Source organism: Prionailurus viverrinus, chromosome F1, assembly GCF_022837055.1.
Source record: "Prionailurus viverrinus isolate Anna chromosome F1, UM_Priviv_1.0, whole genome shotgun sequence".
Taxonomy (NCBI): Eukaryota; Metazoa; Chordata; class Mammalia; order Carnivora; family Felidae; genus Prionailurus; species Prionailurus viverrinus.
Window position 1 is genome coordinate 29,009,885 of NC_062577.1, and position 144,179 is coordinate 29,154,063.

The window sequence follows — 144,179 nt, forward strand, 5'->3', positions numbered from 1 at the left end:
TTCTGTTGTCTAAGCTCCGCAGTCTGTGGTACGTTGTTATAGCAGCCAAAGCTGACTAATACAGATCAGAAGAGATACGATCAAATAATGTAGAATTATGAAGGGTCTAGAAAAGAATGTAATTATCTCAGGATACCACTAGGTCAGGTTTTCTTAAAGTAAGGTCTGCATATTACCCACATCAGAATTACCTATGATACTTTTCAAAATGCAGGCTCCAGACCCCTCTGGAAGTACTAACATGTTCTGGGGTGAGGTCCAAGAATCTATCCTTTCAATAGACATCCCAAGGTGTTTTGCATACTAAAGTTTGAGACCCACTATTCAAGGTCCTGCTCAACCTCTGGACCTTTTCTGGGCCTGGCTGGCTAGTACTAATTACATAGTAGCAAGTGCTGGTGTATCTGTGCTCTGGCAGATTCTCAGTGATCCAGGAACCAAGTATAAATCCCATTGTACATATTAAGTGTCAGCCAGTGTTTACCAGCATATGAGGAATCCTGAATGGGATAAATCAAATAGAATCCATGCCTTACCTATCTTATTCACTTAAGAATATAATGATATATAAAAAAGAACTTATACAACCCAACACCAAGAAAACCAACAGTCCAATTAAAAAATGGGCAGAGCACATGAGTAGACATTTTTCCAAAGAAGCCATACGGATGACCAACAGACACATGATAGGATGCTCAACATCACTAATCAACAGAGAAATGCAAATCAAAACAGTAAGGTATCACCTCATACCTTTCAGAATAGCTAAACTAAAAAACATAGGAAATAATGAGCGCGGGCAAGGCTGTGGAGAAAAAGGAGCCCTCACGCATTGTTGGTAGGAATGCAAGCTGGTGCAGCCACTGTGGAAAACAATATGGAAGTTTCTAGAAAAACTAAAAACAGAATTACCATATATGATCCAGCAATTCCACTACTGGGTATTTATTTACCCAAAGAAAACAAAGACACTAATTCAAAAAGATCTATGCACCCCCATGTTTATTGCAGCGTTGTTTACAATAGCCATGATATGGAAGCAAGCAACCATATGTCCATCCATAGATGAATGGATGAAGAAGATACATATTATAGTGGAATATTACTCAGCCATAAAAAAGTGAACTCCTGCCATTTGCGAAAACATGAATGATCTAGAGGATATAATGCTAAGTAAAATAAATCAGTCAGAGAAAGACAAACACCATATGATTTCACTCATATGTGGAATTTAAGGAACAAAACAGAGGAACAAACAAACAAACAAACAAAACCCAGATTCTTAACTACAGAGAAGAAACGGGCGGTTGCTGAGGGGAGGTGGGTGGGGAGATGGGTGAAATAGGTGAAGGGGATTAAGAATACACTTACTGGGATGAGTAATGTATAGAATGGTTGAATCATTATATTGTGCACCTGTAACTAATATAACACTGTATGTTAACTATACTTGAATAAAAAAGAATATAATGGTATCTTTTGAACAACAATAATTTACAGTATGAATATTTTTTCTCTCACGAGATTTATTTAAAGATGTTACTATGTTATACGGAAAGTTCTCTCATAGGGTCTACCCCTTTTTATGCCCCACACAACTGTATATATTAGTGAAAGAGATAAATAACATCTATAAATAAAACAAATTAATAATAGGTGGAAAGGAATTCTAATCAATTCTTTCAGCCAGGCTCTGTGCTTTCATGCATGGGAATAGAGGGAATAGAATGGAGGGAATGGGAATAGAAGGTATTCGTTCATACGGCATAAAAGTGAATGTTCTTTCTTTCATTTGTGGACCAAGGAGGGAATTAGAAATAGTTGAGAGTCCCAAGCAAACACAGTAACAAATATCATCAAAATAGAATAGGTGGCATTCTGATTTAAACGTGGCAGTTCGCTTAGGGACATGTAAAAACTGCTCCCCACCCATTAACAAATTTGATTAAGGGATATCATCCCCCTTTTTTTTTTAAGCTGAAATTTAGGTAGGCCATTTGAGAATGTTCAAGTGGGCAGGTCATTGGGTCATTTTGTCTATTCTCCTTATGGCCATCCAGAATTTGAAACAGAATGCAGCTCCAGTGTCCCAGGAGTGACCTGGTCTGCCCAGGGGTACCTATGGCCACTATTTTTTGAGCACTTATTCAGTGGCAGGCTCTGCCTAAGTGCTTTTCCCTCCTTGACTAACTAAATTTCAGTGTCTCTGGGTAGACCACTCACTCATTCCCACTGGATTCCTATTTTTTTTTTTTTTTTTCTTTAGGGGGATGGGGGTGGGGACGTGGATGGGCGATTGGAACTGTCATTACTGTTCTGGGTGTTCTCCAGAAACAGGAATTCTGACCCTTAAGATGAATTGATTTTAAACTCTAGACCTTTATACTCTGGGGAGGTTCAGAAGAGAAGCCGTGAGAGCAACTGGGTTTTATTAGGAAAGGAAAGAGGGCATCCAGCCTCCCAGGAGACAGCTTCCCAGTTTGGGCAGTAATGGGTTGGTCCGACGCGGGAGAGCGCTAACAATGAGAACCGGCCGTGTGGTCTGAAAGGCGGCTCTCGATCGGACCGCGGCACTCCTTGTGTGGTGTAAGGACAGCTGCTCCTTACCAGACCGTTCTCAGCCGCCCTCCTCCTGGGAACGGGGCTCGGCGAGGTCCCGCCGGCCTAGGGACCAGGCAGCCCCAAGGGCCGGGACCCGAGGACCAGCGGGATCGGGGACGCGGGCGGCGGCTGCCGAGCCTTCATTAGAGGGCGCTCTGGGGGCGGCTCCGCCGAAGTCTCGGCTCCCGCCGCTTCCTCCCCGCCGCCCCTCCCCGCCACCCCGGCGAACGCGGCCGGGCCCCGGGGAGCGAGTCTCAGCGCCGCGGGGACCGGGCGCGGGCCGCGCCGCAGCCGGAGCGGGGCCGGGCCCCGCCGCCGCCTCCTTCCGCCGGCCCCGCCACCGGCCATGCATTCTTCCGGCTCCTCTGGCTCCCGCAGCCCGGGCCGGGGCCCGGCCCGCCCGAGGTAACCTCCGGCTCGGCGGGCGCAGGCCCGGGGCTGCGGCGGCGCCGGGCCCGGAACGGCGCCCGAGGGGGGGGGGCGGGGAAGGGGTGTCGTCGTCGTGCGGTCCGGGGAGGAGGCGGCGGCGGCGGCATGAGGGACGAGGGCGCGGTAGGCCCCGAGGAGGAGGCGGGGGCGCGGGGCATCCGCCCGCCTCCCCGGACCCGCCCCGGTGACAGGTCCGGCCCCTGAGTCCCCGCCGTCCCTCTGTCCGCAGGCAGCCGCGAGGGTTATAGGGTGCCCGCGTGCCCGCTCGCGCCGCGCCTCAGCCGCCGCCGCGTCCATGACCGCGACCCCTCGGCCGGGGACACCCGCCGCCGCCGCCGCCGCGCAGCACCGCGCCCCGGGCCGCCGGCCCCCGGCCCCGCTCGCCCCCGCGCTCCACCGCCCGCCGTCCGCGCCAGCCGAGGTGAGCCCGGCGCGCGAGCCGCCCTCGCCGCCGCGACCCCAACCCCAGCCGCGGAAACCGCTGCGGGCGGGCGCCCCCCGCACCCCCCCACCCCCTCCCGAGCGCTGCCGTCGCCTCTTCCTCCGCGCTTCTAACATCATCCCTGGCTTGCCTGCCCTCCGGTGCGGGACTTCATTCTCATCTGTGCCCCCCGTGCCTTCACCTCCTTCTGGCTTTTGCTCCCCTCCCCCTACTCCCGTCCTTCCTCCTTTCACTGTCTTAGCCCCCACTTTCTTCCTCTCACCTTCCTGCCCTCTTTTCTAGGCCCTTCTCCTTTTTTTCACCCTGAGTCAAAGGTTAAACAAAAACCCCTTTGCCGCAAATGAACATTGTTAGCGTAACTCGTTTTGCTAAGGCGAGAGACCGTTCTAAGGCACGATCGATGTGCAGGAATGGTAGTGGTTCGGGTACCCAGGTTCTCCTAGCTGGGAAAGGGGATCGGGTCCCTGCAACAGCCTCCTTTCACTCGTGTCGTCAGTTTGGAAATACTGAGGGGGTCTGAAGCAAGTGGGTCTGTTTTTCTTCCCCAAAGTCCAGACAGCAGACTGCAGTGAGGCGCGGTGCGGGGACGGCCACTGATTAGTTAGTGGGGATAGTATTATCATTTGCTAAATATATTATGACATACCCTGTGCCTCCGTGAACAGCTCCCTTGACCTTGTGCGGCTCCTCCTCCCTCGCTCTCTGTCCCCCTCTGGAATTTCCCGGAGAGATCACCGAGGTACTACACCGCGAAAGCTTAGACCCTCGATTTTTCTCGTGTTTTTGTGCTGGAGGCGATTTCTATGTTAGTGACTATTTGGATGTGGATGATCCATTTTCCTTTTTAAATGAATTTTTCTTTCACCTCAGAAAGACAGGACGGACGCCCATGTGAGAATGGCTGTGACTTTGGAAGAAGCCCCGTGGCTGGGCTGGATCTTGGTGAAAGCCCTGTTGAGGTTTGCCTTCATGGTCGCCAACAACCTGGTTGCTCTTTTATCCTACCTCTGCTATGTAATTGTACTTCAGCCCCTTCGACTGCTGGACAGTAAGCGGTTCTGGTATATTGAAGGATTCATGTATAAATGGCTTTTAGGAATGGTGGCTTCTTGGGGATGGTATGCTGGATATACAGGTAAGAGTGTGAGCACTTTTGTTTAACGCCTATGAAACAATTTATAATGTTATGCCTAAGTCAGGAGCCATGATTAAATATATATTACATTTGGGGTTGAAGACGCCTTGATGCTTTGGCTATTAAAAAAATAAATAGAAAACAATTCTATTGAGTTTTTTTTTTTTTTCAGAATCCCAATTTAGGAACGATGATATTTTCAGATGTATAATTTCATAGTTACATCCTGATAAATTCCTTAAATAGTATGTTTTTAATGTGATTGACATTGATTCAAACCGGTCTGCCAAGGCTCACCTAGAGGAATAGGAGTGGGTTATATAGGACTTGAGGGCTTATAAAATGAGATAACATATTTAGCCCATAAACACATTAGGAATTTAGAAAAAGGACTGGGCCATATTTGTGCTAAGATAGTTTAATAAGTTTTTTCATTTAATGTAGTATTGTGTTAACATTTTGAGTCAAGCAAAACATGGCTTTCTTTCTGTGATGTATGTTTCTTTTGTTTACTAGAATCTATATTTTAATCTCATACATGTGTATTAGAATATTAAATATAAGAATTAAGTTTTATCTATGCCAAACTCATTTATGTTCTGAGTGTCTTTAAGTAGATTTATATTTCTGCCTTTAAATTGCATTTTGGGGAACCAGATTAATGCTGTTCTGAAGCGGACTTTTAAAGAACTAAATGAGAAGTAGCGTTTATTTTTATTTTCTCTTTATAAGCCTTATGTGCTTTGAGAACTTGGGCCTCTGATGTGAAAATTCTTTGTTTATTATATTCATTTGACTTTTTTCCCCTAAGAATTACGAAGATGAAAAAAAAAAAAAAAGCATTGAGGTTTCTAGCACTTGTCTTAGACATTGAGGCTGTTATCATAGGATTTTATAATGGATAGTTTCCTTAGAGATCATGCTGCAGATGCTGCGGTCAGTGGAGTCTGTAGTTCACAGCTTGGAAAAGTGAGGAGGGTATGAGGGTGCTCTCGGGGTCACACAGCATGGCAGTTCCCCGTTTTAAATTCTCTGTCTCCTTCTTTCCTGCCCAGGCTGCATCTGTAGATTTTATCCATATACATAAAAAAAGGACTGACAACACATAGCTTTTATGGAGTCCAACGGACTCTTGCTAGGTCAGAGTGCTCTCAGTTGCCCCAGATGAAGTCTTTTTTCCTTTTGGCAATGCTATTTATTATTCTGCAAGACCCAAAGCTCCTGGGATAGTGTGTGCATTGCTTCCCTGTCACGGGTCTTGTTGAGATCCCATGCCCTTTGGGTACAGTAGGTGAGCTTCTAGTCCTCTTTTAGGACCTTGTGGTAGCAGTAGTAGTGGTAGAGGGGGAAAAAATGAAGTTCTCAACTATGGTGCTGAATTCTTACCTGAAGTACTGCTGTCTTAGAATCGCTTTGTTCTGTGTAGTTTTAAGCTTCCACAAATATGATATGTGGTACTGGTGACTTTGCTCTTTGTATTGTATACTTGTTGGCCAGTTTTAAGTCAACTCATAGATTAGAGTTCTAGAAGTTCATTCTACTTAAACACAATGAAATTAGTGAAATGTTTGTGCCCGTGTGTGTGGTTTGTTTGTGTATAAGGGTTAGCATGATGAGAAGCTGAAAAAAAAATCGGCATTGACCTTGAGATTGTAGTGAGTGCAGTGATGCTGCTTGAAGTTAAAGTGAATTAACCTTTGGCCACAGCATGGCTGCAAGGCATTTCTGAGGATATTTTCTTGTGGTGTCTTTCCCTTGCTGACTGTGGAACTGCGCAGTTTCTTTTGCCACCTGCTTGGAAAGTGGTCCTGGCATGATCTGCATATTTTAGTCTCTCTGAAGCATCTGTTCTCTTCAGGCTACTGCATTCTAACCATTTAAATATAGAATATTTTAGTGTTTATATTTTAAATGGTTTTCCAATAGGTAGAATGCTTTGAGAGGGTTTGATCGTAAGGAAACACAATCAAGAGGTCAAACAAATGTAGAAATGACTTTTGTGGAAAGCCACAGCTGGGTCTAAAGCAACATAAGCAGGGGATTGGTGAGCAGATGTACCCATGAAAGAGGTTACATTAGCCTTTGTCTGGATTATGTATTCCATTTCTTCCCTTTGTGTCAAGAGGAAGGTGGGATTCAGTTTTTTCCTTTCCCTGTGCTTAAGTTTCACAGACAGAAAATTGAACACTGCCAAAGGGATTCTGCTCGGCAGATCTAAAATGTTCATATTTCAGAATAGAAATCGCCAAACTTTGTTGAAAAACACTTCTGAGAACAACTTAAATATTAAGTAATGAAATGTTAATTGGGAAGTTGGAGATTGAATATTTGTGTATAATATCATTTTTTCAAATTGTGACATTGAGTCTAAGACAAGTGAGTTAGCCAGCTCTGCTGCTTTTGTTGATTATCTAACCTAGCTACCCCAAAGGTAGGTACTTGGGCGAATGCAGCTATTTAAATTTAAATTAATTAAAATGAAAAAAAACCTTAAAATACACTTTCCCAGTCACATCAATCACCTTTCAAGTGCTCTATATTAGGTGGGTGGTGGCTACTGTATTGGAGAGCACAGACACAGAACACTTCCATTCCCAGAGAAAGTTCCATTGGATAGATCTGATAAATAGTAAGTATGGCTTTTTCCTTTTTCTTAGGAAAAATGCATTTTGTCTTTATAAAAAGAATATTTTTCTGAACATAGTTCTAAACAGATTTCTTTGGGGATGATAGGAGGATTTGTTAAAGTCTTATAAAATTGTGTTTTAATTTTTTTTAAATTTATTTTATTTTTTTGAGAGCGAACCTCAAGCAGGCTCAACACCCAGAGTGGAGCCTGATGTGGGGGTTGGGGCTTGATCTCACGATGCTGAGACCATGACCTGAGCCGAAACCAAGATTCAGAGGCTCAATTGACTGAGCCACCCAAGTGCCCTAAAATTGTCTTTTAATTTGAGGCAAATGTCACAAAAATTACTGCTTTAAACTCAGACTTGCTTCTTGGATGGTGAATGGCAAGGCCAGCCAAAGAACTTGAATGAACATTCTTATACTTAGTTTGTATTTTTAGAGCTGGAGTACTGCCTATGGACCCAGAACATGGAGAAAGAGATTTTCTGGTCTTTCTGCCTGTTTGTGACTTTCCAGGGGAACACATTTCTTTTCTTTTCTTTTCTTTTTTAAGTTTATTTATTTATTTTTGAGAGAGATAGAGGATGGAGGAGGGACAGAGAGAGATGGAGAGAGAGAATCCCAAGCAGGCTCCGCGCTGTCAGTGGGAAGCCTGATGTAGGGCTCGAACTCATGAACCTTGAGATCATGACCTGAGCAGAAATCAAGAGTCAGGTGCTCAACCGACAGCCATCTAGGCACCCCCAGGAGAACACATTTGTTGAAAGAACTCTGAGGACATTGGAGTTTGTTCATCCCTAGCTTGCTACTAGGTAGTGATGTAGTTGTTACCACATTTCCTTTCATGGGAAATGCTGTACAAACATCTCATGTTGAGGAAAAGTTGTATACTGTCTTTGACCTAATATTTTGAGAGCAAACAAGAAGAGGTACTAGCTTAACTAATGATCTTCTGTATATTTTATTCAGATCTGGGATAAATCACTTCCCTCCTCCCAATTTAAGTGAAGCATGGCAAATTTCAGAGGTTTTTTTTTTTTTTTACATAAAATGTGTTTAAAATAGTGCAATTTTTGTTCACTTTATTTATTTTAAATGTTTATTTATTTATTTTTGAGAGAGAGAGAGTGGGGGAGGGACAGAGAAAGAGAGAGAGAAAGAATCCCAAGCAGGCTCCACACTGTCAGTGCAGAGCCCAAAGGGCTCGATCTCATGAACTATGAGATCATGAACTGAGCCAAGGTCAAGAGCCCACCTGAGCCACACAGGCACTCCCCATTCACTTATTTTAATAAATTTATTGTTCCCCATCCAAACACCTTTAGTTAAAGTCTCTTATACAAAATCATTTTAAAAATATTCATTATAAGTGGAAGCTCCAGAATTTCTAAATTTTTTTTTTTAACGTTTATTTATTTTTGAGACAGGGAGAGACAGAGCATGAATGGGGGAGGGTCAGAGAGAGGGAGACACAGAATCTGAAACAGGCTCCAGGCTCTGAGCTGTCAGCACAGAGCCTGACACGAGACTCGAACTCACAGACCATGAGATCATGACCTGAGCCAAAGTCGGCCGCTTAACCAACTGAGCCACCCAGGTGCCCCCAGAATTTCTATATAGAATAATTGTCTTTGGGCCATAGTCTGGCGGAAGGGAGCTGGGGTGTCAGGAGGCTTGCCACCAGTTTGTTTCTGCCCAGAAAACACTCTTTCCCTCAGATTGGGTATTTGTGGCTTTAGGGAAAGCGGATGGAGATTAGGTTTAGCTTCCCCCCATTCCCCAAGTGACAGCTGGCATGACTCCATTAGTCCTTGTGGGTTATTTGATTATTTGATAGTGTTTTACCTTTTTTGCTGGGATACACATTTATTGTGTGAGAAAAACTATTAGGAATTCTATCTGACATCAAAACTCTAGAGATTAAAAATATATCTCCTAGAGCAGTATTTTTCCACCTTTGAGTCATAAGCCAATTTAGTGTGTCAGGCTGAACATTGAAAAACAGTGAAATAGAATAGAATGAAGATAAAAAGATCAGAAATGTGTATCTGTACTGGGGAGTGCTACAGGATGTATTTTTTACTATAAGCCCACTCAACATTTGAAAGGCACTGTTCTAGTGGAAAGAGCCCTGCAGTTGAGAGTTGGGAGTCACATGGCTTAATCTGGCTTTAACTTTAACATCTCTGCTCACTGGTGGGGGTGAGGTCCTTACCTGCTCAGTGCCCACAGCGCTGTGAACTCTTTACAGGTAGAGCTGTGGTCTTTATAACCCTAGAGTAAAGTTTCTTGCCAGAAGCTCACAGAGTTCCCCTTAAGTATTTCTTGAATGATTCCTTTTTTCTTGCACCTCCTTCCCCTAACTTCCTGAAACCTCTGATAGCAAACACATTGCAGTCCACAAAATGTAAACCCTGAGCTGGATCATGTTTTTCACACATGTACATAAATGCATATATATATATATATATATATATATATATATCCATCTCTTACACTGTCACATTTGTTAATTTAACACACCTTTACTGAGCTTCTATTATATGTGGGAACAGGTGCCCTGGAGATGCTGAGATGCAAAAGACATAGTTGCTGACTTTAAGGAGTTCACAGAAGCCTTGGTGGGGAAGACAGTGCACCAACAAAGAAAACATCCTGGTATAATGCTCTAGTGGAGATTTACCATGGGATTAAAGAGGAAGGGCTCCTGATCTCATGCAGGTGGTAGGTGGTAGCAGAGAGGGAATAGGGAACTTAGGGACGGAGCTGCTTTAAATGCCTTTTTTTTTTCCACTAGGGAAGTACTTGTCTGTGGGGTTAACTGGATAATCAGTAATTATATCAGATTTAAAAGACTTGCATAATGTGTCAGTTTGAAATTTGTATCTTTGTGATGATAATATTAGCTAGCTAGCATTTATTGACACATTAAACCAAGCGGTGTCCTGAGCGTCTCGGCCATTTAATGCCTACAACAGTCTTACCAGGTCGGTACTTAGCAGGGTGGTATAATGATAATACCTTCCTTTTGTTATTGTTGTGGAAATTCAAACACAGAGGGTCACAGTTATTTCCCTTTAAGCACTAACTGAGTTGATGTCACTACGGGTAGAGTCATTATTGATCTTTATATAATATTCCTAGAGTCTTTTAATCTTTACTACCTGTATGTCCTTTTGTTTCTGAGGCTTGAAATCTCTTTACTAAACTACAGCTTTTAACACCCGAAAGCAATGTCATTGCTATGGATTTCTGCAGGAGGTTAAAAAAAAACCTGTGGCTTCAATAGAAATATTTGTAGTATACTATAAATTTAATGAAATGGCACTTTCTTAAATCTCTACCCTTACAGAGAATGACAGTTCAATTAGGATTTTTGTTTTTGAGTGCTTGACAATAGATTGTCAACAGAGTGAAGGGTTACTGCATGATATTAGGTCCATAACATCATGGGCAGAAATCCAGGCAAGGAATTTTCAGTACAATGTTTTGATTTTTATATGAAAAAGTAGTATTAAATGCCTTGAACTCAGCAGTCTGGCAGTACTTTAAGTTTGGAATCTAGTCTTATTTCAAAGATCATATACAATTGAGTAATTTATTTAGATAGTTCTCTTTAAAAGTATACTCATTCATGCACACATACCCAGGAACACACGAAGCAGTATTTGCAGTTTGTAGTGGTTAAGACCACAGATTCTTGAGTCAAAAAGAGCTGGATAAAACAATTCCTGCTTTCTTTTTGTTTGTTTGGCTGGTATTTCTTTGCCCATTCTTTGTTTTCAAACTTTTAAAATTACTTTGATTTAGAAGTAGTCTAGTAATCAACATGGAGTTAGGTTTTCACTTTATGAGTAAATTTGTAAATCTCTTTGTTTTAATATGAGTTGAATCTATTTATATTTGTATGTCAGATATGCTTTGTTTGGACTCTGGCATTTTATTTTATGTTTTCTGTTGTTTTTTTTTTTTTTATTTGAGAGAGAGAGAGAGAGAGAGAGTGTGTGTGTGTGTGTGTGTGTGTGTGTGTGTGTGTGTGAGAGAGAGAGAGAGAGAGAGGGAGAGAGAGAGAGAGAGAGAGAGAGAGGAGCAGAGGAAGAGAGAGTCTTAAGCAGGCTCAATCCCATGGCCCTGGGGTCATGACCTGAGCTGAAATCAAGAGTTGGATCCTCAACTGACTGAGCCACCCACGCGCCCCATTTCCTGTTTTATATAAATTTTAGGTCTTTCACTGTTTGTTGCTCTTTTGTTATTGTGGTATTTAGGAAGGTTTGTATTTTTCTCTTGTTAGTTGCTTTATATGATGTTCTTAGTTCTCTGTTGATAGTAACTCTTAGTTCTCTTCTAGGAACAAAGGTAAAATTCTGTTTAAATCTTCTCTCTTCCCCTTTCTCTTCTCCATCACCCAATCTTAGTCAATACTCAGTAGCATTTATTCACAATAGTATTTGCATTTATAATATTATGTATACCTCTAGTACTTGATTTTTGAGCTTTAAGACTGTTGACTCCCAGCTATTATGTTAAGGTAATCAGTAAGCTTATTATACTTCCTGCTCCCAATTTTTGTTATTTGCATTTATACATTGTCAAGGCCTATAATATTTATGTTAAATTTATCACCCTTATCTCCCTCTGTTTTAGTCTTAATTCTTCAGTTAAATACATATATAATGCTAACCCAAGGACTTTTGCAGAAATTTTTCCCAGTCATTCTTTGGTTGGCTGAAGTTCATTCACTACTGGTTTCCCAATAAGGATCATGGGAACAATATGGGAATTATTCTTGCAACATGTTTAGAACTTCATTTTTTTGTTGCTTTATACTTGAAGGACAGCTTGGCAGGTAACAAAATCCTTGGCTCACCCTTTCCTAGAGTAATATAGTGTTATACAAATGTCTTCTGGCATTCACTGTTGCTGTGGAGGTGTGTGAAGCCAGCTTGTTTTTTTCCATTATTAATGATTTTATCTTTGTTGCCTATCTGCTGAAAGGATTCTTTCTGTCTAATATTTAGTAATTGTACTAAGATATGCTGGTATAGTATATGCTGGCTCATCTGTGCCCTTTTAATATGTGCCTTTAAGTCTCTTTTATTTAGGGAAGTTTTCTTTAATTATATCTTTAAATATTTATTTAGTTTGCTTGTTTTGATTTCCTTTTTTGGCGACCTAATTTTATATTTGTTGGCGCTCCCTTTTTAATCTGTCACTTTCTCATTAATTGTTTTAAACACTTTCTAATATGTGTGAGTTTTTAAAATTTTTTTTTAATGTCTATTTTTTGAGAGAGAGAGAGACAGAGTGTGAGCAGGGGAGGTGCAGAGAGAGAGGGAGACACAGAGTCCGAAGCAGGCTCCAGGCTCTGAGCTGTCAGCACAGAGCCCGATGCAGGGCTCGAACTCACAGACCTTGAGATCATGACCTGAGCCAAAGTTGGATGCTTAAGCGACTGAGCCACCCAGGCGCCCCTCATATGTATGTTTCTATCTTTAATGTCTCTTACCATGTCTTCTGCACTGTCTCTCTTTGTTCTCATTTCAGTTTCTTCTTCATTTCTGTGACGGTTTTATGTATTCTTCTGTTTCTTTCTTGAGTTCTATCAGTTCATGCTTTCACTATTCCTGTTGCCTAGACATTTCTTCCTTGAGTTCTTATATTTATGCTTTGTGATTTTCTTCATAGTGGTAGTGACTTCACTGATTTTCTCAAATTCATGCGAGAATATTTAGTTATAATTTTTATCTTATATAGTGTAATATTTTTCTAGTGAGCATTCTTTGACATTTGGTACATTGTGCTGCTCATTTCTACCATTTTTCTTACGGTATCTCTAAGTGAATGCTGTGACAGTTACCTTTTTATTCCTTGTACCTTAATGCGTTGGATTCTTCACAGTCAGCTATTTGCAGGAGGTACGGGTAGGAGGGCCAAGGTAGATTCCAGATTTCTGCCCCAGAGAAAGTCTTTTTTACATATGGCACCTGGGTGTGCTTCTCTATGTTGCCGCAGGTCCTCTGCTTTTCTCCAAACCAGACTGAATTTAGGTGGCTTTTTGCCACCAATTCGGGACTTCCCACTCCTTCCTTTGCGGCTGTGAATGGAGGGACACAGCCTGAGCGTGCCAATGTAAACCCTTCTCTTTAGGGAAGTGCGTTTTTGCTGTTGTTTTTGGAGATCTGCCACAATCCTCATCACATGCCATATTCTGTCTCTGTCTCTGTCTCTGCTTTTCACTCCCATCACAGATTCTGTCTGATATCAGTCTTGTTTGATCTCAGTCCTGATCTCATGATTTTTGGAGTTTTTATATATTTGTTTTTCTCCTAGGTTTGCTAAAAGAGAAGTTTTGTAAAGTTTTTTTTTCTCTTTTTCCTTGTTGCTATGTGTATTTTTCAGACTCTTGTCTATAACTCCCCATGTTCGTATCAGAAAATACAACACAAGATTTTTATTCAACTATGTGTAATTCAGATAGCTCTGTCACCATTCTGTTGTACTACTAGTTGATTATTAGAAACTGGAGACAAGTTTTACCACTTAATTTTCTTTTTTTTTTTTTAATTTTTATTTCTTTTAGTTATCTCTACACCCAAAGTGGGGCTCGAACTTATGACCCTGAGATCAAGAGTTGCATGCCCCTCTGACCGAGCTAGCTAGGTGCTCCCCTAATTAATTTTCTTTAAGGTCTGTCTAAAATCAAGAAATAGCTTCCCTAATTTTTCCCCTCCTAGTGGTTCCCAAACTGTTTTGATTCTTGGACTACTTGTCAGTGTAGGTAAGACATCCACTCTATTTCTACTTGGCTGCAGTAAAAAAAAGTCACCAAAATGAATGGAAGGAGTGAGTTACCTTTGGTAAGAATTCAGTAAGGAATATGAATGAAATGTAATATTAATACTAGTCTTTAGGGTCTGGTCTGTGGATCACCTGGAAAACTTTAAGGATGGACAAACTTTTGTATTCATGCTCCTCAAACCTCAGTTAGTATATTTAGAATATATTACATGCATTATATATATTGAGCATATGTGTAATATATATTAGTTGTATAAAGTATATTATATATTAAATCTGTTATAGTGTATTTGTAGTTTGTTATAAACTAGTTTCAAGAGTTTCTTTTCGGAGTTTACAAACTCGTGGCCATATTCTATAGCTGATGTTCTTTATTGGCCCTTTGCACTATTTCAACTTTTTTTAAATTAGTTCTCAACATTTTGAAATTAGGGAGATTTCACAGAACATAAAAAATAAAACCAAGACTTCCTTGGGAAATCGGAATTCCAGCTGTGCTGGGTCCTCATTCCTGTCTGGCAGCAGTTTGCTGGAGCTAAGTGATGGCCACCTCCTTTAGATGGGGCCTGGGATCTCTAGTTCACCTGAGATATCCCACTCCTTCCTTGTCTTCCTCTGGGCCTGCTTTGCTCATTTACATTACCTGCCTGCATCCCAGAGGCATAGATGATGTTCATTTAAAACAAAAAAAAAAAAATGGAACCTCAAATAACAATTACTAGTCTCTTTCTGGTAGACATTTGGTAGTTTTGCATGTATATGCCTTACAAGTGCCTATAAACTCATGAGTTCTATCATTGAAAACTGAAAGTTTGTTAGAGACCTCGGCTGTGGATTTCATGTAGCAGAGACATGTGATGGGAACTAAAAAATGAAGTGCCATTAGTAAGAACTGTGGCCACAAGGTTTTTCAATTCATGTACTATATTTCTAAGCTAGTGAAGTGTTTCCTACTATTTGTACACTCATTAATTAATAGAACCTTCGTTTCATCTTCTGAATATAATCGTATAAAATCTAGATTATTAAAATTCCTTCCCTTTGCTTTTCATATTTTGAAATATGAAGAACAAGGCAAGCCCAGTTGATTTCTGTATCTCTAAATTATAGTAAGATAGTTAAAAACTAGTATTGTAAAAAGCATGCATAAATTTTAGTTATGAAGTTATACTTTTTCTTAGGGTTTAATAGATCTGATAAAGTTTGCTAGCATAGCACCTTCTGTAAACTTTTTTTCTACTCATTAAACTTTAAGAAACCATTGTGAATCATGTACATAAGACATGTTTTGCATATGCTGTTAGTTCGAAGCTTGCATTATTTGGCACTTTAAGGGAAAAAACATCTGTAAAGTTAAATACATCAGGATGTTTCTGAATCATCAGAGGACTAAACTATGATCAGTATCGATTTAGTGTTAAGAATATATAATATATATATTTAAATTGAAGTATAATTCACATAGCATAAAATTCACTGTATTAAAATGTACAATTCAGTGCTTTTTAGTATAGTCACAAGATTGTACAACCATCAGCACTGACTAATTCCAGAACATTTCATCACCCCCAAAAGAAACCCCAGCCAATTAGCAGTCACTCCCCATTTCCTGTTCCCTTCAAGCCCTGGCAACCATTAATCTGTGTTCTGTCTTTATGGATTTGCCTATTCTGGATGTTTCATATAAATGGAATTGTATAATATGTGGTCTTTTGTGCCTGGCTTCTTTCACTTAGCATAATGTTTTCAAGGTTCATCCATATTGTAACATGTCAGTACTTCATTCCTTTGTATGGCTGAATAATACTCCATTGTATGGATAGACTACATTTTGTTTATACATTCATCAGTTGGTGCATATTTGGGTTTCCACATTTTAGCTATTGTGGATAATGCAATAAACATTCATGTACAAGTTTTTGTGTGAACATATGTTTTCAATTCTTTTGGACCTAGAAGTCAAATTGCTGTGTCATATGATAATTCTATGTTTAACTTTTTGAGGAACTGCCAAATTGTTTTCCATAGCAGCTGTCCCCTTGTACATTTCCACCAGCAATGTAGAAGAGTTCCAATTTCTTCACATTTTCACTAATATTTATTATTTTCTGGGCTTTTGTTGTCCTTTTAATTTGGCCATCCTAGTGTATGTAATTATAATTTAGATTTCCATTTCTCCAATGACTAATGATGTTGAGCATTTTTTCATTTGTTCATTAGCCATTTGTGTATATTTGGAGAAATGTCTATTCAAATCCCTTGCCCATTTTTATGTTGGGTTATTTATCTCTTACTGTCTTTTTATCGAAACTTATTGTTAAGTTTCTTTCTATTCTGTATACTACACCATCTGTTTTTTCATTGGTTGATTATACTTTTGGTGTCGTATCTAAGAAACCATTGCCCAATTCAAGATCATGAAGATTTACACTTAGGCTACCTTTTGAGTTTAGCTTTTATATTTAGGTCTTTGATCTATTTTGAGTTAATTTTTCTATATGATGTAAGATAAGGGTCCAAACTTCATTTTTTGTTTGTGGATATCCAGTTGTCCTAGTGTTTGTTGAGAACACTGTTCCTTTCACATTGAACGATCTTGGCACCCTTGTTGAAAATCAACTGGAATTGATTGGAATCAGTATGAATTAGTATTCAGATTTGGGTTATTAAGTGACCCCTTCCTACCTCTTTATTGAGGAGATGCTTCCTAGTTATGTGTTTTACTAGTAGTTGTCTTAGAAATATGGTTATAGGGAATAACTATTTCCAGTTTGCTCTCTCAAGAAAACAGAACTTCAGTTGTATCTTGTGTGATCGATCAATCAAATATTTATTGACTGCCTGCTGCCAGTTAGTAAAGTTATTGATTTGTAAGATACTGTGCTAGAGAGTATGATCTAGATTAATTCCAACCAAAAGGATTTTGGACATAGTTTTTATTTTTTATAGATGCCTTTGGGAATACTTGTGTTTGCTATGAACTGTGTGTCCAAAATGTACCAGGTGCAAAGTTTTCTGAAAAAGAGATCAGTATGCGCATTTTCCCTTAAGGTGATGGTTCCATTTTTTAAAGTTAAGTTAGTTCCTTGCAGAGAAGAAAATTAACTGGAAGCTAAATTTATTTTGTAGAATAAAGTATGGATTACATAGATGAAGAACAAGGGTGTCATTTTCAATAAGAATTGCAGGCTGTTTTTTATGGGTGGAATAAAATTGCTTTTTGTATATGAGAGACTGAATTGGGCAGTCATTTTATTTTTATTTTACTTTTTTTAATTGAAGTATGCTTAATATACAGTGTTGTATTAGTTTCAGGTGTACAATACAATGATTCAACAAATTCTATACATTACTCAATACTCATCATGATAAGTATTCTCTTGGTCCACTTTATCTATTTTACCCATCCCCCCAGGGCAGTAATTTCAAAACTGCATCATTTAAAGAAATTTTAAGCCTCAGATACTTACATACAGATGTATTTTTAACAAATAATAGATATTGCTAAGTAAGTGTGATGTTAGAGATAGCATGATATATTAGAAAAAGTCCTTGACTTTTGAGTTAGTAGGAATTTAGTTCCTGCCACCACCACTTGCTAGTTGTGTAATTTCAAGCTACTTACTTATCTGAGCCTTAGTTTTACCACCTGTAAAAATGGAGGTTATATTTATCTCATATGAAGCTTAAGTGTAACGTGAATAGCATGGTATTTGTTATTCTATAAATAATAACAGTAATAATATTATTATTATATTAATGCCTAGGAAAACAGCTGTGTTAATCTCTGGGAAAAAGCATGTCTAAATGAATAAAAGCTAACATGGGATAGTTTGAGAAATACATTTGACAACACTCAAGTGTAGTTAATAGTATAGCTCAATAAAGTTCTCTAATCAAGAAATAAAAATAATTTGTCATTAGTAATTTAAGCCATAGTCCAGCTGAAATATTAACTAGTGTTGATGTTTATAAGTTATGAAATCTTCAAAGCAGTTTATGTTTAACAGTGTTCTGACTGCCTCCTCTGCAGGCACTGTGCTGGTGGTGGGGGAACGGTGGCAAATAAAACAGCACTGCCCCTGTTCCTCTGCAGTTGACTTTTTCTGTGGGAGACAACAGGAGTCACATGGTAACCATGTGATCACAACTGTGAAAAGGGCTGCAGAGAACAAGTGTAGGGGCTGTGGGAGTAAGGAGGGCCAGGTTGCCGCAGCATGGAGTGAATGAGGCAGAGAGGAGCAGGGTTGGGGGGTGAAGGGAAGCTGAGGAAGCCAAGTCCATTGAGGTTGTGTAGCGCGTGTTGTGGATTTTGAAATTTATCCTAAGAGGAAACTATTCAAGGATTTTAAGTAAGGGAATGACGGAATCAGATTCGCATTTGTAATTCTGTACTCTGCCTGCTTTGTGGAAATGGATTAGAGAAAGTGAGGGTGTGCAGGGGATGCCCTTGGGAAGATTCTCACTTTATCCGGGTGAGGTGACAGTAGCCTGGTCTAGGTGATGGCAGTAGAGATGGAAAGAAGTGAACCAACTGGAGAGTTTTATAGGAGGAAGATGGCCAGGAGTTTCTGAGCGATAGGACATAGAGGATGTAGTAGAAGGGCAGGTGACAGGGATGACAGGGTTTCCAGTGTGAGCTGCTGGGTAGATGCGGAATCTCAGAAGAGGCAAGGTTGAGAGGAAAGATAAAAATTTGGCATGGGAAGCACCTTAGTGGAGCTCTGCACTGTAAATGGGTATACAGTCCAAAACACACAGGAGAAACCTGAGCTAGAAGGAAGAATTGGGAAATTAGCAATAGTATTTAAAGCCAGAGGCTGAAGGAGGTCACCTAGAGAGATTGTAAGTACCTGTAAGTACTGAGTGATGAGAGGCCCAGGACCAGACTGAGGAAATGCTGACATTTTGGAGGTTGGGGAGAGCGGGATGCTTGAGCCTCAGAAGGAAAGGCTAGAGAAGCCAAAGGTGTGCCTGCCCTAGGAATGTGGTGGCAGAAGTCAGCAGCGTTTCAAGGGAAGGGCTGGGTGAATGCTGCTGACAGTCTGTTTTGTAAGATCAGAGCTGATTTATTCTTTTACTGCATTTGGCAGGAGCAGCTTCTTCGAGATGGTAGGAGTGGAAACTAGATTGTAGTGCATTGGAGGTGATGACAAATGGGAGGAGGTCTAATGGAAACATGAACGTGTGACTTACCAAAAGTCTGGCTGTCAAAGAATAGAGGGCAATAGTTGCATAGTTGCAGGAGAGAAATTGGGTCAAGAGAAGGCTTTTCAATTTTTTTTTTTTTTTAAGATGGAAAAGTCTAGATTTTGAACCACTTAGAGTAGTTCATGATGAAACCATGGTCATTTACTTACACAACTCAGATGTTTAGGAAACTATCTTAGAGGAGATTGAATGAGGGCATACTTATCAGGGTTCAATACAATTCATGGAAAGCACTTAACCGTTGGCTCTGGTGGCAGAGACAGATGGTGATGCGGCATCTCCATAATTTGGTCCGTTCTGAGCTCTTATTACTCAGGCTGCTCTCCCTCAACCCTTCTTCATTCTCTCATTGATGTTCTTCCTCTCCCCTGTTAAATAACAAAGTTCAAGTAAATTTGAAGATCTAATTGGCCTTATTAAATAATTTGTGAGTCAGCAGCAGCCCATCTGGCAGGTAGGGAGGTGTTCCCAGGATTTGTACAAAAATGGGACGATTTTGTAGTTGGGGGGGAGGGGCGGGGCAAGAAAGTTCCTAGCAAGCTGTCTTTTTTTTTTTTTTTTTTTTTTTTTAAGGCAAGGTGTCTTATGCACATTACCTCATCTTTCCTTAGGGGATAGAGAGAACCCAGAGTGCGTGACAGGCTCATTGGTGCAGATTGAAAAATTCCTGGCTGACCAGGTTAAGACTACATTTCTGGGGGAGGTTGGAACTGCAGTTAGATTACATATTAGGCACCAGTTTGAGAACTAGGTCTAAGTGACAATCATTTTGGGTCTGTGGTTGTATGTGTGTGTGTTTGAACACCCTCAAATCTGTTCTTCAGTTTTCTTGAAAATTTCTACCTACTTACGTAAACCCCTGACATCCCGAAAGAGGACTTTGGCTTCCTCCCTTTTGACCTCAAACTTTTTAGTTGGGTTTTTCTTTCTAGCTTATCTCTTGGCTCAGGCAGAAGACCCTGAGGGCAAAGCATCCCCCGAGGGGAACTGAAATTACGCCCTCAAGCAACAAGGACTGCCCTGAGCCAGCAAGGCCCCCATCCACGATTGACCCCAAGAGGATGATCAATTTAACCTTCACTGCCTACCTGCACGTACCTACCCTTCTTTGCCCCACATTTGCCTTACGTAATCCTGGAAGTATTTTCGACATTTTGGAGACAGTCTTTGAGACTGTCCGCTGTTTTCCTGGTGTTGGCCTCCCTGATATAAATTCCTTTCTTGCTTCACCACCACTCGTCTCTCTGCCTTTGTGTTTTGTCACTGCCAGTTAACGGACCTGGTCTGTTTGGGATCCCCACACCAGGCGTTCTTGCACCCCTTGTGCCCTTGGCGCGCTGGCTACAGTCCCCCTCCTCCACCCACTGTAGCCTCCACTGTTAACTTTCTTTCTGAACCACTTTGCCATCTACTCTGTAATTGTATTCCTACCTGTTGGGCTGCACTGCTTCAGAGTTCTCTCAGGGTCAAGAATCCATACGCGTGTTAAGCGCTGTCTGTGGACGAATAAATGATGTGTCTTGTACATATGTGTTAATATTTTCCAAACATATGTAGCTGCTGTTTTAATTAATAAATCCCTTAAAAGCACCATGTACATTTTGTTGTTGCTTTTTGTTATGGAGATTTTCACTCAGTGGTAGAAGAACTGTATAGGTGCCTGCCATATTTTCTGACATTAATAAAGACTGTTTGTGTTTGAAACAGTTAGGATATACTGCCCCACAAATAAAACATGCAGAATTCCGCTTCAGGTTTTTCACTGTGCTCTACTTTTGCTGTTCCTGTCTCTTTAATTTGTCGGTTTCTTAAGGGCAGGGGTTGTAGTTCTTCTTCCTTTTACCTTTCTTGGGCCAGGCTGCGGCTCTTGGGCCAAATCCAGCCCATGACTTGTTCCTTTTGTAAATCTCCAGATCCTGGTTTTTACACACCACCATTTGCAGTCGGTCTGATAGGAAACACTTTGAACCCCAATTACATGAAATGTTACCTCCTCCCAAGAGAGAATTCCATGGTTCTTATTTGTTGTAGACTTGTATTGCAAAAGTTGTATTCAATTTTATATTTTTAATTTTGTCCACCAAAAATTTGTAGAAATATGTTGGCAAACAAATTTGTTATGGAAATACCTATGTAATATACTCAATATTGCCTCTTGGCCTTAATAGCCTAAAATCTTTACTATCTGACCCTTTACCGAAAAGGTTTACTGGCCCCTGCCCTATAGCAGTAGTTCCCAAATTTGTCTGCACATCTGAATTATCAGAGGAGCTTTAGGTATGTGTGTTTCCTCCATCCTGGGGATTCTGATTCAGTACATTGAGATGGAACCTGGGAACCTGTATTTTTAATAAGCTGTTTAGTTGTTTGGGAGTCACTGTTCTTTCATGCATTTTGTAGGGTTAAACTCCAAGAGCTAATGAAACGGATATTGGATTAGATGCCAGAGGACAGCTTCTTATTTTCTTACTTCAACATGTACCAACTATGGGACCATATCCAAGTAGTGACTTGTTTTGTAGGTTTTTAAAAAATTTCCAATTCATCTGTTTATAGACAGTTTTGCTCTGTCCTCTACAGTAGTAGTTGTTTTACCTATTGGGATTCATAAGAATTGCTTTTAGAGTCTGATAAAAGTTATGGGCCCACCCCCTAGAACAGTGCACCTGTATTAATTTCCTATGACTGCCATGGCAGGTTACTCCAGAAGCGTGTAAAACAACAGAAATTTATTCATGCATATTTCTGGAGACCAGAAGTTCACGTCAAGGTGCCAACAGGGCAGAGACTCCAGGTGACATTCCTTGCCTCTTCCAGCTTCTGGTAGCTGTAGGCATTTCTGGACTTATGGTTGCATCACTCCAGCCTCTGCCTCTGGGGTCACATTGCTGCCTCTTCTGTGTTCTGTGTGTGTCTGTAATAAGGACACTTATCATTGATTTAGGGCCATCTGGATAACCCAGAATAAGTTCCTCTCAAGATCCTTTATTCACAGGTTCCAGGGATTTGATGTGGATGTCTTGTGGGGTGGAGGGTGGGCATTTTTGGATTTACCATAGCACCTTTGCACATGCTCACAGTTTTACAGTTTCAAAGGGTTCACAACTCTGAGGTCCATGTATGGACTCTATGGACTCCAGGTTTAAACTCTTTGCTCAGTGAGAAGCACCTTACACCTACAGTGTATTCTAGTTATTAGTCCCTATTCTCTCCTCTTATGTCATATTCTTTTTTTTTTAATTTAAGTTTATTTATTTATTTTGAGATACAGAGACAGCACGAGTAGAGGAGGGGCAGAGACAGAGGAGAAGAGAGAGAGGAGCCCAAGCAGGCTCCACGCTGCCAGCGTGGAGCCCAACGTGGGGCTTGAACTCACAAACCGTGAGATCATGACCTGAGCCAAAATCAAGAGTCAGACACTTAACCAACTGAGCCACCCAGGCGCCCCTCTCCTCTTATGTCATGTTCTTATATTCATCATGCTATTACCACTGAATCTTGAAATGGTGTTGTTTTCTTGTCATGGCCTTAGATTCTTTAGGGTTTGCTTTTTGAACTGGTTTCTCTGCTTCCTTTAGGAACTCTTTATCTTCTGATAAGACTTACTATTTTAAAAGAAAAGCCAAGTTTTTCCCAAGCCTTTCTACTGAATTCTGTATCAAGGAGGCTAACCTCTGTGCAAACCATATATAACTGATTATGCCTCCAGTGAGAAGAGAAACTTACCTGGAGTACGATGTGCCCGGCCTTCTAGCAAGTGCTCTCACGTGGCTTAATTAAATACTGAAACGCATCCTCAGAGGGAGGTCATATCAGTCCTACTAAATAAGTGAGGAAATAAAGACTGGTGAAGTTAAGTAACTCGTTCAGTGTGGGTGACGGAGCTAGCAAGGGACAGAGCTGGTCTGTGAATGAAGGTCTTCTGCCCACGCTGCTTTCATTATACCATGAAAACATAGCATACCTCCCTTTTAGTTGCATGCTTAGTAATCTGCGTAGACAGGGCCTATCTATGCTTTGGTGTCAGGAACCAGCAGACCTGGATTTCAGTCAGGTTTACAGTGCTTACTTATCGTATTACCTTGTACAATATCTTCTCTGATCCCTAGCTTTAAGTAAGACCGATACCTGGCTTGTGTGCCTTATGGGGCTGCTCTAACAACTGACAGACTATGAATGAAAGTTCCTCAAAATCAAAAAATCTTACTAATATGCAGTATAATTAATTAGTTTCTCATTTGATTATACTTTTAGTAGTTTCTTCTTTTACTATCCTAGATTTCAAAGTTTGGGAATATGGTCAAGCCTCCAACCAGAGGCTACATTAGTTCCAAGGCTGAATTTGTTTGCTTAAGACCTCTTGGGTGCTTGGCTGGTACAAGTGCTTACATTTGCTTTCTTCTCTTTCATTTTTAGGGGAATCCCCACTTTTGTCTAGTTCAGCTGCACTTAGGATATCTACATGTGTGATAAGTTTCTGAGCAGTTCTCTCTCCTAGGTTAGTTTTTAACTCCTCTCATTGCCTCTTTGCAGTGGGTTTGGGTGGTGGCCTGGGACTATGCTCTGGAGACTCTTCCCTTTTCTCTACCACCCCCCCCCAATTTCTTGACACCTTCATTCATCCGGAGATAGTTTCTTATCCAAAGCTAAAATCCCGTCTCTCTTACTTCTCACTAATTATAGGCTCCTTCTATCTTTGCCCTTGTCTTCCAAGAAATAAAGATACTACAGACATTCCATCCTAAAAAAAATACCCCCATTTAACAAAGAACTTCATTCCTTTCCTCCATCCCACATATGGCCAGTTTCTTTTCCCTGCTGGCTTTCTGTGGTTTATAAGATAATATTCAAAAACTTGGTGCTTTAATAACCTGGCTCAGGCCTGCTGCTCAGCCTTATCTTTTGGTGAGCCTTTCTTTTATTCTTCCAGTTACAATGCAGAATGTCCTTTTTCTATCAAGAGCCTGTCCCTTTGCTTGGATTCCATTCCTTCTCGCTTGCTCAGGAAACTTCCTTTAGTGTTAAGGTCCTCTTTCTTCACCTTTCACAAAAACTCAAATTTCCAATTATACTTAAAAAGTTGTAGAATATGGTAATCTGGGTTCACATTCCCAGAGATGGGAGTGGGGCATGTGCTATTTTAACACAGTCCCATTGCTTAGGGGCAGCAGGGTGGCTCAGTCAGTTAAACGTCTGACTTCCTCTGTCTTCGGCTCAAGTCATGATTGTGAGGTTCCTAGGCTCAAGCCCCATGTCGGGCTTTGTGCTGACAGCTCAGAGCCTGGAGCCTGCTTTGAATTCTGTGTCTCCCTCTCTCTCTGTTCCTCCCCACCTCGTGCTCTGTCTCTGTCTCTGTCTGTCTCTCAAAAATAATAAAAATTAACATTAAAAAAAATTTTTTTTAAAGTGTATCTGTTATCTGACCTCAGATTTACAGATATAACCTTATTTTTCATTCTTTAAAGTACCAGCTATCTGTCCCAGAAGGCATCTACCTAGGTTGTGTTCCCATGTGTCTTTGGTATCTCTTCCCTTTGTGTGTTAGCTCACAGTGATTTCTCCTCCTCCTGCCACCTGTGGTACATATTTTCATAGATAATGCATTATTCCCCAGTGTGTCTTTTATTCTCAATAAGTGAGCAAACTTCTTGAGGGCGGGGATCATGTTACATCAATTGGAAAGTTTGCTTACGTTTTATATTGAAGAAATGTATCTTTTAAAAAACTAAAATACAGCTTATTGAGATGCTGGTGAGTGGGATGATGGTATGACACGAGGGCACATGAGAGGTGAAATGACCAGGAATAGCAGATTCATGGCTCTGGTCGCAAGCTTACACAAGGGCTTACTTCTGTGGACTGGAAAGGCAGGCAGAATTGCCTATACCATTTAGTATGTTCTCTGTTTCGGTCTTTCTCACTTCTCTTTTCCCTCACCTTGTACTTCTCTCTCTCTCTCTCTCTCTCTTTTATTTTTGCTAAGCTCAGATAGTTGGGTAGTATGATTCCTCCCACTGTATTCATGAATTAATTTCTTCATGATGGAACCCCAGTTTACCTTTATGTCTCCCACAGTGGTAGAACCCTGTTTCTCTATGAAGAGAATAAGACTAGTTGAATGAATGAATACAGGAAACAGTGCTTTGGGGGATAGTGAGCAGGAGGTGATGTAAATTAATTATACTTACCATCTGTATGTTTTTCTTTGCAACTAATTTGGTCAGGCAAGAAGCAGCCTAAGAGTTCTGTTTCTTGTACTTGATTTAAAATACCTGTGAGGGGAGAGATTTGGGTCCAGCTATCTCTAAATTCCTTCCTAGTTCTAAGCTTTCTAAAATCAACCCCCTACCATTTTTGAAAAAAAAAATTAATGTTTATTTATTTTTGAGAGAGAGAGAGGGAAAGAACATGAGCGGGGGAGGGGCAGAGAGAGAGAGAGGGAGACACAGATCTGAAGCTGAAGTTGAACACTTAACCAACTGAGCCACCCAGTGCCCCTAAGACCCCCACCATTTTTAATGGTCTGATTCTAAAACTATTTAAAGCTCTAGTAGCAAAGCAAAAAAGTACCTACACTGCACACTTATTTCCTGGCAATTTGGTATAATCTTTAGAAGTTAGAATTTCCCTTCTTCTAATTACTCATTTCAGGAATCTGAAGCAGATATTACTGAATTCTGTTGCTTAAACTGTCCCAGTGGAATCAAATTAAAGTAACTTTGATTTAAGTTCTGATCTCTGATTTAGTATAGTGTTAATTGTATTTAGTATAGGTAAATGAAAGAAGCTATTTAAAAGGTTGAGAAAATAGGGGCGCCTGGGTGGCTCATTCAGTTAAGCGTCCAACTCTTGATTTCATCTCAGGTTGTGGTCTCACAGTTCATGAGTTAGAGACCCACATGGGGCTCTGTGCTGACAACATGGAGCCATCTCGGGATTCTCTCTCTCCCTCTCTCTTCCCCTCCCTTTCTCTTTCTCTCTCTCTCTCTCTCTCTCTCTCTCTCAAAAATAAATAAAATCTTAAAAATGTCAAAAATTATAAAAGGTTGAGAAAACAAAACTGAGCAAACTGAGGATTCTGCATAGAGTGAAGTACTTTTATTAGAACATACTAGAAAAAAAAAAAACTTAAGATGTAAGTCTTGCTACTTTGACTTTCAGTGATTTAACAAAATAAATTTGGACCAGGCTGCTTTGGGGGAGAGGTTGTTAGTGTATGTGACATAATGAACATTAAAGAAACAAATAAGAGTGCAGTGTATTAGTAAAAGCTGTCATTATTACTTTGTTCTTGCGGAGCAGGGGAACTCTCTTAATTACAAAAGTAATAAGTCAAATGCTGAAAATTTGGAGAAACAGAACAATATAAAAAATAAAGGAAATAAAAACAGAACAAAACTCATTCGTAAGTCTGCCATGCTGCAGTAATCACTATCCTTGGTAATCACAGTCTCCCCCTACCTCTAGACCCCCGACAAACTCAGATATGTTCTCCTTCACTCTAATTTTGTCTTTTTGAGAGTGTCATATAAATGGAACATTTTGAGATGGGCCTCTTCTCTCAGCATGCTTGTGAAAGCCATCCAAATTGTTGCATGTATCATTAGAATGTTCTTGTTTGTTGCTGAGTAATATTCCATTGAATGGATGTACCACAGCTTATATCCATTCAGCTATCAAGGACATTTGGGCTGTTTCCAGTTTTTAACAATTATGAAAAATGGCAGTATTAATGTTCATGTTCAAGTTTCTGTATTACATAAGTTGCCTTTCTCTAGGGTAGGAGTAAACAAACTATGCCCCATGTGGCAAAATTTCCTGTTGCTTGTTTTTACATGGCCCTATGAGCTAAGAATGGCTTTTACATTTGTGAAGGTTTGTAAAAACCAACAACAAAAGAATAATATAAAACAGAGACCCTATGTGGCCTACGAAGCTTAAAACACTTAATGGTTGGCCCTTTACAGAAGAAGTTTGCTGGCCCCTGCTCTGGGGTGAATACCCATATTCCTGGGTCATGTGGTAAGTGTCTTTTTAACTTTATGAGAATCTGCCAAACTGTTTCCAGAATGGCTATACCATTCTGTATTCCCAACAGCAATATCTATAAGTTCCAGGGTTTGTTTGTTTTTTTTATCCTTGCCAAAACTCAGTATTAACAGTATTTTTAATTGTGGTCATTCTAATCAATGTTTAAGGTTGCTCATCATGGTTTTAATTTGTATTTCCCTAATGATTAATGGTGTTAAACATGTTTTCATATGGTTGTTTGCCAATCTTATATCCTCTTTGGTGAAGCGTCTGACTTTTTTGGCTGGTTTTTAATTGGGTGGTTTGTTATCTTACTGTTGAGTTTTCAAAGTTCTTTATATATTCTGTATACAAAGATGCCAGTCCTTTGTTGGCTATGTGATTGTCTATATTTTCTCCCCGTCTTTTCATCCCCTTAGCAGTATCTTTTGCCTAGCAAAAGGTTTAAGTTTTGATGAAGTCCAATTTACTGGTTTTTTTCTTTTATGAATTGTGCTTTTCATGTTATGTCCAAGAACACTTTGCCTAGACCTGGATGATGGATATTCTCCTAAGTGTTCTTCTAGAGGTTTTGTAGTTCTGAGTTTTACATTTAGCTCTCTGATCTGTTTGGAATTATTTGTTGTATAAGGTATGGGTTGAGGTTTCATACTTTTGTAATTTTGTTTGTTGATAAGACTATTTGTTTCTCCATGGGATCAACATTACACCATTGTCAAAAATCACTTAGCCATATTTGTGTGTTCTGTTTCTAGATTCTCTTTTCTGTTCTGTTGATCTATGTGTCTGTCCCTTCACCAGTACCACACCATCTCGATTACTGCAGCTTAATAGTTTTAAAATCGGGTAGTATGATTCCTCCAAGTTTATTCTTCTTTTTCAAATTTATTTTGGCTATTCTAGTTTGTTGGCCTTTATTTATAATAAACTTTATAAATTAGTAAATCTAATTGTATCTGAAAAAATTCTTACTGGGACTTTGATTAGAATTACATTATATTTGTAGATTAATTTGTGGGAGAATTGGCTTTTTACTGTGTTGAATCTTTCAGTCCACAAACGTGATATTCATTTCATTTTGGTCTTCTTTGATTTCTTTCATCAATGTTTTATAGTTTTTAGCATATATATCCATTTATATGTTTTAATTTATATCTAAGTATGTTTTTGAACTATTATAAATGGGATTTAAATATTTTTTTATTTCCTCTTGTTCATTTCAAGTATAAAAAAGATTGATATTTTGTGTGTTGACTTTGTATCCTGGAACTTTATTTTTTTTTAAGTTTATTTATTTTGAGAGAGATTGAGAGAGAGCACAAATGGGGTGGGGGCAGAGAAGGAGTCTCACAAACTATGACCTGAGCCAAGATCACTTAATCAACTGAGCCACTCAGGAGCCCCATCGTGCAACTTTATTAAACTCTAATTAATAACGAAAGCTTTTTTTAGATTAGTTGGGATATTCTACATAGAGTCATGCCATTGTGAATATGAACAGTTTTATCTCCCTTTCCAACCTGTAGGACTTTTTTTTCTTGCATTATTGAATTGGCTAGGCCTTCTGGAATACTGTGAAGTAAGAAAAAGGAGTTTGATATCCTTGCCCTGCTCTGAATCTTATGGATAAAACATTAGTATATAATTACTACTAAATATTATGTTAGCCTTGGGTTTTGGGTAGAAACACTTTATTACATTGAGGAAATTCCTTTCTATTCTTAATTTACTAAGCATTTTTATTATGAATGGATAGTGAAATTTGTTAAATGCTTTTTGTGCATCAATTCATATGTGTCTTAGTCCATTCAGGCTGCTATACAAAACATCATAGTCTGGGTGGTTTATAAACAACAGACATTTATTGCTCACAGTTCTAGAGAGTGGCAAGTCCAGGATCAAGGTGCCATCATTTTCTGGTGAGAGCTCTCTCTGTGTCCTTCTCACTGTGCCCTCACATGGTGGAATGGGCTGGAGAACTCTGTGGGATCTCTTTTATAAGGACACTAATCCCATTCATGAAGGCCACACCCTTGTGACCTAATTACCTCCCAAAGACCCCACTATTAGCATCACCTTTGGGGGTTAGGATTTCAACAAAAGAATTTTAGGGAGACACAACCATTCAGACCATTCAGACCATTCAGACCAGAGCAATATGATCAGAAGGTTTTTCTTATTTAGACTGTTAACATGGTGGATTGCATTCATTGATTTCTGATACTGAACCAACCTTGCATTCCTGTGATAAATCTTACTTGGTTGTGGTGTATACTGTTGGATTCCACTTACTAATATTTGTTGAGGATTTTAATGTATATTAGTCTATAGTCTTGTGTTTTTCTGGTTTTGGTATCAGGGTAATGGTGGTCTCATAAAATAAACTTGAATGTGTTCTGTTTTCTGGAAGAGATTTTTTAGAATTGGTGTTCTTAAATGTTTAGTAGAATATGCCAGTGATAACCATTTGAGCCAGAGGAATTATTTTTTGGAAGGTTCTTGCCTGTGTAAATCAATTTCTTTCATAGAGATAGACTTTCAGATTATTTACTTAATCTTCAATGAATTTGTCAGTTTGTGGTTTTCAAGGAATTGGTTCACTTCACTCAAAAATGTCAAATTTGTGTTTGCAAAGTTGCTCATAAAATACCCTTAATTTTTTAAAGTCTTTGTGGTATGTGTAATGATGCCCTGTCTATCATTCCTGACGTTGATAATTTGGGGAGTTTTTGGTTAGTTTTGCTAGAGGTTTATAAAACTGCGTTGACTTTCTTAAAGAGCTCCATTTGATTTTATTGATTTTCTCTATTTTTTTTGTTTTCTATTTTATTGATTTCATTGGTTTCTGTTCTTTTGATTCTTTGGTACTCTGTTATCCACTTAGGGCTTATTTATATCCAAAAAAGATTTTCGATTTCTGTATGAGTTTATTCACTGACTGACTCAAAGAACATATTAAAAAGTCATGTCTTCTAAATTTGTGCATGTGTTTTTTAGTCTGGCTTATCGCAGTATAATTTGCAGTAAATAAATTACAGTAAAATTTACCTTTTGTAGTTTATAGTCTGTGAGGTTTTTTTTAAATGTTAAGTAACCTTCCTTCCTCAGATTAATTCTGTTTTATGAGTCAGTATAATGGCTTTAGCATCACTGTTTTTAAGGAATTTGTGGTGGATTCTTATTGTTTTCATTTTCTTTTTGAGATGTGAACTATCCTGATCAATACTAGTCTATAACTTTTAGGGGAGGTTTATTGTTAAGTTAGAAAGAGAAAGAGAGAGAGAGAGCAAGTGTGTGTATGTGGTGGGCGGTAGGTGATGATCTTTGACTTTCATTTTTAACAAGAATTTTAAAAATTCAGTTACAACTAGAGAGGTTTCTTCCAGATTTTATTCAGTTGTCCTTCATTCCCTTTGGAAATAGTGGACCTGACCCAGTTCTTTTTTGAGAATACATTTCATAGAACAGTGTGTTAAAATATTTCTGTTCTTTCAGTCAAGTACAGTGTAAGAACTGGCAGGCATCCATAGCTTCTATTCTTTAACATGCACATAATTCTATTCCTTGGTTAAGATATTGACTCCATTATTATACTTACTTTTTCTGGTATAGCAAGGTTTGAACTGAGGAACATAGCTACTTCATACATAATAAATTATTTGTCTCTACAAACATTTTTACCTTGATTTTGTTAGTCACATGACTTTCTAACAGTGATCTTTGAAGTATATAGTGGTATGGTAAAAGTATGGTAAAAGAATACCATAAATATTGGAAATTAAATATGTTTGGGTTTTTTGGAGTTTTTTATTTTAGAGAAAGAGAGAGCGTGAGTGGGCGGGGGGGAGAGAGAATCTTAAGCAGGCCCCACACTTATCACAGAACCCAATGCAAGACTCAGTCCCACGACCCTGGGATCATGACCCAAACTAAAATCAAGAGTAGGATGGTAGGGGCACCTGGGTGTCTCAGTCAGTTGGGCATCCGACTTCAGCTCAGGTCATGATCTCACAGTTAGTGCCCATATCGGGCTCTGTGCTGACAGCTCAGAGCCTGGAGCTTGTTGTGGATTCTGTGTCTCCCTCTCTCTCTGTCCCTCCCCTGCTCACGCTCTCTCTCTCTCTCTCTCTCTCTCTCTCTCTCTCTCTCAAAATAAGTAAACATTAAAAGAAAAAGAGTGGGACCCTCAACCAACTGAGTCACCCAGGTGCCCCAGAAATTAAATTTATTGAATGAAATTTAGATTTTATAAAATTCAGGATGACTTTGTTACTATATCAGGATCATTTTTTAATAAAAAAGTTGTTTGAGCTACCTTTACTTATTTGATTTAATATCCCATGTGGGTCTTAATAAGTTGACATTTAGTTTGAAAAGAAATTTTGGCCAAGTTGTGGCTGTAAGATAAAACATGTATTAGATTAACTCTTAATGATTATACCCTGAAAGGATTGTAGAAACTAACATTGAGAGCCATTTATAATGCATAACATAAGATGCATAACATTAGATGTCTGTTGAAATGTTCTAGATGTTTAAAGTACAGCGCCATTTTTTCCCTATATATGATAAGAAAAAAAAAAGCTATAACTTGGGGGGAATAGAATGGAAAAGAGAGAAGAGGGATGGGGAGAGCTGAGGCGGCTGAGGTATATTAGTTTCAAGGGGCTGCTATCATATAACAAAGTAGTACAAGCTGGATGGCTTCAAACAAAAGAAATTGATTCTCTCATGGTTCTTGTTGGTTTGAAGTTCTAAAATCAAAATGTCGGCATGGTTGTGCTCTCTCTCAAGGCTCTAGGTGAGGATCCTTCCTTGCTTCTTGCTGCTTCTAGTAGTTGTCCTCAGTCCTTATGTTGTAGATCTGTCACTCCAGTCTCAACCTCTGTTGTCACGTGGCATTCTCCCTGTGTATATCTCTGTCCACATTTCCTTCTTCTTAAAGGACACCCGTCATATTGGATTTAGGTTGAGGGCCCATTTACAGATATAGGATGGATATAAACTGGGGGGGGAGGGGACGCTATTCAACCCAGTTCAAAGGGTTCTAAATTCAATTTAAATTTTGAGATAAGCCAACACACTAGATTTATCTGCCTTATACAAAGCAAACAGGTAAGATACATTTTACGTAAAAATTTTTTATTTGCAATTATATTCACTTACCTGCTTTCCCATTGTGTAGGCCCATGCCTAGGTATCTAGCATTTTCCTTTCATGTGATAGAAATTACATTAAAGGAATATTTTGTTATGAAACCTCTGTTTATATAGATGTGGAGCCAGAAGACTTTCCACATTACCTCTTAATAGCTCAATATTTATAGAACCAAGCTAGACTTTTTTTTTTGAACGCTTTAACTGCTATTAGAATAATAATTTTGGGGTGCCTGGGCGGCTCAGTCAGTGAGGCATCTGACTTCAGCTCAGGAGGTCATGATCTCACAGTACATGAATTTGTCAGCTCAGAGGGTCATGAACTCCAGGAGTTCGAGCCCTGCATCAGGCTCTGTGCTGACAGCTCAGAGCCTAAAGCCTGCTTCAGATTCTGTGTCTCCCTCTCTCTCTGCCCCTCCCCTGCTCATGCTCTCTGTCTCTGTCTCTGTCTCTGTCTCTATCTCAAAAATAAATTTAAAAACATTTTAAAAAATTTAAAAAAAGAATAATACTTTTATTCTTTTTATTTTATACCCACGACATCTAACAGCTCCTGGTGCTGATTTATTGAATGAATAATGCATTAATGAAAGAATGGGGGTGTGTTTGTGTGTGTGTGCCTGTCTGTCTCTCTGTCTGTCTCTGTCTGTGTTGAAGGGTTGTCAGCAAAGGCATGATAGAATGAATTTTTATTTAGCAAACATATTTCCCTCTATCCTTTTTAAAACCCAACTGGTGCCATCCTTGACACACTGGTCTGAATTTCATTGTTATTACTTTTAGTATATCATTTCATATTGGTATACAGATGCTATGATTCATAATATTCCTTTGCATAGACATATAATAATTTACGCTCCCTTTTTAATTTTAATTGTGAAAGATACAGAACATGAAATTTACCATCTTAACCATTTTTAAGTATATGCTTTGGCATTGTTAAGTATATTCACATTATTGTGTAGTCAATCTCCAGAACTTTTTTATCTTGCAAAACTGAAACTCTACTATTGAACAACACCATTCCATTTCCCCCTCCTGGAAACCATCATTTTTTTCAATTTCTATGAATTTGAGTTAGTCTCTCTTTTGAATCGTTATCCTCTTTGCTCTTACAAACAAGGCTGCCGTAACTAGCTTTGCATATGTGTTATTCTGCACATAAATAAGTATATCTGCAAGATGAATTCCTAGAAGTAGAATTTCTGGGTAAAAAGATTTTTGCATTTCTCAGTTTTGATATATATTGCCAAATTGACTTCCCAAACTGTTGTACCAATTCAGACTCCCCACAGCAATGTACGATAGAGCAGCTGTTTAACTGTGTTTCAGTAGTTAGCATGTCAGCTGAGCCGAATTGGGAACTTGGGAAAGGAAAGGCCGCTCGGTAAGAAAGTTGGTGCTACTGCATTTTTCAAGGGGCTGGGCTCTCTCCCAGTATTCTGTCTCTATTCTTTAAGGATTATTTGATGTACTTTAGTGTAGTTTTATCCTGCATTCACTTAAAAAATTTTAAATAAAAAATTTTCCCACATAGTATATAGGCTATTTGAGTGTTGGTAATAAAATAGATTTGAATCTGATAGAATGATTAGAATACCTCACTTTGCAAGGAGGTCCTACAACTTAATACTATATGTTTAGCTCGGCTGAAAATTTCCTTAATACAAAATTCGAAGGTCTTTAAAATCAATGAATAGATGGGTTTTAACAGAAAGGGAAATCAACAGACTGCTTTTCTGAAATGCATTCTTTTTAAAAAATTTTTTTATTTTGTGTGAGAGAGAGAATGAGCGGCAGAGGGGCAGAGAGACAAGAGTCAGAGAGAGACAGAGAATCCCAAGCAGGCTGTGTGCTGTGCTGTCGATGCAGGCCTCGATCCCACGATCCTAGGATCTGAGCCAAAATCAAGAGTTGGCCACTTAGCCAACCAAGCCACCCATGTGCCCCTCAGACGAACTCTTACGAGGAGCTCCACTATGTTGGGGTGACAATGAAGGGTGACTGGAGAAGGAAGAAGGCTAGGGGAGGCAGAGCCGGTGGGCTCCACATGTCCTCAAGCCTAGTTCATCCAGAATTATTACACACGGGTGGCTTGAGTTCTTTACTTTTAGCAGTGTGTGAGGTTAGTGAGTACTAATGTGTAACCAGCCTCTCATAATTCATGTCAGACGTTTGAGGAGCCCTAGAAGCTTTGTCTCGTAGAATCCTGATGTGTGAAACTGATGCTCAATTATATTATTTCTCTGAAGTAAATTTACTGTAAAATGAGGCATATTAAAGCAGTTTCCTGCATGGAGATACCACTGTTTTCCTCAGAGTGTATGTATAGGTTTTAGTACAATGACTTTTCATCTGGAGATTTTAAACATTAGTTTTCTTATATTCAAATGAAACTATTTGCATATATTTGTGATGTTTTCACATTTTATTATAAAGTAGAAATACACTTTATTATGCAGTATATTTGAAGGGTTCTGGAGACCTTCTCCCAATCATGATCAACATCAGTGGTTTGGAATTCATTCCCTCAGACTTTTTTCAACGTATAAAATAATATTTAAATTTTATTCTTTAAAAAGGTGGAATCATGCTATATATACTGTTTTGTGATTTGCTTTACTTGATAACAGGTCCTTTCTGGGTTAGTGCATAGAGATACATTCTGGTCTTTAAGTGGACTTATACTCTTCTATTATATCATAATTTTGTTATCTGTTCCCCTGTTGGTAAACATTGGAGTTCCAATAAGTATCCCTTATGCATGTATCTTTACCTGTTTGGACAAATGTTTCTGCAGGATAAATTCTAAGAAGTAGAACTTACATATCAAAGGATGACCATTTTACATCTTAATGGGTATTTTGGTGCTCTATAAAATGTTACATCAGTATATCAACATCCTGATATTTATAGGAAATAAACTTAGTTCAGACTTTAAGAAGTTCTAGCGAGGTGATGTGTCATCATTGATGTATACCAGTTGTTCTAATATAAGGTTTCTAGTGATGTAAAACCTTTAAAGTGACAGCTTTTTTATTCTTACAGTGATGGAATGGGGGGATGATATTAAAGCGGTTTCCAAAGATGAAGCAGTAATGTTGGTGAATCATCAGGCAACAGGAGATGTATGCACTCTGATGATGTGCCTCCAAGACAAAGGACTGGTAAGCCATCCTGAACGCAGAGGTGGACGGGAGAAGGGGGAGGTTAACAAAGAATCAATTCAAGTATCTTACTGTGGTTTGGAACATAAACTTTAATATGTATACTTTTTCTGAAAATTGAGAAAATTTTAAAAAGAAAAATATGTACAATTCTAAGTAATTCTGACTATAATTAGAATTCTAATCTATAATTCAAAATATTATTCGAACTCCAGGACAGGAATTTGGAGACTTTCAAAAAAGTAGCTGGAAAATAATGTGAATGAGCTGTTTTTTTAAAAAATAATTGAGGTAAAAGCAGAGTTAATATGGTTCAAATCGGGGACTGTCTTGAGGTGAAGTGGTGGATCACTGGTTTGAGAAATACACAAAAAGCCGTAGTGTTTAAGAGAGAGGTCCGTGAATTAGATGATCTCGGGGATCTTTAGCCAGAAGGAAAAAAGGTAAATATTTTGGATTTCCTTTACAAAGGAAATTGAACAGAAAGATACTACACCCATTTTATTAAGTGTTACTAGGCTGTGTGAACTGTTTTACAGTTTACCTGACTTATATTAATAAGTCAAGATAAAATATATCCATCAACTGGGTGGGTTTAAAATGAATTCAGTCTTTAGCATTAAAAGAATTATCACCTTAGAAGTTGAAGAGGTTGTGTTACTAGAAAACCAAATAAATGGAAAGTGTATAAATTAATGGAGTTAATATTTATCCTAATAGTAAAGAAGCAAATCAAAGAAGTTTATTAAGTGCTTCATATTCATAATCAGTGACTGCAAGGATAGAACGCCATCCTGTAAGACACTATCCTCGTAAAGGAGTGAACAGTCCAACAGAGGAAAGTGTAGCAAAGTGAAGAGTATTCAGTGGAGAGGGTGCTCCCCATGATAGGCATAGAAGACTTTGTAGAGGGGCAAGGACATAAGCGTGGCCTAGTTAGAGTGGTGAAGCAGGGGCCTTCTTCCTTAGTGAAATACTCTTGGCCAGAACACCAAGGCAAGACTAAGCCTGGGGTGTTTGGGTCCTAGAGATTTTGACTCAGTAGGTCAGGGAGGGGTCATAAAATGAGGTGAGAGTAAAGGAAAATATGTTTGATTACTGCAGAATCTTTTCTTGTTTATCTGAAAAGCAGAAGCATAATCTCACTGGAATGTGGAATAAATTCAATCCTTTCTTGAACTGTTAATTTTGCTGTATAAATATATTTGCATTTATAATAATATTTATTACTTGTGATATTACAATTTTGTAAAAACTAGATTATTTGGTCTTGTATGAAAGAGAATCCCCAATTAACAGACATTTTTAATCTTATTGATAGGATCATTACACTCACAGTGATTATTCTGAAGGCTTACAGTGTCCTCGATTGGTTTTTGAATTTCAAAGAATGATTACAGTGGTCAGTATAAATACGCCTAACTTTAGTGCTCTAACCCCAGTTTGGCATGGATGATAACTGTATTAATTAGAATATTAGATAACCTGAAATGCACCAATTGTGTGAACAAAAGAAAATTTAGTTTGTTTGTTTCCTTTTATAAAAAGATTTCTGTTAGTTTGTCTTAGATTCATTTTTCTGTCCAGATTATGATCTGATATTAGTGAGTAGATATTAGTACAATCTTGAGGAATTTTTTTTTATCTTCTTTCATAAAGGGTAATAGAGAAATATAAAGCTGGAAGCATTGTAATCTCTCCCTCCTGCGCCTATCAAGTATAAGGCAATATTAATTTTCATTTACCAGTGAGAATGTTTGCTTGACTTATTGAATATTCCATGGGTATATTCAAAGAAAGAAGGCTAATGCTAAATTGTGGCCCAATTTTAAAAAATATTAGTTTAATTGTGATGTGAGTGTAAACAGCTTTTAGAATTCAGATATCTTCTTGTAACACCCATTAGTGTTACTCAGTGGGAGTCCTGTTGGCATTTTGGTAGGACTATTGTGTTGTGTTCTGAACTGTCCTGGCTATTGCTGGATGTTTTCCATACCTGGCTACCACCCACTAAGTGCTGGTAGCATGTGCTAGTCAATGTGACAGCCAAAATTGGCCTTAGAAATTTCTAGAAGGGAGAACCATTGACTTTACTATAATTTCAGAAGGATATAAAGGACGGAGTCCTTCATGTAAGCCTCTCTAGATCTTTTGATATGTAGAAAATCTGTGCTTCCAGATAAAGAATAATTGATATGGGCCAATTTTGTTTCTTGAAGATACCTAAGAAATTTCTCAGTGACAGGCCTATGAAACGTTGACAAGAGTTGCTTCAGGCAGCTGGTATTTACTGAGCTTCTTTTGAGGAATATGAAACAAAGGATTAATTGTATTTTCTAAATGTGCTGGTACCTTTTAAATAAGTATCTGTGGGGGCGCCTGGGTGGCGCAGTCGGTTAAGCGCCCGACTTCAGCCAGGTCACGATCTTGCGGTCCGTGAGTTCGAGCCCCGCGTCGGGCTCTGGGCTGACGGCTCAGAGCCTGGAGCCTGTTTCCGATTCTGTCTCTCCCTCTCTCTCTGCCCCTCCCCCGTTCATGCTCTGTCTCTCTCTGTCCCAAAAATAAATAAACGTTGAAAAAAAAAATAAATAAATAAATAAATAAGTATCTGTGACTTGAGGCATGTTCTTTTATGGCAATTGATGATAAAACTAAAAACTTTTTTTATTTGTCAAAAGAACTTTATTAGACATGTAATAAACATTTACTGACTTGTAACATTTCCCCTAAAATAAGTTAGGACTTGGGGCACCCGGGTGGCTCAGTTGGTTGGGAGTCTGATTCTTGATTTCGGCTCAGGTCATGATCTCACGGTTAGTGAGTTCAAGCCCTGCGTCAGGCTCTGCGCTGATGCTGCGGAACCTGCTTGGGATTCTCTCTCTGCCCCTCCCCCACTTGTGTGTGCATGTACTCTCTCTCTCTCAAATAAATAAACTTTAAAAAATAAATAAAATAAGTTAGGACAGAATTATCCATACAAATCTTAGAAGATAGCTTGGCTATCTTATTAAACTGATTTGTTTTAGGTGACCTTCTAACTGAAGAGGCAAATCCACTGTAAGTACAAGGTTAAGTCATATACATTAAATACATTAAAGCTAGAACAAGTAAAGCTCGTTCCTTTAGTGTTGGTATTTTAAACCCAGAAATTAATAAATTGCCACTAAACTTCATACTGTGTATAAAGCTCAAGTATTTTATAGGTTGAAGTCACTTGCTTTCTGTTTTGTTCCTTGGGGCACTTTTCAACAGATTCCATTTAGTTCAGATTTCAGTTTATTTAAACAAGTAGTCATCATTACAAAACAAGACTGAAAAGTGAGATGTTGGTGATCATTTTATTCTGTATTAGTTGACTTGGGGAATCAGTACTTCACTGGGCATGTATCTTTATTTTGTAAAGTGATTTAACATAGTAATGTGAATGAAGTATGAGTTGTGTAATTGACCTATTTAGTGATGCTGAAAAATTATGCTGGAAGCTTTAATGTTACATTCTTTGTCAGCTTTTTTAGTGTTTTTGTAAAAGCAGCAATGGTATTGATGCTTATTTTTTTCCTAATATTTAAGTTCATATAATTTGGTGTTTAGAGGTGAAGTTTACATATGTTATTCCCATAGAAACCAAAGTAGAGCTCTGTTGCACTCTTGATTGAGGTTGTAGCTTTTAATTAATTCCTTTAAGGATTATAACCAGGAATGCTATTTCCTCAGCAGGGAAGAACAATTAACCAGTTTATTAATTAGACCCCTGTTTATAGTTACTTATAATTTTGAAATTTGTTTGAAATAAAGTCTTACGCTCTTAATATGAATATTAATTCTTATCGGCAAGGGATACTATTTCTGTGTTTAAGAACTGAGGTGCTGTAAATTTTTTTAGTTTATTCATTTATTTTAAGAGAGAGAGAGAGAGAAAGCGAGTGAGCATGGGGAAGGGGCAGAGAGAGAGAGAATCCCAAGCAGGCCACACAGGGCTTGAGCCCACGAACTACAAGGTCTTGACCTGTGCCGAAAACAAGATTAGGATGTTCAAATGACTGAGCCACCCAGAGGCCCCAGTTCTGTAAATATGTTTTTGCTGGGGAAGAGGATAGCCTTGCATAAAGTAACAAATATTCTTCTTAATGTAATAGAATGTTAAATCATTCTATTAAATGAAATATTAAATGTTCGTGTATTTTGGACATTTTTGTACTTTTATAAAATTTTATAATTTTACATTTATATGTAAAATACATTTATATATTTATACTTTATAACTTTTAATATTTTAGCTATTAAAGCCCCATTTTATTTTATTTATTATTTTTTTAATATGAAATTTATTGTCAAATTAGTTTCCATACTAAAGTCCCATTTTATAAAGCTTTAGTGCTTATTAAACTTACTGCCCTCATTTGGTAACATTAGCCATTTTATTGTTTCCAAATAATTTTACAAGTTCTGTAAGAATTACCAGAGACTTTGCTTAGGGAGAGCAAATTTGGAATGGTTAAGTCCAAATTTAAGAAGTTAATTCAGGAATTCCTGGGTGGCTCAGTTGAGTGTCCGACTCTTGATTTCAGCTCAGGTCATGATCCCAGGGTCATGGGAGCCCTGTGTGTCCTGCTCCACACTGAGTGTGGAGTCTGCTTAAGATTCTCTCTCTCCCTCTGCCCCCTTCCCCGCTCACTCTCTCTCTCTAAAAGAAAAGAAAAGAAAAGAAAAGAAAAGAAAAGAAAAGAAAAGAAAAGAAAAGAAAAGAAAAGAAAAGAAAAGAAAAGGGGCGCCTGGGTGGCTCAGTCAGTTGGACGACTGTCTTCAGCTTTGGTCATGATCTCATGGTCTGTGGGTTTGAGCTCCGTGTTGGGCTCTGTGCTGACAGCTCAGAGCCTAAAGCCTGCTTCAGATTCTGTGTCTCCCTCTCTCTCTTCTCCTCCCCTGCTTGTGTTCTATCAAAAATAAATAAACATTAATAATAATAATAATAATAGAAAAGAAAAAAAATTTTATTTGTTGCACAATAACATACTTGGGATTTCAGGACTTGGAATCAATACCAGTAATTGTTCATAGAGACTTTGTGCTTTAATTGTAGAAATAAACACTAGATTTAAGATATTTAGGTTAGTTAAGAGTGTGGTTGGATAATTATATGTAAAAATTAGAGACCTGGCTAGACTATAGCAGGTTGCTTCTGTTTAACGTATAATTATTTCTTGCTTTTATATATTTTAGGTTGTTGCTCAAATGATGTGGTTGATGGACCATATTTTTAAGTATACAAACTTTGGAATTGTTTCTCTGATTCATGGAGACTTCTTTATAAGACAGGTAAGTAATGAGTATTCTTTTTTAACAGTGATAGCCTGATTAAACTGACAATTCATTATAAACATGGGCATAACAAGACCAATTATAATAGATAGAGCCAGTTACACTATCTTAGGGAGCTCTTCCTCCGAATCTTTGTTCTCTGAAACATTTATTTCAATCTGAATTTGAGTATGCTCAAGCAGTGAAATGGTGACATTGCAAATACTTTAATCTCTATCCTCCTCCTCCTATCTAAACAGTGCAATGCTTAGTAACGATTTATCAAGCACCCGCCACATTCCCAGCTCTTCTGCTTCTTAGCCATGTGAATCAGGCAAGTTATTTAAATTTCCAGTTTCCTCATTTTTCAGATGAGAATAATAGGTACTCCCCTCATTGGGTGGGTGTGGGGGTTAAATTAAGTATACACTCAGAACAGTGCCTGCCCCCTTCGTTGTCATTTTCATCACAATTACTCCTATCGTCATCTGTATTTTCACTATTACTTTTATGTACAAGTCATTGTTCTATGATATAGAAGGTATCTAAATTACCAGTAGGTAGGTAGGGTAGGTAGCTAGGTAGGAAGGTAGGTAGGTAGACAGATAGATAGATAGATAGATAGATAGATAGATAGATAGATAAATAGATATATTTTGAGGACTCGTAGTAGGAAAAGTGAATCCATCAGCTTTTTATGAATACGGAAAATATTTATTTATTTATGTTTTTGAATCCAGAAAAACTGTAGAGTAGAAGATGATATTTGGCACAAATGTAAAGAATGAATATGGGTTTGTTAGAGAAAGGTAGATTGAGAGTGGGTCTGAAGCATTAGGGATAGTTCCCTGTATGAGAAAGAATCCTACCTTCTTATCCAGTCAGCACTACATGATAGTATCTCCCTTTATGCTAAGGATCACACGCTTTATTTTCTCAAAAACTGAAATACGATATGCAGGAGTTTTTATGTATGGTAATGCTTCACTGTTCTGGTATTTATATATTTAGCAGCTTCAGCCTTGCACATAATAATTACTTAATGAATAACTGATGAATCTGATTAAGCCTCATATGAGAACCACAAATTCTGGAAACCTTCTGGAAACCACAAAGCTGGAAGTATGTAGAAAAACTTCTAAGCTCTGTGAATGTAGGTGTGAGAAAACACATATACTTTACTCCAGACAATTTTATGTACAGAACATTTTTGTTTTTCATATGCTGTGCAATTATCTGGTTTCTTTTGGAAACACTCTTGGTGCTTCTGAGCAGAGAGATGAATAAAAGCACACGCTGGAGCCTTTCTGCAATTTCCCCTCCTACCTCTGTCTTCCTCACTCTTCACCCATCAGCCACACTGGCCTTGGAACTGTTCTTTGAACATGCAGAGCTCCTTCCCATCTCAGGGCCTTTGTCCTGTTTGCTCTTGTCACCTAGAAGACTCTGCCTCTCCTCTCCACTTGACTGGGACCCTCACATCTCTAGCTCCTTGCTCCAGTTTCGCCTCCTTGGGGCTGCTGACCCTGACCTTGTCGACCTTCTCTATCCTCTTACTCTTTTTATTCCTAACACATCACCAACTGAGTTTACACTTTGTAGTTCTCTGTCGTTTCCATTTGAGTCAGTTCCGTGAGGGTCTCTCATTACCTCTCTATCTCCAGTGTATGGGACAGTACAGTGCCTGCTGAGCAGTAGGGGCTCTGTAAATAGTCACTGATCTGATGAATGAGTGAACTCTCAGGAGCAAGTAGAGCAGTGTTTTTCTTTTGGAGTGCTAACGTAATATAAGCGCTAATCACTTGATTTTACCACTGTGGTCAGAAGGGGAGGGAAGGAGGGGGGACATCACTATACTTTAGAAACTGTTGTTTCTATTTAATTTTATGGCATCTTAATTTCCAATGTGTATCTACTTATTCTATATGTATCTGCCTTCATAGGGAAAATCACATCGTGACCAGCAGCTTCTTCTTCTCAAAAAGCACCTAGAAAATAACTATAGGAGCAGAGATCGAAAATGGATTGTTTTGTTTCCAGAAGGGGGCTTCCTCAGGAAGAGGCGAGAAACAAGTCAAGCATTTGCCAAGAAAAATAACTTGCCATTTCTTACACATGTCACTCTGCCAAGGATCGGGGCAACAAACATTATTTTGAGTGCACTTGTAGCACGACAGGAAAATGGAAGTCCATCAGAAGGAGATGCTAAAGAATTAGGTATGATGGTTTTTAGCATTTTTTTTCTTTTGTTGGAACTCAGGGATTATCTGGAGTTCCAGAAGATAACATTATTGTTCTTTTTTATAATTTTTATCAAATAGAAATAATACTCAAGGAGAAGATGAAAATTTAATGTTTTAATGTTTCTATTTACAGAGTTCATGCTTATAATCATTTATTCACATAACCCAGAAATGCATAAAGTCAAAGGTGTCTTTCCTTACACTGCTTACCCATGCTCCTAGTCATTCCCGCTTCTGCAGTAAACATTCATATAAATATCTTCCACATATTTGTGGAAGTCTGTAGTATAGATTCCTAGAATGGAATTGCTAGGGCAAAGGTACAGGAATAGAAATGACTGATTTGAAAACCTAATGATAGATACGCAAATGGAAATAGTAATAATGTATATTTCGTTCATTTATCAAATGTAGAAAGTTTTGAGGGTTTGTTTTTAAGAGTATGAACTTAATGCAGTTTCACAATGTTTATGAAGAACTTTCAAATGACTCCCATCATTCCACTACAAATAATACTTATCAAAAGGAAATAATCTGAAATACCGGCAAAAGGGTTTATCCCAGCATTATTTTTATATATTTATTTTTAATTTTTAATTTTTTCTCAGCATTATTTTTAATAGCAAAAAATTGGACATAGAGGGGAGAACAGAGAAGTAACATCAAATATCCATCCAACACAATATAACCACACGGCCATTACAAATGATGTATACAGAGGGGTTTTATGGCTTTGGAAAAGGCTCATGCTGTATCATGTTAATGGAGTGCGAGGGACATACAACTCTAGTGAAACTGTTATGAGCTCAAATGTGTCAAATGTAGGAGATGAGCTCAAGGAGAGATTCCAGATGTTATCAGTGATTGCTTCTCAGAGCTATAACTTTATGGATGATTTCCCCCCATTTCTTAATACTTCTCTGAAATTAAAAAAAAAAATTAAGGTTTATTTATTTTTGAGAGAGAGACAGAGAGAGCAGGGGAGGGGCAGAGAGAGAGTGGGACAGAGGATCTGAAGCTGGTTCCGTGCTGATGGTGGAGAGTCCAACTCAGGAACCCTGAGATCATGATCTGAGCCGAAGTCTGACGCTCACCCGACTGAGCCACCCAGGCACCCCCTGAATTTTTTTTATAATGAGTATGTATTACTTTTATGGCCAGGAAAATGCAAACCACACTCAAAGATGCAACTGTCTTGGAGATAGCCTGGTGCATTGTGAAGGTTTGCAGAAGGTATTTGTGCCAGTAACACGAAGACTGTTTTGAACAAGTTTATCTGAGATACTGTGAGATTTGGTGACAAATGATAAATTAAAAAACTGAAAGAAACTCACCAGGCCTGTTTCCTCAGTAGTGTTTTACTATTTAAAAAATATATTCTTCAGATAAAATAAAAATAGAAATGATTGACCCTCAGAAATATGTGTTTTTAAATGAGGGTTAGGACCAGACATAGAGATAATGCCTGTAAGATTGCACTGAGTTTTCCATTCATGTGTTTTTTTAAGCAGCTGCTTGGCAGTCAGCTCTCTTAATCTTTCATCATCTATTAAAAAGACAAATTGAAATAATCTTTTAATAGAAAAGGAAAGTTCAGAATAGCTTCAGACAGCCACTGTGGCAATGTCAGCCAAGCCAAGGCTTGAAGGCAAAGGTCTTCCAAATAGAATTAGTTGCACTAATAAAGACTGCTGTTTTGCAATAGTTTTCTCCAGTCAATAATACCCTGTGGTGTCTAGATCTCAAAGGTAGGGGCAATTGTCATATTGATCACACAATAGTGAAGACATTTTTTTTTTCTTTTGGAGAGAAACAATTTCTTTTTATAACCAAAGCAAAGTAGTTTATAATTTATCTTACCTTAGTTAAAATTTTTATTCTAGATGTTTAGGAAAAATAAGAAATTCTAGAAAGTTATATACCCTAAAACTAGTTTTACTTGTATTTTACCATTTTCTTCTCTATGTTTTGGTATTTTGTGTCTTATTTTCTTTAGTATTCATATTCACTGTTTAGTGTTCCATATAAACACAAAACAGGCCTTTGTATCTGTTTTAATATGTGATCCATACACATATCAAAATTAAGTTGTGTCTGATTAAGGGTTAGTATTTTTTTGTTTATTGTGTGATTTAGTATATATTAAACTGAACTCTGATGATTTTCCCAACCATTTTGTTATAAAACTTTTTAAGCATCCATAAAAGCTGAATGTTGTAGTTAATATCCACTAGCTGAGTGCTTGCTTCGGCAGCACATATACCACTAGCTGGCCAAATAGATTCTATAATTAACATTTTGCTATATTTACTTTATCCTGTCTTTTTCTACCTTTCTATCCATCCATTAGTCCATCTTTTTTTTTTTAATGCACTCAAAGTAAGTTACAGACATCAGTATATACTTTACTCCTAATCATTTCAGCATGTACATCATTGGTAACTTGTTAAAATGTGTTTCCTTACATAAATACTCTGTTCCTTTACCAAAAGGTTACTTAAACATTATTATTATTTTACCTAATTTTTGTTTAAACCCTTTTTTTGATAGTTTATTTTTTGAAAAAGAGGGAGGGAGAGCATGAGCACAGAAGGGGCAGAAAAGAGAGGGAGAGAGAGAATCCCAATCAGGCCCCATGCTCAGAGTGGAGCCCAACGTGGGCCTTGATCTCATGACCCTGAGATTATAACCTGACCTGAAATCAAGAATTGGATTCTCAACCAACGGAGCCACCCAGGCACCCTTTCTTTTCTTTCTTTTCTTTTTTTTAAACCTATTTTTATGGGAATTTTTCCCCTTCAGAATATTATCAAAAATTTTTTTTTAACTCAAAGGTCAGCTTTTAGCTATTTGATATACACAAGTAAAATATCGTTAATTCTTACTGCACATTTAGTCTTATGTTTAAGTTTTATTTTTTTAGAGATCTCTTAAATACTTCAAACAAAGGACAGACTATCACACAAGTCTGGCTATCTGTACTCTCTGGGAAGATTCATCTCTCAATTCTTGCTCTAACTCCATGCTGGGAATAAAAGCAGCATGCAGAGGACCAAAGTGAACAGAACTTTCTTACTGCCTCTCACAATAGCAGTTACCTGTTGTACCTACCAAAGGGTGGACAGCTTTATTGCTTTATTTGTATAGAACTCCTGCTAAAATGGGAGGAGTTTGTGTTAAATAAAAACAGCAACTGACAATCGTGTGACACTAAAATGCTTAATTTGGGACTTTATTCCAGTATTTATTAATTTTTTTTTTACCTTTTTTTTTTTTTTTACTTTTGTGTGTGATACCTTAGCTTCTGACTTTTTGATAGGCCAGTTCTTATGACTGATAAAATATAAATTAGACTTTGATAGTAAGTAATTGCATTGAATGCTTGAATGGTGCATGTCCAATAAATAATAGTGCTCTGTTATTTGTTAATTTGTTTGAGATTCAGCCATTTTATAATATATTAGGAAATGCTTGGTTTCATCCTAAATGAAGATCATACACTAAATGATACATCCTTATATCATATAAAACAGTAACAACCAAAGTTCATCTGTTTTCTTAAAGCAAAAGATACATCAATATGCTTTATTTATACTATATTATTTGCTGTAAATAATGTAAAAATTGATCCAATTTTAAGTGGTTTTTTTTTTTTTTTTTTTTTTTTTTGCTTTGTCCTCAGAGAGCAAGTCAAAAGGCCTCCAGTGGATAATAGATACAACTATAGCTTATCCCAAAGCTGAACCCATAGATATTCAAACCTGGATCCTTGGATACAGGAAACCAACAATCACACATGTACATTACAGGTAAGAGTTTTGTGTTAGTACTCAGCATATATCCAACTTAAAGTATTATCTCAAGCAGTGTTTTAAAATTAAATTTTTAATCAATAGTGAAAATAGTTGGCTCAAAATCATTCTTATGCTGAATTTTTAATATGAAAATATCATTTGAAGTAGTTATTTTCACTGAGTGATAAAAGTCTCTCAAAATGGTATTCTAGAGGCACTATGATTACTTGATGGCCTGACAGTCTGAGCAAGGCTGATTAAGGGCAAACATCAAACATAAATATATACTCATTTGGGCAAAGTAGATTTGTATGAATAGAAATGAAATTTGTTTTTAAGTCATTAAATCACATAAGATTTTCCAAATGATTAAATTGAGAATTTAGCTGAAACTTATACTTTAAAATTTTTAGTATTTTAATATTTAACATTTTAACATGTTCATTTGCATAAACAACAGCAAACACATTTATTGAATATTGCAGCTTCTTGAGATTTTTAAAAGTAGATTGCTTTTTAAAAAAGAGTATCATGTAAATGTGTGTAGGTATTTATATCAAAGCATGATGCTGATGAGGCTTGGATAGATTTGACCGCTTTATAAGCCATTTATCTTTACTGTATTTCCTGGCCAAAGATCTCACTCAACCCATGGCAGCTAAGTTACAAACTGAGCAGTTGGTCCACTGAAAGATCACAATTGCCACAAAAGCCCTCAATTCAAGCGGAAAACTACTCAAATTACATACTCACTGCAAGTAGATAGGTACATGTTTTCATATATATAAACCATCATAGTTTTACACATAGAAGTACAAATTTGGAATAATTTGAAACTAAAATTTTAAAACTTAAAATTAAATGTTACAATTTGCGTTTTTGGTGTGTAAGAGAGGACTATGAAATTACAGTTGAGTCCACTGTGTGACTTACGTTGCCAAATTATGAAGTTCATGTGTAAGATAAGAAGTAATTCTTGAGAACTGTACTGACTACATTTCACATGTGTTGTCCATTTTACTTACGGAGCACTTACTATATATAAGGCAGTGTGCCAGGCCCTGAAAGAATTTCTCCAGGAACGGTTTTATTTTCATATAGGAGAGGCTTATCTAGCCTTCAGTAAACTTTTAAATTGTAATCTATAAATGAAGCTCAATTCTGATGCCCAAGCAAAAATACATGACTGTTGGGTGTATGTTCTGGACATGTGTAGATTGTATTTGAGTCAGATATATGTAGATCTTCCTAGCACATCATACCCAAAAGGAACTGAGACAAGGAAGAAAACATTAATTACAGAGGCATTCTATTATAGTTCACCCTGCTTTCTTTTTTAACCAATAAGTAGAAAACAATTTTATTTTATGGATTAAAAAATGAATGGAATAATAAGGGATCTTAGAAATTCAAGAAATGTCAATTTTTAGCAAAATTATTTTACCAGGAGTAAGTGCAAGGTCCTTAAATTCACTTGAAGCAGGAGTTCTTAACTGTGGGTCTCATGGATGAACCTGAGAATTTTTCTTTTTTGCCTTCAAAATCAAATGTTGTTTTAATTTTTTGTATTTATTTATTTTGAGAGAGAGAGACAGTTAGATCAAGTGAGGGGGAGGGGCAGAGAGAGGGGGAGAGAGAGAATTCCAAGCAGGCTCCACACTGTCAGCACAGAGCCTGACGCAGGGCTCAAACTCGAACTGTGAGTTCATGACCTAAGCTGAAACCAAAATTCGGACACCCAACCGATTGAGTCACCCAGGCGCCCTAGATGTTGTTTTAATTAAAAAAAATTTTTTTGAGTATACTTGACAGACATACAGTGTTACATTAGCTTCTGGTATATACCATGGTGATCCAGTTTCTCTCTACATTATCCTCACCACAAGTGCAGCTACCATCTGACCTCAGAGAATTTTGAATTTTTCAACTCCTTCTCTATACAAAATGTTCTAGATGTATGCAGTTTTCTGCAGAGAAGCTTCACAGATTTCAATCTAGTCTCAATATAGATTAAGGGTTTAAAAAAAGATTAATGACCCCTGATTTAGAGATCAAAACCAAATAGTAAATAGAAGAGGTGGGATGGTTAGTTTGATACAGAAAAATACTTCTGTTGATAAAAGTGAAGCTTCTCAGAAGTATATTTGACTATAGAAATTTTATTACCGACATAGAAATAATAAAGAAAATTCTAAAATATTAGATTAGCAGAGATGAAATCATGATACAGAACCATATCCTGAAATAGTAATTACAATACACATCATGCCCAGTTATTTATTTATACACACACACACACACACACACACACACACACACACATACACACACACACCCTAGGAGTCTCGTGACAGGTAAAGAGATACACTGTTGGGTTTTTTTTTTTTTTAATGTTTATTTATATTTGAGAGAGAGAGAGAGACAGTATGCGAGCTGGGGAGGGGCAGAGAGAAATGGAGACAAAATCTGGAGCAGGCTTTGAGCTATCCGCACGTGACCACACTGTCAGCACAGAGCCAGACATGGGGCTAAAACTCACGAACTGTGAGATCATGACCTGAGCCAAAGTCAGACGCTTAACCAACCGAGCCACCCAGACACCCTGAGAGATACACTGTTCTTTACAGAAATTTAATAAAAAAAATTTATTGTCTAACCAGTGTTAGGAAAAGGGAAGGACTTAAGTTCAGATGGGAAAGAGAGGGGAAGTGAAAGGGGCAAGAAAGAGTGAGGTGTCTTGGCATCAGGATAGTTTTGAGATTTGCAAGAAGCTTGTGAGAATGGATGTGGGCCATGTCTGTGGCAACTGCCAGGGACAAATCTCTATCACCCACGGGTTGACTAGGTCTCCGCCTGTATTGTTCGAGGCCATCTGGACACCCTGGGAGATAGGGAAAGAAAGATTGGTTTTTTGTTTTGGTTGGGGTTTTGGGGGGGAGTTGTCCCCCCCGCCTCCAGTTTTCTCAATTCTAAAATAAACTGTTTATTGTTTATCATGGAGTTTTCCTGGCGGGAATAACACCATAGAAATTAAAATAAATTTAAACAAACATGGTACTCCTTACTCATTTTTTTTTCCTGTTCTCAGAAAGATTGGTTTTTGTTCCAACACTCCAGTTGTTTGGTTATATTTTAAAAGTTTTAAACAAGGATGAGATGTTTCCAGTTAGAATAAGAGACTTAAAATGCGACATTGGAAATCACGTATATACAAATGTGAATAATGTAAATAACTGAGGTTAAATCTTTCTCTTTTACTGTGGGGTGGTTGGCAAGAAAAACTAAACAGCGCTGACTACTTAAAGCAGGGAACAGGTGCCTTGAGAGATGGAAAAGGTGCTCAGGAAACTGTATAGGCAGATTTTAAAATTATTAGTGAATGTACTTTTTCCCTGAAATTTAGCATAATTTTTCCAGAACTTTTCTATTAAGCCATATGTACAAGCCAATTTTGTTTCGTATCATTTAGAAAGTATTTATTTTCTTCCCAGCTCCAGCTGACTTTTTCTTTTAATAAAGCACCACATCAGTCTTAGAGAATTTAATTGAAATGATTACTTGAGATTATGGTGTAGCTGGGCAAGTTGGTACCGTTGCTAGTTTTTTTCAGTGTGATCTAGGGTATACATGTGAGAGTCAAAAATAATTATTCCATTCTGCTCAGCATTTATCAGATGCCACTTAGAGTATTGAGTGTATTTTAATTGCTCTATTTTAAAAGAAATAATACGGCTGGTAGAAAGTTATGAAAATACCTAATACTGTATATATAAATCCTACAACACGACTACCACTTAAAAGACCATTTTAGATCAAATCAAAGCAAATTTGGAGTTGGTAATAATTAAATGAAACATAATTCCAAGAGAAACTACCAGTGGAAAATATAAATAGGTTAAGGAAAACTTTAACCATCAGTAACCACTAAGTCTGTAATAAGTTTCTGTATTTATGAAGTACTTTTACCACATTTTAGGTATATTTCATGGAGGACAGCAACTGTCCTTTCCCGTGTGATACATCTGTGCCTCTGGGTGACTGGGGTAGTCTTAGAACACTGTAACATTCCTGACCATCAGAATTTACTTGTCATCATTGATTGTCATCACTTATTTAACATTAATCAGTAGTTGGGCCACTTTTTATTTCTTTGATACATTTCTTTTCTTGGAAATTATTTTCAAGGCTGCCAGGTAAATTCTGCTGCCTCTTCTATACCTCATTGGAATATACAGGTGTAGGGAGATTTCTGAGCAAAAAAAGGCATTTTGGGGGTCGCATGGCTGGTTCAGTCAGAGGGGCACTTGACTCCATCTCAGGGTCATGAGTTTGAGCCCCACCTTGATTTAGAGATTACTTAAGTAAATAAAACTTTTTTTTTAACATTTATTTATTTTTGACACAGAGAGAGACAGAGCATGAGCAGGGGAGGGGCAGAGAGAGAGGGAGACACAGAATCTGAAACAGGATCCAGGCTCTGGGCGGTCAGCACAGAGCCCGACGCGGGGCTTGAACTCACTGACTGCGAGATCATGACCTGAGCCGAAGTCGGCCGCTTAACCGACTGAGCCACCCAGGCACCCCAAAACTTTTTTTAAAAAAAGGCATTTTCTCCTTCAGAGTAATTCCAGTCATAATGTATTAGTAAAACCAAATACTTAGAAAACATTTAGTCTTTATTTAAATAAGAAAAGACTATCTAGATTACCAGAATGTACGGCAGAACATTCTTCTAGGTTTTAAGTTTCTGTATTGATGCTTAGGAAAAAGCATAAGAGTGCAATAGCTTATTTTAAATGTTCTGAAATAAACTATTTTTTTCCCAAGAGCAGTTTTCTACATTGTGCATTCACTTCTTCTTGGGTTTATATGTAAACTTTTAGGATTTCTGGAAGAGACAAACCCTAAACATGTATGTTACTATATGTTATAAAATACTTTCCTAAAATACCACATAAATGAGAAAGTAAAAATTTGTGACATGGTTATATGTTAGATCCCATCTTACAAATAGTGTTGTTATCTGTCAAAAGCCAAACTTTTAAGGCAAATGTTTGGAGCTAATTCCTTAGAAAATTTGCAGTAAGTGGTAACTAATTACCCAGACCATTTTGCTAATTAAACCCAATGCACACGTAGCTCCTCAGGCAAACCATCGTAGGACCTTACTGGCTAGAGGTTGCCCCAGCTTCAGTGACTGCATTGTTTAAGCACCAAATGATATACTGATTAAAAAGTTTTTTAAAAACCATAAAGCACCTTACAAATGCAAAGTGCCATTATTAAGGTATATAATGTGTATGGATTATTGTCAAATCCAGTGTTAGTAAATTAGTGTTCCTTTCCCATCTAAGCCACTTATTATTTTAAGAGAAAAGAGGTCCTTTCTTATTCCTTACTTTCCAATATTATGTATTATTTAACCAGGGGAATATTTTTTATTAGTATGCATACAACCACATTATTGATCATTTTCAAAAGTAATGCTTGTTTTGGGGCGCCTGGGTGGCGCAGTCGGTTAAGCGTCCGACTTCAGCCAGGTCACGATCTCGCGGTCCGTGAGTTCGAGCCCCGCGTCGGGCTCTGGGCTGATGGCTCAGAGCCTGGAGCCTGTTTCCGATTCTGTGTCTCCCTCTCTCTCTGCCCCTCCCCCGTTCATGCTCTGTCTCTCTCTGTCCCAAAAATAAATAAACGTTGAAAAAAAAAATAAATAAAAAATAAAAAATTAAAAAAAAGTAATGCTTGTTTTAAAAAAGGAACTAAGGCTTAATTATGAGAAACATTTGAGGGAACATTTTTTCCTCCCACTTTCCCTTTTATGTTATTACTGTCACACTGGAAGACAGCTTATTCCTATTAAAGAAGTAATTGGCACAGTGTGCTGCCGTTAAGAACTTAATAGGAAAATTAAACATGATTAGATTTTAACTACAGGGATAGAATGTTTATAAGGATAAAAGCAAAAGTAATCTATATCCTTAACATAAATGTCTTCACTCCAAAAATAAGACATTGAGTTAGAGAAAATGATCCTCTTGTGCAGAAGTAGTTTATATTTTTATTTTAAAAATTTTTAAAGGTGTTGCTTTCACGTCTTATTTGATTGGAATTTTGGTTACTTTGGAGAAGACATCCATTTAAGGACTTTGAGCAGGAACTTACTTTCGGTTTTGGAGGGAGGGAATTCATTCAGAAAATGATTATTTGACTAATTAATATTTTTTAAGAAAATATGTTCACTAGGGGTGCCTGGCTGGGTCAGTCAGTAGAGCCTGCAACTCTTGATCTCAGGGTTGTGAGTTCGAGCTCCACACTGTGTGTAAAGATTACTTAAAAACAAAACCTTGCCATTATTTCCCTTTCCAGTTCCATACCCCTTCTTTCCCACTATCGAAGCCACTACCGTAATTTGTGTGTAACCTTCCTGTCCTAATGTTATTACACAGAGACATTTATAACATATAATGTTCTGTATGTTATTAAAAATGTATACGGTCATATGTAGTTTATCATTTTACAACATGTATTTTTTCCACTCTGTATTATTTCCTAGATCTTTTTGTTTTTACACTTATGGTTCCCTTTCATTTATTTGAACTGTTAACATGCTATTCTGTTCCCATGATATGATTGTCACACGTCATCTATTCATTCTCCTACTGTTGGATACTTGCTTCTTCAGTATTTTTGCTACTATAATAAACAATGTTGAATGAACATTTTTATACCTCTTTCACTAAGCATGTACTTGTGAGAGTTAAAGTAGGGCGTGTCTCCGCCCAGCGGTAGAAGTGCCAGATCATAGGGTATGCACATTTTTACCTTTATTGGGTAGAGCCAAATAGCTCTCAAAGTGGTGACATCAGATTACAATCTCATTAGCAGTATAGAGATCACCTCTTCCGGTATATATGTCAAAGTCATCACCTTTAACTTTTTCAAATGTGATACACTTGAAATGTTATATATTATTTAGCCCTCAGGTTTCATACGTATGAGGTAGGTGTTATAATCCTGCAATCTGATAGTACGATCCACTGCCATGAAACAAAGATTAGGGTGAAGCTAGCATCTTTATCTAAGCATTCAATCGCTGTTAGAAATCTTACTGGTTTGCTCATGGCTGTCTGTCTTTCACATCTAGAACTGAACCCCCGTGAGAGCAGATACTTCATCTGTCTTGTTTCACAATTCCCAGAGCAATGCTGGCATACAGTGGAAATGCAATACTTATGAATGTACGAAGGCTAAAGTTTATGCTGTCTAGACATGCACTGTCCAGTTATAGCAGCCACTAGCCACATGTGACTGTTGAGCCCCTAAAATGTGGCTAGTCTGATTTGAGGTGTTTTTTAAGTGTAAAATACACACTGAATTTCAACAACTAGGAGGAAAAAGGAATCTGAAATATCTCATTAATGATTTTTGTTGATGACATGTTGAAATGATAATATTTTAGATTGGGAGGGTTAAAGGAGTACATTTCTCTAATGCTGTTAGATGCCTTCTGTTATGTACTTTGTAAAACATTACAATTATTTTCAGAAATAAAAGTTTGCAACTATGGGAAATATTTCACAGAGGGAAGATGCTGTTCCAGCATGCTCCCATAAAATTCCCTTTTTATATTTCCCTTTAATATTTGTTTTTATGTATGTTTTTAATGTAGCTGTGGCTGTAATAGGCATAAAAGTTATTTGTATGCTACTTTTTCCCATAGAGCATTTTAATGAACATTGTACCCATACTTCCTATGTACTAGGTGTTAAGATTATAAATTTTGTAAGTATTTTAAAATATTGTTATAAAGTCTTTACATTTTTAGTGCCTTTCCAAAATCCTACATAGTATATACATTTAATGACCCATTTCCCTATTAGTCATAGACTTGTCAGATTTTATTCTTGACTTTTAATAATGCCATGTTGAATATATTAGTACTTACATATAGCTCCCTCCACCCCATGTTTTAGATTCCTTTTATAGTAGATATTTTTAACCTGTTATTTCTGATGTTAGCTTGGAGAGTATTATTAAAGTTACATCTGAATGGGGAAAGTGATTGTCAGAGAGATGAGGGAAAAGTGTATGAGAAAAATTACCGACATATAAAAACAGTATATTATTTTGGTAGTTTTATGCATAAACCTAATATATTTGTGATTTTGGTTTTCCTTTCTGTTTTTTCCCTTACTTCCTAAAACAACAAAATTTAAAAATCACAAGTTTTTATAAGTTTTAGAGGCTATAATTTCAGAAGTAGTTTTTCTCTCTAAAACTTTTCTTATGGAAAATATCAAACCTATAAATTCAGCCCAGGTACCTATCCTACTCTTATGGGGAATGTTGTTTTCCCTATGCTATTTCCCAGAACCCGCTGGAATATTTTGAAGCAAGTCTCAAATATCCTATCATTTCATTTGTAAATATTTCATTATATATTCTCTAAAATATAAGAGTTCTTTTGTAAAAAAACATTACATAGTATCATACCTAAAAGTGTTAATAACAGTTCCTTAATACCATCAGATATCTAGACAATTGTCAATTTTTCTGAATTATCTCATAAGTGATTTTATTTATTTATTTATTTATTTATTTTAACGTTTATTTATTTTTGAGACAGAGAGAGACAGAGCATGAACAGGGGAGGGTCAGAGAGAGAGGGAGACACAGAATCTGAAACAGGCTCTGGGCTCTGAGCTGTCAGCACAGAGCCCGACACGGGGCTCGAACTCACAGACTGTGAGATCATGACCCGAGCTGAAGTCGGATGCTCAACCGACTGAGCCACCCAGGCGCCCCTTATAAGTGATTTTTTAAAAACAGTTTGGATTCAATTAGATTATAATTGGTCAATATATCTCTTATGTTTCTTTTTATTTGCTGATTCCCCCTCTCTTTCTTTTTTCTTGTCCTTGTAGTTTATTTTTGAGGGTACCAGATTATTTGCCCTGCAGGCTGGCTACAATTTTTATTTTGCTGATCGTATCCTGTGTATTTCTCTGTCCCTTCTGTTTCCTGTTAATTGGGGGGTAGGGACTAAAACTTCATCAGATTGAAGTTTGAATTTGCTTGATAAGAAATACTTCATAAATAGTGATACTTACTTCCATCAGGATGCATAAAATGTCTGGTTGTCAGAAATGACTTTTGAATGCTTTTATTAGCTAAAAAACTTCAAAACAAATATATCCAATGCTTTCAGGAAAAAATGATACTTCCTCATTCCATCCCTTTAACCCCGTGATGTTAGGAACTTCATTTTAGAATTGGGGCCTCTTCTGGCATGTAACACATAACAAGTATCAATTTTGCCTAAAATACCCTCCTAGTGATCTTATAGGAAGGTTCATAGCCTTATATTATTTCGTGAACCATTAAAAAGGGTTTTTCCCTGTGTCCCAAACTATAAAGGTGTTGGAAATGTTCTAAACTTAATTGAGCAATGAACTATATATCATCCACTGGGATGACTGGTAGTTGTTTTAGTCAGGGTTTCTTCAGGGAAATAGAACCAAGAGGATATACAGAGTGATCTGTAAGATGAGGTTCAATTTCGGAATTGGCTTTCATGATTGTGGAGGCAGAGCAGTCCCATAATCTGTTGTCTGCAAGCTGAAGAACCACCAACGCAAGTGGAAAATTCTGTCTGAGTCCCGAGGTCTGCGAAAGGGAGGGCAGGAGAGGCTGATGGTGTAAGTACCTATCTGAGTCTGAAAGCCCAAGAAGCAGGACCACTAATGTCTCTAGGTCGGGAAAAGACAGCTAAGCTCAAGCAGAGAGAGCAGACTCACCCTTCTTCCACTTTGTTCTATTCAGACCTTCAACGGATTGTGTGATGCCCATCTGCATTGATGGGGGCATCAATCAAATCTTCTTTACTAAATCTACTGATTCAAATGTTAATCTCCTCTAGACACACCCAGAAATCATGTTTACCAGCTATCTGGGCATTCCTTATCCTGGTCAAGTTGACATGTAAAGTTAACCATCACAAAAGTCTACATAGAAAACCCAAGAGACTGAGTTGACCGTCTATTTATAGAGTTCAGTAATCTTCATATAAAATCACTACAGAAAAATCATTGGTATCCCTTATCTTGGCAATAAATAGGAAATACAATTTTTTAAAAACATACTCTTCCCAGAGGCAAAACTATAAAGTACCTAGCAATAAAACTTAACAAAAAAATATATAATGTTTATTTTTCATGAAGAAAAAATATAAAACTTCATTGAAGAACATAAAAGACCTGAATAAATGGAAAGAGAGACTGTGCTCATAGAGGGGAAGACTCAAAATTACAAAGATGTCAGTTCTCCCAAATCAATCAATAAATTTAACATAATTACAGTTACAAGAGGGTTTTTCTGGAAACTTGACAAGATTGTTCTAAAGTTCATTTGAGAGAGCAGAGATAACGGAGCATAGCTAAGGTAGTTCGAAGACGAAAGAAACAGAGGAATACTTCCTACCAGATGTCAGGGTTTAATGTAATTATGAGGGCAGGGCCAGATCAATGGAAAGATTTAAAAATCCAGACTTATTTTGGAACTTCTATATGATTTAGTAAGTATCACTTATCAGAGGAACATGAACAGACTATTCAACAAATGAAGTGGTTTGAGACCATTGGTTTTATATCACATATAATGACCTACCATAGAGTTGCTATTCAACTGTGGACAGACAACGCCTCTGGTGGGGAGGGATCGTTCTTCTCATTATAGTATTTGAAGTGTTTTTTTACAATGTGAATGTATTAATTCTTCAATTTAAAACCTAATCAAAAAAAGAAATTGCCTGTAGAATTTAGGATTTTGGTCTAACAGTCCTTTGCATAATTTCAACAAACGCATTTTCATCAGGTAGTTATAAGTATTTAATAAGTTCACATGTAAAATAAATATCATTTGGGGCACTTGGGTGGCTCAGTCAGTTAAGCATCTGACTTCGGCTCAGGTCATGATCTCACAGTTTGTGAGTTTGAGCCCTGCTTTGGCTTTTGTGTCTCTTTTTCTGTGTTTCCCCCACTCACACTCTGTCTCTCCCTCTCTCTCTCAAAAATAAATAAACATTTAAATAAGTTAAAACATATATATATATAAGTTAATAGATGCTAAATAGATTTTACCCCTTTAAATCCGGCATATTGAAATACTCAAATTGTATAGTCTAGATTTTCATATTCTAGTGCTTTATCCGTAATTTAAAAGTGAACTTTAAGAGGCTTAAATTTCTATAATATATTTTTGGTGTAAAAGTTGGAAGAAAGTAGGATAAAATTAATATGGTGAAAATCAGTCATTTAACATAATGGGGACTAAATTCCAGGTCACCTTTTCCCAGTAACTGTAAGTCTAAAGTAGTTCACGCCTAAGTGGTGCACACTTAGGTACTAATGATGCACCCTTAGAGGTTTACCACCCTCTGCCCCAGCCCCCAAATTACCCATCTGGGAGTGAGGTGATAAGAGTGCCTCTTGAGCTAAAATTAGGCTTTCTTTTTTCCTAGCATTAGGAAATAGTGTCTTGTCTTTAGTTTTTCTTTTCTTTTTTTTTTTTTTTTTAACATTTTTTCTTAATGTTTATTTATATTTGACAGAGAGACAGAGTGCGATCTGGGGAGGGGCAGAAAGAGGGGGAGACAGAATCTGAAGCAGGCTCTAGGCTTCAGGCTCCACAGAGCCTGACGCGGGGCTCCAACTCACAAACTGTGAGATCATAACCTGAGATGAAGTCAGACGCTTAACCAACTGAGCCACCCAGGCACCCCTGTCTCTACTTTTTTTTTATGCTAGGGTTTTCTCTATCCTTGCTTAGAATTATTGTTCATTTCACCCCTACTTCTGCTGTGTCTAATAATTCTCTTCTTCTTCCTGTCTGCTTTTTTTCTCACCTCTTGTTTTCTGTTGCTTTGTCTCTGTATCCTAGCCTCTCCCTGGAAAAGCACGGACATTTTTGTCTTCAGTCACTGTTCAGAACTTATAGTTGGAAAATGGAAAGTTACACATTAAATTCAATCTTCAAGTTTTTAGTTCTGCTTGGCTGTTTTTATTAATGTTCACCACCCACAAGTTCATTCTTTTCTGTACCCACAGGTTTCCCCTCCCCCCTTTCCTTTAAGAAAAGAAAACAGTTTGGCAGCGTTTAGGATGCCGGAGGCATTGGTCTTAATTGAATTTTGACTGAATTGTGGGTTGAATTCTGTATTTCTGTAATGAAGTTGAAATTTGAAAGAGGTGAACCATCATTTCAAGTGAGATAAAATCTTCATCCTCTACTTAGAAGATAGACTTAATTTCTTCGCAAATACTTATAAAAAGTTATACACGGAAGAAATTTTGTACTGTTGACATAGTCGAGATAAAAAACCAAAACCTATAAATCTAATTTACTAAGTTATTTTCAGTACGTGAATCTGGACATAATGTGATTTGGAGAACTAGGATGAGCTTTGGAAATGAAGAGCCCTCTCCCCACCTCCCTAGCCCGGTGGAGTTCGCCCTCTCCTTGTCACTTTTTGGTCTCTTCAGGATCAAGCACAGTGACTGCCACTGGTATTCAGAAACTATTTTTGTTTTCTAACAGTTAATTTAGTGTTGTTAGAAATATTATATTCCCCAAATAAAAAAAATTCTTAGCATTTAATTTTTGATTGAATAATGGTTAAGCATAACTCTCACTGAAGATCACTATCTTTTAGTTACTTGAAGTCAGTTGAATCTGAGAAGTGGCAGGGCTAGCTAGGTCTTTTTGTCTAACCACTCATTTAATGCAGGATCACACACACACACACACACACACACACACACACACACACACACAGTGACAAGTTGCTTAAATATAGACTTCTCCAGGATCCTGTTTTTAGCCCTCTTTTGTCTGTGGAGGTTGAGTTCATAGTAGAGTAAATAGAAACAGCCCCTCTAGAGTCTTACTGCTAGTTCTCAGCCCTTCTACCAAGTTCCAGACCCTCATTTCACTCTCCCTACTGGGATAACAAGTTGTTGTTTCTGCAAGCCTGGTATTTCTAACACTGAACTCACTTTCCTTCACACAAACTTGTTTCTCCTGGATGTCTAAGTGGGATTTATGCTGATATCATTCTGCCCTCACCCAGAATGAAAATTTCGAATTTCTTTGACCCTTCTAGTTTTTAATTCTGCATCTCAAATTCAGCTACCAATTCCTATGAAGGAAACCTCTGCGATGTTTCTATTTTTTTTTTTTTAATCTAAATACCACAGACTAGTTCAAGCCTCATTACCTTTTACTTGGAGTGTATTTTCTTATTAAATATTCCCTTTATTGATATTGGTTCCATCTTAAGTCTGTTTTACTTATTTTACTGCTATATTCCTCTTCCTACAGCATGATACCTTCTTTTTCCTTTTTCCTTTTTATTTGTGTTTTGTTATAAACATTAGTGGGACAATTGGCATGATTTGGATGAAGTTTGTAGATTTTAGATTAGATAATAATATTGTATCAGTGTTAATCTCCTGATTTTGATCATTCCATTATGGTTATGTAAGAGACTGCCCTTATATTTAGAAAATACACATGGAAGTATTTAGGGGACACTAATTTACTGTCTAAAGTTGAAAACTCATATGTATATGTGTCAGAAAGATATATATAGAGAGAAAGAATGTTAACATAAAGCAAATGTGGGAAATACTGATATTTGGGGAATCTGAATGAAGCATATTTGTGAATTCTTTGTACTATTTTTACAAATTTTTTTGTGAAATTATTTCAAGATTAAAAGTTTTAAAAAGTCGGGGCACCTGGTGGCTCAGTCGGTTAAGCATCCAACTCTTGGTTTCGGCTCAGGTCATGATCTCACGGTTTATGAGATTGAGCCCTGCATTGGGCTCTGTGCTGACAGCGTGGAGCCTGCGTGGGATTCCCTCTCTCTCTCTCTCTCTCTCTCTCTCTCTCTCTCTGCCCCTCCCTCCCCTCTTTATTTCAAAATAAATAAGCTTAAAAAAAAGTTTTAAAAAGTCATTAGAGAGACAGGGAGAATTCTCTGTGCCTTCCCCTCAATTTTTCTGTGAACTTTAAACTGCTCTTAAAAAAAATAGCCTTAACAGTAAATTTTTAAGTTATTAGACTCATGGAAAGTGTAATAGTGTGATTCTCTTAAGCAAATATACCAGTGTCATGTTTTGCTTACTTGATAGTTGAGTTCACTCAACAAGCATTTATTAAGCATCTTACTGTGTCTCAAAAGATACAACGTGAATAAAGATATAAATAAATTTGAGTTCTAAACAATGCCACTTCATTGTTTATACCCTCACGTGGCATGTTGGTTTGCTATAGTTTTGATTATTACAAGGAGCAGGGCTCAAGGAGAAGGGGTCTAACCCTTCTGAATTTTTCCTGACTATGAAAGGAAGCAGTGGCCCATGTGTTATTTGCCTTCTCTCCTTCTACGTAAACGTTAAAGTTACTTGAAATTCTCTCCTATATGACCCTACATTTGCTGACTTAGAGCCTTGGTTTATCCATGTATTAAAGTGGGTACAAGTTTATATCTGAGTTACTGAATTCTGTTTTCAGATAACTGAGGGGTTTTTTTTAACGTTGCTAGTAGATTCAGGGGGAAGCTATAAATATTACATTTTAGCATGTTGAGGGTGAAGGCTTGAGCAGCTTACCTCAGGACAGTGGCTCAAAGCAAAACTTCTGGAACTTGAATGCTGGGAGATACTCTGATATGTTCAATTTGGCAGTTGCCTGTTCTTGTCCATAAATCTGCTTTTGGTGACAAGCAGTTTCTGCATTTCTGAGTTATTCTTATCACACCCGTCCTGGTGGGTGTCACTTAACTACACCCGTGGTACTGATGGCTGTCTACACATGGCACCTCATAGGTTTTATAGTGGTGGATTACTTTCATTTTAAGTCAGTTCAGCAAGCTCGAGTTCCCACAAAGGATTGGGCACTGATTTACGCACCAGGTATGCAACGATGAGGACAGCACAGTCTAATAGAGGCCATAGACACATGAGAAAATACGTAGAACGTAAGCTAATAAGCATAGTTACAAGGGACGGAGTTGGCACTGAGAAGGAATTACTAACTGTGTAGGAGAAGAGGAGGAAGAAGCTGAAGGGGAAGAGGACAAAGGGGAAGAGAGCCAAATCCTTCTCCCATAGTAGGAAGTCAGTGAATAAATTTGAAGTTGGATAATCTAGAAATAGTGGTAGCAGCATGTTTATAAGCAAGATGGAGGTAAATGGCAAAAGAAAATTGAAAAGGGCTGTATCTGAGAAACAGGTATCTCAGTAGGGAAAAAATAGGCCTATTATTTTTCATGTGAACCTTGTAGTACTCTGACTCTTGAAAACTATATGCATATTGTTACTTTGTTAACAACTAAAAAAATTTTTTTTAAATCCTCATTACTTTTTTAGGCCAACTGAAGTGAGGCCATTTCCACGTATCCTGTGCTATAAGTAGACAACACACCCCCTTCCTTTAAAGTCACACAGAAGTTCTTTAAATTCCTTATACAACATTGACCATATTCTGGCAGTAGAGTATTTGTTTACTTTTCCCTCTGCTAGATTATTAGGTTTTTGAAAGCAGGAACTGTGCATCTCAAAATCTTCCTCAGTGTTTATTAGCTCCCTTACTTGGAGTTGGCATAACTGAATCGAGGATTTAGCCATGTTGTTTGTTAGCTAGCTCCCACTTTGGATTCTTGGTACCATGAAAATTCAAATGTTCTAACAAATATATAGAGGTGCCAGCTGCTAAGCATTATTTATATCTTTTTTTGCAAGTGTAATTTATCTAGTGCTCTTAAATCTGATTCAATGGATTTTGGTAGAATACTCTATTTAAGAGCACGTTCTGGGGGCGCTTGGGTGGCTTGGTTGGTTAAGCATTGCACTCTTGGTTTCAGCTCAGGTCATGATCTCACGGGTTTGTGAGTTCGAGCCCCACATTGGGCTCAGCACTGGGCATGGAGCCTGCTTGGGATTCTATTTCTCCCCCTCTGCCCTCTGCCCCAATCGTGTGCTCATTCTTTCCCTCAAAATAAATAAATAAACTTTTTTTTTTAAGAGCACATTCTGGATTACTGATGATTAGAATTTTTGTTTCTTGAAAATTAGGAGCTAGTTTCTAATTTGGATAGCTACTGGTATTGGAAAGATTTATTTCTGTTATTTATTTCTTTATTTATTTCCCACAAGAACTCCTCTTATTTGATTCCAAGAGGACTGGTATTGAGTGCATTTGATACTTTGCCATATTAGGGGATTAGTTGTTTTAATATTTTAATCCCACGGTGATCAAACAGAGTAATAAAAGTAGATTGCTCTTGAGGGAGCATTTGGTCTGCCCTTCTGGCTGTCTCCTCAGGCCTAGAGAATGTCCAAGCTGTTCTAGGCAGATGGTAGGGGAGGTTTTCTGTTAAAACACAGCCCCATTTCCACACTCACCCCCACTTAAAGCAATATATACTTCACCAGCGTCACCAAGTTCTTTCAAGAGTCCAGTTGGTAAATCCAAACTCCTCTGTTTAATTCAGCCATATTTTTAGTCACTTTTCTCCTTATAAGGTGGGGTTTTAAAAATTTTTTTAAATGTTTATTTTTTGAGAGAGAGACAGAAAGGGCACATGAGCGGGGGAAGAGCAGAGACAGGGAGACAGAGGATCCGAAGCAGGCTCCACACTGATAGCAGAGAGCCCGATGTGGAGCTTGAACTCACAAACTGTGAGATCATGACCTGAGCTGAAGTGGGATGCTTAACCAACTGAGCCACCCAGGTGCCCCTAAAGATGTTTTAAATACTATTTCAAGATGTTCTTTAGCCCTATGGCTCTTGGTAAGTTTTCCTTAGGTTGATTAGGCCTGATTTTATATTTACAGAAATAGTATATTTTTATAAGTCAAAAAGTAATGCAAATAATTCCCCAAACCATTTGGCTTCTATTCAGTGTGGTAGAAGTGAGTAGTTTAAAGAGTGTTCCTTATATTGCAAAACTGTGTTAAGATAGTATTAAATTATCTAAAAGTAAAAAGTCAGTAATTTGTAATGCCATTTAGTTAAAAAATAAAACCCAGTTTTTAAATTTAAGTTTTTAATTTTAAAACATTCCTGGAGTTTCTGGATGAAGTTAACCAACTTTCCTAAAATTCCAAATATTCAAGGGTATCTAATTTGGAGGAAACAAATGATTACATTTTCCTGAACGGTTAAATTCACCGTGTGGCCCTGGGCACACCTTCCTTGTACCTGGAACTGTGCTGGCTGGAGTTGTGAGGCTTTCTTCTGCCTGGACTCTGCCCCATACATACATAGCTCAGGGCTCATCCAGAGACTTGAAGTTGTGACTCCCCGCTCTAAATTTTAAGCCTCCCCATGTGGCACTAACTGGGAATTTCCCTCAGGTAAAAAGCTGGAAGAAATGGAAAACACGCCCAGTACCGTTCCTGCCTTGCCCGTGTTGACTCTCCTCCAATATCTGCCTGTCTTTAGTCACTCTCCAGTGCGCTCTACTAATTACTTTTGGTGTTCTGTCCAGAATGTGTAACTGGTACCTGTGAACTCCTCGGCCATTATAAGAGGCAGAACTCATCTCTTGTCTCATTTTAGTGGATATTACAAGTCACAGGGAGAGTTAGAGCTAACTCTCAGATTTTTAAGAGGTGAAAGTATAGATTTTGCTCTTGAGTATGCCCGCGTTCACTTTTTTGGCCTTTTAAGTAGTACCGTGTTGTGCCAAAGTTACTATAAACATTGGCACTGAAGTCAAATGGCAGTACTTAGTAAAAAGATGTTTATCTGTATAATTCAGAATATTTTCATTAAGATTAATATTGAAATGAAAACACAAGAGCTCTGTATACTTAAAGAGAACTCCTAGATGGATCCCCAAGAATATGTCCCCAAATTTGCATATCCCGGTTGTGAAACATTGCTGGCTATCCTCCAAAGCAGAGCCTCTGACTTTTGCTATTCTCCAGTTTAAAAATCTTTCCATGGGGCGCCTGGGTGGCGCAGTCGGTTAAGCGTCCGACTTCAGCCAGGTCACGATCTCGCGGTCCGTGGGTTCGAGCCCCGCGTCAGGCTCTGGGCTGATGGCTGATGGCTCAGAGCCTGGAGCCTGTTTCCGATTCTGTGTCTCCCTCTCTCTCTGCCCCTCCCCCGTTCATGCTCTGTCTCTCTCTGTCCCAAAAATAAATAAACGTTGAAAAAAAAAATTTAAAAAAAAAAAAAAATCTTTCCATGAGAGGCATTCTCATAAATTGCTGGTGGGAATATAAATTGATATAATCTTTATGAAGACAATTTGGCCACATTTTTCAAAATTACTAATACATTTAGCCATGACTTAGCAATTTCATTTTGGAATTTTACGCTGTAGATGCACTTGTACACATAAGAATGGACATTTGCATAATGTTCTTCATTGCCACATTGTTTAGAATAACAAAAGATGATGGGGTGCCTGGGTGGCTCAGTCGGTTAAGGGTGTGAATTTAGCTCAGGTCATGATCTCATGGTTCTGAGTTGAGCCCTGTATGGGGCTCTCTGCTGTTAGATTGGAGCCCTCTGTTTCCCGCTCTACCTGTCTCTCCCCAACTTGTGCTCAGGCACCGGTGTGTGTGTCTCTCTCTCAAAAATAAATAAATGTTAAAAAATAAGAATAACAAAAGATGAGACTCTGTCTATTATTAGGAAATAATTAATGTTTACTGTGTATTAAGAGACTACAGTTAAATTAGAAAATAATTTTAACAACAACAAAATATTTTTAACAGAAATGATAAGGAAAATATAAAAATTTATGGGATATAGCATAATCTGTGTCAAGAGGAAAATTTATAGCCTTAAAAACCTTCTGTTAGAAAAGAAAAAAACATGAAAATCAGCGATTTAAATGTCTATCTCAGAAAGGTAGAAAGAGAAAAGCAAATTAAATACAAAGATAGTGGAAAGCAGGGAATAATAATATAGGAGAATTTCTTGAAATCGAAAACACACAGTAGAAAGAATAACACTAAAAAAAATTTTTTTAAGCACTATAAAATTGACTCCTGGCAAGGCTGATCAAGAAAAAAAGAAGGCCCATATTGCCAATATCAGGAATGAAAAAGTGGACATTACTACAGATTCTATAGTCACTAAAAGGACAAAAAAGGACATTAAGTATAATTCTTCCAGAGCATAGAAAAGGGGATACTTCTGGGCTTGTTTTATGAAACCAATATAACTCTGATATCAAAACCTGAACCAAGGATATTATAAGAAAGGAAAATTTACAGGCAAATTTCTTCCATGATTATAAATCCAAGACTAACCCAGCAATATATAAAAAACATATCAGATTGCATACCAAGAACATATATTCCACAAATGAAAGTTTTGTTTAACATTCAAAATTGGTCAAAAAAAAAACCATTCAAAAAACAATTTAATTCATCACATTAACAGAATAAAGGAAGAAATTATAAAAACATGTCAATAGATGGAAACAATTGATGAAGTGTTAACTGTCATTCATGATAACAAAGAAAACACTTTTAGCAAACTGGAAATAGAAGGGGATTTCTTTAATCATACTAATGGTATCTACAAAAAAATCTTCAGTAAATGTCACACTTAATGGTAAACTATTGAATGTTTCCCCCATGAAAGATGAGAAATGAGAGGTGCCTGGGTGGCTCATTCGAGTAAGCGTCTGACTTCAGCTCAGGTCATGATCTTACCGTTTGTGAGTTTGAGACCCACATCAGGCTCTGTGCTGACAGCTCGGAATCTGTGACTCTTTCTCTGTTCCCTCCCCACTCATGCTCTGTCTCAGTCTCTCAAAGAATAAACGTTAAAAAAGTTTTTTTTTTTAAAGAAAGAGGAGAAATGAATGACAAGGGAACTCGTTATTACCAGCTCTAGTCAGTGTTGTCAGTATTGACTAGAGTATTACCAGCTCTAGTGACAAGAAAAAGGAATCAACAGTGTAAATATAGAAAAGGTTAAAAAAAAAAAAGTCATTATTTGTGTTAATTCCTCTTCATACCTGCAAATTAAGGTTGTAAGTTTGCTTGGTGGATGTAGACCTTCAGTCCTCATAATATAAATGGCTGTTTCATACAATACGTACCTAAAGAGACTTTTCAGACAAGGCAAGAGGCTAGGAAAAGCTACTTCACACACTGACTTAAAAAAAAAAAATCTCCCTTTCAAACCCACTTTAAGTAGAGGTAGTGGCTTGAGACAGGGGAGTTTGGCCTTTTGCAGCCAAGGACAAAGATGTAGCAGATGAGACAATGTGAGCTTAGCATTGTATGGTGAACAGTGCCAACATTTTTCCATAGAAATATGTTTGCCTAGTGGCTAAATTCTGTAGGATTCCATGTCCACTGCAGGTGGGTCAGTCTATCAGAACAGCCTGAGGAGCTTGTACAGCCTATGTAACTTTCCCCCATAGGGATCTGCATTCTTAGTTAAAATGGGGAGAAGAAGGGACACCTGGGTGGCTCAGTCGGTTAGGCTTCTGACTTCGGCTCAGGTCACGATCTCGCAGTTTGTGTGTTCAAGCCCTGCATCGAGCTCTGTGATGACAGCTCAGAGCGGGGAGCCTGCTTCAGACTCTGTGTGTATGTCTCTGTCTGCCTCTCCCCTGCTCGTTCTCTGTCTGTCTGTCTGTCTCTCTCAAAAATAAATAAATCTTAGAGAAAGTTTTTTTTTAATGGGGAGAGGAAAAGAGGAGACATTAAAATTCTTGGACTATTATTTCTACTTTGAGAATTTCTTATAATTCAAAGAGTAGAGAGTTACCCTTTGAAGAAATGGAAAGACAAACTTGTTTAAATAGCCAAGGAACTGACCCCTCATTTGAAATTTTATCTCCATGTCTCTGCTCCTCTGAGTATTTATTTCATTATTGATATTAAAAGAATCTTTAGAATCTCTGTCAGGAATTCACCTCTGTAATACTTGGTAACAACATTTATGTTTTTATATGACTGGCTTGAGGCTGACTTCATATTGCCTCACTGGTATAGAGACACACACGCATACACTGTATGTATAGAGTATTACGCTGTGTGAAAAATGTGTAGAGTATTACGCGTATGAAAATAGTCATGGAGGGGTGCCTGGGTAGCTTGGTTGGTTAAGTGTCCAACTCTTGGTTTCAGCTCAGGTCATGATTTTCCTGTTCGTGGGATTGGGCCCTGCATTGGGCTCTGCACTGGCAGCATGGAGCCTGCTTAGGATTCTCTCTCTCTCCCCCTCTCTCTGCCCCTGCCCTACTTGTGCTATTTCTATCTCCCTCGAAACAAATAAACTTTAAAAAAGAAAAGAAAAGGGGTGCCTGGGTGGCGCAGTCGGTTGGGCGTCCGACTTCAGCCAGGTCACGATCTTGCGGTCCGTGAGTTCGAGCCCCGCGTCAGGCTCTGGGCTGATGGCTCAGAGCCTGGAGCCTGCTTCCGATTCTGTGTCTCCCTCTCTCTCTGCCCCTCCCCCGTTCATGCTCTGTCTCTCTCTGTCCCAAAAATAAATAAACGTTGAAAAAAAAAAATTAAAAAAAAAAAAAAAGAAAAGAAAAGAAAAGAAAATAGTCACGAACTGTCAAACTCTTATAGCAACTTTGGGTCCAGTTTAATCACTACAACTATTGCTGAAGCCAGAGAGCTGGAAAACACAGCTACTTGCCATGAGTGGTCTGGCCTTTAATGACCCCACCACCATCAGTACCAATACCAAGTTATGCCACTCCCCTGTGCCCAGTAGTGCGCATGTGTAACAACTTTGTAAGGTAAATAATACTGTTAACCCCATTTTACAGATGGAGGGACCGGATCGTACAGAGGTTAGGCAATTTTCCCCAGGTCACATAGCTGGCAAGTGCTGTTGAGCCAGAATTCAGCCCCTGGCCGTCTATCCCAGAGTCTATACCCTTAGTCACTATGCCACACTACCTTCTGGGATTATTTTAATTGGGCCCAAAGAACAAAGATTCTCCATATATTAAAAACAAACAAAACAAAACAAAAAAGCTGTACCGTTTGTGGAAGGGGATCTTGGCCCCAAAGTCTCAGTCTCTTACTTTATTGAGGCATATGAGAACATGAGAGTGCAGAAGTAAAAATTTTAATTTGAAAGAGATCTTTCAATTACTCAGCAGTATAAGCACTGAAAGGGCTAAGAAATATAAGCCTATGGGATGATTTTATGTGGCATAAGTATTTCAAGTATTTTTTCCTCTTTAAAAGTTATGACGTTCTTTAATGCATCTTTTTGTTCAAAGCAAAATAAGTGCTTTGAAATGTTCTTTCAAAGCAAAAGAAAATCTAATTCTGGTAGGGGATTTTATAGTAGCAAGCTGAAACTTGAAGTTTCTGGACCTCAGAATCTCCTACCCCATTAAAATATTTAATAGACCAAAACCCTTCTATATGACTGCTTTAGAGCAACATAGTACTATCCTTGGAGGAACAGAAAGGTGACTAAGGTTGGGAAAGTTATTTTCTGTGTAAATAAAACTATATTTTGGCTTTGAAATTAAAATTTTTAATCAAGACTGTGATTTCCTGAAACTGGTTTTTTTTTTTAAGTTTATTTATTTTGAGAGAGACAGAGACAGCATGAGTCAGGGAGGGGCAGAGAGAAGGAGAGAGAGAGAATCCCAAGCACAGAGACAGCACAGAGCCTGACTCGGGGCTTGAACCCATGAGCTGAGAGATCATGAGCCAAAATCAAGAGTCAGATGCTTAACTGACTGAGCCACCCAGGTACCCTGCACTGCCTGTTTTTTAAATAAAATTTTATTTGATCATAACTATACCCCTATACCCATTTATTTCTATATTGCCTAAGGCAACGTTCACACTACAAAGCAGAGTTGAATAGTTGCAACAGGTACCATATAGCCTGCAAAGTCCAAATATTTTCTATCTGGCTGTTTAAGGAAAAGTTTGCAGGGGCACCTGGATGGTTCAGTCAGTTTAAGAGCCTGACTCTTGGTTTCAGCTCAGGTCATGATCTCATGGTTTGAGTTCAAGCCCTGCATTGGGCTCTGTGCTGACAGTGCAGAGCCTGCTTGGGATTCTCTCTTTCTCCTTCTCTCTCTGCCCCTCCTTCACTTGTGCACACATGCGCATGCTCTCTATCTCTGTCAAAATAAATAAACTTAAAAAAAAAAAGAAAAAGTTTGCAGACCTGACCTAGAGAATTGACAGACAAGAGCTGATGGCTGAATTAGTTACATATTCAGAGAAAACAATATGATTGCTCAATTCAGGGAAAACAAAAATTGAGCAGGAAAGGAATAGTAGCCTTGATTTACTACATGGTTTAGCTTTGAATATATGTACCTGATTATAACAATGTAAACTTCTAATACTGTGCTAATTAAAATTACGCACACTGCACTGGGAAGATGGGAAGGACATGAATGTGTGGTGGGAAAAGAAAGGAGCTTGATCTTCATCTTCCATAGAGGAGGTCAGTAGATAGGCCCTCAAACTGAAGAAACATGGTGATAAATATCAAGATAATTGGTTAAAAGAGGTAAAAATCGATTCCTCTGGGGAGAGAGAAACAAAGGGCAGAGGGACAGGGACTGCTATTTTTCATACAAACAAACTTTTTGCAGACTTTTAAGACTGGGTACCTTTATGCTTTTGATTTAAAAAAATAAAATAAAATAAAGAGGGGCCCCTGGTGGCTCGTTGGTTCACTGTCTGACTCTTGGTCTCAGCTCAGGTCATCATCCAGGGTCATGGGATCCAGCCCTGCGTGGGCTCTGTGCTGAGCCTGGAGCCTGCTTGAGATTCTCTCTCTCTCTCTCTCTCTCTCTCTCTCTCTCTCTCTCTCTCTCCCTCCCTCCCTCCCTCCCCCACCCCACTTGCATGTGTACACATGCACGCTCTCTCTCAATAAATAAAATTTGAAGAAATTTAAAAGAAGAACCCCCTACCAAGAAACAGCAAAACAAAACAAAACAAAAAAAAAACTTTTCAGAGTCAGCAAATGTATAGTATTTACCCAGCTACCCTTTTCGATCCCCCATCCAGCAGCTATAGGTCACTAGTCATCCCAGTCTGTTTCCTGTTGAGGTGGGACGCGTTCACAGAATCTTCACATTTGTGCTCCAGTAAGAGGTGGCCCTTCTCAGGACACCAGTATCTGTGCTCTAATTAGTGAAAAGGCACCAATTTAGGCAGATTCTGTCTGGTTCACAGACATCTCCTCCCAAAGAACATGGCCAAGATGCATTATTCAGCATTCGGCCTAGCATCCGACTGCTCTAAATGTGTCCTAAAGTAGCTACACTTGAAAACTTCATCTGTTCTGAATACCGTTTCTTCTTAAACCCACAGAGGAAGACAGGCATTTCTCAATAATTATTTATAGATACTGGATAACTTACTAATATTTTTTCATCTTCTGGTGCTGGACCTAACATATGATAGGCTAGTGAATGAATGAATGAATGAATGAGTGAACATCTGTTGTGTAATCAACAAAATTTTAAAAACCAAGATGATCTGAGAAGCGGCAAAAACAAAGGCCATTTCATAACTTTCTTCAGCTTTTCAGTGACCAAAGCTAAGTTGTGTTTCTGAATGATTTCGATTCCTGAATTAAAGTAGTTTTTGCTTTTTTTCTAACTCTTCATAGGATCTTTCCAATTAAAGATGTACCCCTGGAGACTGATGGCCTCTCTGATTGGCTCTATCAACGTTTTATTGAAAAAGAGGAACTCTTATCACATTTTTATGAAACAGGTACAGAGTATCCTATTACATAGGTTTCTGAAGTTAGTGGTAGTTCCAAAGATGTACTTTGGGGGAGATAACCATTTTTTCCATTCTTCAGATACCCTAAAGGAATCAAAGGATTTCTACAGTTAAGAATTTCAGCTTAGAATATTCATAAGAGCAATGTTAGTGTTAAATGTATTCAGGCTTTTACTTCATCAGGCAATATGCAAGATCAAATGATGAGTAAACTATATAAATGGAACTAATGCAGGAGGGTACCAGTATGCAAAAGACTATATACATATACAGTTACATGGCTGTTTTATGAAATAGTAAATAACATTTATGATTTGGCATTGTGCTTACTTGATTGTTTAAATAATGCCATCATCTTGCAGTCGTTTGAGATCGTTTTGAACTGCATTTTTATGCGTGGTTATTCTTTTCTTTACATATTAGATATGTATTAGATAATACATATTAGATATGTATTAGATATGTATTACATATTAGATATGTATTAGATAATACATATTAGATAAATCTTACTTTTTAAGTTTTATACTTATACTTTTCTTATACTCAACCTTACACTTTTCTCCTTGGGAGAAAAACGTCAATTTATCGTAAGGTCCCTTATCTGTACTTAATATTCTCTACCTTCTGTGAAAACTACAATGCGGTGAAAGGAAGGGAGGGGAAGGGAGGAGGAGTGAGGGAGGAAGAAAGGAAGTTAGGAAAGAAGAAAATTGGTAGAATGCTAGGCATTACCAAAGTGCTCTCACAAATAACTAAGTATATTGTACACTTAATTTCTAGAACTTACAATAAGAAGGGGAATAAAAAGGAAGAGAAGGTTGTTTTAAGTTTGATGATGGCTATGAGATTTTAGATGAACAGAAAGTGCTATATTCTTCCCACTTAGATTTTTTTGGTTCAGAATTAATGTTCCTCTTAAATCAGACTGTCAAAGGCCTGATGGTGGGCAAAAGCTGATACTGTTAATTACCGTTAATGCCTTTGTTTTTGTGTTTAGGGTTTTTTTTTTCACTTTACCCACAACAGGATTCCTTCCTGATCCTAACATTCCGACTCTGGGGCTGTGGACTAGTACATATTCTATGACAGGGGTTGGACGCTGTGCATGTCTTTAGAATTCTTAGTAAGACCCATTGAACAAGACATCCTTCTGCACCACGTACAATCTTTGGTCTTACTCTCAAAATTTCTTTAAAGATAAAGCAGGATAGATGTGTAAGAAGGCACAAGGTGATTAAGAGAAGACAGTATCTCTTCTTTTTCAATCTTTATGTCTTGCTTTATGATATTTAGGCAAAATTACAGCAACAATAATGGAAGTCTTTTTTTTAAGAAAGCTATTTGTATAATAGACCTTGCAACTTGGAAGTGTTCTCTGTAAATTGCTTGTGAGAAGCAAATCCCCACATGAATCAGCTTACCCAAAGGGATTATCAGCAAGGACAAAGACTATTTGAAATGCTGAAGTGTTATCAAGATGACCTTAGGTACTATTGCTCCGAAGTAGTCTAGCCTTCCCTTCCAGAAAAGAATTTAAAGACATCTGTTTACTTTGTGTTTCTTTTAATATTATTAAGATATATTTCATAAATAATATTGCCTTTTGAAAATAATATGTGATTTACCACCGCTTTTTGCAAAAACATTTAACTTGTAAATAGAGGAATTAGTGTAAGTTATGTTATTTCAGAAAATATTTAATATCAACTTGATACATCCTGTGTCCTGGCTGCCATGGAGATCTGTAGGGTTCCAGTGGAAACAAGGCGGCCAGAGTGCCTGCTCTCATGCAGTTTATTTATTTTATTTTTTTATTTTTTTTTCAATGTTTATTTATTTATTTTTGGGACAGAGAGAGACAGAGCATGAACGGGGGAGGGGCAGAGAGGGAGGGAGACACAGAATCGGAAACAGGCTCCAGGCTCCGAGCCATCAGCCCGGAGCCCGACGCGGGGCTCGAACTCACGGACTGCGAGATCGTGACCTGGCTGAAGTCGGACGCTTAACTGACTGCGCCACCTAGGAGCCCCTCTCATGCAGTTTATATTCCAGAAGGAGACAGACAGTAAACAAGTCTGTAGCAAAAAGAAAAGATAGATCTGGATCATTACAGATCATGGAGAGTGCCGAGAAGGAAATAAACATAGTGATGAGCGTGATGTCCTTGGGTCAGGGGAGGGAGATGGATGGTGTTTTTTCTGATATTGGAAGAATGCAGTTAAACCTGCTATTCACTGAGATGAGGAGAAGCATCTCAGGTGGGGAAAATAAATGCAAATGTTCAGAGGCAGGAAAGGGGTCAGCAGTTTGAAAATTGTTATTTCAAATGAGATCTCTCTTCAGGAACAAAGGGAAGTCGCAGAATGCTTTAAAAAACCAACAACAGAAATTCTAGTTAAACTGATATTCAGCTTTTGTTCGGGAGACCTACCACCACAGTAAAACAAATTAATATTTCTATCTTGTCTTTCAGGGGCTTTTCCACCTCCCAAGGGCCATAAGGAAGCTGTTTCCAGGGAGATGACCCTCAGCAATATGTGGATATTTCTCATACAGTCCTTTGCATTTTTGTCAGGCTATATGTGGTATAAGATCATTCAGTATTTTTACCATTGCCTGTTTTAGGAATTGACTGGGACTTGTCAAGGTCACCAGAGGAGTTCAGACTTTCATAAGTGTGCATTATTTTACATGTGCAAATCAGAATATTAAAAAAAAAAAAAAGCAAAGGAAATTCAATGGATGGATTAATATTTATCCCCCTTCGGGATATTTTAAAACTCTACTAAAATGAGGATCAGTAATATAATGACCTGCTAATATGTTTTAAGGACTTTTCATGTTTTCAAAAGATACACTCTACCACACACTTAAGCGAACATCCCATTCGGAGAAGAGGAAATCATAAAACCATCCTAGAAGACTATCTGAGAGAAATGCTGTTGCCACTAGATGTACTTGGTAATCTAGTTCAAGCTCAGAAAGTTGTGTCCGTTCCTCTTAGCTCGTAGTGTCTGTTAGGGCAGTGCTGCAGAGCACCGTCATTTCCACCGACCCTAGCCGTGTCCCCAGGAGCCTCGAGGCAGGGGAGCCATTGGCACCCTCTGAAGAGCTGTTCCCCAGGGGTTTGCAGTGGCACTCCAGTGTCAGGCATTCGCATGGGGGGAAAGCAGGGTCCACTGGACACATTCTGGTACTGTAGAATGTGTTTCTACAAAAGGCTAGCTCAGTCCAATATCGTGTTTACAGGCGCTAGTGCTTTCCCTTGTATGAGGGGGTCACTTGATTTCTCTTTTTCTACAGAAGGCATATCATAGATTGATAATTGTCTTTTACAAAATGCACTTTTATCAGATGCATATATAGCAGAGGATTAGTAATATAGCCTGAAAACAAACGTAAGCCTAATCCGTGAGTGGAATTCTCGAGAGGCTGTGTTGTCTCTGCACATGTACCTGGACCCTGACGCTCTGCAGAGGCTTCCGTCCAGCTCCGAGGCTTTTGTCTCCCGTTTTGGGGTATTAGCACCAAGTTTGCTCGGGGGCAGCTGAAACCAACGTTGTAAAGCATTTAAATGATCCGTTTGAGGTGAAAAAGGGGTTCGATCAGAAAAATAGGAGCTAGAGCCAGACACGGGCTCAAAATGGTGACAAGCTGTCACACGGCACCCCTGAACCTATACTCCGTTGTCACGTCACGTTGCTGCCCGTGTCAGGGTGGTGTGACCAGGATTCAGACCAGCACAAAAGGCTTCCCCTGTCTCTTCCAGTTGCTTTTAAGGAGAATAAAGTCAAGTGTCTATTTCTAGAGAAGATTTTTTTCCTACTATGTTCATGTGATTTATACCTCATAGTAGAACCAGACTCTTCCCACAAAGTGCTGGGACTGCATCGACTCTTCCTGTGCATTCTTAGTGTTGAGACAGAGCGTGTGTTTTAGTTTGGGACTGTAGGACTATTAAGATCTGAGTAAGTCAGTGGTAGTTTTCTGTGATACAAGCATTGTAGATTCCTGTGTTGTCGCTAATCATTCAAATGGCAATTTTGAGAAGTAGGCCAGAAAATAAAAATAAAGGCTAATGTTTTCTATTTTTAAATAAACCAAAAAAGGACACTGAAAAGATGTGAATTTTCTCCCAGTTATGTGGGAAGGTAAAGCAACACCAAATAAAAGTCCACAGCAGCTTCGTCTTTAGGTTAATTCCGTGCATATATGAAAGAGAATAATGTGTTAATGAAATACCTCGTTGCATATTATGCCACTACTGGTAAAATGCAGAAGACGGTGTTAATGTGTTTGCTTTGGTAGTGCTTGTGATCAGATGCGATTTTTTTTTTTTTTTTTTTGAAATCCAGGCATTTTATTGTGTGCTTTACAGTGACAGTAAGTGAAATCAATCTCAATTAAGAGGCATGGATGACAATAGGAAGCCAAAGAGAAGCTTAATGATGCTTCTGTTTGAGGCCCAACAAACACTCCCTGATTACAGGATGAATTGAAATTGTTCATTTGAGAGATTAGTCAGCCATCTGGGGGATAAGTTGCTCACTGTCAGGGATGGCATGCACAGTCCTAGCTAAACAGACCTTTTCCTCATTGCTAAAGCAAGCCACAAGGAGGAGTGGCCAGTTCTCCTACCAAAAAAAAAAAAAAAAGAGAGAGAGAGAGAGAGAGAGAAATGCATACGTGCATACATAGATGCGATTTAGAGCCACTATCGCCATCACTGTGCTCCAAAGGAACGTGATACTGTTAATATACTGTACACATTAAACCAACTATTCTATAAGATGCTTTACTTTTCCAGCGCAGAGTCATTTCAACAGAGTCTAGAGTGACAAATACCAATAGATACGTGAGTTCATTTTGAAAATAGACCTGTGGGTTGTAAATAGATCCGTAGTTGATCTGTGTATCCCTCTTTGATTGCTTATCAATGTGTTCTCTTTCTTCTGTTTGCAAAATACGTTCATTTGAGAGCATCGATAGTGCTCTCCTTACCAGTAACTGGAGTTCTCCTGCTCGCACTAGGGAATGCGAAAAGAGAATCAGTGTTCTTATATGGCAAATCAGGGAAGCGGCAATACGCCACTGTACAGAACTGAATAAAAATTCCCAGTTTGTACTTTCTGCGCAAAGTGAGGTGAAAGGTTTAGAGACTATATGTTTTGTTAAGGGGGAAAAAATTAAACTGTGCCAGTTTTATACCAGTAGCTTGTAGAATCTCAGCACTTCTTGATCTCAGTTGATCTGCCTAGATTCCCATGGCAGAGAGGGTTGAGAACTCCCTACTGGATCCTGGTCTCAACAAGTCACAGCAGTGGAGCACCTGCTTGGCCATGGGCCAAGAGCAGGTGCAGTGAATACAGAAGTGACCACACTGGCAGTTCACTCTTAACTTCAGAAACCATTATTGGTGTTGAAATGTACAGATACGATGGAGAAAGCTATGCACCAGTGGAAGGTAAAGAAAAACTATAGAATGGAAAATGATGTTTTGGGGTGGGCAAATAAGTTGAGAATCTAAATAGATTTTTTAAAGATAGCTCTGAGTTCAGATGTGTCATAATATTAAGTAGTTTTTAATATTACAATCAATTGTTAATTTCCCACTATAAAGGAACTAGGGGTTACTGGATAATTAATCCAATAATATGTCATAGTTAGCCAAAAATCTAGTGTGTATTTACGAGTTTGAGTTTTTTTCTCATCAAACTTTTTTTTTTTTCTTCTGGGGATGCTTGTTAATGAAAAAAAAAAAAGATTTCAGTTGTTTATTAGTTTCTCTCATTTAAGTATTTTTGACTGTGTTAATGAGTAGGGAAAAGATTTGGGAAGACCGCTGCAAAAAGAGGGAACACAAAAGCCTAAGTAATCCATGGGCTAGAAAAGGAATCCCTGAATAATCAGGAGTTGGCAGTATTGCGATTATACTCAAGCCTTTTATGAAAATGAAATGCTAAATCACCCAATGTAAAACCTCACATCATCCTAGTGTTAATATCGTTCACATTGATGTTAAGAATGCCTCTTTATTCTTTGCTCATGTTATTCACTTCTTGTGGATTTGTCTTTAGTAATGTTTTTGACAATCACTTCCCTAAAGACTCTTCTGAACTAGCAGGACCTGGTTATAATCATAGAAAGTAGTCTTTAATCATGGACAGTCTTATTGGATTCTTTTTATATTTAAGAAAATTTTATTTGTGCTGCTGAATAGGAAGAGTTCGTCATTTTCTTCATTACACAGGACTTCACTCCAGAGTTACCATTACGAGCGGGTCCCCTTGGGTCCATAAAAATGAATAAAAATGGTTAGTCTCATTTTTTGCCATGGACTGCTGTGAACCTTACGTCTGTTAATGTGAAAGGCAAAGTCAAAAGCGGCACTGGGCAGCAGGTGTACTGGTTTATTTTATGAGGGGGTGGAGTCTAATACGTTTGGGACCAAAACCACCTAAATTGGACATTTCTAGATCACAAAGGGGCCGGGTGTCCTCTGGAGCGGTCACTGGTTGGTGCTTTATTGCAATCATTTTGCATTGATCCTCAACAATTAGGAACCGGACCCTGGGAATAAGCTGAGGGTGCTGAATGGTTGGGGAGGGTGACTGTAGCCATATGGAAGAAAAATATTGGTTTTTCTGCAGAATTTCCATTTGAGGATTTTTACATTTAATACTTTTTAGAACAGTTGAAAGAGTGAAAAGTTTTTAAGTGTATTCTGGTTGCAAAGTGTGCACACATATTTCAAATGGCTTTATTTTTATTGTGTAGAACTGTTGAACACATGACTGAGGCACAAGTTCTTTCCACGGGAGGAGTCTGCATTTTACAGTAACTTCTGTGGTGACTGGGTAATGACACAGTTGTACATTGACCTGCCATTGTTACATTAAGTGCTTTCATTTTCGTCACAGTTATTGCAAAGTCGTATTTATTTTATACAGGTGGATTTTAGTTTTCCTGATGCCATATGTTTACTTCTGCTTGTTGACCTGTTTTTCTTTCTTCATGTATCTGCATGTTGTAATGTATTATAAGAATGAATGTAAAGGCTGTGGCAACTGTAATTAATTTTTGTAAAGGGCTGGTCACACGTGGATCTGGGTTATGAATGCATACGGGATTATTTTAGTAACCAGATCACCTTTTGAGAAATTTAGATGTGAACACCAAAAGAAACATTTTCTCGACAACAACAACAACAAAAATGAATAGCTGGTTCTATTTTTTTTTAACCTAGAAAAATAAAGTTGATTTTTTTCAAGTAAAGTGCTTTTACTTCTTAGTGGTGGGGATGGGGTGTTTGTGTGTTTCTGGAGATTCTTTGGCATTAACATCTGTGGACATGTACTTAGAGCACGTCATGGCAGCTGGATGCTGAGGGCAAACCGAAAAACCAAATGAAAAACGGTGTACTTCCTTCCTTGGTTTTAACCTGTTTCCTCCATTCCTTCCCCATTTTTCCCCATGGTATGGTGGAGATACTGGTATATTGTTGGTATCTTGGTAACTGTTCACCAGTCTGCTCTCCTGGGAAAAAAAAAAATGATGCATGCAAAGTGTACATACATTTGCTATAAATTTTCCTGATAGCAAGGACATATAACACAATTAACAGAAAATAATAAAATATACTTTATTGTCAGCTCCATATGGCCAAGTGATTCTCCCAGGATGCTTTAACTGATTTTACCGAACTCTTGTAGCCTACCTATGATTTGAAAAATGGAATAACATCTTAATTCACCTACTTCTCAAATTGATTGTCACTCAATCTGATACGTGATCTGTGAAACTATTTCTTACCCTTGTACAAATTTCACTTGTTAGGTGAACCACTTTGAGCTCCAGCACCAATTATAGGCTTATATAATTTTAATAACAGCTGTTTAACAACTGCTGGCAAAACACTAAAATGTAACAATCGGCTGTAGCGTCAGGAGCTGGCAGGAGCTGTCTCCAGCATACCACTGGCCTGTCTTTCGGTTTAACTGTTAGTATTGAATAAACTCCTCACAGTTAAGCTACTCACTGCTCTAAGGAAATTCCTATCACTGACCCTTGCAGGGGCTTTAAAAGGTGGAGAAGCATTAACATCAGTCCTACAGAGCATGCTTTTGATTGGAAGAATTTGACAAATGCAAACTTTTTCCTGAAGTGCATGGGAAGCTTGCATTTTTCTAAAGCTGGTTCTATGCTTTCCGGTCTCAAAGCTAAGTAGACCGATAGAAGTCTCTCTTAGATTTTGTTTTGAGCCTTCAAAACCTTTATTGTTCAGGTATTTGTTTGTAGAATATGTTTGATCCCACTGAAAACAATTTAAATGTATTAAAAATATACAATCTACCAAATAAGTTAAAACGTTGCAGTTCAGTCTACCTCTTCTGTTTGGATTCAGGCTGCTGTTTTGAGTTGAGGTTGCATTTTTTCCCCCTAGAAGTTGCTTCTGTCCAAGACGAAGAACAAATTGGGGGCAGAAGACTGAAAGCAGATTTGAAGCACTCAGAGATTGCTGACCAGCCCTATTTCTCATGAGTTGGGGGGGGGGGGGGTCGGAGGGGAAGAAGCCATTGTTTTAAGTTTCCACTTAATATGAAAATGTTTGTTTTTAAAATGTTTCTTCCTGCTGGAAAAAAAAATGTATTTTTAAAAGGAAAAACATCCTCTTTTGGCTATAAGAAAAAGTCAGCTGTATGAGCAGGTGTGACCGTATCATAACATGCTGATATATAAATCAATAAATTTTTACCTCTCAGGACTTGTATAACCTTCTTATTAACTCCTAGAGGCATGAGAAACATGAAGTGTCAATAATCTAGATCACATGTAAGCAACACACACGAAGGGAGGAGGGTTGGCTAGCCACTAGAAGTGAGACAGATTCTTTTAATAATCAGAAAAATACTCTTAATTAGGTATGATCAAACCCATTTGGCAAAGGAAGAGATTGGAACAATGTTTTTTGCTAGGCAACATGAGCGTATCACAAAGCTCATTTCTGAGTTTTCCCCTGGAAGGTTTCTGGTGCCTCCCCTCGGAGTACTTTCTGACTTTTAGGGGTGAGATTCGCTCTAGAGATGGTGGTAAAGCTCTCACCATTTATTTACCGGGGCCAAGAGAGAACCCTGGGCCGTCCTCACAATTATAGCTGTTGTCTTCGTGGTGTCATTGAGAAATCATGGGGCTGAGAGGCCTCCCCAGATTATCAGTTGTGGCATCTTCAGGCCTGTGTTTCATTTTTCATGCAAAACTGCCTGACAAGGGTCTTGTCTTCCGTTTTTTACCAGTTAACACTGTATCCGGATCAGGGCACCTAGAAGTGGAGAAATCAGAAGAGTTAGAGTACTAGGAAGAGGAACTCAGGAGTGATAGAAGACAGGGAGTGCAAAGGCTGCTCTCTAAACAAGGTACACACACCACTGACCCATGAGGACCCCAGGGGGTACTCCAACACGGCAGTGTTCGGGAAATCCACTCCTGTAAGATCTCTGTCCTAAGACTGCGTCCTCAGGGTTCACCCGTGAAGGGTCCCACTTGCCATTTCAGACACTCTGTCCTGTTGGCAGAAGAAAAGCCTGCCTCTGAGCCATTAGGCATCTCCAGGATGCTAAACAAAGAGACAATTCAAAATATTGGTGACAAGGAGCCTCTTTTAATCAAGGCATCTAGAGCCCACAATAGGGCTTTTATCTTTCCTTCGAATGTACACATTTCAGTTAGGACAAAGGATGGCATTGGAAATGAGGCATCTGGGCCTGTCTGTGTTGGATGTATTGAACTCTGACATGTTTAGTGTGGGACAGTGGGAGCAATGGTACCTTGGGGCTCCAAAAAGCACAAAAAGTAGAAGCCAACCAAGACTTCCTTTGGCTTAGATCCAGTACTGGCAAAATGTCACTTTGGTTAAAGTGAGTCACAGGGCCAATGTTAATAAACATTAATTATTTTTTTAATGTTTATTTATATTTGAAAGAGAGAGAGAGACAAAGTGCAAGTGGGGGAGGGGCAGAGAGAGAGGGAGATACAGAATCTGAAGCAGGCTCCAGGCTCTGAGCTGTCAGCACAGAGCCCGACGCGGGGCTCAAACCCACAGATTGCGAGATCATGACCTGAGCCGAAGTCGGGTGCCTAACCAACTGAGCCACCCAGGCACCCCAAAGTGAGTCGCAGGGCCAACCCAGATTCAATGTGGGAGAGTGTACAAAAGGGTCTAAATACCAGGAGTCATGGTTCATTGGGAGCCATCTTTGAAGTCCAGCTATCACAGTAAACAGTTCCTCAGCTATTGGAATTAAAGACCACTAGCTGGGTCTAGAATTCTCACACTTTAACCAGTTTGCCCATAATTTCAATAGTTGGAAGTTTTTTGAATTTCTGAGTACTTTAAGAGGATTAGATACGTTGGTCCATCACTCATTCATGTAGATCACATTAATCAAAAGGACACATATCCAAAGAATGGAGGTTTTGTTGGGGAGTAACCTTTATATTATTTTCAGCGTTGATTGATGCATAACTCATTGGCCCTTAGCATTTCAGAGCTAGCAGGAACTTTAGACATCACCTTGTTTTTTTGAGCCAGTGGATTTCATTCTGGTGCAATTGGGCCCCTTGCATCAAATGGCTACTTAACAGAATCACGGGGACTAAAACCAGGTTTCCATTCAAATATTTCCCCCAAACAGCAGATTGCCTCTGTTTGGGTTTTTGTTTTGAGTAAATAAGAGTTAAATCTAAAGGATTAAGTACACTTCTTAAAGGGGTAATAGATTCAAAAGCTTCTGTAATTTCCTTTTCCTCGATTTTAAACATAATAGTTCCCAAGAGCTAGATTATTTTTTATAACTGCTCCCTCAGCAGTTGCAGAGCTACAATTAGCCACTAAAAAAGTCTGAAATCCATGCTTCTTATCTTTTTGGAGGTGGAAATGAAATGTATTTTGTTTTTATCTCTGCCCTGTACAGTAGAAGATAAAGAGAATGGCTGACTTTAGACTGAAGTAGGGACAGATTTCAATCTCATAACAGTTTCTTTCATTTCTGAAATCTGGGTATGACACCGGCAGCAGGTAATACACTCAGGGCCACCACTGCCTCTAGTGCCCAAATGTCCCTCCATCATGGCAGCTGCTGGGTTCCAGGTCCTGTCCAAGAAGAACCCACAGAAGGGCAGCAACACCCAGGACTCAGCCCATGAGCTTAAATCGTAACCCCTTTGATATGTTTCTTATCCTCTAAACCTCACTCTCCTCGCGTGTTAAATGGGAAACTTTCAAAGAGTTCTTTTCAGTATTACATGAGATCTTTTCCGTGAAGCACATTGTATCAAATGCTCAGTAATGGAAGCTGTTTTATCTCACCCCAGTTGGGTTTAACAGAGTATGGAAATTATGCCTGTGGGCCACATGACCTGTTTTGGCTCCTAAGAATTTTATCACTATCACATAGGCTGTAATGCCCACCATCCCGTTTTCTGAGCCCTAGGTCATTTGGGTTTCCACGATAAACTGAAACGCAGTCAACATGGCCAAGCTCCTAACCTCACCTAGTCAGACTATATACCTCATTATTTAAGGCTCCCGACAGCAACAAAGAGCTTTGAGGTCGGAGAGCAAATTAGGAAGGTAAGGAGAGTAGGGCATAAAGAGGAAATATGATCTGCTCGACAGAAGACATTACATAGTCTTCGTAGAGACCTATTTTTTGCTTCTGAGACATGATGTCACTTGTGGTGAAGACCTTGAACTAATTTTCAAAAGGGAAGAAAATATAATTTCTAGTAGTTGGAAGCTATCCACCAGCCCATAGTTGTCTATGTATATTTCATATGATCCTAAAATAGAAAGGCCTGTGCTGAAGGCATTCTGACGATTCAGGAAACCACAGTAATTTTGAAAATGTTTTCCTTTCTAGTTGCAGAAGACTCTGAAGTTTATATCTTGATAATTGACATTTTATCCTCCAGTCCTAAGTGCCATGTACTCAATCCTTAGGGATTTGGGTGCCAGCAGACAGTAGGCAGATTAGAATCAGTGCTGTTTTTGGTTATTGAGGTATTATGGTAGACGACAGAGGTTCCTCTACGTGGAACTGGGACAGGTACACAACAGAGGATCCTCTATGTGGAACTGGGATGGCAGGCATGGGTCTGAGGGCTAGCTCCGCTGGGGGTGGGAGTGGGAGGTGATAAGAAGGTGATGTTTCAAAGCCTGATCTTTCTCTAAGAGCCCCAGCCTGATGCCCATCAGGCTGTCCAGCCCACCATCCAAGAACTTCTTCAGGGTATCAACCCCAGGAAGCAGTAATTCCATGAGAGAGAGAGAGGATGATGGGCAAAGGTGCGATTACAGAACAGATCTCCTGGAGGAGATTTGGAAATACTTAGAAGCCATTGTCCGGTGAGAAGCTTGGCATGAACAATGACTCATAGAGATGCACCTGTGCCCGCCCAGGCATGACAGGGCTCAGAGCAGTCCTAGGCTGACCTATACTGAAGGTAAGCTGGCTTTGGTTTCCTAAAGGGTTACTTAAAAAGGCAACGGATTGAATGAGTTAACAAATGTGGAATTTATGAATCAGTTTCTCCTTGAGGGCAGAGAAATGGAAGAGTTGATTGCTCAGCCTTCAGACACTGTTCCATGTAAGATCAGGCATAGTAATTGGAATAAACTGGAGTTATGTCTGAATGATGGGAAAACCTGGTGTGTCAGGATGAGCACTGACTCAGACTGACTTACTCGTTATTGAAAGAGGAATGAAAGGAATGACAAGAGGACTACCTTACCAGCCCCACTGGTAGTGACCTAACCATGGGAGTAGATTCTAACACAGAGAAACCAGTCCAGGCAGAATGCCCTATGGGTTTCCCATTTGGAAGGCATTCATGGTTGGGTTGGGGTGGTGAGGAGTGGGAGTGTTGGGTGTAGAACATAGGTACAAAGAGTCTGAAAACTACAGACAAGAAGGAAATGAACAGACAAGACTTTCTTCTTTTTTTTTTTTCCAGAAGCTTGGGAAATAGGAAAGTAGTAAATCTACTGAGCAAGTGAGAAGCAACAAGTGTATCCTTCCAGGAGCCCCTGTAACACCCTGTCACCGACATCTGGTAGGACAGGTGTGTGCTAACTGCCAGGTCCTCATGGTGAGGCTTTCTCTACCTGAGCTGCTCCTCCTGTGGGGTCTGGTCAACACTTGTACCTTGTACACTTGTACACTTGGACCTCCACTCTTAGACAATTCCTTGCCCTACCCAAAGGGCAAACCTTCACAAAGAAGCTGCCCTCCAAATGGGAAGGCACTGGTGAAGTGCTCTGGATCTTTTCATTCAATATATTTCCACAATCAGCGGTGGGACAAAACCACATGGGTCTAGAAGCTTCCATCTCATTCCTTGCCTGGCACTTTTTAAAGTGTGTGTTCTACCTTGTGTGATTGACTCTTTGGCTGTTTGAGGTCCTTGTGTTTTTGTTTTGTGTTTAAATTTCTGCGTTATTTTTTTGGGGAATAAGGGAAGGAGATTCTGTGATCCTGTTTTATCCATCTTTAAACAAAAGTCGAATACATTTAAAACAAGATTCAGTTCCTCAAAAGGCTGCTTAACTCATGCCATTCTCATGACTGTTATTCAAAGCACAGCACATGTGAAAAAAAGATATTACAATATATTACCTATGGCTCAGGTGAAAAATAATTTTAGTACAAAAATAATTAAGGTGTCCTTCTTTCTCTTTCGATAGGCTGAAAGACTTCCTAGATGAAGTGAGATTTCAATCACTGATAGAAGGAAGGGGGGAGGCCGAATGGGGGCAGCCAGGGCTGCTAATCTGGAATTATCATTTCCCCAATTTCTCTTCCTTAGAAAATGCCTGTCACACAGAGGGTTGATGATAACCCAGTGAGATAGTCCTTGTGAAAGGGTTCAGAGAACTTTAAACACTCCACAGAATGAGGAGCAGTTACAATTAGATTCAACAATGAAACGGATCCTTTCTTGTTGCTGAAAGAATTCACAAAGAAGCTGGGTGAGCCTGTGCCAGGGGTGGGTGGAGGAACCCAACTCTGGGTGAGGGTTGGACCAGCTGGTCCCTGTGGCCTTCCCCACCATGAGCCATTGTCAGTCACAAGGACTCTGATAAAAGTTCCACTGTGCCTGCATCTTCCGCTGCCTTCAGAGGAGACAAGAAGCCATGAACTCAGTTTGGCCAGAGGACAGGGTTTATTTTGCTCTCATCACTCACAGAGACCTCTCTCCAAGATCTGAGCCATCAGGCGGGACCAGCTACATAGTTTGTAGGACTCCAGGACAAAATGAAAATGTAGAGCCCCTGGTTCAAAAAGTTTAAGAGTTTCAAGATGGCAACTGCAGAGCATTAAAACAGGTGCAGGTCACACGTTTATGAAGTCAGCCCCGCCAAGAGGACCACCAAGGAGGAAATGAGGAATGGGGAGGAGCCAGGCCCCTGGGGGTCCTCAGTGTCCCAGCTCTGTTCCTCCTCCCAAGCCACTGCACAAGGGACTTTTATGGAAGAGGAGATAAGAGCAGCAAACACAAATACCATTTCTAGTGTGCCAGGCAATACTCTAAGTACTTTATACACACCTCGTGTAGCTAACTTTCACAACAACCTTATGAGGTTTCTTTCACAGATATGTAAATGAAATGACACATAGAGTTTAGGTGACTTACCCAAGATCACATCGCTGAAGGTGGCAGAGCCAGGATTCAGATGCAGGGTGTCTGGCCTCAGAGTCTTGTCCTCTTAGCCACTGTGATTTTACTCTTTTTCTTTTTCTTTTCTTTTTTTTAAAAGTTTATTTATTTTGTGAGACAGAGAGAGAGAGAGAAAGAGAGCCAGCAGGGGAGAGGCAGAGAGGGGGAGAGAGAGAATCCCAAGCAGGCTCCACGCTGTCAACACAGAGCCTGATGTGGGGCTTGAACTCATGAACCGTGAGATCATGACCTGAGCCCAAGTCAAGAGTTGGATGCTTAACCAACTGAGCCATCCAGGAGCCCCTGATTTACTCTTTTTCCAGGGGCTTCTGTGTAATTGCTCAGAGAAGGGAACAGTGGCAGAGGGAACAGGTACCAGAATGTAAATGGATCACCAGGTGGTAGCCTCTTCTTTATTGCCCTTAGTAAGACCACACCAACCCACCTACGAGGGGGCAAGGCTGCTGGGAGATACAACAGGCTGGGTAGGCAGAGATGATCATGTACCTTGTCCAAGTGACAGGTGTCTTAGTTTGGTTCACTCTAAAGCAAAGCCTGAGGTAAGGACTTGGGTGCAGATGATTTATTTGGGAGATGATTCCCAGAATAAGTCGGGGATCAGACAGCATTTAGAGGAAAGAAAAAGGAACAAGGAAATGTGAATATGGGAGCATTGTTGCTGCTGCCATTGTAGGCAACCAGAGCTCAGTTCTGCAGGAAGCCGGGCATTCACCCACCACCTCCTGTCCCCCTTTGATTAGGGGCTGCCCCTGTGGCCATTAACTTCCCCAAATTTCTGGGCTGTCCCTGAAGTGGGTGGGAGAGGCTTTCTTGGCCCTGGAGAAGCCCCAAGGCCAAAAGCAAAAAGATTCAGGGAGTGTGCTTGAGCTGGGATGTGCCCAAGGTGAGTGTGAGTCCCATCACAAGGGCAGCTGAAGACAGTGGGCCAAGGGAATGTAGGGGGGAACACCCAATACGTCTGTCCAGGAACCATCAGATTTCACTAGCCGCCGTCTCTCAATGGAGAATGGGAGCAGGGGGTGGCAAGAGTATATGTGGGCAAAATGTCATTTCCATTGTTCTCCTGTGGATCTCTATGTCTGCTCACTGGCTGCTGTTGTTCATTCTTTGAGCAACCTGCTTCCTCAGCTCCAGAGCACAGGAGATAGGATAGCAGGCTCGGGCCAGTCAGCTGTTGTTTACTGAGTGTGCTTACTAAATGGGCTGCCAAAGGGCTGAGGGACAGGGAAGGACCCAGGCTCTGTCACCCTACAGCAGCATGTTGACACTCCCTGGAGGGCATCATAGAGATTGACTGTGGCTATGATGCAGGGCTCCAGGGGAGTGGCTAATCCCTACAGGTGGTGGGACAGGAGCCACAAAGCCCAGGGAAGGACTCCAATAAAGCTTCCCTGCTGGCCTGAGAACTCTGGAGATTTCACCACCCTGTTCTCAATCCACTCCTGCATATAGGCTCTCTGGGGCTCCACCTGGCTGCTGGTCTGAGGCTGGCCTGGGCTCAGCCAGCCTGCTCTGAGCCTCTTGCCACCCCCTCCCTTCCTACCCTAAGACCCTCTTCACTTGGGCACATTTGCTTTGACACCACTTTCTAAGCCCTAGCTGCTTTCTGCATTGTTCTGAGAAACTAGTTGACATTTTGACCAGCCCAGAACCTGGGAGCTGAGGGGCAGGTTTACGATGTTAGTCTGCAAGGGGACAGAATCCAGGCCTGGGAAATAGAAATCTCAGGGGAAGGTCACAGCTCAGCTTCTTTCTAGCCAGCGAGGTCACATTTCCTCAGTTTCCACATGTACAACACTAATCAGCCTTGCCACATCCACCTCACAGGGTCGCTGAGATACCAGATGGAATGTCTGTGAGCAAAATTTTCAAACCAACAGAGTCTTATGTAAATGTAACTTGTAATAACCATTGTTTGTTGCCCTGTGCCTGACATCCCATTAGACCGAATTCCTCTGCTCTCTTCCTGGCACACACAGGGGCCTTTGTTATTTGGAACTTGGGAGGTTGGCAAATTCCTGCTTGTCTGGAATCCAAACAGGCCAGTTGTGAGTTGTCTTGGGGTTGTTGTGCCCTGGAAGAGCCACTCGGTCAGGGGCCAGAGCCAGGAATTCCCCCTCCAGACCCAACTGCTAGGAGCTCCATGGCCTTAGGCAAGCGCCTTGATTTCCTAGAGCCCTGTGTGATTCATCTGACAAAGGGAGCCTCCTGGGCTCTCAAGAGGGTCAAGATGGATTACAGGGGTCTAGGCAAGGGTGTGCGAAATGCTCCTGTGCTGTGTAAATGCTGGGGATTGTTCCTGGAAAAAGGGCTTTCTGACTTGATTCCACAGCACGCATCCACCCATCAGGCCTAGTGTGAACTTAGAGGCACAGTCAAGATCCTGAAATGTTTTCCAGATCATCCAAGAAAGTTGGTGCAGGAAGAGAAAGACTCAGCTTTCTTAGTAGCTAGAAGTACAGGTAATTGTCACCATTATGGGGATGGGGTTGTATGAAAATATTGTGGGTCAGGAGGGAAGGGAGTGGACTTTGAGTCCCAGAAAATGAGGACAAAAATGGCAAAGACGTCTTTGGAGGGACAGCAGGAACTAGAAAGGATAAGGCAAGGTCTAATATGCAGAGCCTAGAATGAGGCAGTGAGAGATGGGGCAGAGGCTGCAGGAGGGGCTCCCCGACCTGCACGCTGGCTAAACCCCAATTTTTGTTGTGTGTCAGAGAGGCCCTTCTCCCGACCCCATGGACGAACCATGATTGGTTTAGAATCTTAATCTATACCACTGGTCTGCTTATTAGTGTGACCCGGTGCTGGCCGATAGAATCTGAAGGGGAGTCCACTGGGGGCTTCTGGGAAAGATTGTCCTCCTTGATAAAAACAGAGAGAGAGACAAGGGAGGCTGTTCCCTCTTCCCCATCTACGAGGCCCCTCCAGAGCCTGTCCTGTCCCACCTGGCAGTACCTGAGCTGGATAATAGCCAGTTCCCATTTCTCACCAGCTCCCCCCATGGCCCACACCTTCCTGCCCCAGCTGTTGGCGTGAGAGGCTGAGGTCTACAGCACCTGCAGCTCCCAGTGAGAAGAAACCCAAGAGCCATGGAGCTGCTGCATCTTGGGATTCCCTCCAGGCTGCTTGACATGGGAGACAAGGCATATCTTCACAGTTGAAGCCACTTTATAATCTACTGCTCCACTGGCAAGGGAACCAGGGTTAAAGTAACACTGGTAATATCTGCCATTGAAAGGAACATTACAGTTCATGCAGCACTTTATATGCACGGATGTTACTCGATCTTCACAAAAGACAAGAGGGTAAGTGAACAATAAATGAGGAAGCTTTGGCCAGGGGGCATAAATGACCCCCAAGGTCACAGAGCTAATCGCTGGTAGGCCTGATAGCATAAGTCAGAGCTGCTGACTCCTGCCCCAGGACCCTTTCCGTTCCGCCCGGAAGAGACCAAAACTGAAGCTAAACACAGGGACATACAGATGTCCCCGGAGCTAAGATGAAAGGTCAGACTGCAGCCTTACTGTCACCTTCCTGAAGAATCTTGGGGGAGAATAAGAGGGAGCCTGATCATCAACTGTCTGTGAGCCACTGGGGGACTGAGCCCAGGGTGGAACCAGACAGTACAGGAGAGGGGGAGGTGGGCACATGGGAGCACCCTGTTTCTCCACCCCCAGGAAGCTCCTGGATGGAAGGAAGGAAAGATGACAAAGTGTAAAGCAAGGATTGGCAGTCTTCCCGAAGCACGAGGCCAACTGGCTTCCCAAGCGGGCAGGCACGTGTGGATCCAGCCCGGAAGAGACGGGTCATGGGGATTGGACCAGAGAGAGGAGTGTCGGGAGCAGGGCAGGCTCCGTCTGAGAAGCTTTCCAGAGAAGGTGAGTTCTGCACAGAGAAAGGGGTCAAAGAGGGCACCTGGGTGTTTCTGACTTCGGCTCAGGTCATCACCTCACAGTTGGTGAGTTCGAGCCCCACATCCGGTGAGCTTGAGCCCTGCTTCAGGTGAGCACAAGCCGCTTCTCTCTCTTTCTCTTTCTCTGTCTCTCTGTCTCTCTGTCTCTCTCTCAAAATAAATAAATAAATAAATAAATAGGAGCCAAAGAGGCTCTGGGAGGGCTGGGAAGGGCTGCTCTGTATGCTTCCCTGACACTGGTGTGAACTGGCTGTGGGCCCTTAGCTGGGGGGTACACAGAGGACCCCTTCCTTGTCATTTAACCCTCAATAAAGAGATCCCAGGGGTAAACTCAGACTCTTCACATGATCAAATGTGAAATGTGTTGCAAGAAGTGATACTTATCACAAAGTACCCAAGTATGGACATTATTTACTTAAAAAAAATCAAAATAGGTAACAAAAAGCATTTTATGCACACACACACACACACACACACACACACACACACACACAGTGCAGATTTCAGTTCCATAATATAGATGACCAGACGAGGTAGAGACCTAGACATAGAGAGGGAAACTGAAAAGAGGGGTTACAAGGATAGAGGAAAAGCATGTGAACATTGAAAGTTGATGAGGAAAACACCCTTGTTTCAGAGGGCTTCACCAAGGCATTAGAACTTTTTCTTTTTTCAGTTGTCCATGTGTTTATAGTTGCCTATGTTGATGGCAGGGGGTGAGCTTCATTTATTTCTTTGTGTTTTCATTAATCAACAAACATTTACCCCGTGTCTAAGTGTATTGGACACTATCCATGCAGCCGGGGTTAGAAATGAAACACAGGACTCATGCTCTGAGGCATCCACAGAGCATATGTGCACGGCCGAGGGTCAGAGCAGGACGGCACACAGTTATAATGCAGTGGGATAATGGTGAGGAGAGGCGTGAGTGCCATGGAAGCAGAGAGAACTAGGTCTAGCCGAGCCTGGGCAGGGGCTTAGAAGCCTCCTTCCTTGGTCTATATTAGCAGGAACCCGCCCCACCCCCAGAGCATTCCTGGCAAGAACAGACCCAGGACTGAACTAAGGCAGTGTCACAGAAAGGAAAGGTTTGGCGAATGGGGAGAGGGTCCAGGAAGCACTTGGTTGAGGAAGATGACCCCAAGTTGCCCCCAGATTTCTGGCTCATGAAACTAGTGGAATGGGAGTGTCATTGACTGAAATAGAGAAGAAGGGAAAAGAACAGGTCTATGGGCAAAAGAGTTTTTTCTTCTCAAATAAAAAATCTGATCATACAAATATCTGACATAACATTTTCCAAAGAGTCTCCCTAGCTTTTAGGATAATATTTAAACTCTGTTGTTTAGCACATATGGCCCTCCCAATTCTTTCTTCTCTAGGCTTATTTCTTGTCACTCCCTTAAGTCCTTCCTTAGATACAGCTATATAAAACTCTTAGTTATTCCAAGACACATTCCATGGCTGTTGTATAGTTTTGTACATGTGATTCTCTCTGGCTAGAAAGTACTGTGTTATGAACATCTGTTGTTTGTGTTCTCGGTACCCTCTCCTTTGGGTTACCTCTCCTGACTCATTCCATGTGGCCCTGTTGGAGCTGCCAATCACTGCATCCCGCCCCCTGGTGGCAAGAGTGGGTAGGGAAGCCGGGTCTGGTCAAGCAGAATATCCCACACCTCTGTGATTGTGATTGGCCTAGGATTGGCACGTGACCCAAGCTGGGCCAATCAGAGCCCTGCCCTCCTCTGGGATTTTATATATATATTATATATATATATATATATATATATATATATATGTATATATATATGTATATATATATATATATATATATATATATGCTGGGGCTAACCAACTGAGTTGATAAAAGCCTGGAACTTCCTGTGGCCAACTGACCCCTGAAACATGAAACAAGCTGAACTGATTAGGAGAGAATGAGTTCAACCCAGAGGAAGAAACAACAGACCCGATGCAAGGACAGCAGCAAGTCTGAATGCTGTGTGAGTTCTGAGGCCAGCTTCACTCAGGTGTCCCTGGTTTGCTTAAATCTGTCCTGTCACCTAAAAGTGAAAGACTCCTATAGCCCAAATCCCAATTTCTGCTACCCACTTCCCACACATCCTTCAAAACTCAGTTCCAACCCAATTCCCCCAGAAAGTCTCCCCTAACCAGTTGCTCCTCCCCTCCTGGTTCGATGCACTTCCCTTGGGTTCCCATAACATTCTGGGCATATTTCAGTAGTATCCCTTAGCAATTAGATATGTTATCCTTGGTTCATATTTCTGCTTACTGTCAAATCGTAAGCTCCTTGGCCCTAATCGTATTCATATCATACCTCAGTTCCTGGCACAGAGAAGGTATTAAAAAAAAAAACTTTTGATTAGCAAATAACAAGTTCAGAACTTGTCTGTGGAACATTCAGGTGCCGGGGGGTGGGGGCTTTGGGTATGTTAGTCATGGGGAGAGGGGGTGCTTCTGTGGAACATGTGTAGGAGGCCAGTGGGTTGTGGGCAGTGAACAGTGAGGAACGCCCTTGGTCTGTCTCCAGTGGCTTATCCAAAGAGGGAAGGAGGGTAATAGGGTGACTGGAAAGGACAAGGGGGGATTTATTTGAAGATTCCAAAGTTCTAAGTGTGTTTATATGTTGAGGGAGTGAGGCCAGGGAAGACAGGGGTGAGGATGCAGGGGAACCAAGACATGGAACCAGGGTAGAGGATGGGCGTGAGCACAGGTAGAAAGACAAAGAACAAGAATGCCCAGCAGACGCTCAGTTTACATTCAGGAGCCCCACAGGCTAGTGAGGTTGGGCCGAACACTTTTTCCTAAGACTCCCAGAGCATTCGGCTGCCTTTCTCTCAATTACCCTCCACCTCCCAGCAAGTAGAAGGCCATTGCTGAGCTTGAGTGGCGCTATCAGGTCACTGGCCTCCAGCTGGGTCCAGACCTCCCAGGTGCTGGCCAGAGTTCAGAGTAATCCTCGCCATTGTTCCTTTTGTTGTTGTTATTGGACCCAGGAGATCAGATTCCCAGGATAGTGTTCACTGACTTTGTCCGAGGCCATGTGATCCTGTCAAGCGAGGAGCATGGATGTAAATTATTGAGGAAATCTTAGGTTCTCAACAACTCCCTAGTGAGTCAAATATGCCAAGAAACCGAAGAGGACTCTGCCCTTGGGGTGCTCACAGCTGGGATTGTGCAGGTGATCACTTCCCCGGCCTGTGGCCTCTGAGCCTGCCAGAGATTGAAACTTGAAGTCTGGAGGCTCATTAGAGCCCTCCAGCAGCCAGGATTTCCCAAATGATCTGGAGGGGAGAGACTGCAACAACCCACAGATAGAAACCCAACTGAGAAACTACATTCATTTGGGGCCTTTGGGGGGGATATGCAGGTGAGGAGAAAGCAGTCCCTGTTCCCCCTGGAGGAGCCCAGGGAGCCATGGTCTTTGCTCAAGAGAGAGAGGCTCAGCTTCACTGTGGAAGGCATGATCCCTGCCCTTGGGAGTTCCTGACCAGACAGAGGTCACTCAGGGGTGTGTGCTCACACACACACACACACACACACACACACACACTGTGATTGTAATGACAGCAACTGGAACAAGATACAGACAGGGTGTAAGCACTGTGCTGGAGGCTGGAACTAGCCAGATCACTGCAGACGGGTAGCCCAGAGGAGGGGATTATCTGGAGTTGCCCCCTTCCCGGAGGGCCTCCCCCTGCCATCTGGTGCAGAGCTGTGCCAGGCAGGGTCCAAGCTAGTTGGATGCTTGCTGGTTCTGGCTGCTGAGTATCAGACACCGTGGTTGTTCACAGGGGGGCAATGCTGGAAGGATCTTGCTGGCTTGTTGCCTTAAGTCCCAGACTACTCTCTGGAAAAGAAGAAGGGAAGGTGGGGAAGAGATCAATGTTCAGTCTTTCCAAGTTTTCCTTGGCTTTGGTTATCAGCAGACAGCCCATCTGTTTGCTCAGGGCTCTCACTTCCCTACCCTTGAATACCTGTTATCACACTTGCTGTGTTTCTGGGCTCTCAAAGATGGCTGAGCCTGTGTGTGTGTGTGTGTGTGTGTGTGTGTGCTTGTATACCTCATGCATCTCTATGCCCGGCCTTCCAAGTGCACACCTGCATATCTCCATGTAGATGTGACCACATGTGATAATTCCCGTATTTGCCTAAGTTGCCCCTGTGTACACATGAATGTGTCCAGTTGTATGTGCTGGGGCGGGGGATCCTCATTGCAGACACCAAGCATTTATCTGCTAGGTTTTAATGTCCAGCAACATGATAACATCAATACAGCAGGCTGGACATTGAGCTGAGTCTCACCATTTCCCTGGCTTTGTCCAGAACTGATACATGTAACTTAACGTCTCAAACTCCCCTTCTTCCTTCTCAGCTCGCCCTGAGTCCCTGAAGAACTCTTGTATGTTACACCCAAGACTTACCCAGAAGGGTAGAGGATGGCTGATCTTTGGAGCTTCCACTAACTCTCTGATCATTTATCCACTTGCCCCTCAAACGATCCATGAGCTTCTGCCAGACCAGACCCTGTGTTAAGAGCCAGGGATACAGAAATGAATAAGACAGAGTCGCTGTTTTCATGAAATGCACATTCTTGTCAGGGAGGAAGGCCTGGACACAACTAATTATGTGCAAAGGCAGACTCTGATAAGACCATGGGACTACAGAGAAAGAAGACACTAACATCCCTGAGGAACCTGGGATGGTTTCAATGAGGTGGCACTTAGCTAGGACTGGAGTAGAATTTTGACAAGAGAATGTACAGAAGAGCATTGCATGCAGAACAACGGTATGATCAGAGATCTGAAAGTGAGAAGGCCCACAGAATGTCTACTTTCAAACCTTTCTGCAGGGCTAGCATGATGCATGACTCTGAGGAGTGCCCGTCACATAGAATTCAGTGTGAAGGGTGCCCCCTAAAATCTGGTCCTGCCCTTCTTCTCTGTATTCTTATAAGTCTGTGTCCCCAGGCTTTGCTCATGTTACATCTAACCAATTCCAAATAGGAGCAAATGACTAAGGTGAGGTTAAAAGAACACGGGGTAGGAGGGGGGCCACTGACGATGTTGTGAGCGAGGCTCATGAGAGTCCCGTGGAAAACCAGCCCAATCTGTAAAGACAAAGTCAGAATGGGCTGTTGAGAGTGATTGCAAAGTCTTTCTCTGAATCATTTGTTCAACAAACATTCATCTGATGTGGTCTCTGGGAGGAGACAGGCACAGAAGAGAAGTCTCCTTATTTGTTCATGATGATTTAGGTTAGTGTTTCTTTAAGCGTTTTCCTAAGAACAATAAATAATCCAGAGAGATTCTGAGCTCAAATAAGAGTTACTGGAATCAAACACATTTAGAAAATATGTGTAAACAAAGCAAACAAGTCTCTCTACTATAATATTTATCAGGGCTTGTAAAATCTTATGCTCTGCAAATCTCCACGAGTGGGATAGGCCCAGCAAAACTTCCCAACGTTATTCAAACTATAAACCCCATATGTTCCCACAGAACTGGTAAGGTTGATTAAAACCTTCCTGGGGAAACCCAAGATTGGGAACAGTAGCTCTAGGAGTCCTTGGGATAATGGCAAACCAGGGGAAAGGGATTCATGAACTCTCAGGCAAATAGTGTGGCAAGGACATGCGTCATCCATCTCACTCCATCCAGGAAGACTTCCTAGAGGATGTGTGGTCTCAGGAACCATTGAGAGAAGAAAGGGCAATCTCAAGGGACCACAGTTTAACCCCTGTCATATGGAAGCAAACATACTCGGTGGCGGGGGGGGGGGGGGGGATATCCATGCAGTGAAATGCTATGGACTTAAGTATCTGTTAGAACATGCTTTGAGGAAGGGATAAGGAGGAAGGGAGAGGCCCAGGTCTCATCTCCTCACAAGTCACATCCAGCCTGATGGAGCAAGCATAGAACCTGCCTTCTGAGAACTCCTAGCCTGATGGAGGGATGCAGGAAATGATGGTTCCCAAGACACTGAACATCAGGCAGCAAGGGTCACTGACACCTGAGAGGTGGAAACAAACAAAGAAAGCCCTACAACTGCCTCTGTGTACTGCCTTGAGAGGATTTCTAAGCCATGACCCAGGGAAGGGAAGCCGAGGTGGACCCCAGCAGATTTTGTGAGTGAGGAGAAGGAGCTGCAAGTCTGGGGAGACCCAGGCAGCTACAGTACACACAAGAGAGTACCCAGGAGGAGAGAGCTGCATGGAGAGAGGACCCTAGGAATCTCCAAGTTTTAAGCAGAGCACTGACTCACATATGTGTGTGGGGAAACTAGCCCCAACTTTCCAACTGGGGGAAAGAATCACCCAACGGATGTAGGGAAGAGTACCCAAAGCTCACACAGAGCTAGGAACACTCCCTATTCCCACCAGTAAGACTAGAAAAATTAATAACTTATGGATAGAGTACTCAGAAGGATCTTACTTCAGTAGTGGAAAATAATTAGCCTTAGACTAAATACTGCTCTCATCCTGCCTAACAAATCTTAAAGCCGTGAAAGGATAAAACTGCTGCATCCTGGAACAAATTCAACAATATTTATCAGAATATGAAAGTATTTAGTACCCAGAAAAGTAAAATTTACAATGTCTAGCATTCAATAAAAAATTACTAGGCATGCAAAGAAACAGGAAAATACAGCCCATAACGAGGAGAAAAAATAATCACTGAAACTGGCCCAGAACCTACAGTTAGGGTGACAAGTGTCCTGGTTTGCCTGGGACTATCCTAGTTTTAGCACTGAAAGTGGTGCAGCCCAGGAAACTCCTCAGTCCCAGGAAAACTGGGACGATTGGTCACACTACACCCAATTAACATCATATATAATAGTAAACGACTGAATGTCTTCTCCCTAAGGTCAGGTGCACATCAGAATGTCCACTCTTAATATGTTTATTGTGCTGGAGATTCCAGCCACCACATAAGGCAAAGAAAAGAAATCCCTACTGGAAAGGAAAAGTAAAACTGTCTTTGTTTCCAGATAATATGAAGAAAATCTGATTGACTCTACAAAAAAGCCATGAAACTAATGTGTGAGTTAGTAACATCGCAAAATACAGGTAAATATCCTCAATTATTTTTCTATATTCTAGCAATGTACAATCAAAGTTGAAATTAAAATACCGATACCCATTTTAATAGAATCAAAAAATATGAAAAAAGGATAAACATGGCAATCGATATGAAAGATATGTGCATTGAAAACTACAAAACACTGATGAGAGAAATTAAACAAGGTCTAAATAAATGAAGAAACTTATTTAGAGGTTGGAAGACACAATATTTGTTAAGATGTTAATTCTCCTCAGATAGATTCAATACAATCTCAAAAAAATCCCAATAGTCATTTTGGTAGAATGCTGATTCTAAAATTCCTGTGGAAATACAAAGGAACTAGAATAGCCAAAACAACTTTGAAAAAGATCAAATTTGGAGGACTAACACTACTTGATTTCACGACTTAGTGTAAAGCTGTAGTGACCAATAGACCCACTCGTAGATGCATGTAGTAGGCTGACTTGTATCCCACTCCCTCAAAGTGTATGTCCACCTGGAACCTATGTTGTGATTTTATTTGGAAAAAGAGTCTGGGAAGATGTAATTAAGTTAAAGATCTTAAGATGAGAACATTCTGGACTTAGGATAGGTCCTAAATCCAATGACAGGTATCCTTATAAGAAGAGGGGAAGACCCTGGGTTGCCTGGGTGGCTCAGTCGGTTAAGCCTCTGACTCTTGATCTCAGCTTAGGTCTTGATCTCACAGTCGTGAGTTTGAGCCTTGCATTGAGCTATGAACTGAGTGTGAAACCTACTTCAAAAAAACAAAAGAAAAGAAGGGAAGATCCTGAGAGATCCCCAGGTGAAGCCCGGGTAAAGACAGAGGCAGAGATTAGAGTAATGTGGCCACAAACCAAGAAATGTGTGAGCCACCAGAAGTTGGAACAGATAAGAGAGAATTCTCGACTACAGCCTCTGGAGGGAGTGGTGCCTGCCAACCCTTTGATTTCAGACTTTGGGCCTCCAGAACTGCGAGAGAATAAATTTCTGTTGTTTTAAGCCACAAAGTTTGTGGTATTTTGTTAGGCAGTCCAAGGAAACAAATGTATAACTTTTTTTCTACAAAAGTGCAAAGGTAATTCAGTGGAAAAAAAATTAGTCTTTTCAACAAATGGTGCTGGAACAGTTGGATATACATATGCAAATAAATAAACTTGGATTCGTGCCTTTCAGCATATATGAAAATTAACTCAAAATGGATCATAAACCTAAATGTAAAACCAAATCTGTAAACTGGAAGAACTCATAAGACAAAACCTTTGTGACCTTCTGTTGAGCAAATATTTCTTTTTTTTTTTTTAATGTTTATTTATTTTTGAGAGAGAGAGAGGGCGCAAGCAGGGGAGGGGTAGAGAGAGAGGGAGACACAGAATCCGAAGCAGGCTCCAGGCTCCTAGCTGTCAGCACAGAGCCCGACACAGGGCTTGAACCCACCAACCGCGAGATCATGACCTGAGTCAGAGTCCGACGCTTAGGCGACCCTAAGCAAAGATTTCTTAGACATGATGCCAACACATGACCCACAAAAACTGATAAATTAGACTTTGTAGAAATCTCGTGCTCTTTGTAAGACCCTGTTCCGAGAATGAAAAGGCAAGTCACAGACCAGGGTGCATACACCTAATAAAGGACTCGTGCATCGTTATATATTTTTTAAAACTCTCAAAACTCGATAATTCAAAAACAACCCAATTTTAAAAATCAGCAAAGATTCAAATAGACATGCCACCAGAGAAGGTACACAGATGGCGAACAGGCACATGAAGAGACGCTCCACATCATTAGTTAGGGAAATGCAGATCAAAACCACAAGATACTACTAAACATGTGTAAGAATGGCTGAAATGAAAGGCCTTCCATATCAAACGCTGGCAAGAACGCAGAGCCACTGGAACCCCCCTGCACTGCCGGTGGGAACATCAAATGGAACCACCACTCTGGCAAACAGTGAGGCAATTTCTTAAATAAACATGCATTGATCATATGACTCAGATAGTCCACAGCTAGCTATTTACCCAGAAGCACTGAAGGCATATGTCCACACAAAGACTTGTACACAAACGCCCACCCACACTTGAATGGATAATCAAATTACAGAATTAAAAAGAAATGAACAGGTGATACATGGGACAACGGATGAATCTCAAAATAATTGTGCGGAGGGAAAGAATCTGGACCAAAGAAGACAAAGTGAACCCTTCCGTTTGTATAAAATTCTATAAAATGAAATGAATGCGTAGTGACAAAAAGCAGACCAGTGGTTGCCTGGGAGGGGTACAGGGGTGCGGAGGGGAGGGAGGATGGATATGTATCTCCCAGTAATGGTTTCATGGGTGTTTGCATATGGCAAAACGTCTCAAAGTGCACAATTGAGGGGCGCCTGGGTGGCGCAGTCGGTTAAGCGTCCGACTTCAGCCAGGTCACGATCTCGCGGTCCGTGAGTTTGAGCCCCGCGTCAGGCTCTGGGCTGATGGCTCAGAGCCTGGAGCCTGTTTCCGATTCTGTGTCTCCCTCTCTCTCTGCCCCTCCCCCGTTCATGCTCTGTCTCTCTCTGTCCCAAAAATAAATAAACGTTGAAAAAAAAAATTAAAAAAAAAAAAAAAAAGAAAAAAAAAGTGCACAATTGAAATATGCGTGGGGCGTTGTATGTCAGTTAAACCTCAGTAAAGCTAGAGAACAGAAACGAAGAAAAACCAGTATCTCCAGCATTCCCAGCATTAGTGCTGCAGCCACTGCCAGTGATGGAGGGCGGAGGGAAGGGGAGGCTGAGGCCTCACTCCCAGGGGCCATGCTAGCTCACCCCCATCCACACACACACACACACACACACACCCCAAGGACAGGATGCAATGACCTGGAGGCTGCCTGTCCTGACTTCTCAGCCCCTCCATGGGGCAACTGTCCGTGCAGGCCTGAGGTCTGGCCTGAGGGTAAAGTTAGGGGGAGAATGAGGTCATTTAGAGTTCTTGGAGCGAGATCCCTAGAGAGTGAGTACAAACATCAGAAAACATTTGGTCCAACAGATGCTGTAAAAGCCCTTGGAGTAATCTCCTTTTTTTGCTTCATTAGTCTGCTTCCCATCTGCAGCTGGATCTTTCCACAGGAACTGGGGTGGGGGTAGGGAGGGGCTCTGCTCAATTGCTGTCTGCAGTCGTGGAGGGAGTTCCATGAGGAAGAGAGAGTCCAGGACCCAGGCTTCACTGGGGTGACACCCCAATTACAAAGGACAATTCTTCCCAGATTTTCAAGGGTGTGATTTTTTCCTTTAAATACAGTTGCCTTTTACATGTAACTACATTTTTTTTTCCATGACTACGTTTTATAAAATTGCTCTGAGGGTCTACTCAACTGGAAGGTAAGAGAGTTTGCAACCATATTCCCAGAAATCCTGCTGAAGGACTGGGAGGTGGTTTCTTCTGTTAAGGCATTCAGAAATCTCCCCTGCCCTCAACCAATCTGGTTTATGCCAAAACTGAGTTCAGCTCACCCTTTTGCAAAGTCAAAGACTCAGAAATTCTGGCCTGCTGTATATAAATGACCACAAACTCAAAGTGGTCAGTCTGCATAACTGGCAGACTTCAGGAGCATGGTTGGGACCCAGGTGTTCGGGTCAGCAAGCCTCAAGGAATTCTTCCAGCTCGGAGGGCAGATTCCCAAGGTCCCGGAATAGACTCCCCTACCCCCACTCCCCCTCACCCTTGCCTGTCACCCCTGTCCCCTTTCTCTGAAAAATAGATCTACGATCTACACCTCCCCACCCTGCTCAACATGAAACACTAGTAATAGTCGACATGGGGCACTCAGGTGGCCAGTCACTGATGCAAACCCTTTGCACACATCATCCAGCTAATCCTTACAACAACCTCTGAGATGGGGAGTATGATTATTCCTGTTTTACAAGTAAGTAAACTGAGGCAAAGACAGGTGAGGGTACAGAGTTTCCAGGTCTTTTATTTTAAAAAATTTTAAATTGTGGTAAATCATATATAACACGAAATTTGCCTTCTTAGCCATTTTTAAGTGTACAGTTCATTAGTGTCCAATAAAGCCTCTGCGTCCAACCTCCAAAACTCTCTTCATCTTGCAAAACTGAAACTCTGTCTCCATTAGACAATAGCTCACTTCCCCCTCTGCCCAGCCCCAGGCAACTAGCATTCCACTTTCTGCCTCTACGAATTTGACAACTCCGGGTACTTCGTATAAGTGGAGTGAGGGAGCATTTGTCCTTCCGTGACAGACTTCTTTCACTTAGTATAATGTCTTCAAGTGTCATACCAGGTTATCAGAATTTTCATTTCCTTTCAGTTTTGCAAGATTAGTCCTGGGGCTGGGTGGTGGTGATTTGCACAATATGAATGTATTTGATGCCACTGAACTGTATGCTTTAAAATGGTTAAAATGAGGGGCGCCTGGGTGGCTCAGTTGGTTAAGGTCCAACTTCGGCTCCGCTCATGATCTCGCGGTTCAGGAGTTCGAGCCCCCTGGGTCGGGATCTGTGCCGACAGCTCAGACTTCGGATTCTGTCTCCCTCGCTCTCTGCCCCTCCCCCGCTCATGCTCTGTCTCTTACTTTCTCTCAAAAATAAAAATAAACATTAAAAATTTAATATTAAAAAAATTATATGGTTAAAATGATAAATGTGTGTTTTACCACAATGAAAACGACGACAAAGACAGGTGAGATTTGCCCAAGGCACACAGTAAGTGGCAGTCCAAACCCAGGTGGGCGAGTTCCTGCGTCCATGATCTTTTACAACCTGCTGTATACTTTCTCTCAGAAGAGAAATCACACAGACAAAGCCTGAGGCCCCGAGTCTTTCTAGGACAACACAAGATGCGTGCACCGCTGTAGATTCAGGTTCAGGGTTTATCACCAGCAGCAATGGGCAGTCCGCACAGGGCTCAGAGGGGGAGACAGAGTTAGATGCTGGAGCGATGGGGTCAGACAGAAGACATAATACAGAAGACCAGAGTCCCAGTGTTTGGGGGGGATTTATAGGCCCACAACTGAAGGCTTAGGGGCCACAGAATGACCTGAGACTGGGACAGGCTGGGGAGACAGGGTGTCAGAAGGGTCCGTGAAGGTGGATGTGCCAAGAAGCCACATTCAGTGACGGGACTGGGTGGGACTCACAGAAGGAAGGGCACCGGCTTCCCTTGCCTCTTCCTTTACCTCTGAGGAGCAAAGAAGAAGGGGAAGAGAAAGGTTCCCCCTCAAGTGGCCTCTGATCCTCTTTCTTGGGAAGGGAACAGGAATCGTGGGCAGGGACAGGGAAGGGAGAGGATCAAGAGACTGAGTGGGCACAATGGTCAACTCAGCACAGACCCCCCCATCCCTTTTCATGTGTCTTAGCTATGACTGTGTCCTGACTTGGGGGGTTAATTTTCTTCCCTACATTTCATCCCTCTTAGAGATAAGAAGAGAGAAAGACTCAGAAATTCTAGCCTGCTGTATATAAATGACCACAAATTCAAAATAATCAGAGTCTACATAATTGGCAGACTTCAGGAGCACGGGTGGGAGCACATTTTAAATGTCTTTTTCACAAAGAAGATGTGAAATGTCTTTTTCACAAATAATTTTAGATGGTTTTTAAGAATCTGTATAATAAGAGAGACATATAAACGATAAAAATAAGGATGATCAGAGGAAAATTCATATCTGAATGTAAGGTTGGCAGGAATATATAACCTTTTATTTTCTCTCTCTGATTTGTCCCTGGCCAGGCATAGCTCTTCCTGGAGTGTTAGTGCTCTCACCCCACCTTGGGAGCTCCAGAGGGGAAGCCAGGAGAGCCACCCAGGGGAAATTGCTGGTTATCTATGCAGGGGTTGGGGTGGATCACAGAAGCCATCGCAGAGGAAAATCTAAGTCAAGAGCAGCGCAGGAAGCTGTCACTTGTGCAGACACGACCAAGGCCCTCTGACCTCAGGGGAGACCACTACCTCCCAGCCTCTACAGGGTCTCATCCTAACAGCCATAGGCTTCAAGCTGGGCTACGTATGGTTCTTCTTCTGGGACAGGATGACCCTGACATGTTGGCCCCACAACTGAATTACCTCCTAGGGAATCTTTGGAAAGAGCTGAGGAAAAGCAGCAGTCCTCGGATGAAGTGTGTGGGCCCTACCTCGGTTCCTGGGCAAGAAGAGGCTGGCCTGTCTCCAGCCTGGTTGTACCATGTGATCAGGCCTGGGGGTCTTAATGCCATGTTCCCCCCTACCCCCCACCCCCACCAGCATCACTCAGTTAAAACTTCCTGGTGGAGGAGTGGGGCAGGACAGGAAATGCACTTTCTGGGTCTGAGCTCAGCACGTGTGCAACTTTCCCTTGGCCGTTCTGAACTGCTTAGGGCAGTGGTCCCCAGCCATGCGGAAGCTGTTTCAAGCACTGAGACTTGTTACAATTTTGAACAACCTCCTACTCTCTGTGTCCCAAACACAGGTGCTCAAAGGGATGACCTAATCCAGAAGTCAATGAGGCAACCGGAACACTGAGACCATTCTCCTGCCTTCCCTGGTCCCTGCGGCCCTGGAGTGCCCGGGCTCCTAGGATATCTTTCCAGCCCCATCCCCTCACACACAGACCTATTTATCACCCTGCTCCCCCTCTCAGCACCTTCTCCTACCCAAAATGCCACCAGCCTTCCTCCCTTAGATCTTGCAGGGGCACCCGATTTACATTGTCTAGTGGTGCAATGATGGTGTGCATGTGTAACCTTATCTTTAGCCATACTTCCTGAAACAAGTTGAGGCCCAGATTCCTGAAAACTCTTGGCCTATTAACCCCCAGAGCTATAAGGCCCTGATCGAGGCAGCCTCACCGGTTCTGCTGGGCAGCAGAGAGCACCCAGCCAGCCAGGCTGCCATTTTGCAAGGGAGCTTGGGTCACACTGAAGTTTTCGAACAATCTCCTAATGCTCTGAAGTGTTGGGTAGGAAGGCCTGTTCTCCATAAGCAGATAGGAGAATAATAACTATAACAAAAGAGTAACTAGCTAGCGTTTACTGTATTTGTAGTGAATCCCAGGCACTTACATGCATTATCTAACATACTATTGACAGCTTTAGAAGTTGGTGATAGAAGTTAGGTGCTTTTTTTAATGCCCTTATTAAACATAAGAGAACACAACCTCAGTAAGCAGAAGGCCGGTTCTCAAACTGGATCATATTTGTCCCCAGAGCCACGCTTGTACTCAATACCAGTGTTTCTCAACTTCCGGGAACGTCAGCACCTGCCGGGGAACCCCACCCCAGAGTTCCTGATTCTGTAGATCTGCAGTGGAGCCTGAATTTGCATCGCCCCTGGCGATCCCAGGAGGCACCTCTTCAGTTGCACTGCTCTGGGCTACCCTTGTGACCACCCCCCGCCCCAACTCCCTGCAGAGACCAGCTGAGTCTCTCACAATCCTCTGGTGTTGTCACCTGGTGGTATTTATCTAGAAAATATCCAGACCCTGCAGATGTCACATGTCCATGCCACCGGGGCCAGACAGTCCCTCGGTCCCCAGAAATGGGACTGCAGAGGGGGCAGGCACAAACTAAGGTCCCCCTCTGTGCTCAAGATGCACAACTTCTTGTGGCCAGCAAAACACTTACCAGCATGACAAGTCTACTCATACATATCTCAGCCATCTTTGTCCCCACATGGAAGCAGACGGGGTCAGGAGTCAGGACCCCCAGCTGACCACTCTCAGACACTTCATTTCTGTCACGTAGCACCTAGCACATCACATCATTGACACCGACTTCAGTGTTGTGTGATTGGTGCCCTGGCCTCATAGTGTAACAAAAGTGCCCTGTGGCCAGGCGACTTTTTCTTTTTTTTTTTTCAATTTTAAGATTTTGCATGTCTTGTTTTTTTCTTTTAATGTTTGTTTTTGACAGAGAGACAGAGAGACAGAGAGAGAGAGAGCACAAGCAGGGGAGGGACAGAGAGAGAGGAAAACAGAGGATCCAAAGTGGGCTCTGCATAGTCAGCACAGAGCTGGGCGCAGGGCTCGAACTCACCAACTGTGAGATCATGACATGAGCTGAAGTTGGTTCCTCAACCAACTGAGCCACGCAGGCATCCTGCACAGGCCTCTCGTCTGCCTCGTGTCCCACTGTGTGCCCAGTATCTAGAACCACTGGTGGCTGGCTCACAGAATGTGGACCAGAAAAATGAATCGAATGACCAAATAAACAAATGGATAGCGGGACGAGCAAATGAATAAGTGAACGAGCAGATGCAGAGAAGAGTCATGGACAGGCTGTGGAGTGGGAATGAGCAAAAGCCACGACTGGCACAGAAGCTGAAATGTCAACTGGCCAAATAGATAAGTCAGACGAAAAAGCTGTTGTAGGACTCTCGGCTTCCCCCTCTCCCTTCTTGAAAGGGGTCACCTTTTCCCAGGTACGGAAGGCATAGCCTGATGTGTTCCTGCCCCCACAGTAATCTGAACAGACGTGTATCAGTCTGCTGGGGCTGCCATTACAAATTTCACAAACCTGGTGGCTTCCTCAAGAAACTGTCCCACAGCTCTGGGGACCAGAAGTCCAAGATCCAGGCGTCAGGGGGGTAAGTTCCTCCTTTATGTCTATGAGGAAACAGGCTCGGAGTGAAAGGCCTGTTGGAAGATTTGCTGAGAAGGAGCTCAAAAGTGCCCGGCCCCGGTCAGTGGATGCAAGATCACACCTGGGGATTCTTTTGCAGCTGCACCTGTTTCCCGGGCTTGGTAGAGAAGGTCTGAGGGCTGAGCGCTCGAGGGGACCGGAGGCTGCCTCCTGAGCCCGGCTGCCCCGGCACCCTGGGCGAGAGCCAAGTTGGCCACAGGGTTCATGTAGAATTGCAGACTTCCCTTTCTGGTTCTTCCCGTCCTGGGTGCGAATTCCCCACCCCCACCACCTCTTGTGTGGCACGGGAAGAAAGGACTGGGTGGGGTCAGCTGAGCAGCAGCTTCTGGGCCTTTCTGCCTGCCTTAGGTGCCCTCGGTCCAGCCTCTTCTTTGTGTCTGCAGACACGCTCCCTGCACTGGGCATGGGGAGCCGGACACACCTCTAACTCCTTCTGTGTTCTAATTTCCTTTTTCACTTGAGCAGCCTCAGTAAACGTAGTTTTAATGCTTTTACCAACACTCCTAATGAAGGTGGCCACCAACAATCACATAAAACAAACCATTTAGTGGCGAACTCCTTTTGATCCCCGGCCCCATTCCTAATTTAGTCATGGTAGGCAGAATTGAGCCAATTTGGGATTCACGGAATCCAAAGTCATGAAAATAGACTCCCCTCTCCCCACACGCCCTGCCCTCCGCAGCTGGTGCCCTGTGACCCTCTGCTCACCTCACTCTGCCCGGGACGACGCCCTCTCCACGCCACACTCCCGAGCCTCCTGTCATTTCCCTGCTGCTGTGACTCCAGGTCTCTATGTCTCTCCTCCCCACATGGTCTGTCCACTGCACAAAGGAATCTCCAAATGGAGGGCCTGACCTCCTCCTCCTCCACAGGCCTCCCCCTTCCCTCCTGCTGACCTCCACCCCAGTGATCATTCGTCAGGCGGCGCGTCCAGGAACCTGGGCGTCTGCCTCAACTCCTCTCTCTCATTTATTTTTTTTTTAATTTAATGTTTATTCATTTTTGAGAGAGAGAGAGAAACAGAGCACGAGCAGGGGAGGGGCAGAGAGAGAGGGAGACACAGAATCTGAAGCAGGCTTCGTGCTGTCAGCACAGAGCCCCACACAGGGCTTGAACCCATCAACTGCGAGATCATGACCTGGGCCAAAGTCAGGCGCTTAACTGACTGGGCCACCCGGGCTCCCCTCTCCCCTCCCATTTATTGCCCACATTCCAGTCACGGTGTCCCAGTCGTTCTGCCTTCTAAACGTGACCGGATGGTGTCCTCTCCTCTGTGTTGCTATTGCCTTGGTTTAGAGACCTTCAAATGCCCCGGACCCCACAGTAACCTCTTATTTGGATGCTCTGCCTCCCGGCCTAAAACCTTCCTCCAACCCTGAGGTGATCTATGTCAGTGCACATCTGATGATGCTCCCCATCCTCCTGTTGAGAACCCTTCAGTGGCTCCCTGTCACTGTCAGGATGGAGCACGACCTTCCAAGATTCAAGAACTTTTAAGGCCTGGTTGAGCCTCTTGCTACATAGCATCTTTACACACACCCAGGGCTGCCCCTCTGTTCTCCACACCTAGAACACTACCATTTACCCAGGCCTCAGATCCCTGGCTAACTCCTACTTGACCTTCAAAACCCAACTCAAGGGTAAATCAGGCCCTGAGGCATGTTTAGGAACATGTCTGTCCCCAGAAAGCAAAAGTTTTGCCGTTACTCTTTCAGTCATGGGGTCAAGGTTTCCATATTCGGACACTCTGTACCTAAGCATCCAAGGGTTTGAGCTCTTCAGAGGCTAGTCTCTTACCGTCTTCTCTTGTCTCCCACCTCCACCCCCCAAAATAGAGCATGCTGGCGCATGCAGGTGAGGGGCCAGGCACCCCTGTCATCCTCAGTGCCTTCTGGAGGGAAGAAAAGGCACCCTCAGATGGTGACAGGCAGGATGGCAGAGAAAGGGCAGGGCTGAGTGGCTATTAATGGTTCTGGCCCCTGGGTGCCCCTCAGAAACCCCTGGGGGACTTCCCCAGATCATAGAAACCTGGCCTCTCACCAGAGACCCTGATGCAGGACACCCGAGGTGTGGCCTTGGCATCTTTGTTTTGAAAAATGAAGTCCCATAAGGGTTCTGATCAATGCTCAAGTTGAGAACCAGAGGATATTGTGATCAGATATGAGGCATCACAGATACCTCCCCGCTATTCATACATAGTTAAGGCGCCAACATTTTGACTCATTTGTCTTCTTCCATATTTACGTTAGAGCAGATGTGAGGCCGGTGCTCTTAACTGTTGATCTCCCCCATCCTGTCCGGGAGAAAAGGCTGGTGGCGCTTCCCTGCAGGCCTCCCGGCCCCACTGGAGCCCTCCCTGAGAGCTGTCCCGGACCGCCTTCTTGCCACTGGGAGTTTCAAATTGGTCGAGTGCCTTACGGGCCTCCCCAAAGCCTGGGCCCAGTTCTAATCGGGGCTCCCACGGAAGTGTGCCTCAAAAGCAGAAGAGGCTCAAGAATGCTTACAAAGTAACAAACGAAGATGTTATACATCGATTTCAGTGTAGAGAAAGCACTGAGGGAAGGTAGATTAAACTCATGGTCACCGTGAAGTAGGGTGGAGCAGGAAAGGCTGAGCTCTGGGTCAGAGAGGGAAGGGACAGGGACGAGAGGAGGGTCCGAGGCCGGAGTGAGGGGAAGGGCCCCCATCGCAACACCAGCTTCTGTTAGCATCGATTTCACGCGTTGTCAGTTCATCTCAGTCCATCTCAGACCATCAAAAATCACGGGTGTGTGCCGGTGTATTTGTACCAAATGCCTGCATCTAATTCTTACAGGCCACTTCCCCTCCCACCAATGGCAGGTGACGTGGGCCTGCATATAAGTTGCCCTGGCTTCCCTGCCCAGGGGGGCTTCTGGAGAATGTCATACCATCAGTGGTCTAATGGCTGCAGCCATTACTGGTTGATCTGGTCCTGTCTCCACTGTGCCATGTGCCCTGTGATTTGGGCAGGAAGGGGGTCAGTGTCTCCCTGTCCCTGCTCATCCCATTCCCCTTACAGGGACAGTTGAGGCATGAGGGTCCTGAGGGCTCCCTGGAGACCCAGGACTTTGCCAATATTTAACAGAGCCTGGGAAGGCTTTGGGGCTGTTCCACAAAGTCTCTTACTACGGAGACTGCAGACAGTATTTTTGGGGAGGCAGTCATACTCTGGCCTATGCGTTTTGATTCCTAGAACTCAGAGTATGTGGGTTTGGAAATGGTACTCTTTAGGGTGGGGTATGGAAAGACTTCTGTATTACCAAATATGTTAAATTAATGCAGCTTTATTTCTCTTCTTTAGTGTTTATTCGTTTATTTTGAGAGAGAGTAGGGGAGGGGCAGAGAGAGAGGGAGAGAGAACTACTGGTAATTGAAAGCATCAAGATGTTGCCAAATGAGATGAGCTAGAAATCCACGTTCAGTAAAAGAGAACAATTCTCAGTTCACAGACCTTAGAGATCAGATTGACTTATTTTTTTAAAAATAAAAGTTTTATTTTTGAAGAATATTCAATTTATAGAAATTGAATTCCCATATACCCTACACCTGGTTTCCCCTACTGTTAACATCTTACATTTGGTTTTTCTGTCATAACAAATGAATGAATATTGTTGCTTTATTAACTGAAGTCCATACTTAATACTGATTCCTGCAGGGTTGGGTTTTTTTGTTTTTTGTTTTTTGTTTTTCTCCACCTTAATGTCCTTTTCCTGTTCCAGGATCTTATCCGGGATGCCACATGACATTTAGTTGTCATTGTCATGGCTCCTTAGGGTCCTCTAGGCTGGCAGTTAGACATGCCTTGTTTTTGATGCCCTTGACTAGACACCTTTTTTCACAAAAGAAGAAACAGACCTAGGAGGTTGCGGAGCCACTGAAGGGAATTCTAGAACCCTCTTCTCCATAATCTTCTTGCAATCTTGCTGCAATCTGATGATGTGCAACAACCCCCTCCCTTGCCATTAGCACAGAGGTAAAATTCTGCCATGCACTGAAATGGTCTAGTTTTTCCTTAATGTGTCACTGTGGTGAGTCACTGGGTCTTACTGCACGCCTTGGATTCTGCAGGCATCCTAGGTTCCCTGACGTGCTTCCGTGCCACCCTTTCCTGCCTGGCTACCTGCTCCTGTCAGCCTCCAGCCCAGGCCAGGGCCCCCCAAGCACACTGCCAGACCTCACATATCACGGATGGCTGGGTGCTGAGAGCAGAGAGGAAATTGTAGAAGAGGGGGGCTGCCTTCAGCTGGGGTCTCTAAGCAATTGGGGGATGTTGAACTGTCTGGTCCCTGCCCGGGCCTCAGGTGCCCAGGGCGGCCCTTCTCATTTCTCACAGGGAGTCCCACGCTGGCTCCCCACCGGGACAGGGTTTGCTGCGGTCCAGTTGTTCAGGTTTTGTATGGCTTCCCTTCTGTGGTGAGGCTGTTGAGGAGGCTACAGCTTTTCGATTTGTAGAAACGACCTTCATCCCCAGCTGCACCCTGACCTCTCTGTGCACAAACGTACCTGCGCAAAAATGCCTACCCGTGGTGTGTGGCCATCCAGTGTGACAGCACCCCCACTGAGCCGGGCTCGTGCTGACCCCTGACCTGTTCCCCCTGGAGGCCCTTGTTCTGACCAGACTCCTTCCAGGAATCATACAGTTACTGAGTGGTCGGGGGAGGCATGCGGGGCTTTCTCGGAGATTAGTGAGTCAGACCTCCAAGAATCTGTAGGGTGAGTGGACACATTTCTGCCTTGTCTTCTGCAGATGAGAACTGCTATGGTGGTCTGGGGTCTTCGGCTTAACCATTCTGAGCCTCGGTTTTCTTTACTGAAAAATGGGAATAAACCAACATTTCAAATATGGGTGGGTGGTTGAAGAATGAAGAAGAGTGAGTAGCCCAGTGCGTGGCATGGATGAGTGGCCTTTATCTTCCCTGGCTCCAGGGGCCACATCAGTCATGCCAGGCGTAACTGTGGCCTCGGTTTACCAGATACTCCAGGACTGCCCTTCACTGCTGCCCAGGGTGGAGGGTAGTAGGGTGGCAACGTGATGATGCGGCAGCCTGGCACGGGCCTGAAGAGTGATACGTTGACAGTCATCAAAACCTCCTCAAATGAAGGCTTCTCTCTGTGCACCACAAAATTGCTCCAGAAAAGCAAAAGTCCAAGGAATACCATTCAAATTAAACCATGTCTTAAGAACACTCTAGAAGACTGGCATTTAAAATAAACAGTAGCAAGTACTTTTACATGGTGGTGAGTGGTTTGTGTCACAAATAATGCCCTTCCCTAAATTACCTGGGTGGTAAATGCTGATTTCATGTGTTGGGTTCTCTAAAAGCAGGGATCTAATGAAGAACATTGTGCCTTGGGTTCAAAGTATGTATTTGGGAGAAAGATGTGTATGTCATTTCTCCTAACGTCCAACAAACCAAGAACTCTGGAAGAATATACAGGAGTCTGAAGTTCACCAGAGGCCAGGCAGCAGATCTCCCCCGAGGGTTTCCAGATGTTTCCTGAAAACTAAGAAAGGAAGAGTGAGGTCTCTGCAACGTGTCTCAGGCCGAAGGGAGGCCAGTTCTGGAAACTTGAGGCCTGTGAGGGAGGGAATTAGCTCTGAAGTGCCACAGACCAGGGCCTCTCCTCTCCTCAGCTTCCCTCAGCTGCCTCTCTACACTGGACAGTGAGGGGGAAAGAGAGGAAACAAGAAAGAAAGAAGGTAAGCACAGCAGAAGAAGGGTGGCAGGCACCTGGGAGCTATTTACGTCTGCTCATCATTGGGGAAGTGGATTTAAAACCACCTTGAAAACAGCTGTGCCTCACCCTTGCTCCCCTTGTCTTGAATGTCCTTGAACGCAACGTTGAGAACCCTCCCAGGGCAGGATGCCGCCTGGGGCGGGCAAAGCAAGAGCCAGGGGAAGGAGCCAGGCCATCTGGGGCAGTGTTTGCCATCTGCAATGCTGTCCAGGGCAGGCAGGTTGGAGGTTGTATTAATGCCTGTCATGGAGCCTCGGCAGTCAGCAGAAAGTCTAATGTGGTGTTTCCCTCCAAGGCTCCACACGGCGAGAGAATTCTACTATAAACCATAACAGCCATCACATCTACGGCAGGTCAGACAACACGACTGTTATTTCATCCAACCTTCAGTGAAACCCTGTGAGGGAAGCATTAATGTCCCCCTTTCTACAGGGGAGATGCTTGGGGCTCAGGAACTGTCCACAGTCTCATCTGACTTGTGTGTGCAGGGCCACACACCAGCCTCAGGTCGATGTGATTCGGGAGCAGGAGCACAAGAGCCCTGCTTTTCCCTCACAGACTCTCGCCATGTCACGGTGTTGTGGTAGGCGAGCTCTCTGGGGTCCGGCACTCTCGCTGTGCCTGTCACTCAGTGACGCTGTGCCTGTCACTCAGCACTACTTGCTGGTGCAAGTAAAGAATGAAGAGAAGGGATGTCGAGGAAGCTAATGCAGACATAGCTACTTAATAAAAAGTGTCACCTGGGGTCAAACCAAGAGTTAAACAGACCAGTGTTCTGGCTCTTTTCGGGAGATAGAGATAGAGTCATAACACGTAAAGCTGGAAAGGTCACTTAAGGTCATTAAGGTCACTCTCGATTTGTAGGGCCCAGAGAGATGGAACAGATTCCCTAGGTCACACAGCTCAGCAAAACAGAATGGGGCTCCTAGACATCAAAACCCACTGCTTTTATACTTTCATTCTGCTGCCCCCTGAAGGAAAAAGTGGGAACGTTCTCTAGAAGCTACTCCAGTCCCTTAGAAACACATAGGCCTCAGCATCTGTGATTAGTTTTAATGTTCTTCTTTACCAATTGACATTCCCAATGTACTTAGAGATAACAGATATCCTGAATTGACAACTATCATGAAAAACCATGTAAAATTTGTGAATGTCTCTCTGTCTGAAAGTGTACCCTTATATCGAACACAAGTCAGCCTTGGGTACACTGTCCCTCTCTAAAATGTGGCAGAGATCAGAATTCAACACTATTTGATTTCAAAGATAAATTTCTTCTCATCCGATTCTTCCTTCAGTTGCTCCACATCAAATCCAAAGCTGTCTCTTAGGCTGCATCTTGCCCTTCTGTTTCCATCAAATGGTGTGTTGGTCGTAGGGCCAGCCTCCATAGCACCTCATTCTTTCTCCCAGAACATGATTATCTACTCAGCACATGCCATGTCATGCACATTTTTTAAGAAACATATTTTAGCTTCCAGTGGCTGGCTATAAACAAAGAATCTCTCTTTTTCTTTCTAGAAATCTTTATTGAGCACTTTAAAGAACTTCCATAATCCCTAACTTCAGATTGCTCCTAGGAATTGTGGAAATGAAACACACAAAGCTTTTTGTCTGCAGTTTGAAATGTTCAATATGCAAATCTCAGAGTTTCCCCGTAAGGGCAGGTTTCTGCAGGTGGACTGGTGTGGAGGTACTAACTGCTCAGTTTATTATGCAGTGATTTACAGCCCTCTAGTGGGTCTTTAATGTAGCAATTAAAGGGAAGCTGAGGGCATTGAGGTATGGCTTTGTTCTTTTGTTTGTTCCTTCCCTCGTTCATTCATTCATTCACTCATTCATTCATTCATTCAATGTACAAATGCCAATTGAGTGTCTACTTATGTTCTGGGCATGTTTTGTTGATACTGCAGTGAACCAAATAAACAACAACAAAATCATATGCCTTAGTCACTTAAGACAAAGAAGATGGCGAGTAGAACAAATCTGGGGCAAAGATCAGGAGCTTGATTTTGAACATGTTAAGTTGGAGATACCCATTAGTCTCCCAACTAGCTTCTTTTCAAAAGTTGTTGGTGCCTTTGGGAACAATGTAGGGCACTGGTGAGGAGAAAACACGGACATAGGGCAGATAATCTCTTTATTTGGGATTTCACCACGTTTGAATTAAAATGGACAACATGAAAAAGTCTGTGAAGACAGTGAATTAGACCTTGGGTGTGAGAGAGAAGTTCAAGCCTTGGCCCCATTCTCACGGAACTGCTCAGCTCTTAGTTTTCTGTTTAACTGTAATCTCAGTTTCTGTCTCGATTCTTTGTTTTCTTCATTCTGACCACAGTTTGTAATGGTTGAATTTCTCCGCACATGATGTACACAAGTGTATGTACCTCCTTCACCTCCAGAACTGCATGTGAGTCCTCCTCACTGGGGTATCTCTATCATCCGGCAGGGTCTCAATTTATATTTGCTGAAGGATGAGTTGTGTTGTAATAGGTCAGATAAGATAGATATACATGAGAAGCTAGTGATATAGGCTAGTATCTGGCATATTCTAAATGAGTAAAAAGCACAGTTAATTCCTCTTTTAGGAGACCACAGTGGGTTGGAGGCAGTCAGGGATCTCTTCAGGGAAGAAACTGGGAGTGAGCTGAGTCTTAAAAAAAACGAATGGTGGAAAATGAAGGAAGGAGAGAGGAAGTGATGGGGGAAGGGATGTTTCTTGTAAAGGGTTCCTGAACGACCTCCATATGCTCCTCTGCCTCCATGGTCTCTGCTCTAGTGGCTAGTGGTCTCTGCTGCATTGTCCTGCCCCTGACTCGATTACCTGGGCGATCTCCATGGGAAGGACAGTGTTGCAGAGACCCGCCCACACCCGCTTTCCACCTGTCCACCCTCCCCTGTCTCTTCTTTAATGACCACCTAGCATACAGATGCCTATCATTATGCCTGGCACGTAGTAAGTGCTCAACAAATATAAATATTTTTTCAATGAACATATGTGTCTAGAGGCCCCTCTCCATAATCTTGGGATGGATTTTCCCCAATATTCTCTGCCATCGGGCTGGGGCACTTGAAACATGAGCACTTCAGGGCTCACATCAAATCCTTGAATGATTATTAATAAGCTACTTTCTCATACTTTCATTTAACAAAGATTTGTTGCATGCCTCCGGGATTTATGTTGGCTGCAAGGAGCTTAGAGCTGAACTACCATGAGACCCATGTAAACAAATAATGATAAAGTAAGTGTTGACTTATGTACAAAGTGGTCTGTGAACACTGTAGGATGGAGAAATTGCTTGTTTTAGCACGTTAGAAGAGGCTTCCTGGAAAACAGGAAAGAAAGCTGGCATTGAATATCGAAAGACACGTTGTGTCCTCTAGACAGACATGGGGTGGTGGGATGGTTAAGGGAGTAGGTTGGACAGTATTCCAGGCAAATGGTATAACAGGTACAAAGGTGATCGTGGGTGGCGGTGGTAGTTGAGAAAGTATGCCAGGTTTGGGGAATTGGGGCAAAGCATGAGAGTAGAAGTGTGGCCAGAGAGAAGGTATAGGACTGGATTTGGGGCAGGCCAGCCAAAGAGCCCCATGGATGTCAATCTTTAAGAGGTACTAAAGTAAAAAATACAATGCCAATTAACTCAGCCACTTGTAGCTCCTTACATAACTTTTGAAACCTCAATTGGCCTTATTCCCTGAAGTAAGACAGTGTTCTTGAATGTTACTTTAAAAATTCTTCTGGCTGGCAATTCCAATTATGCTATATTCAGTGCATGTAATAAATTCCTTATTTTTAACATAAAGAGGTTTGTAATTCTTATTAATAGAAAAGCAAGTTCCTTTCAATTCCATGCTGAACAGATATTTAAAGAAAATTGACCTACTTATGCACTGCCAAATTATTAGCTTTCTGGTAATGGGCTCCATCCAGGGCTGACCCCCTCTCCCAGGTAGAAATGGGACTGTTGCATCTGACTGGGTGAGCTGGGTGCCCAGAAGAGGCTATGTCTAATGAAGTATTGTCAATTAATTATGTGTTTGGCACCCCCAGATAACCTATTTGGTAGCTTTTACTAATAAAAGAAATTTTCATAGGAGTCTTTTTTTTAATGTTTTTATTTTTGAGAGAGAGGGAGAGAGAGAGTGTGAACGGAGAAGGGGCAGAGAGAAAGAGAGAGAGAGACAGAGAGAGAAAGGGAGTTGTAGAATCCAAAGCAGGCTCCAGGCTGTCAGCACAGAACCTGACACTGGAGTTTAAACCCACAAACCCTGAGATCATGACCTGAGCCAAACTCAGATGCTTCACCCACTGAGCCGCCCATGGGCCCCTTTTGTAGGAGTCTTAAAGGTAAACTCAACTAGCTCTGCCTCAGAGCCACCATATTCTCCTGGGTATTTCAGGACTTCCGTATTCTATGTTGAGGTTTTGCACACATCCTGAGGTTTTACACACACCCTGTGCTTGTCAAACAGGACTCTAAGTTTGGTGTTCAAAAAGGTAGTCTCTCTAATGATGGTTACACCCTAAAGTCATGTGTAAGCTTTAAATCATCTCTATGGGTATCCACTGTTTTTAAATTGATTCTTCTCTTCCCGACCGTTAGGCCTAAAAGAGATAATCTAACTTTTCTGTGCTTTCCTTTCCTCATGGGAAACAACACGAATTCCTGCATTATAGGTTTGTGTTGAGGAATAAACGAGACAACACACGCATAGTGGCTGGCACAGTCCCCAACCATAGCCTGCCCCGGTTCGCGCACCCTTCGGAGTGGTTCTGTACTTTTCATCTCGGTTCTCAGCTCCCACGAAGTCTTCCGTGTGACCCCGCCTAGGCTCAGGGTTCAGGAACCTAAGAGAAGGGCATGCGCACAGAAGAGTGGGTAGTGTGAGGGATCAGAGTGCAAAGATCAGAAGGCAGCTGGTGGCAGCAACGTGCAAAGAAGTCCAAGAAGACGTCTCTGGACTTCGATTACTTGGGCGAGCTCCGCTGGAAGGACAGAGGTGCGGAGATCCGCCCACACCCGCTTTCCACCCCGGCCCGCCTTCGGTTTAGCTCCGCCCCTTTCTCCCTAGAAGGGGGATAGCGGCGGACGCGGACACCTAGGCGGACAACGGTTGCCTAGCGAATCGCTTTTCCCAAGATGCCTAGGTTGTTGTGTTCTTTTAGCCAATCAGAGAGGCGAAGCGACCTCACCGTGGGCCAATAGGCTGCCAGGCCGGGGCCCGCGTCGGTTAAACCGGGCTGGAGACTGAAGTGGCCAGATAGGTAGTGTGGCTAGGACAGGTCTCCGAGTCGGCGGAGACATCTGCGGGAGACCAGGGGGAAACGTCCGGGGGGCCCGGCCATGCCAAGTCGGGCGGAGGACTACGAGGTGCTGTACACCATTGGCGCGGGCTCCTACGGCCGCTGCCAGAAGATCCGGAGGAAGAGCGATGGCAAGGTGAGCGCGGGCAGCCTCGCTGTTTCCGCCCCTGCTGCGGTCGCACCCGCCCGCGGCGAGCGCCCTTGGCGCCCGGGTGGCGAGAGAGCGAGAGGCCTGGGGCTGTGGGGTCTCCAGGGCGGGGTGCCTGGAAGAGGCCATCTCTTCCAGGTCTGTGTCTGTCCTGGCTCGCTCAAGGGCTGGGACACTGCGTGTTTTGAGATGTATTTATGTATCTCTACTTTTTTCTTTCTCTTCCCTGTCCCTCTTTCCTGCTTTGACTTGCTAAGGGCCTCCCTTTAGTGACAGGTGGCTGAGTCTTGAGTTCTATTCAGAGAAGAGTATCCCTCTCGGACGTGGGAAAGAGGCAGGACCCCCAGAACCTGGAGCTTTTTGTCTTGCAGTCAGAACTCACTTAAAATATCCATTACTTGGATTATTGGATTGTTATTTTCCAGTGTGTGTAGGTAGACCTTATACAGGAGGAAACAATGGAGAGGAAACTGCCTGGCTGGTGACGGAAGGATCTTTACTAAGGGCTCTCACCCTGGAAAACTTTGACCGGTTGGACAGTGGGAATGGTCAGGGACTTTGCCTCTGCGCCAGCTTTGACCCAAGTACTTTTTGCTACCGTGCCACAAAGCAACTGAGGGTAGGGGGTTGGAGGAGGCCTAATGTGACTCCACCTCTCTCCCATGGCATCATTTACCCCTTGAAAACTAGGGGAAGTTTATGGAAATGAACTCGGGTTTCTTAAGTTCATTGAACTAAATTAGATGGTAATGACAGTTGTGATCTATTTAATAGAGAAGTAACTTAAAAAAAATTTTTTTAATGTTTATTTATTATTGAGGGACAGAGACAATGCGCTAGCTGGGGAGGGGCAGAGAATGAGGGAGACACAGAATCCGAAGCAGGCTCCAGGCTCTGAGCTGTCAGCACAGAGACCGATGCACAGCTCAAACTCATGAACCGTGAGATCATGACCTGAGCCAAAGTCAGACACTTAACCGACTGAACCATCCGGGCGCCCCTGAGAGAAGTAACTTTTAAAAGTTTAAAATTTTGGAACGTTCATTCTTTGTCTTTGAGTATGTAATGAGTTCATTCATACCTTGGAAATTCTTACTTCAGATACTAGTTTGGAAAGAACTTGACTATGGCTCCATGACAGAAGCTGAGAAACAGATGCTTGTTTCTGAAGTGAATTTACTCCGTGAACTGAAACATCCGAACATTGTCCGTTACTATGATCGAATTATTGACCGAACCAACACCACACTGTACATTGTAATGGAATATTGCGAAGGAGGGGACCTGGCTAGCGTAATTACAAAGGGAACCAAAGAAAGGTAAATTCATCTTTTAAATGTAAGCTGAAAATGGGCCAAGTTTCATTTCTGTTAAGCATCCTAGTTTAGGATTGGGGATGAAGTAGTTAGTTATGTGGAAGACTGTTCTTGTATTTGTTCTGTGAGTCCACAGCACTTTAGAATCAACACCCATACCTTATCTTGAAAATAATTTATTTCCCTAGTTGTACACTCTGAAAACTAGATACTTCACATTAGCCCATCTTTTTAGTGTTCTTATTCAGAAGTCATATGCTGTGTAACTGCTTTGGTTTCAGACAATACTTAGATGAAGAATTTGTTCTTCGAGTGATGACTCAGTTGACGCTGGCCCTAAAGGAATGTCACAGACGAAGCGACAGTGGTCATACCGTGCTGCATCGGGATCTGAAACCAGCCAACGTTTTCCTGGATGGCAAGCAAAACGTTAAGCTTGGAGACTTTGGGCTAGCTAGAATATTAAACCATGATACGAGTTTTGCAAAAACATTTGTTGGCACACCCTATTATATGTCTCCTGTAAGTATTTCAGAACGCTAAGCATTCAGTGGAGGGAAATTGAGGGTTTTGTTTATTTGTTTGCTTAGTAATATACGATAGTCAGGAATGAATACTGTTCATTTGGACTTTATATTTTTTCCAGATGGACCACCAGACTCTTAAACTCCTCCATATCAACAATTAAAGTGAAGCTTTTATTGAATGGCTACCATGTGCCAAGTTCTGGGATTATGAAGATGAAATAGGTTTTGTCTCTGTTCTCAAAAGCAACATGGGCCCTGTATAACATCTTGGACTCATTTAGAGTGTTTGTTCAAGATGCAGAGCCCTGGGCCCCAAACCCAGATCCAGTGGATCCGGATCCATCTGGATCTCTGCGTGTCTGGACCAGTTCTTGCACTCTGCGCTTTTTTTTCCCTTCCACTTTTCATTATGAACATTGCCTTTCAGTAGACTCTCTAGATGATTCTTGTGCATGGAGATTCAGGGCTTACTTCAGATAACGTGTTTTTACAGTGTTAGCTTCTTGTACTTGTGTTTTTGTTGTTGTTGTTGCCTTTTCCGACAGTGGAGCTGCAGCGGACCCACTTTACTTCTCTGTTCTCTCTGTTGCTAGATATTTTGTTTCCAGAATTTCTTACCATTCGAAGGAGCACTGCTCTGCACACCTTTGAATGCATTATTCATTCTTCCTTTTTGGTTATTTCCTTGGCATGTAGCTCTCAGAAGGGTATGAACTAGGTCAAAGGGTATGAACTGTTTGTGACTCTAGATATTACCTGATGGCTGTTAAAAGCTTGAAGCAGTAAGTGCTATCACTAATGTGTTGTTTTTGACTAAGATTAGACATTGCCAGAACAGTGTCATTTTCGCACTGGATCAGATTCTAAGTAGAAAGCCTTTAACATAAAGGAAAATTACCCAAAAGTGGTTCTTGGAAAATTTGAAACCTGTGTAATTCTTTTGTTCCTTTTCCCTCCTGCCCTTGTAATTAGATCGGTTCAGCCTTCCCTAAGGCATTGATTGTCAGGAAGTGGTATCAGACTCACCTGTTGGAGTTTAGAACACCAAGAAGCTTCCTGAAGGTTTTGGTACTACTTCTGTGCCCATTGTTGACAATAAGAACTATGGTAGACTAATACTGTAAGTGTGGAAGAAAGGAAAATACTTAAAATAGGAAATGAGAATACTAGTTAATACTGTGATTTATACTGTGGACTAAGAGAAAAATACATACATGGATAATTCAGTTAGCCATTTATGTCTATATCCATTTACATGTGCACCAGATGGAGGTTTTGGTTATTCTGAAATTTTCTCTGGGTTTTTATTTTATTTTATTTTATTTTTTGCTCTGATTCTTTCAAAATGGAGTTTCTACATTATGCATACCTTGAGGGTAGAGGTCTCATATTCACCTTTGAATTATCAGCACCTGATCTACTATAACACAATAACATTTGTGAGTGAAATGAATGTGAGTGAAATGAAGTGAATGAATTATATGCGATAAAGTATATTAGGATAAGATCATTGCCTTTTTTCCATTATAAATTTGAAGATAAAATATAAAGTACCATCTTCATTACTGTGATATAAGATCTGACATAAACTGGATCTGTCTTCTGAATCTGATATTTTTATACAGATATAAAATGTTTTCCTTTTTTTTCCTTTTTTCTTCTCCAGGGCAATATTACCAAATGTTAAGGTTCCATTTTTGTTTCAGGTTATTTTGTAAGTTTTAAAACAAAATAAACTTTTCACTCCTCCTACACTTTTACCCTGGTTTCCCCCTTTAGGAGCAGATGAATTGCATGTCCTACAATGAGAAATCGGACATCTGGTCGCTGGGTTGTTTGCTGTATGAATTGTGTGCATTAATGTAAGTGTGAGGAAAACAGCCTTCTGGTCTGAAGTTTATACTCACAGAGGTGTGTCCCCTTTCACTGGGTTCAGCTTTTTGAGCATCCATGCATATTTGAGCCTGAAAGAATCATATGTTGGGTTAAAATTAACATAGATGGACGGGTTAAAAAAATTATTTGCAAATTAATAATATAACCCCTGAGGCTGGTTCATGCTTTTAACCTGGAAAGATGCTTCCCTTGCTAGACTGATACTTAGCTCAAGGGAGAGCACATCGTCCAGGCTTGTGGAAGAAATGAAACAAAAATCCAGGGGAGAGGCCTGGGAATCTGGAGAACTAAAAAGAGCTCCCATTCTTTGCCATTTTTTTTCTTTGCCTCCTCTTTTTTTCCTTCTAAACTATTCTGTAGAGCAGTGGTTCTCAGCCAGGGAGCAGGAAACAATTTTGTCCTCCAGGGGACATTTGACAACATCTGGAGGCATTTTCGGGTGTCACAGCTAGGGAGAGCGCTGGCATCTCGTGAATAGAGGCCAGCAATGCTACGAAACATACCACATGCACAGGACAGCCTCCCTAACAAACATCATGTGACCCTGAACGTCCGTAACGCCAAGGGTGGGCAGCTTAGCTAGGGATGACAATCCAAGAAGAAACATGAACACAAACTGCAGCTTCAACTGTGCTTTTGATTTGGCTCCTATTATATATTTTCATTTCTACATTAAAAAAAATTTTCCCCAGGCCTCCGTTTACAGCTTTCAACCAGAAAGAACTAGCTGGGAAGATTAGAGAAGGCAAATTCAGGCGAATTCCATATCGTTACTCTGATGAATTGAATGACATTATTACAAGGATGTTAAATTTAAAGGTAAAGAGTGTAAGATTACATTGTCTACTTCTGTCTCTCAATTTCTCTCTCGAAGCAATGTGACTGAAGCAGCATTAGCTATAGTTCCTCAGCTAAATCTACTCTGTTAAGGGAAGTGAAAACATGTAAATTTGGCAAGTGGTGCGTCCTTGCCGGCCTACCTTCTGTGCTTTCTTCGTGCCTCCTCCCTCTCTCTGCCACACTAACAGATGGCGGCTAGCAAAACAGGATTGCAGAAAAGCTCCAAATCCTCAGTTCCCTTGCCTACCTCAGCGCGGCAGGTGGTAAGGGAAGGGGCCACAAATCAAACTTCATTACCCAGCCTCTCGCTCCAGCCGAGAGATTAGAGACCAGAGATGGAGTGGGGGAGGGGAAATAAATAAAGAGATCGTGTGGAAAAGACCTGGTCCTGGGATGGGGAGGAAGATGTCCTAGGGTCAGGTTGATGTGAGAGTAGGAGTTAAATGCTGTGGAATTACAAAGAAGGAAAATGGTGAAATAATAGGACTGAAGGTGGGCAAGGGAGGGTCTTGCTTAAAGTCGTTTTGAGATACAAGGGCAGCCCTTGCCCTAAAGCAGCCCTGGCATGCCACCAAGCACCAGCTCAGGGATTGAAAGGTTAAGGGGGAACAAAGGTTAGTTACCGTCTGCATTACCTTGTGGACCCAGAACCTCATGGGTTAAAGCCACTAGTGAACTTCACCTTTCTAGGTGTTTAAGACCCATCCATAAAGCCCTTTCTTTTGTCTTAGAAATGTATGCTGTTTTTAACGTACCTGCTCTTTTCGGATGAGTATTCTGTTATGAAATCTGACTGCAACACTGAACATTGTTCCCCCCAGGATTACCATCGACCTTCTGTTGAAGAAATTCTTGAGAATCCTTTGATAGCAGACTTAGTTGCAGAAGAGCAAAGAAGAAATCCTGAGAGAAGAGGGCGGCGGTTGGAACCGGAGAAGGTACAGGATTCCAGCCCTGTCTCGGGAGAGCTGAAACTAAAGGAAATACAGTTACAGGAGCGGGAGCGAGCCCTCAAAGCACGAGAAGAAAGGCTGGAGCGTAAGTCTGAATGGGGGCGAAGCAAGGGAGCGCCACAGAGGGCTGTTCTGATGTGTGTGAGATCTCTCTGAACAGAGTATTTGATACGTGGATGTTCTATCAGAGCATTCTGATAAATCCCGAGACACCGAAATACGTATTGGAAAATAGTAAATGAAGCTTGCCAGCATTTCCCTGTTGAGCCTCTTTCTTTCAGATCGAGTGCTCTTATAGTGTCGGTCAACGACTGTGATGACCCTGACGCAGTAGCCATTATATGTTACTGTGGAGCTACTTTTTCTTTCTCTTCTTTAATATATTTATACCCTACACTGTTTCCATCGGAAAAGAGGGTTTAAGCATTTGCTGCCTTCCATAATAAAAACCATCGCTTCTATCTTCTGATATGGCTGGCCCAGCACAGCCCAGATGTAAAACTCTATTGCATGTGGGACTAGATATGTTTGGGCAATTCATTAAAGCATGTGGGTAAAGATGTTCTAGGTCTGTAAGTCTTAGTCTTGAGTAGTACCTGATTAGGTACTAATTAGTTTTTGATGCCAAAAGTCTGTCTACTTCACCAAAGTAAGAGCTGCTACCCAGGATGTAGATTAAGCAAAGTAGCAACAGCAGCGAGGCTCTTCATGTTAATGTCAAGGGCCAGGAGATGGAGTCGTGACCGTCTCCCGTCACCCTCACGGCTCACTTGATTTTGTTTCTGCGGCTTTATGCACATGCAGCCGAGAGATAGCGTTCTATTTAAATGAACGTACAAGGCATCCCATACATGCATTCATGTTTTTACTTCCTGATGATAATTGTTTAGTGCTGTGAGCTCTGCTTTCTGGAGGAGTATAACCTGCGCTTACCCAGAAACCTTTTTTTGATGCTTTTGTCAAAAGAATTTGTAAAACAAAAACTTTCATTAAAACCTTTCCCAATGTTTTGCGGTTTCATAGAGCAACTGAAGTCTGAACTTTCTGAATTCTGGGCCATGAATTAAAAAAATAGCCTTCGTTACTGATCTAAAGAAGTACCTCCCGAGTTGTGGTTTATTTCCGCTTCTATTTGGGTGCTCTCATTGACCCAGAAGAAGGAGGGTTTGTTCTGTGAGGCTAGGCAATGCCCGGAAAGTGGACTATTGCCTGCTTTCAGTGCAGAGCAGAGATGGCTTTTGTTGTTTATTTTCCCAAATGAGTTCCTCTCAGACAACACGACCAAAAGTTGATGCTGACCTTGTATTTGTGCTTAAACCAGTCCTTATGAGAAAACCTAAGACAACACACAACATACTAAAGTGCTGAATCAAAACCTAGCAATAGGTTGACCAGGGTTTATGGTACGGAACCTTTTGCACTGCTGGTCAGGCGTGCTAGGCTGCGTGATGAGGAGAAGTGGTAGGCTTACCAAATGTGAACCGTCTTAAGCCCATAGCCACTTGTTAATATCTTTCTTGTTCCATTGCCTTTTTAAAGAGAAGGAACGTGAGCTTTGTGTCCGTGAGAAACTGGCAGAGGACAAGCTGGCTAGGGCAGAGAGTCTGTTGAAGAATTACAGCCTGCTGAAGGAGCAGAAGTTGCTGTGTCTGGCGGGGGGTCCAGGTATGAGAATTCGCTCCGCAAACAGAAGCTGCCACCACAGATGAAGAAATGGCACCCGTGTCACTGCCGTGGGGCTTTGATAGCCCTTTTAATTTACGAAGTCTCGTATTTTAAGATGGAGTTCATTGAATATATGCATCTTAATAGAAATAATTTTGTTATAGCAACGATTTACTTAATGGGTTCATAGACTTGAGGCAATGAGCCATAATGATTTCATCTTCAATTTTATTTACCTCATGAAACTACATGTTTAGTTTTTTTCCTACTTAGGTTTTAAAGCTAGGACACTTAAAAAAATGTTATGCATTTCAGATTTTTCTTTTGGTATATTACCAAAATTACTATACATTTCTCTTCATTTTCAAGCAAAAATCCTAGCATTTTACTCTTGCCACATGAGCAGATAATATGTGCCACATCTTTCATAGAAAGTATGGCTTAGGGGCACCTCGGTGGCTCAGTTGGTTAAGCATTGACTCTTGATTTTGGCTCAGGTCATGATCTCATAGTTTGGGAGTTTGAGCCCCACGTCAGGCTCTGAACTGACAGCGTGGAGCCTGCTTGGGATCCTCTCTCCCTCTCTCTCTCTCTCTCTCTCCCTCTCCCTGCACCCCCCCCCCCCCGCTTCTCCCCCATTTGTGCTCTCCTTCTTTCCCGCTCTCTCAAAATAAAAAAAAAAAAGAAAAAAAAGAAACTATAGCTTAAAAGGTGTGATAAACTAACTGTAGGCCATCACTTTTGGGTCTTTGCTAAGACCCCTGCAAATTAAAACATGTATTCGGGGCGCCTGGATGGCTCGGTTAAGCGAATAACTCTTGATTCTGGCTCAGGTCATGATCTCACAGTTTGTGAGATTGAGCCCCGTGTTGGGCTCTGTGCTGACAACGCAGAGCCTGCTTGGGATTCTCTCTCTCTGCCCCTCCTCCTCTTGCTCGTTGTCTAAAAATAAATAAATAAATAAATGAACATTAAAAAAATTGAAACCTGTATTTGTGAAAATTCAGTTGGTTGATATCTACCTATGCTCTTTGTGTTTCCCTTGTTATTCAGAGTAGACGGTTTGTAGACAGCCTTCCCAGGGCCCTGCCTTTGTGGGCCCTGGCCCGTCCCTGTGCTCCAGTGAGAAGTGGTTGGTGGGTGTATCGGCGAGCCAGTCTAATGGGCCTTCTCCATTTCACAGAAACCCTACGTCTTATTTACCCTACTTTTAAAAAAAAAAATTTTTTTTTAATGTTTTTATTTATTTTTGAGACAGAGACAGAACATGAGCAGGGGAGGGGCAGACACAGAATCCGAAGCAGGCTCCAGGGTCTGAGCTGTCAGCACAGAGCCCGATGCGGGGCTCGAACTCACAGACCGTGAGATCATGACCTGAGCCGAAGTCGGACACTTAACCGACTAGGCCACCCAGGCACCCCATACCCTACTCTTTAAGATTATGGAAAGTGCAAAGCGTTAAACCTCTTTTCTCTAAATTTCTATGTGACATAAATTATTTTTTTAAAGTGTTTTGTTGGTTTTAAAAATTGAGTATCTGAATTTTCCAGTGAAACTTAGGCAGAGTTCTTATGGCTCCCTCCTACCATGTAGGACAGAGTTTGTGAGGGCTGTCATTTCCACCAGGAATAAATTGAGAGAGAATCTTGTCACTTCAGTGAGCATGATAGCATTTTGTAAATGGAACAGACCAAACTAAGTTAGTTTGATGGTTATAATAATATTATAGTGGTAAGTGATGGAAGTAAATGAAACAAGAATTATATAAAATTTAGGCTTCATCTCTTTTGAAATAACTTCTTTTTTCTCACTATTGCTACCTATTATTTCCGTATTTTTATGATATTTATTCCAGCTTTTCTCTGTATGCTCCCCCCCCCGCAAGACAAAGTAGGCTGAAATTGTAATCAATGTGGTAGAGTGAGGAGAAATGTTCATCTGGGTGAGTTTCATGCGTCAAACCTGTTGTCCAGAGTTACGGAAGGCCCTGCTGGGTCGTCTCCTCCAGGGAAGGACTTGATTTACATCTTGCCCTGAGAGTCTGAACAAAGGCCGAAGAGAGCTCAAGCAGGATGATGCATTTCAGTGCAGGATGTATAAATAGTCGGGATCCACCTTGTTGCACACGGTGGCGAATACTTACATTACAGTGAGCTTTAGGAATCAAGTGTCCCCTTGGGGCTAGGAGGTACTTTATGGCTCTGAGCACTGAAAGCACCAAAAGCACCGAGCCTATCAGAGTCATAAAATAAACAAAGCAGGAGGAAACGGTGGCCTGGGCACTCAGGATGGCTGGAAGTATCCTCTCCCCACCCTCGGGCCAGAAAATTCATGTGGAGGAAGATGTAATGCGTCAAACTCATCACAGTAAGCAGCAGCCTCTCTTTAAAAGCTCTTAGTCTATTTAATGAAATGCTAACTTTGGGAAATACTAATTCTTTTTCTAAACACTTCTTTCTTATAGAACTATCCCATCAATAGGATTTACAGTGTAAATGGTTGGCTTATGAATGTATAGGTATTGGTGACAATAAGGGTGGATATCTTTCAAACAGTGGAGTTAAGTGTAAAAGCAATCAGGTTTGCTTTGCAGCAGGAACACTATGAAATAGGAGGTCCCAGGGGCGCCTGGGTGGCTTGGTAGGTTAAGTGTCCGACTTCGGCTCAGGTCATGATCTCATGGTCCGTGAGTTCGAGCCCCGCGTCGGGCTCTGTGCTGACAGCTCAGAACCTGGATTCTGTTTCAGATTCTGTGTCTCCCTCTCTCTCTGACCCTCCCCTGTTCATGCTCTGTCTCTCTCTGTCTCAAAAATAAATAAACGTTAAAAAAAAAAAATTAAAAAAAAGAAATAGGAGGTCCCAGGACAACTGGAAGGCAGCATTTCTCTGTGCAGCCAGCTCCTACCCCAGGGCCTTCCATTTGTTCCACCTAGAACATCTTCCTCCAGAGAGCCACCTGGCTTCTTCCTTGTCTCTGCTCAGAAGTCCCCTTACTCTGCAGCTTTGATCCCCCAGCACTTCTGTCTCCCTTTCCAGTGTTACTTTTCCCCCACATATCACCTCAGATACTCCTCACACGTGCTAGTTTACTTGTTTGTGGTCCGTCTCCCCCTACCGGAATGGGGCCTTTAGTCCACGATGGCCTGTACAGTGAGCTCAGTAAATATTTGAACGTATTTCCTTTAAACGAACACAAAGGAAAAATAAGAAGATTCTGGAATTCAAAACTGCAAGTCGCCACCCCCAGATAGTTCTGTCAGTAGCCAATAGTGTAGCCACCTCACGCAAATTTTTCTTCATGTAAAAGCTACAATTCACATATTTATCTCTTCCGTGCTGACTTTGCTCAGGTCCCTTTTGAAACAAGTTTCTCGTCGTTAAGCTGCTTTGAAACGAGTGTTCTTGAATGTTTAACCCAAACTATAGGTGCCATCTGTGTAAGAAAGGCCTTCTGCTTCTTACTTTTCTGGAAGTTTTATGTTCTAGGTAGAATGGCACTTGTTTTCAAGGGTAGAAATAAATCACATTGATTTCCAAAAGTTTTGGTTGTGGCCCATAATCCCCAATGCATTTAACCTTAAGAGTTGATTGTTAAGAGGATAAAACATGTTCCTTGGCACATTTCAGGATTATTTTTCAATGCTGTGGGTTAAAAGGTTGATTGATTTCTGCCAGCATCATGCCCCTCACCCCCTATCCCAGAGAAAATAACACAGGTCCCCAGATTTCCAATATGAACTGAATAAATATTTTGGGGAGCACCTACCTGGGTGGCTCAGTCGGTGAAGCAGCCAACTCTTGATGTCGGCTCAGGACACGATTCACGGTTCCTGAGTTCGAGCCCCATGTCAGGCTCTGCACTGACCGTGTGGAGCCTGCTTGGGATTCTCTCTCTCTGCCCCTCCCCACTCGTGCTGGTGCATTGTCTCTCTCTCTCTCTCCCTCAAAAATAAGTAAAACATCCAAAAAAGAGAAAAAAAGAATAAATGTGTTTGAGAAGTCGGCTAAGTAAGGAGAGGCTGAACTTACTTTTTTTTTCTTTCTAAAGAACTTTTTGATCTTCCAGCCTCGATAATTGAGAAGAAAGTTCATTTCAGTGGGGAAAGTAAAGAGAATGGCAAGAGGAGTGAGAATTCTGAGAGTCTGCTCCCCTCCAAATCCAAGTGCAAAGACCTGAAGAAAAGGATTCATGCTGCTCAGCTCCGCGCTCAAGCGTTGTCAGATATTGAAAAAAATTACCAGCTGAAAAGCAGACAGATTCTGGGCATGCGCTAGCCTGTAGCCTCGCAGAGACACAGAGCTGTGTCCGTATTGAACATTGCCTGCCCTCGAAAGACTGATACTCAACTGCTGTAGCTTTACTCACCTGGTTCCGTGAGCTGTGCCATTTTGTACAGTGAGGCAGGCCTTGCTGGTTCTTCTGCAACCATTGTACAAAATGCCCACAGCTTTCATTTCTCTTTCTTTTTTTTTTTTTTTTTTTTTTTTTAAAGAACACTTCATAGCAAGAATGACATTTTCTTCGTGGGTTGGGCTTTTAATGCTGGGTGTGATTACTACTGGAACGGGAAGCGTTACATTCTAAATGTTGGGGGAAAATAACGTCAGGGAGAAAAAAGTACTTAGGGGTAGCTTTGAACTACTGAATGTTGTGCTTGCGATAGTCATGCCTAGATTCAAGGTCGTACATGTTCCTGAGCTTAGAACACCTCATTGGATACAGATCGGTCGCTACTGCTGGACATCTCGCTTGTAAGTATCCCATTGGTCTGCAGTGCCAATCTGTCACCTTTGGTGAAGTTCTTCACGGTGATGTCTGAAATCTTCCTTTTTATCCTATTTGAGAGTGTATGAGCTGGCTGTCATTCACCCACCTGTGACTCCCTAAATAAAAGAATTCTTTAGTTTTCGTATATTTATGTTTCTTGCATTTGTTGATCTCTTAGTTGAGGGAGTCTGTGTATTTATGATTCACAGGCATTGGCAGAAGAGAACATCAGTCTCACGCTCACCAGGTCTTGCTCTCTGATGGTCTTTTACTCCCCATTTCATCAGTCTGTCTAAGCCGGCAGTCCTTAAGGAGGGGTGATTCCGCTGCCCCCCGCGGGGGACATTTGGCAGTGTTTGGAGACCGATCATGGGGGGGCGGGGACTGCCTGCATGTAATGGGACTACGATGCACAGGACAGTGCCCGTCACAAGATGTCAGTAGTGCGCGCTTGAGAAATCTGATCTAGGCTAAAACTTGAAACATACCCCACCCTGGAAGGAAACTTATTTTAGTTTTGACAGATCTTTTTTTTTTTTTTTTTTTTTTAAACGTGTCTGACTTCTAATATGAATTAGCAATGTTTGCTGTGCCTGCCACGTTTTGCATGTGATGTTTTCCTAGCGATGCTAATCTTTTCGGCTTGATGAAATAAGACCGAATTATGAAGGGTTAATAATACATGGGAAGAAACCGCTCCTGTATTGTTGGCTACTTTATTGCAGGTTTATCACACAGTTGATGATGCAGTGCCTTCAAAGACGAATGATATTATCGAAACAATCAGAAACTGATATCCATGACTTTGTGGTATCCCCACAGATCAATCCCAGCAGGACCACTTTGATAAACATGTTAAGTATAATTTGTAGGGCCCAGTGCGAAATAGAAATGTAGGGCTCTTTGTTCAAAAAGCAGGAAACAAGTACCATTAAAAGTACAGGAAAAGACTTGTCCTCTCTTCCAAGGTCTCTGTCTCTCTGTTTATTGTGTTATTTGCTACTTAATGTTTTAAGAAAAAATTTTAAACTATTGTGAATTTTCATACTCCTCTTTTATATTGTGCCATGGCAGTTTTAAATGCAAATAGCACATTCTGCATATGTGTGGAATCACTGACCTGTAATTTGTATTCTGTGGCTCATCCAGGAGGGTGCCCCAAGCTGAGCATAAGAGACACAGATCCCTGGCACTGGCACCTGGGGACCCCTGGCCGGTGCTTGCCAAGTTCCTTGTCCCTCCAGCCTCTGGACCTACCTACAGTCCAGCCAGGCATCTCCCCCTCAGGCCACTGCCCCAGCATATGGCAGACAGGTCACTCCCAAGGATCTTTGCACCTCCAAGCTGGGATTTTCTTTGTACCTGCATAAGGGTTCCTGGATCGCCCCTGTCAAGGCCTCCAGCCGGTTGCCCACCAGCCATGCCTTGGGGTGCCAGCCCAGGAAGAGAGAAAGGCATGGGGGGCAGCTGCTGCCATACCCTGCCCTGAGATACCTCAGGGCACAGGCCCCCAATCCTGACCTTTTCCTTGCCCGTGTGCACACCCTTTCTGGGAGCCGAGTGTGGCAGTGGTCATGGGGCACAGGCAGGAAGGGGAAGCCGGATGGGGCCTGGTGCACCAAGGGGTGGGGGAGCTGGAAGCGGGAGGCAGGACCTTGCATGAACTGAGGCTCTGAGCCCCCACATATGTGCTATTGTCCCATCAGACCCAACTTACAAAACATCCATTCAAAGATGCAGTTATTAAGCGCTGCAAGCACAGAGCTTCAAACCCCAGGTGCCGGGCCCTTCTGCAAACCGGGTCGTGCTGCATGTGGGGCCTGTGTGTCTGCACTGGTCACACTCATGAAAACAGCCCTTTCTTCAGGAAACTCCTTTCCTACCTGAGGAAAGAAAAATCGTCTTGCCATTTTGAAATCAGTGACTAGTTTTCCCCTCCTCAGACTCCACCTTCATCTGCTTTCCTTCCTTCAGTCAATAATTGTGGGGCACCTGCCATGAGCCGGCACTGTTTAAGGTGCTGGAGCTACAGCAATGAAGAAATACCGAAGTCCTTGCCCTTGTGGAGATTCCTTTCAAGGAAAGGGGGAGGCTGTGGTAGGTTAGGGTTTAGGGGGAGCTGGAGGAGAAAAGGAAAGGTGAGGTTTGAGGGAGGTGGGGGGAGAAGGCAAGGACACCTGGGGGTGGGGGTGGAGAGGTGAGCACAAGAGGGAACTGCAACGGGACAGAACTTGAAAATAGGTGGACACTCGGAAATTAAGCACAGATGTTTTAACCGGCTGATGTGTCCCCGCTCCGTCTCTAAAGCTAATAAAACCTTGCTTCCTGTTCACCTCTACAGCTGGGAACATCTAGGGGTATTTGGGCGATGGTGGTAGATTAGAAGGGGCATCTCTGGTGTCAGGGAGCGGGGAGTCCTCCCAAGTGATGTTTCGCCAGCATCTCTTTCTAAGACCCTTCCAAGATATTTTGCTGGACACCAATCCCATACTCACCATTACAGACTTTACATACTTAAGCGATAAATTTTACCAAGCCCAGCCTGCTCAACACGCTTTGGAAAAAAGGGTCATTGGATTGGAGGGAGATTAAGTAGCAGTTCTGAGATATAACCACAAGGTGGCGCCATGGTCCTGTTAGACCAGAAGTCCCAGCCTTTACAATTGGTTGTTACTGAGAGATTACCGGCAGGCGCTGGTTAGTTTTATTCCTATCATTGCGTCCAGTCCTCACAACACCACATGAGAAATAGGCACCATGAGCGTCACACTTCACATGAGGAAACTGAAGCTCAGAGATCACAGAGGGGAAGAGCCACAGCTAGTTTCTGAACTTATATTTTTGACTCCAAAGCTCATGCTCTTGACTATAATCCTCCACTGCCTGCCTGAACAAGACAGCAAAAAGTTGGTTTTGTTCCCAAACCATCTAATTTCCCATGATGATGGGTGGATGGTCGTAATCCGTGGCTTTCTCCAAGTCATTTTCATGACCGAGGAAGGGTGGGAGTGGAGCTGGCCTGGTTAGGGTCCAGTGGGCTTCCAGATCTGTGCGCTTAGGACAGATGGGTTTAGGGAGGGAGGCTGAGATGTGGTTTTCAAGTGACCCCAGTAGGACCCCAGGCCAAATGGCTTTAGACGAGTTGCCTTACCACCTTTCCCCAGCAACTTCCATTCTCACCTTATGGCTCTCCATTGCCTCAAAAACGCAGCCTAGATGCCCCAGTACATTTGCACTGCCCAGCTTCCTCTACAGAACCACTGCATTCAGGACTGTCCTCCCCTGAGGTGTTTTATGTTTCCCGGTGACCCTCCTCCTTCTGGGACAAAGCTCATTTCTCTAGGCAAGCTGGTTGCCTCAAAGACTTGAGGTAAGTCTGCCCCCTGCAACAAACTGAGGGCGAATGTAAAAGGTGACACAAGGCAGCTGTTTAAAAATGAATGAGGACATAAGAGACTCTTAAAAACTGAGAACAAACTGAGGGTTGATGGGGGGTGGGGGGGAGGGGAGGGTAGGTGATGGGTATTGAAGAGGGCATCTTTTGGGATGAGCACTGGGTGTTGTATGGAAACCAATTTGACAATAAATTTCATGTATTAAAAAAAATAAAGTGATTAAATAAAATAAAATAAAAACGAATGAGGAGAACTCCTAAGTCCCAACAAGAGGGAATTATTGCTCATTGTGACTAGGTGGCTGAATGAAAGCAGCCCTCCCACACTGACGTGGGTGGTGATGACCAGCTCACAGGGTCTGGGTGTGTGAGGCCAGCCTTCCCCCAAACCCTGGCTCACTTCGCCCCTGCCCCACCCCCATGGAGGAGCCCAGGGCAGCGGCCTCAGAGCCTCCTACATCTAAAAGGTTGGGTTCCCCGGCACATTCAGAGGGACCAGTAGGGGCAGCCTTGCTTGTCTCCCCGAGGCTCCCTCTTGCATGTCTCCTGCCACAACCACAGCAACTCTGCTTGAGCTGCTGAAACCCCAGACATCCAAGGCTGCCCATCTCTTGACCCCCTACGACCACCCAGCCAGGAAGCCAATATCCCCTCCTCCCGCCCGCTCAGACTTTCTCTGAAGCAACGCACTGGCCCTTTTGATGCAACGAGGTGTTCCGTAATCCCAGTTGCACATTCATAGGAAGTGCTCACCGCGGCTGACTTTGTTCTTTACGTTGAAAAAAAAAAAAATCAGTCTTCCCTTAAATTATGAAGTGATAACATCAGTGTAAAAATTCTCACAGTATGAAAGTCTGTGTAAGCAGTAAATTTAAGCAGTAAAGACTCCATCACCCCAAACCTTACTTTCTTTCTCTCTTTCTTTCCAGAAGTAGCCGTTAACAATTTGGCGTTTGGTGTTTCCTTCTAGACCTCCTGTGTGTGTGTGTGTGTGTGTGTGTGCGCCATTGAGGTGGAACGTCTCTGTGTGTGAGGGTCTGTGGTGTGTGTGTATGTCTACAGGTATGTATCTGAATATGTGTATTTATTTTTTTTTAATTTGTCATTTTAGTCATTTTTTGGAAGTGTATCCATTTATTTTGAGAGAGAGAAAGAGAGAGAGTGCATGTGTGAGCAGGGGAAGGGCAGAGAGAGAGGGAGAGAGAGAGAGAGAGTCCCAAGCAGGCTCCGCACTGTCAGTGCAGAGCCCGATGAGGGGCTCGAACTCACGAACCCGTGAGATCATGACACCTGAGTCGCAATCAAGAGTCGGATGCTCCACCATTTAAGCCACCCAGGCAACCTGAATACGGGTTTTTAATTTTTTTTTTCAACGTTTATTTATTTTTGGGACAGAGAGAGACAGAGCATGAACAGGGGAGGGGCAGAGAGAGAGGGAGACACAGCATCGGAAACAGGCTCCAGGCTCCGAGCCATCAGCCCAGAGCCTGACGCAGGGCTCGAACTCACGGACCGCGAGATCGTGACCTGGCTGAAGTCGGACGCTTAACCGACTGTGCCACCCAGGCGCCCCAGTGAATACGTGTTTTTAAAACACACAAATTGGGGGGCGTCTGGGTGGCTCAGTCGGTTAAGCATCCGACTTCAGCTCAGGTCACGATCTCGCGGTCCGGGAGTTCGAGCCCCGCGTCGGGCTCTGGGCTGATGGCTCGGAGCCTGGAGCCTGCTTCCGATTCTGTGTCTCCCTCTCTCTCTCTGCCCCTCCCCCGTTCATGCTTTGTCTCTCTCTGTCTCAAAAATAAATAAACATTAAAAAAAATTATAAAACACACAAATTGGATCTTAATACACATACTGCTTTTCCGTTTGCTTTTTTTCAATTAAAAATCATTTTTTCTTGTTGGCACATATAAATTCTCTTTGTTCTTAAATAGCTGCCTCGTGTCACCTTCTGCATTCATCTCAAATTCGCCCTAGGAGGGCAGGCTTACTTTGAGTCTTTGAGGGCACCAGCTTGCCCGGAGTGCCTGCAGTGTGGGGGACACAGCCCCTGCCTCACAAACTGAGGGCCCTGTGGGCGGGGCAGGCACACACCATGGAACACATACACTCCCACAAAGCCGCTCGCCTGCTCCACGCACAGGATCACTGGCCGCAGCTCTGCCCTCAAGAACCTTCATGGTCAATTAACTGGGGAAATAGTGGATGTGGCACGAACAGCATGGGCCGCTGGGCAAATCCCCATAATGCCTGGTGGAGAGTTCTAGGGCCCAGTACAAATCTAGCACTCATCTCTCGTCTGCTCCCTCTCCGCACAGTGTTGGCCCACCCGCCACGTGCACAGAGAACTATGTCCAAGGGCTTCCTGCTGGGGGCCAAACTCCGAACGCAGAGAGCCAAGACACCTGACGTAGACAGTCAGCCCTGCCCTGCCTTCCGCTCGTGTCTTGATCCTCTCCGAGCTTCAGTTTTCCCATCTGGAGAAAAGAGTCTGTGATCCTGGTGAAGATGAGGCGGGGCAGGTTGTGGTCAGGTACGTAGAGCTGTAGCTGCCTGTGAATTTCTTCCTCCTGGCTTCAGAAAGGATTTAAAGTGGCTTATGAGAAAAGATGGGTTTTAATATAATGCAGGTATTAAAAGTAAGGAGGAAGAATGGAGGCAGGAATGACTCACACATGAGGGTCATACATAACTACACACTTCCCGTTGTTGGGCCACAAATTTGACTTCCAGCTTCCCAGCAGCCAAAGCAAAAAGGGGGAAGTGCTTAGTTACCCCTCTAGGCCCCTAGGATAAAGGCAGGTGTCTGCTTGCCCAGGAGGTGTGGAACGCTACGGTGAGAGCAGCTCTCCTTTCCACCCTTACAAAGAGGACACTATGGTGCAAGGGGCACCCCCCAAGTGACATGTCTGCAGCACCTGCAACACCAAGGCCCGAGTGCTCTCTCCCTCCCTCTGCATAGACTGCTGGCATCTCCCACGCACAAGTCAGCAAGAGCTATTGGAACTGGGAGAGTCGTTGTGGAAATACACCGGTGTGTTTTTCTCTTCACAGTTCTGTATCTTTGCCTCTTTATTTTCCCCACCCCTACTTCTGAGGAACATACCTTGCAGAGGATGAGGATCGTTATAGTAAGTACACTGAGAGACGAGAAAAAGTCACCATTCAGCTTGTGACGTCCAAGGCACGGAGGCAAGATTTCTAAGCCCGCAGCATCTGGAAGTTGGGCTTTGGCAAGAGAGAACAAGAATTCCTAAATTTGCTGAGGTCCCAGGAATATCAAGACCCAGGGCGAGAGGACCAGATTATAGAGCCCGACATCAGGCAGGCAAGGACAGAAAAGCACCCAGAATGTGACATGAGCAGTTCTGCTCCTCACACTTTGATGTGCATGTGAATCACCTGGGCATCTTGTTAAGACGCAGCTTCCCATTCGGTAGGTCCAGGGCGGGGCTTGCAAATCTACAGTTCTAGCAAGCTCCCAGGTGATACTGATGCTGCTGTCCATGGACCACTCTCTAGTAGCCCAGGTGAGAGGGGCAGCGGGGCTTCAGTGGGAAGAGCCCCCTCCTTCCTGGGCCAGGGAATTATGGGACAAAGAAGGGCCAACATCTGAGACATGAGTGGTCAGTCTCATGTGCACTGGCCTTCCTGCTCCAGGATGAAGTCCCTGAGTGAGAGGAGGCATGCTGAATAGACTGAGGGCAAAGGCAAAAGCAGAGGGTCCTTTGTGCCCCAGTCCCCACTTAGAACTCCGGTAGTGGAACTAGTTGGAGGCTAGGGGGAGCCATGCTCGCTTATGGGGGAGGCGGAGGGCCGCCTAAAACAGAGCCATGCGAGGGTCAGCTAAAGATCCGTCCCCCCTACTACCCTCAGCAATGGCATGAGGACCAGTCGCCACATTGCTAGGGAACTGGGAAGGGTGAAATTTTGAACTTTGAATTCACCGAATATTCATCCAAACCAGTCAATCAATTAGCCTATTGAATGTTTCTCTCTCTCCCCTACCAATATTGCAGCCTACCTACTAATATTGCAACAATATTAGATTCCTTGCATGAAACAGAAGCCACAATTTTGTGCATGTGGGCAGAGCACGTGCATGTGTTATTGTAGCAGGCGAAACAAAGATAATCTGTAATGCTGTGCGCTAAATAACCCGTATGGCCATTTACGAGAGCACATACACTGGCAGCTTCCTAGCAGGACCAGCAGAGACACAGAGACACAGGGCTGAGTCTGCAAAACTGGAGAGGGGTGAGGGTTCCATTGGAGGCATCCTGGGAAGGTGAATTTTGAGCAGAAGTCAGAAGGAGAGGAGACCCCGAATTGGCAGAGAGTGGGCAGAGGAAAGTTTAAACAAACCATGGCAGAAGGCCTTGTTCATTTGTCCAAGGGTCTTTTCTTAAATTCCTCTTGTATGCCAGCCACTGAGCCAGGAACTGGGAAGTCAGAAAGGCATCCATGCCTCATATGGCTTATTCTGCCCTCTGCCCCAGAGTCTCGGATATGGATGTGGGTGGATGCAAGACTGACGTAGCATATCCCTTCCCCCATTCAGATTTATCCTGGGAAGAAGGGAGCAGCCGTTCATTTATATTTAGAAAGACGTTCCCCAGGTGACATGCCCCCACCCCTACCACACACAAACACACACACACACACACACACACACACACACACACACAGGCTGGTATGTCTACAGCCTGAAGTTCAAGTGGGGGCATGAAGTCAGGTGGCATCAGCTGCTGGGAGCAGGAAGACAACTCGGAAGACCTTTAAAATCTCTTGTAAGGGATTTGGATTTATTATTACATTTTGTAGAATGTTTTCAGCGGCAGATTCACTTTCATGGGAGTATAGCCCCTCATGCTATAGTGAGGACCCCTGGAGGTCAGAGAGGAGGGCCAGCCTGTGGTCACACGGAGCCAGGACTCACTGGGACCCTGTCAGCCTGTCCTGCTCTCAGTCACTCTGTGCAAGGCTTCGCTAAGGCTCCTGGCTGTTCTCCTCCAGTATGCAGGAAAGGATTAATTATTAATTTTTATAACAACCCAGAAACTGATATCTGTGAACCACGAGCCCCGACGCTCTTTTCCAACATCCAGCCACTTAATCATGGTTTTAGCTGGGTCAGCATAACAGTCTAGTAACCTCAGAAGAAGAAATCCGCGAAGGCCTTTATCAGCCTTTCCTGAGAGCGAAGGCGAAGGCCAAGTTCATGGGGGGGGGGGGGGGACAGTGGTGGCACAGGAGCAGATAATGCTCTCTAAGAAACCAAGATGGCTTCACCACGAGTCAGAGCCGGGACTCATCATATTCCCTTTCCTGGAATTAATGGTCTCTTATCTTTGCGTTACTGAGCTGCACATTTCAAAGTACTTTCACAAACACCACCTCTGTTGACCCGTGAATGATGCTATCACTGGATTGGGCAGATATTTCTGTCCCGGAGAAAATAAAGATTCAGACAGAGAAGTGACTCACGTAGGGTCACACAGACTCGAGGACTTCTGTCCGTGGCACCACCCGCCTGGAGGAGTCTGTAGCTGGGCCATCATTTTAATGCCGTTACCGTCCTTAGGTGTGTTTGGAGCTGTCCCTGAATCCTCTGGAAGCGTTAGCAGCATTGAGGGCATTTTCTGTATGTCCATAGTTTTTTTCACCAGACACCGACCCCAAACAGTGCGAATCACTGCTTTCAAGTAAGCAGCCAAAGCCCCTCTGTACCCTAGCCTGTAGCTGTCCCCACCTGAAAGGCCCCGCTCTTGCCAAGTTCTGGGGTTTGCTGGACAGGTTCATGGCCAGGAGCTGAGCCAGTCTGGGGACTTTGCTGCCCTCAGGTGTTTGCTGTCCTTGAATGTGAGGCTGTCCAGGCAACAGACACGAGGCCCAGAGATCTGTATGCAAAAGATCCCACTTACAACAGCAATGCCAAGGAGTAAAGTGTACAGGAAATGCACGGTACTCACAAAAATTTTCCCAAACTACTCTAAGGGGCATTAATTATACGGTAAAACATCACATTGAGAACTCAACACTGCAAAATGCCATTTTCCCAAATTGGTAAGCTTGATGCAATTCTAATAAAAATATCTGGGGTTTGTTTTTTATAAAATCTGACACAAGGCATTTGCGTGGAACAATTCAGCTAGAAGAATAAATGTATGAGTAGAGTCATAAAATCTCTGGGAAGAAAAGAACAGGGTAGGTCTGCACTCCCAGATATTAAAATGCATTATTGCATACCTGAAATTAATGTAACCCTGCATGTGAAGTATACTGAAATTAAAATTAAAAATTTAATCAAAAAAGAAATAAAATACATTAGAAAGCTTCAGTGATAAGAGCAAGGAGGAATGGGGGCACCTGGGTGGCTCCATAGGTTGAACGTCCGACTCTTGATTTCAGCTCAGGTCATGATCTTGCAGTTTTGTGGGTTTGGGCCCTGTGCTAACAGCGTGAAGCCTGCTTGGGATTCTCTCTCTGTCCCTCCCTCACTTGCGCTGTCTCTGCCTCTCTCAAAAATAAACAAACTTAGGGGCGCCTGGGTGGCTCAGTAGGTTGAGCGTCCGACTTTGGCTCAGGTCATGATCTTGAGGTTCGTGGGTTCGAGCCCCACGTCGGGCTCTGTGCTGACAGAGCCTGGAGCCTGCTTCGGATTCTGTGTCTCCCTCTCTCTCTGCCCCTCCCCCACTCATGCTGTCTCTCTCTCTGTCTCAAAAATAAACACTAAAAAAAAAAAAAAATTAAAAATAAATAAATAAGTAAACTTAAAAAACAAAACAGGGAGGAATGGAACAAGGACAGGAAGCTCAACGGAAAAGTAAAGGAAGCCCAGGAACAGACCCCACGTCTAAAGGAAAACCAGTAGGTGTAGAGAAAATGAAGTGGGGGAAACATGAAGTTGTTTAGTAAATGATGTTAGAATACCATGGGAGAAGAAAACTAGATCCCTACCTCATCCCCATGTACCAAGGTAAATCCAAAATCTTCTTCTTTATAACAAGGAGGAAATAAAGTTCTTGCCTTGTAGCATAATGAGGGGTCACATGAGGTAATGAGTGTAAAGTTCTTAGCCTTGTGTGTGACTCATAGTACCTACCTGACAACTATTAGCTAGTATTCCTATTGGTGTTATGATGAATCCAGATGGGGTGTAATCCCAACGTATGATGACAAAATCATAGCATTACTGAAAGTTCAAGCAAATACCTGATCTCGAGGTAGGAATGTTTTCTGTGGAAGCAGGGGGAGAAGCCAGCAAAGGTGGGGTATGCCAAGAGCCTTAGAATGTTCTTACCCTGACCCAGAAGTTTCACTTAGGGGAGGTTTATTCCAAGTATGTTCTCAGATTAATGTGCTGAGGTGGTTACGAAACATTTTTTTATAAGAACAAAAAGTAGGAACAACCTAAATGTCAAAAAGGGAATGGTTAAAGAAAGACAAAACACCTTTCTGTTGAACCATATAATGGTCTGCTATGTGGCCATTAAAAATTAAAAATCGGGGCACCTGGTGGCTTGGTCGGTTAAGCATCGGACTGTTGATTTTGGCTCAGGTCATGATCTCGTGGTTTGTGAGATCGAGCCCTATGTTGGGTTCTGTGCTAACAGCATGGAGCCTTCTTGGGATTCTCTCTCTCCCTCTCTTTATGCCCCTCCCCTGCTCTTGCTCTCTCTCTCTCTCTCTCTCTCTCTCTCTCAAAAATAAATAAACATTAAAAATGTAAATCATCTCAATAAACATTAATTTACTGATTTGAGGAAATGCTTAGACTAGAGTGCTAACCATGACCCAAAGTAGTATATATAGTATGATATCTCTAACACCAAAATATGCACTAAAACGGTGATCTCTTGGTGGTGGGAATTACTTGAGGGTTTTTTCTTTATTTTTTGTAAATTCATTATATCAAACCTGCTCCTTTTATGATTCTACCAAATTTCATAGGGGTTTTTAACATCTATTTTACAATTTTAAAATAAGTTGGCATTGCCAGATAGTTCGTGCTTTTAAAAGTTATTGAGCAGAGATTTTACAAAAAATACTTTTCTATCCTTGCCTCTCAAACTGGGGTACGTTTGGGGTTTCTGCTAATTGGTCATGACAAGAATGTGTTCACAACTTACTCAAAAAATCTTCCTCTAGTTGTTACTTTTTTTTTTTTTAAGATTTTATTTTTAAGTAATCTCTACATCCAACGTGGGACTCGAACTCATAATCCCGAGATCGAGAGTTGCACACTCCACCGACTGAGCCAGCCAAGCACCTCTAGTCATTACTTTTATAGTAAAACAAATGCAAACAAATTATGGGAGAAATACAAAATGCTTATAATTTCTCTTTTGAGCTGGAGCAGGAGACCATATAGGGCTGATGCCCAGGTGGCAGCCAATTAGAGCAGGTCCCGTCCATGACCTCTGTCTTGGGAGAGTTCGTCTTCTTTCAGAGATGGCTGCCGTGGAGAGGCATGAGAGGAGCCCACTGGAAGGCCATGCGCTAAAGTAGTTTGCCCCTGCCCCGGCCTGAGGTGGCCAACTGTGTGCCGGGCTTCCTCGAGAGTTCAAAGTCTCAGGTGTCACCAGTCCCCAGAGCCAAAGATTTCCCTCAGGTGGAGACTCGCTTCCCAGAAGCCTCCAAAACAAACAGTGATAAGCAAATGAGATGTGAGAAGCAGGCCGGCGGCCAGCTTGGGGCTGGATGCCAGGCTTGGGGTGGTGTGAGCCCAGGAGAGACCAGGGGCTCTCACCACATCGGCCTGTTGGGGCAGCTCCTTCCCAAGCTCCATGGTCCCGTCGGCACGTCCCCTCTGGGCACGAGGAGGCACAGGAGTTGAGAGCACAGCCTGTCCAGGTGGAAGCTGGCTGAGATCGGGGGCAGGCGGGACTAGCAAGAATCCTGGGAGGCTGGCACATTCTGGGCAGGAGAGAAGCTGGGCTCACGTTATGTGCCCACATAATGCCAAGGCCTTGAGCAATGACTGTGGGGGCATCTCACCAGGATAGCCTCTCAGGCTGCCTGAGGGTGCTGGGGAATGGACACCCGGGTGCCAAGCCTTGGCATAATCCATGCTTTCTGGGTCATTGTGTCCACGGACTTCAGCCTCCGCCCAGGAGAGCAAGCTCACAGATCAGGTGCATGTGCAGCAGTGAAATTCCCACAAGCACATCTCTGCTTGCACTGCGGGCTGCAGACCTTACCCTGGTTTGGTTTAAGAGGGGCCTGGACTGAGAGAGTGAGGACAGCCTTGCAGCCCAGGGGACAGTGTGGTAGGGAGGCCACAGGGCAACTAGCATTTATGGAGCCTGTACTCTCCATCAGACCCCGGGGTGGCTGTATGCATCAGGTAGCTCATCACAATTACAGGATTATCCCATTTTACAGATGAGGAAACTGAGGCTCAGATACGCCCAGTGGAGACAGAGGAAAGTCATACCGCTAGTGAATTGCTAGCTGGAGGTGGAAGGATTCACACAGAGAAATCTGTGAGTTTCCTGAGCCAGGCTGTCTCCACTGTCCTGGGCTCTAGTCATTATGGAACCCCAGCCTCCTGCTCTGAGCTGTCACTGCAGCACTCCAGGCCTCTTCTGAGGACACAGGCCCCCCAGGTACCCCTGCCCACCTTCCTTGATCAAGTCCCAGGGACCCTGCTGAGCATCCCCTCTATGGGGAAAGCCGTCCCTCTCCTCTCTGGCTGAGGAGTGGAAGGTGGATTCCCGCCTTCACCTCCAACACAGGCTCACAGCCCCCGGTTCCCTGGGGTGCTTTTCCTCTGGGAAAGAAGACGAGCAATCACCAAAATAGCAAGGATGAGCTTACAAAAGTTCTAGAACTCAACTGAGCTCTCATCCCTCTGCCCTGCTTGGTAGTCCCTGCCTCCCGCTGCAAAGATAAGTAAAAACCCAGGGGATCCTCAACTCGGCTTTTACTTTTGAGAGTTGTGTTGATGAAGGGCCGGCCCTGTTCTGCCCCAGTGCTCTCCCTGGCTCTCCGGTCACCAGAGCTGGTGAAGGCAGAAAGAGGCCTCTCCCTTTGCACCTCTGGGATTTCTGATTCCATCCTCTCCCCCTACCTCCCATCCCCCACCCCCTACCCCACAGAGGCCAAAACCGGGGCCTTTTTTCTTTTAGCGCTAACTTCTGACTTGCAGAGAAAGGAGGTCAGTTTTTGGTGTTCTTAGCATTCCTGTTTCCCAGGCAGTCACAGCGCAGAGCCTTACCTGGGCGTCTGGGAGGGGCTGCAGCCAGCTGACTTCTGGCGTGTGGACCTTGCATGCCCTGCAATGCTTGTAGGCCTGAGCTCACCTCTGCCTTGTCAGAAGGGAGGTGAGTGAAGCCCCACAGGTCCAACTTGTAGGGCCCCCGAGGGGGCAGGTTGCCCCCCACAGGGGACCTCATGAGGTCTCCATCGTCTGGCTATATGATATGAAATCTTTGATATTCAAATCAAAGATTTGAAATAATATGTATGTCTTCACCCAGTGAGGGGCAGTATGGTTAGCGTCGAGCTGGTCAGCAGCGGGTGGTTAGCGAATGCTGCTGAACCACACAGATCTCAGCCACAAGCTGGGTGAGGTCAGGCAGGGTGAGAGCTGGGAGCTTCCATTTCCTCGCCTGGAGAAGTGGGATGGGAATCTCTGTTTCACAGAGTTGTTAAATAAATAGACAGACAGCATTACGCCATTCCTGGAACACAGACAACACTGAATTCATGCTCGCTATGATTATACTTTAGAATCGCAAAGCTTTGGGGGCCTCAGTCATTCACTGGACAACAGTCATGAATGCTCAGAAGACCCATGGACCAGGCCAGGTGCAGGCACCAGGGAGCTGGTGGTGGCAAGACCTTGCCCTCACTCAGGGAGTCCAGTGGGCAGGCACTCAATAAATATTTGTCGAACAAGTTGCAAAAATAGATGTGTGATGAGTTTATAATGGGAGCAAGGTGACATGTGGGCAGGCTCGGGGGTCTCTCCCAGCCCAGACCTCCCTACGGAGGTGATGCTGAAATAGAGCCTCAAGGGTAAGAAAGATTTGGCCAGGTCCTTCTGAGCAACTTTGCATACTCCTCAAGAGCTTAGTTGGGCTAGATCAGTACTCTTGGTTAGGACGGTAAACGATTTCAAGCGCCCAAGGTTCAAGTGCAGATCAGGCCCCAAGATTACTTTTCTAGGTCTGGCGAACTTCCATTCTCTCCAGTAACTTTTAGTGGACAACTCTCAGACTCATGGAATCTCGTCGTACTGATGGGTCAGGATTGCCCCCAAAGGAGACCATACAGGTTTCTCTTGTGAGAAACACTGAGGCCCAGCAGATGTCTCTGCTCTGGGGATCCAGACCCCTGGTAAGTCATAGCCAGGGCTGGGGCAGCAGAAACCAGCCCGAAAGAAGCATCCAACACAGTGTCCAGAAGCATATTAAGTGCTAGGTCAGATGGGCCACTTTCTGGGCGCTGAAAACAGCACTGAAGTAAGTATGGGGCCAATTAACCCAGATTTCTGCATATACCTTTTCTCATAATCGTGATGTGAAAGTTGGTCCA

At 42.0% G+C, this 144,179-nt stretch overlaps 2 protein-coding genes and 1 long non-coding RNA gene across 6 annotated transcripts; all 3 read left to right on the top strand.

Annotated features, from left to right (window-relative positions):
• The first annotated feature begins 2,866 nt into the window (after positions 1–2,866).
• On the top strand, positions 2,867–78,993 carry LPGAT1 (lysophosphatidylglycerol acyltransferase 1). 2 transcript variants are annotated; one of them, XM_047839956.1, is made up of 10 exons: positions 2,867–3,006; positions 3,260–3,451; positions 4,343–4,607; positions 35,483–35,601; positions 36,923–37,003; positions 40,822–40,917; positions 42,843–43,116; positions 46,825–46,951; positions 71,597–71,703; positions 74,192–78,993. In XM_047839956.1, the coding sequence occupies exons 2-10, from the start codon at positions 3,326–3,328 to the stop codon at positions 74,341–74,343; spliced, it is 1,347 nt and encodes a 448-aa protein (XP_047695912.1). In that variant the 5' UTR covers positions 2,867–3,006; positions 3,260–3,325; the 3' UTR covers positions 74,344–78,993. The 2 variants fall into 2 exon arrangements, with proteins under 2 accessions (XP_047695912.1, XP_047695913.1); XM_047839957.1 differs by lacking the exon at positions 36,923–37,003.
• Positions 78,994–85,608: 6,615 nt separating this feature from the next.
• LOC125155409 (uncharacterized) lies at positions 85,609–90,317 on the top strand. The gene is made up of 3 exons (XR_007148202.1): positions 85,609–85,744; positions 89,450–89,762; positions 90,135–90,317. It is a non-coding gene; the product is annotated as an uncharacterized LOC125155409 (long non-coding RNA).
• Positions 90,318–116,736: 26,419 nt separating this feature from the next.
• On the top strand, positions 116,737–129,386 carry NEK2 (NIMA related kinase 2). Of its 3 annotated transcripts, none has more exons than XM_047841017.1 (8): positions 116,738–117,264; positions 118,378–118,595; positions 118,874–119,114; positions 120,899–120,981; positions 121,708–121,834; positions 122,677–122,893; positions 124,348–124,473; positions 128,540–129,386. In XM_047841017.1, exons 1-8 carry the CDS (start codon positions 117,169–117,171, stop codon positions 128,746–128,748), a joined length of 1,317 nt encoding a protein of 438 aa, XP_047696973.1. In that variant the 5' UTR covers positions 116,738–117,168; the 3' UTR covers positions 128,749–129,386. The 3 variants fall into 3 exon arrangements, with proteins under 3 accessions (XP_047696974.1, XP_047696973.1, XP_047696972.1); XM_047841016.1 differs by having other exon boundaries at positions 116,742–117,264; positions 128,522–129,386; XM_047841018.1 differs by lacking the exon at positions 124,348–124,473 and having other exon boundaries at positions 116,737–117,264; positions 128,522–129,386.
• The last annotated feature ends 14,793 nt before the right edge of the window (positions 129,387–144,179 follow it).

Coding starts and splice junctions, on each gene's coding strand:
- NEK2 (XM_047841016.1), top strand. CDS start 117,169: ATGCCAAGTCGGGCGGAGGACTACGAGGTGCTGTACACCATTGGCGCG. Junction 117,265..118,377: donor GGAGGAAGAGCGATGGCAAG/GTGAGCGCGGGC, acceptor TTCTTACTTCAG/ATACTAGTTTGGAAAGAACT. Junction 119,115..120,898: donor CACCCTATTATATGTCTCCT/GTAAGTATTTCA, acceptor TTCCCCCTTTAG/GAGCAGATGAATTGCATGTC.
- LPGAT1 (XM_047839956.1), top strand. CDS start 3,326: ATGACCGCGACCCCTCGGCCGGGGACACCCGCCGCCGCCGCCGCCGCG. Junction 3,452..4,342: donor CGCCGTCCGCGCCAGCCGAG/GTGAGCCCGGCG, acceptor CTTTCACCTCAG/AAAGACAGGACGGACGCCCA. Junction 40,918..42,842: donor GAGACTTCTTTATAAGACAG/GTAAGTAATGAG, acceptor CTGCCTTCATAG/GGAAAATCACATCGTGACCA.